Source organism: Tauraco erythrolophus, chromosome 9, assembly GCF_009769465.1.
Source record: "Tauraco erythrolophus isolate bTauEry1 chromosome 9, bTauEry1.pri, whole genome shotgun sequence".
NCBI lineage: Eukaryota > Metazoa > Chordata > Aves > Musophagiformes > Musophagidae > Tauraco > Tauraco erythrolophus.
In genome coordinates this window covers 4,708,287-4,852,465 of record NC_141473.1, presented here as the reverse complement: position 1 = coordinate 4,852,465, position 144,179 = coordinate 4,708,287, and the positions used below count along the sequence as shown (strand labels likewise).

Below are 144,179 nucleotides of genomic sequence, written 5' to 3'. Positions count from 1 at the left end.
GCGCGGATGAACCCGAGTGTCTGGAGGGAAGAGCTGCCGCACATCGTGCATACACGGCTCCGGCAAGGGCTGCCAGCACCCAGGAAAAACCTGTCTGAAGCATGGAGCTCTCGCACACGTGCAGAGGCACTTGCTAAGCCACGAGAACTGTGCTGCAGGGTATCTTTTGCCTTTTTATTGTGCAGGGATTAAGGCTTGGCTGCCTTGATGAGAAAGCTGCCCTAATTGCTCCCAAACTCTCAGCATTCCCAGTTAAAACCATTTTAAAGAGACAGGAAAGGCAATCAGAAAACAGCTCCTGCTCCATCCTTTAAAACAAACTTAATTTTAACACCTAATTCTGCGCAAAATACAGACTTGTTCCTATGTTCTTGGCCAAGCTGCTTCTTGGTTTCAGTCTCGCAGGGTGGGAGGCTTTGACGACGGAAAAGCAAAGGCTGTTGAAGGGGATGAAGCTGGGCTGAGCAGCGAGACTGGCACCACTTTGCTGCTTCTGCCACTCACCTCCTCCGTGACCTTGGGCATGTTACAGCCACACCTGGGGCTTTGGTTTCCCTGCTTTTAAAGAAGGAGGGGAGACAATAATTTTCCTCCTACACATCATGATTGAAGACACAGGACCGCAAAGTGCTAAACTAAAAAATAAAACATTTTCCAGTAGCCTAATGACAGCTCTGGAGAAGTAGCGGAATATATCCATTTTCCCCCATCTTTTTTTTTTTTTTTTTTGAGTACAGCTAATGAAGAGAAAAGAAAGCCCCTGCCCTGGCTGCGAGCAAGCAGCGGCCGTGAAAGCGATGCGCCGAAACGCAGGAAACATGCAGGAGTGCAGGAATTTGGTTACGTGGCTGTTTGCAAATTAATGACTAAATCAATTAGATGAAAGCATGGGATTTCTCTTGAGGAAAGCCTGGTCACGATCGCCGGGAGAAGGGGAGGGGTTGTGGAGCAGGGATGACATAACCACGTTTTGCGAATCACCAGCAGTGTGCACGCTTTAATCCATTAATGGGGTTTTTATCTGTGATCATAAAAAGCAGGTTACATTCAGCCTGGAAGGGAGTGAGGGTTGGAGGAGAGGGGAGGGGAGAAAGAGCAAGAGACAGGGAGAGAGAGAGAGACGGAAAGCGAGGGAGAAAGAGCACAATTCGCTCGGTGGATCGCTTGCAAGCTTGGGGCTGATAATTAGGGCTCTCGGGAGAGCAGCTTCTCAGAATAACCCACTCTCCTTCCAATGGACCGAACGGAGACAGTGGTTCAGTCCTGCTGATATTTTTTAAGCCCTCCTCGCGGTTTGATGGGCATTCCCAGCGCTTTTGTGCACGTCTCGGGAAGCGTTGACGTGGAAAGGAGCAGCGAGGAGGGGGAGGTTGGAGAGAAAAAAAAACCCCAAACCTGCGGCTCTTCTAAAAATACGGAGGGCATGCGAGAACGCGAGCAGGCTGGGGAGGAGGGCACGGCGAGCGCCCCTCGCACCATGCTGCCCGGGTGCTGGCGCGGCGCAGTTTTGGAGATGTCCCTCCTGTGACTGGACGCACCATGAGCATCTGGGAGGTGATCCTGGCTTTCGTGGTGGTGGTGCTGATGCTCGTGGCCCTGCTGGCCAACGTGCTGGTGCTGCTGTGCTTCCTGTACAGCGCCGACATCCGCAAGCAGGTCCCAGGATTGTTCATCCTCAACCTCACCTTCTGCAACCTGTTGATGACCGTTTCCAACATGCCCCTGACCTTGGCTGGGATCATTTACAAGAGTCAGCCGGGAGGAGATCAGATCTGCCACGTTGTGGGCTTCCTGGAGACTTTTCTCACCACGAACTCCATGTTGAGCATGGCAGCTTTGAGCATTGACAGGTGGATCGCTGTGGTCTTCCCTCTCAGTTATCACTCCAAAATGAGGTACAGAGATGCCGCTCTCATTCTGAGCTACACGTGGTTACACTCGGTGTCCTTCCCGATAGTGGCAGCTTCTCTCTCCTGGGTGGGTTTCCATCACCTCTACGCCTCCTGCACCCTGTACAACAAGAGACCGGAGGATAGGACACAGTTTGTGATTTTCACTGGGGTCTTTCACGCCCTCAGCTTCCTCCTCTCCCTTATAGTCCTGTGTTTTACCTATCTAAAAGTGCTGAAGGTGGCACGGTTTCACTGTAAGCGGATTGACGTGATCACTATGCAGACCCTGGTGCTGCTTGTGGACATCCATCCCAGGTAAGGTGCCTGTGCGGTCAGCAAGTGGGACTGTTCACTGCAGAGGACGGGAGGATGGGGTCTGGTGTTATGTTAAATACAGCCTGATCTGTATCATAGCAGGGGATGGGGAGGGGGAGAAAATAAACATCATTCTTGCCAGTTTCTGCTCTGCATGTTTCTTTGTTACTTCCATTCGTTTTACTGTTGTAGAAGCAACTCTTTTTTTGTGATGCTTAAGGGCTTGTTTTGGGGAGAAAGAGCAAAAAACCAAGCAGTTTTGGCTGAGCATGCACTTCCCTTCGAGAGAGCGAGCAGATCACTGCCCTTTGTCTCCGAAGGTGGATTTAGTGGTCAATAGATCTGCATTTTTTGGCACTGTCAGCCCCACACGTTGCCAGACCCCCAGGAGGGAGCAGGCTGAGGCTGCACATGTCAGAGCTCGGAAGGGAAGCCGGGCTCTGTGTGCCGCTCCTTCTCCCGGCAGTTTTCCCATCGCTGTGCTCTCCGTAACTTTATCTTTCCTGAAGGCAGAACTGTTAGGGAATAACATCTGCAAATGCACGCGCTTGAGTGCCTGTACTTAAATCCAAGAGACAGAGGCTTCGGTAGCAACGTTAATATGACAAGCAAGGGATGTCTAAAGATAATCTCAAATGTCTTCAGGCAGGATCCTTGTGCCTAGATGTAGGAAAAGTCTCTGGGGCTGGGAGGATAATGGGCTTGAAGGCAAGAATCAAATGGGTGCTGGGATGCTGTGCAAAAGTCACATCAGGGGTTATGTACAAACTAGAAATCTTGCATGAATAGGTGATGTCTGGATATGGAAGGGATGCAGGTTTGGCTGGAGGACGGAGGGTGGGGGAGACAGCTTTCCCTGGGTGGGTAAGGGGAGCACAGAGGTAAAGCTGAAGGCGAGCAAGCCTGGATGGATAGAAGTCCAAGGGTGGTGCTGGGCAGGCAGCGATCCTGGTGAGGAGCTGGGGAAGGTGCCCCGGGGTGGAGGAAGCCAGTGTGTGCCGTGAGTACGCGATGGCTCTGCCCACGAGAAGTGGAGAGGAGGAAACGGAGAGGACCGAAACAGGCACGGCTGGAAGGACGTGGGACCAGGCTGGTGAGAAGGGAGCAGCAGGACAAGACAGAGAGATCTGCCCAGGAAACGGGGATTTGAGGAATGAAGCTGCATGGCTGAGGCAGGATGGAGCGGGACAGGGTGGGTGATGGATCAGCATGTCCTGGCTGAGGGCTGAGAGGCTCTGACGAGCTGGGGTGAACGGGGTTGAGACCCAGCTATGGCTAGGATGAGGTGGCAGAGTCAAGCAAGCTCTGGAAAGGGGAAACCAGAGCCACTGGTCACAGGGTGGAAAGAAATCAGCCTGGTTTACTCAGAGGAACTGAGGGCTGGAGCAGGCGATTGGAAAGGGAAGTATCTGATGTAGTTTCCTGGAAAAAAGGGAGGAAACGGTTTGGCTATGTTGGGTAAGAGGGAAGCAGTGAAGGATGCATGTGCTGCTCGCGAGGAAGTCAGAGACGAGATTGTCAGGTCCAGGCTGTCAGAGACTGGAGCAAAGGGAAGCGGCTTTCAGAAAAATGCTGGCAGCTGGCAGTGCAGGGGGCGTCTGATACAGGGGAAGAAGTCTGCCTGGAAGGGAGGAAAGCCCAGAGCAGGAGAAGAGGGCAAGTCCCACGCCAGACATCCCACCTGACCCCCCCGGGCTGTCCTTTGCTCTGCAGGCTGGAGGAGAACACCCGCTCCCTCCGCTTGCAGCGGCCAGGAGCAGAGCTGCGGGACTGAAAGCACATGTGGCTGTCCTCAAAAAAAAAGGTCATGTTTTGGGGATTCCTGAGCCTAAGGCAAATAAGTCTGAAAGGATTAGGGCAGGACAGCACACTGTTAGAGAAACAGAAACATTTGCTCAAAATTCTCCAGTTAAGCTGTTTGATCTGTCTCTTGACCGAGAATGCGGAGCAGAACTTCGGGCAAGTCCTGTTGCTGTTCTTGAGAAACACATCCATAAATTTTCCCTTAGCCCCCAAGTCATACGGAGGAAAAAACACCTTTCTGCCCTACGTGCAGTCTAGTTGCTAAACTGTGCCTCGACTGGGCTTAGTTCCTGCATCTCCCATGAGATGTGGTGGTTACTTGCAGGGCAGTGTCACAGACCCGCTGGGGCTATTCAAAATCGCAGACGTTATACCTAAAGTATGCCTGGACTGCAGAGCAAAGTCTAGAAAAAGGGCAAAAATCTCCACGGTATTTCTCCTCCTCTGCATTTTTTTCTGGACTAGGTTAATTTGAGGGTGTTCCCGCATTTTGTAATCATCTCATGGAGAGGTGGATTCAGTGAGGCTGTGGGAACGATACCTCCTTTCTTCAGAAGAGACAGAGTTGTAGGGACACTGCTGAGAGTAATCTGTGTTACTCACCATTATTTATCTCTTGCATCAGGTCATTTTAATGCTTCTCTCTAAGAAAGGAGGATGTAATCTAATTTTCTAGACTCCAGAAATGGTGGTTGATTTGGCCCATGGTGGTGCTGCCTTAATTAGTGACAGCTACTGCCGCTGACAGGGTTAGACCTCAGGTTGCCTTCCCTACAGTGAGAGCTACACAAACGTTGCAGGTCTCCTGGAGCAGTCAGTGATGTTCATAAAGCTCTGATATAACAAAATCATTTCTTGAGTTATATAAGTGGTATATGTACAGGCAACATCGGTGTTTACCATGGTATCTAAAAGCACAGAGATGGATGCTGGGAGAAATGCATGAGAGAACAAAGTTGGTAATCCCACCTTCGGCTGCTCTGACTTCTCTGGCTCCTTGCACTTCTCTGGTCTAGTATCAATGCTGAGAAATGTGTACAGACAATTTTCTGCTTCCTATGACTCAGAACCTACCCGTAAGGGTGTCCAGTGACAGGCGTTACGACAGATGCCTTTATTACCTGTGACTTGGAAAGACACGAGTGATCTTCTGAAGATCATTCGAGATGAGCACAAAGGAAACCTCTAAATACCACACAAAATCGTGTGAATGTTTGGGGCACACGTCCTTTCTAGTTAGCTCAGGCATTTTTACTGGATACTGCCTTTTCTTGACTTTGTTCTTAAGACCAAGATATCTTAGGCATTGCGAGAGGTTTGGGCAAGACTTCATTAAAGTGCTTAACCTGTGTATTTCTTCACCCAAATTATCTATACTGTCTGTTTGGTGTATCCAGCTTTACAGATCTTAAAGTCCAGTAACTCATAAACTTTGTTTAAAATACCAGACCTTCAAAGGGCTATATCTCAGAGTTTCCAGGATATTAAAATCTTTAAATGAAAGCTGAGACAATAATCCGGTTCTATTACTAGTGTTACTACTGAAACTTGCATACATGTTCTTATCTCAGCGCATAAAAGGATGTGCAAAAGCAAAATACTCATCTGTGTACATTGTCTATATGAAAGGATGAGACAAAATACCTTCCTCTGTGATGTGGTATTTATTAGCTACATCTGGAAAGGCTGGAAAAAAGAAATTGGTTGAAGTCTATCAATACTTCCCAAGTTATGTGTGAGCTCTGGGAGTCAAAGACAGCTTTGTATGACCCAGTATTGAAAAGATATTACTGGGGAAACTGTTAGAGACAAAAAAATACACCTCCCTCTACACCCTAACACCACCCTAATTGAACCTACTTTGGAGATTTCATTTCCCATATCACTGTGTGCCTGGGATACTATCAATTTAATAACACAGGTCTTAAGTGAAGCTGTAGAACCTTTAAGATCATCTGTCTGCACCAAAAAATACTCCAAGTTCTCCAGCTCTTGCAGAACTGAAGGCACATAGGTTCCCTTAAAAAGGTGGATTTTTTTTTTTTTTCCCCTTCTCAGCTGTCATTTCTTGTTGCAAATAACTCAGACTTAGAACACGTAACACTTTTAGATGTGTTTTCATTCTGCTCAGGCATATTCTTTTAGAGCGAGATGATTTGTTATTCCAAGCAGTAAAACCGTTTCCTCCAGTATTTTGTTAGTTTTGCCACCATGGTAGGTGCTCTGGTGACTGGCAGTGTGAGACCATATATAAAACAGACCAAAGGAAACACATTTTCTTTAACAAAATGAAAAGGTAACATAAGAACTCACTGCCACAGAGATCACTGAAGCACACTGAGATCCTCAGGACATAACACATGTTTAGATGATGATCAAATGTTCGCAGATATGACAAATAACATAAAAGTATGGCCATAACCCTCACAGCCCTTAACATACGAGTGGAACCTGGCAGTGAGTCATCAATTACAAATTTACAATAAAAACAGAGAGACCAATGCCAAGCAGTTACAAAATGTAACGTATGGGTCAGATTGTTCCGTTTGCCCAAGACGTGATTCCTTTACGAAGAGAAATGTGCAATGAGTCAACACGTAGCAGCACTGCTAGGCACTAGAGAGGGATTTCAGGAACACAGTCTGGCTTTGGTTTTGTCCTTTCCCAAAAGGTCTAGTTCAGGTACAGGCGGATCTGAGGCTCTGGGAGATACAACTGGTGCTGCCCATCCAACCTTCCTGTCTAGAGAAGGCATTAACTCATGCACTCCCCTCAAAATGCACAGCCAACACAGGAGTTACACAAGAGGGTAGAGGAGGAGGATGGGTTTCCACGTTATCACTCTTGACAAGCAAATGTGCTGATTTCAAAGGGGATTTCCCACAGTGGAAGAGTGGTCTCAGCCCCCTGCTCCCATCACCTTGCTGGCACACCAAGGGTCTTAGCAGCTCTCTGGTGACCTGGTGAGATGATCACTGGGAAACTCAAAGGAGCAGCTCTTGTCCTGAAATGTCACAGGTGGGAAAAAAAAAAACCAACCCACCAGAGTGTGACTAATATGCATCTGTTTAGTCAGGAATGAGGCTGGTTTCAGGTGAGGAGTCAGAATGTCGCAGCGCTGTGGGTTTGTTGTACAATTCCCAGCTTTGCAAAGCGTTCAGCGTGGTGGCTGTGCAGAGCTGTGCAGGGATGCTGTTAAGTATTTATGGCCACAGAAGTCACAGATATGGGATATAGAGAGTGCTCCAGCCTTGGGCTGAAGGTTCAGAGCATGTTTTTTCCCATTATGATTTTATTGTATTTTATTGCTTATCTTGCTGGGAAGTTTCTCCTAAGACAGTGGTGTTGGATTTGCTGTTTCTGGGGAAGTAGCATGCTGCCTACCCCTCTCTGGGTATTTTCCACATCTCTGAATATCACGGGGCAAACTCTGGCCTGATAATACAGCTTACAGTAATTTCAAAAGGAGCTGCGACTGAATTCAAGGCTGAATGTCACCAATTTGGCTATATATAAACCGATATAATGGGGGTGCGTGCATATAAATATATAATCATGTGTTTCTCAGTAATTGTTTTTGGAGGGTAAGATGATCATGCAATGCATTAATATTGTCCCATATAATCGCAGTGCACCTGGCGTTGGCTTATGTGAAAGCAGCACTTACTAAACCAATCGATTTCCATCATTCCATAAGTAAAGCCACTAAAATCTGCTACCTGATATTATGATTCATGTTCTTGTTTGTGTTGAATGTCACACAGCGTAAGAGAGCGTTGTCTAGAAGAACAAAAGAGACGGAGGCAGCGAGCAACAAAGAAAATAAGTACCTTTATTGGTACTTTTATACTTTGTTTTGCACCTTATGTAATTACAAGGTAAGTGTGATCCTACATCCTGGAAAAGACTACTGAGAGGCACTCTTAACTCAGAGAAGTAGGGCACGCTGAACCAGAATATGATTCAAGTCTCCTGCGGAAAATTTTGGGCAACGTTTCCCCTCCGATGACAGAGATTGCATTTACTGAGCTAACAATAACTCTATAAAATGTCATAGCACTCATTTGATACACTCCTGATGCAGCATGTGGGCCAAACTCTCTCCAGTTAGTCCCGTCAATACGTTGGTCACATAGGAGTGATTTAGGAAGTCAATCTGTAGGATTTTGCAGACTGGTTTTGGGTAAAATAGTCACCGACTCTTCAGACTGCCTCCCTGGTTCGGGGGGTGATCTGCAGGGGAAGACACCTGTCTGAATAGGTCAGACTGTAAAAAACTGCTCAACAAGATCCAACTGAGAACATGGTCCGCAGATTTAAATGATAGTTTTGTCTGCTGGATAGAGTTTAATAGTCATAAACATCAAATATGAAAGCTGTTCTGGCTCATAGTTAAAAATTCATCGTGATTTATGGTCAGATGTCCTTATCAATCTACTAGCTTATCTTTGGGAATTACTCCTGTGGGAAACATCAAATTACTCCTATGAAACATAAAGTATCAGAAAGTGAGAATATCCAGAAAAGTGTTATCTAGTTGTTGAAGGAAGTTTACAACTTGTGTTCCTTATTAAAAGGCTCTGGAAAAACTGAAATGCTGCTATGCAGAACAGAGAAAGAAAAAAAAAAATAAAGTATCTATCTACTATTCTTATACTACCAAACTAAAATTATTGAGGCTGATTTCTGTCAAACTCAGATCCATCACAAAAATAATAAAAAAAGCTGAATTAAGACTCAGTATAAGTGGTCATGTAGCCTACCCCAAGTTCAAGTTCTTCCAACTCAGTATAAATAAGTCAAATTTGTATTTCTAAGAAAACAATTCACAAGTAGGTCTTATAGTCTCTTGATAAAAAAAAATGGAATCCTGCATGTCACATTGATTTTATGTTCATGATAACAGCCTATGGATTCAGGCTGTTTATTTGTAACATTGTCGCGAAATTGTTACGACTGCACTTGCAACAATGTTATGTCTTCACTTGCAACATTGTTACAAATAGTGTTCCTAGATTTATCTTCACTTTCACTTAGTAGTCACATGAAGACACTCCATGCCACGTAATTTAAAAGGCTATGAAAGGATGTACAATTATGGACGTTTAGCCTTAGTTCTCAGGCTATAAGATATTAAAGCACTCGTCTCACTGCAAATGGTTAATTTTTGGTTGATGTCGGGTCTCTGAACCTAAAGTGAATCGTCGCAGTCTCAGCATGGCTTGCAGCTCCGTTCTGAGCGATGCCGAGTGCTCTAACCAGAACTGTCACAAGTATTTCTGTGCCTCTCCATAGGCATCTCAGCCCAGCATTCAGGCACCACCTCCCCTTAACTCTGCAGAATCCCAATTTGTGTCCCAGTAGCCTTAAGATACGGAAGAGGGATTAGAAAAATCCCAAGCCTCCTCCCTTTATTCCATACAGGGTTCACTGAAATGTTCCCTTGAGTCTTCAGTCTGTTGAGGACTAATAGGTTTGCCACAGAGAGCGATGATGAGAAGAGTCAAAAAGTGGGGTCCCAAATGCACGAAGATGCTTGCCAGCACCGGGATAGGCTTGGGCACCAGCCAGGCATGCCAGGAGGGGTCAAGGCTATCACTTCCTGGCCTTCTGAGTTCTGACACGTCTAGGAGGATCAGTGCACAAGAGGCTCTGGGGAATTCCCTCTTTAGCTGCTTGAATTCCCCCTCGAGACCTTACTGGACCCCACGCTGCATGGACGGGTACCCGAGGACACGCGTTACTGCGCTTCCCTGTGCCTCACGCATACGGCTGAGGATGTGGAAGTCAAGGGGATTAGGAGGCTTTGGGGCTTAATTATGTAAGCAAGTATTATTTTCCAGACTATGTCCAGCGCTTCGTATTCACAAGATCGAGGCAATCAGTCGCAGCGCACGGCGGTGCAAGGCAGGGAACAAAGACAGCCGATGAAATGTATGGCTCTGCCTGGCGTTTGAACGGCCAGCTCCAATCAGCAAAATGCTTAAATTAAACACACTTGTAAGTACTTTGCGAACTGAGGCCTGAAAGCAGCAAATCACGAGGTTTTACTATAACAGTTCTGCTTCCACTCTAAAAACAAATAACTGTCTCTAGCAATTCCATGAAGCAGTGGAAGAGTTGTGCTTATAACCCCAGCCAGATAAACTCTTCTATGGGTAAACCAGACTTTCGCAGATTACATTAAGATAAAAATCAGATTAGGTCCGTTTTTATCAAGAAAATTCCCTTCTAATTAGTTCAGTGGCTGACCTTAAGTAGTAAATCAGTCGAATCTGATTCTTCTTGATTCATTTTCCACTGTACCAGTATGACAGATGTATTACAGCATATTGTGTATTTCCAGGCATAGCTTGTTTTTTGGTTTATAAAAGTTCCATTAGTACACATCTCTTCTTTTGCTATATTTATCATTGTGCAATAAAATAACATTGTTCACACCTCCAATTTCTCCAAGGAGTAAGAAAAATTAAAATAAGTAATACCAAATTCTAATATTCATTTCCAACTCCAGGCATTTCATACTGAAATACAGAACTTTGCTCATGTAAGTTAGTAAGTGCTGTCAATGTCTGAAGAAAATGGCCTTAAACTAAAAATCCTGATGAAATATCAGAAAAAAATTTGTAGCCCCAATCCCTCAGGTTACAGAGGAGGATGGTGGAACAGGCAGAAGAAGATTAAAATTCTCTTGTATCATGTCTGTGGGGCAAGGAGGAAGCAAACTGTGTTCTTAAACTGATTGCCTTCCCTCTGCATGCAGATCCTGCTTGGGTAAACAAGCAAGCTCAGAATTCCCCTGCAAGTTATGTTCTTGTCTATCTGGGCATATAAATGCACAATTTTCCTATGCAATCCTAGGCTGGCATATTCGAAGCAAGTGGCTTTCTAGTCTTCATCAAAAGGCTCAACTGATGTGAGGTAGAGATTTTTGTCCTCCTGGACAGAAAAACCTTCTGGTACAAGCTGGACAGCGCTGCTTTCGATCATCATATCTCTGCAATGTCTTGCTGTCCCCGTATTTCTGTGCTGACAGGTGGTTCCTGCAACCGAGGGGAACAGCAGTGGCTAAAAGCAACTGTTTGCAAGATTTGCAGGTCTAGCTACGAGAGTCCAGAAGGCATACTGATTCCTTGCAGAAGCTGGCCGGTTGTAACATATGCATCACTTAAGAGGCAAAACTGGCTAAGGATAAATCAACTAATGATCACTGTGATGCCATTTTTGTATAGAGAAGTAATCATTAAAATAGAGCTTTTTCCCCAGCAAGACAGAATGCAAAAGATTCAGTCTACCAAGCAATAAAGTGAAAATAAAGCAAAATCAACATAAAACTCATGGTCAGCTTATTCATATCATTAACACGAAAGAAACAACTGAGGTCTAATTCTGATACTATGGGACTTGTGAGGGGAAAAAATAAAACAGAATTAGACAGAAACAGACATGTTAGGAATGCAAGCTTAAAGAGCTGATTCAAACTCTTGAGGAAAGGACTGAATCTCTTCTGAGAACTTATTCATTTACCAGCTCCAAAATGCAGTGCCAGCTTTACTTCACTCCTGAACAACAAGACATTTTAGCTTGTTTGGGACTCTAGTCTGTTTAGAGTTTTCTCCATAACTCAGTTAAGTTCTCAGGTTTAAGCAACACACAACAGAGATGTCACTGCTCTAGTAGCCTGTAGCTGGATGTATACACGTTCAGTAAAATATTTTACTAAAGTGATCAACTGCACATGTATATAAAGGGTTTTCAGTTTGTATAATCTGCATAAAAGATCAAGGCGTTAATCTTCAACACAGCATTCCCATTTGTTTACTGAAAGTGAATAAAATAATTGGATAGCCATTTGACATGACATGCTACAGAATTATAAGTTTCTAAAATATTAACCAAGTATCGCAGCTTATAGATTTGAAATAAAAAGGTTTCACAGACCAAACAGTAGAAGACTGGCTTATGAAAGCAAGATAGGGAATTATGTAGCTGAGACCATGGAATTTAATTTAAAGGTAGCACTGAAATATTAATGCTCCTCCACTGAAAATGTCTTCTTTTTGGCTGAAACATGTTGTGATAATTGAAGCTATGCATATAATTTCCCTCATAAATGAGAAACAAACCCCTTTTTCAGAGGCAATAAAGTAACGTGATATGCCATGAAAGACCAACATTTAATTGTTTGTACATGAAGTGAAATTGCATAGCTCAGGGTTTGTCTGCATTTGTGTTTGCTGCTTGGTATCTGCAAATGTAATTTACTATAAAAAGCAATACATAAGAATTGCAAAATGTGTAAGTATCAAGGACACTTAAGGAACATAATCAAAGAAAATATTTCTAATTGTCAATAAAAGTGTAGGCTTTTTAGCTGATCATTTAATGAAAGTAAAATTAGCAAGTCTAGGCTGACTATCTTGAAGAGTCTATTTGGTATGTTTTAAGTGGAGATTCTTAACATCTCGTACAACTGATTGACAGAGACTCAGACACAAAATTGTCATATTTTGGTCATTCAAGACATCTACTGAACTTAATTAAACTTAATTGAATTCACATCTGTAAAGCATTCAGTAAAAGTAAATCAACGTGATGAAATTCAAAATTCAAAGAAGGCTTCAAAGATGTGAGGTGGAGAATAACAAGAAGGAGGATGGCTCATGGTAGATTACAAAGTAATACGACTCAGTAGATGATTAGTTTCCAAACACTCAATTCTCATTTTAGAGCATATTAAAGTAGGTGTCATAAGCTACATTTTATTAAACAAGAAAGAATGCACCAGATGAGACCCACCCCCTGCAACTTGAGTAGATGATAATGATGTCTGAGTTTGGATCCTACTTTGTAAGAAAGACGTCAACTGTGAGTTACAGGGAGAGCCTGAAGGAACAACATTTGTTTAGTCCAGATGAAAGGAGAGAGAACTGGAGCAGATGGAAGTTCTTTGGTATCTCAAAGTTGGTTACAGTGATCAGCTGAGCCAAGTGACATCAGTGGAGGGGTAAGAGCAATTCCCAAGTGTTTTCATGTAACATAGCATGGTCTTCTGAAATATCTCACATCTCTGTGAGCCCAAAGAACATTTTGGCTAATGTCAGCACCTCTAAAAGCATCATTGTACAGGTGTGCCTCACTTCCAACGGAAGTGATACACAAAGTGATCAAATTGCTAACACAAAACACCCAAAACTATGCTCAGTATTCGAGTTACCAATACTGTGGTGGTGGGTAAAGCCCCAGCACTGCCTGCAGACCCATGGTGCTAAGCCCAGTACACATACCTAGGAAGAGACAGAGCTTTTGCCATGGAGTTTGCAGACCAGGCAAACAGGAACGGAGACAGAAGCTCACAGTCAGTGGTGTAACAAATTAAGACTCCTTAGTCAGACTTTCATGCTCAAATGACTGGACCATGCCGTTTGCCAACGCTACTTTAAACAACACGACGTAGTGAAAGTTTATGGAATGAGAATAAAATGACTGAGGAAAAAAACCCTCATTTCTAAACTGATTGAAGTACCAACACTATTGTCATTGCTGCTGCAGGAACCACACTTCATAACGCTCCCTGGAAATGACGCTTTGTCTGAAGAAACATTAGCAATTCAAGTATTTTCCAGGCAGGTTTAAGAGCACCTCCTGCTGCAGACAGTTTCACCAAAGATCACATCTGCCATTGCATAGTGGGGCTCTCTAACAGCACACACGGCTGTTCTTTCTCTAGAAAAATCAATAGTTTCTCAGCAGCTGTACAGACATATTGAACAGAACTGCCCTTCAGTGTTGCTCAAAGACATGAAGAAAGAAAACTTTGTGGAGTTATCAATATTTCACTGTCAAAAATAATCTAAGTCTCGGTACAAGTGAACTGTCTGTGCTAGTGTAGGTATGAGGAGTAAACAAAGCTTTTACCTCTCTCCCTTCCTCCCCTAATGAGTTAAAAGTTTTGTGTTGCTAAATTTGTTGCAAATTGTTATGTTTGGCCGTTAAACTGACCAGTTTTTAAATTCAAGATACATTATGCCGTCTCTCACTGATGAATTTTCCTTCCTTCTGTGCTTATTCTATGACCCAGACAAACCGTTTAAAGGCATGGAACTCGGTCTCTAGGAGCTGGACTGGCTAAGAAAGCTTGATAGCACCAGCAAGGAGGTTTCTCAGATACTCCAGAGAGGAACTAGAACCATGAGTTCAGGGTAGATGTTGGATTTTCAGACAGCTAACAGTAGGGGAGTATGACTCCCATGAGACCAAGCAATGACACTTTTGTCTTGATTTCAAACTTTAGTGCTTGAAGTATGGTTTTGCATCAATACTTAGAAAATTATATTAGGCTATGCAGAAATAATTTTTTATAATACTTGTGGTTAAGCTTGCTGTCATGATGGATTCAATGCTGACAGTAAGTGTGAAAGTCAACAGGAAACATACCTGGGGAGATTATACTCCTTCCATTCTCTTTAGAGTTACATTCAGTCTGTGATGAACTTCAGCTGCCAGAAACATGATGCTATGACTAGAAAAATGCCCAAAACAAAGGCACTAAATAAAGAAAAACACCAAAGTGAAATATCAAATGAGAAACTTTGTTTTCTAACAAGAGATCTTACTAGGACTGAAAACCTTAGAGTCGTCAGAGAAAGTAACACACATTGTCCATATGGATAAGTTTTGGCACAGAAACTAAAAGTGTAACGGTTGAGGGTAGGTTATGTAGGAAATGATTTTATAAGTAGAAGCAGCATGATATTTTTCATCAGCAGTAAACATTCTGTGAAGAGTTGACCTGCTTACCTCAGAGTATTTATGATCCCAAACAGGGTGTTCACTAGACAAAACAGGACGAGGTTACGGTGCTCTAGAGAAAGAGATACCATTTTGTCAAGTAACTTGATGGCCTGAGCAAGCCAGATGAGTTCAAAATCCAGCTCCACATCAGAGATTTGGAGCCAGTTTTTAGTCTCCAAGAGGTGTATTCCAATAACAAATAAATAGGCTCTTTTGAAGACTGCCTCGTATCCTGCTGGCGCTATTCCATTTTGCACTAAATTCTTCAACTTTTATTGAGACAACACAGCCAAGGTCCACCTTTAGCCTCAGTAAGTGTATAGCTAAATGTACAGCGTCAAGGATGCCTTGAAGTTTGGAGGTCAAGACACTCTAATGAGAGCTGTGTAGTCCCATCCTTTGGAAGAAGACCTCAAGTTTACATTTCCAGTCTTAGAAACGTATAAGAGGAGCACTACATTCATATTTTCATGAATATGTTTTTCTTTTCTTGCAATTGCCCAGGAATAAATTGGAGTTTTTCAGGGGTGTGTGGGGGGGTGAGTGTGTCATTGGCTTACCTTTATGCTGTTGCTCCATGTTTTTAATATGAATAGTCACTCTTTCAACCTTCCTCTTTCCACAGACTTGTTGAATTATCCTCTGTGGTCCACATTAATTCCCACTGGGGAATCATTTCTAAGTGCTTAGCTTACAGCAAAGTTGTTTCAGACCCTTTTGTGTACTCTTTGCTACGGCATCAGTACAAGAAGACATGGAAAGACATCGTAAACAAGATCCTCAAAAGAAGCTCCATCAATTCCTCCGCCCTCACGAGCGAATCGCACAATCGGAATATATTGCAGCTGAACGAATGAGGAGCCCGGTATGGGACTTACAAGACACATAAAACAATATATGGGAAACAAAAGTAACTGGCCTATCCCTAGAAGCTATTCTCAGCTGTCAAGCTTTTGGGAGGCAGTCACGGACAGGTTGAAGGCCAGCCCGTGTCCCTCCAGTAGCCCATGTAACACCTCTGGGAGGCATCCTGCCTCTGGTTAAAGAGTGCTATCGATATGTGGTCCGACAGGCTTTGCAAATGCAAACCTCCCATTGAATTCCATCAGCAGTTACACATACATACAGGGTAAAAAGCTAGTCGTCGGCAGAAGGACTCATGAAAGTGATGGGAGCAAAATGGTGCCATCGTAAGATTATTCTAAAAAGCTGCACAGGGAGATTTGTGCTGTATTTTTCACTGGTTGCTGGTGAGGCTCCCTCTGATGGAGCTGCCAACCTGGCTTAACAAAAAAACCCTCAACCTAGCTGCTTGAGTAGGTCTTGAATAGAAAAACTCTTAATACAAAAAGCTTAATGGGAAAATCTTTACCTAGATACTCATATAGTGCCCAACATAGCTTTCAATCTCTTCTGATACATATTTTTTGTACAATCCTATAGAAGTGAAGGAAGAGAAAAATCACATTTGAAGTATGCTACAGGCTGGATTCAGCCACGTCTCCTCTAAGTTTCTGAAGTAACTTCCACAGAATCCCATAAGTTTTCTCCCCATTAAATGCAAAACCAAAAAAATCTCTTTTTCTAGAGTGTAATTGATCTTTTTTTTTCCCCTACAGATCTATTACTTAAAGGAAAGATGAGCCTAAACCTAAGTTTAAAATTGCAATTTCCAAAGCAAGTGAAGAAAAAAAAACTAGATCCCGTCCCCATCACGCAAGCACGGCTGATCATCTGAATCCACATCTGAATGTGCAAACCCCAGGAGGTTTCAACATAGATCTTTATAGCACTGGCTGTAGCTCTGCATAGGAATGTTATTAACGTTTACCAGGCATTCAGTTCAGCCTGCAGCTAACATAGCCCTAAATACCACAAAAATTTTCAAAACCAGGACAATCCTACACGTCCCACTTCCTCAAACACTGCCGCAGTATCTTAATTTTTGTAAACATTACACTATTTAGTTCATTGTAAGTAAAACTACAGCTGGTAAATGGCTTCACCACTGTCACATAGACATATGGTGGTGAAACCACCCTTCAGTGACTTATGATGAATTGCTTTCCTTGGTGTGATTTTCAGTGACTTCTCTCTCAATTCAGTGAAAACCCTACAAAATGAGACAGTTTTTCAAGTGTTTTCTCATTAAGATGTAGACTATTAGAAGCAATAATTAATCATTTCTGTTGATATGATTTTTTAAGAATAATCAATTTCTAAAACAAACCGCATTAAAAAAGTATGTTGTCCTCATAAACTCTTGCAATTACTTTCAGGTAGAGAACTATTGGTTTCAAATGCTTCACATTCATGCTTTGATTAGCAAAAGACTCACTACCCATTCTGACCTTAATTCTGCAGACATTTCTCTCCAGAAAGTGACTTAAAGTCCATAAGACAACATCAAGTTAACATCAGAAATGAAGTTAGTTTTTCCTGAACAGGTCAAGAAAGCTTCTGTCCAGTAGCTATTAAGTACATAGCTTCTTTTGTGGAAGAAGCTTTTTGCTTAAACGGCAAACACATGCCCAGATTTTGAATAGTCTTAGTTAATTAGATGTCAAGTGTAATAAAAGCTGACATAGCTGGCTATACCACCACCTACCCTTGCTCATATTCTGTCAATACTGTATTGAGAAAATATTGTCAGAACCGTATTGAGAAAATATTTTCAGAACCATATTGAGAAAATAAGGCCCCGAATACTGAATTACTTTTTAGTTGTCATCTCCTGTGTCCCCCAAGCAAAAGACACCGGTTGGTACCTGTTGCTCTGCAGAATCCCTGACACCAAAGGGTAATGAGCTAAATCAGTATATTCCCTATCACGTAGGCTAAATGTCAATATCAGTCATTTTACAAACATTAGCGTTCTCCACTTTGCAAACTCTACCACGAATATCAGTCTTTGATAGAACAGAAATTAAAGCAATGAAAGCAACCCTTCATACCTTGCAAAAAGTATCCACTGCTGAAGTTTCTGCTCACTGAGTCAAAGCCCAGAGAGGTAAATTAGTGAGGGGCTTCTCCTCAAAGTCCATGAATGTGGGATAATATCCCAGTTGCTGGTGTGGAGAGCCTTGCCTTAGCCCTTGCTCTGGCATGGTACTACAGCTGCAAGGAAACATGTTAATCTGTAAACTCACGTTGTCACCTGCTTCATAAATGGAAGAATTAATATAATGAAGATCATCAATTGCCACATAGATAAAAACCTTCAGCTTAACTTCATTTTAGTTATGAAACAAGAGTATAACTACAATAAAATATACACACAAATATAGTCACGGAATTAAAGTAAGTAAGTTTTTACAACTCTGAATTCAAAATTAACCCTTAACCAGATTAAATAGTCTGCCTCATCTTAATCATTTTACTTCTTAGGCTTAACATTATTTCCTCAGGTGCAATGGATAAAACCACACAGTTCAATACTTGTTTCTCAAGAAATTCAAGGAATTTCATTGACTTGACTGTATCAGAATAAAGGATCTTAGAAAGCTGATAATTAGTGAGTTTAAAAAGACAAAAAGTTCTATAGCAGATCGTTATACATTTTACTAAGATCACTTTTACTAAGTAAATTGCAACAGGATGATTGCTAAAGTCCACAGCTGTTGTCAACTTATACATGGGGCTGCTGCCAAAGTCAATGGGAGGTTTGTACACCAATAACCATATCCCAGAAGGATTTCAAATTTAAAATCAATTATTCACATAAAGTAAGATAATTTCCGAGAGGAAAAAAAACCCCACCAATATTGTACATTTAGGATGGCTAGTAAAAGATGGAGAAAAATACAGCATTGGACCTGTCTCATTATGCTTGTGTATCACAGTCAGTCACTGGTTGACTTATGTGTCACCATAAGCAATAAATCACTCCCCTTGTACATGTTTAAAAATTTGTCTTTCTTTCATAGTGCCTTTCTTCTAGAATTAATCTCATAACAACAGAGAAGAAATATAATTTTCCCTTACTTACATCAGCTCTCTGACACATTGTCATATTTCTACCACCCAAAGCAAGCGAGAGTTGTAAATGCTGGTGCTTGGCAAACTGACCCAGTATACAAAATAAAAGTAATACCCTAACATATCCTGAAGACGTTTTATAAGATATTAAAAATATGATACTGTGGCTCATTAAGTGCTAGATATTCAGCTGAACTCTTATAGGCAACTGGAAAAATTTTCTAAAATGTATGTCTAAGTGCTGAATGTAGATATGAATAACTATGTGTCTGCTGGGTATTATGTGTATTATACAACACTTCCACTCGAGTGAGTGAGAATAACAATGGTAAATGTAATGCACAATGCTTTATTATCTCTGATCATGAAACAGAACTGTTCTCTTGTCTAACAGAAATTCGTGTGTATGTGTGTGGGGGGGCGGATTTTCCGTTTGTTGTTTAAATATTTTCAAAAAAGTTTGTAAAGTATGGTTACAACGTGTGCCCAAAATATGGAACTGCATGTGCAAAAAATTGTGCAGCTGCTTAGGCAATATGCAGTTTTCTGTTTGTTGGTGTCTGCAATCCATACGCAATATCTCTCTCTCACACTTGTGTTCAATTAACATTTTCTTCATACCTTTTAAATTTGGCAGGCAGAACATTGGCAGATGATTAAGAGAATTTAGTCCACTATGTCATTTTGGGGACTCTGAGCTTTTTCCTCTGCTCATTTTACAGCTATTTATATAATCTCAGAGCCCTAACTGTGAACTAGGATCCTGTTTTGGGTTGGGTTTTTGTTTTTCTTTTTTTTTGATCCAGTTTGAATGTGAAGATTTGAGAAATTGCATTTGGCAAAAACGACGAGGGATTGAGAAGAGTTTATTGAGTAAATAACAAGTACCAGGTCCTCTCCTGACATAAGCAAACATAACCGTTGTTTCACCTGAGGATTGGGTCCCGTTAGACAACTATATCCAGGTTTTATAGACCTGTCTTCTAAAGGTCTATAAATACCTGTCTTCCAACACCTGTGTAGGGCCCTGTTTTCATGGTATTTATGAATAGAAAGATGTAAACAGGATTTAGGGAGTTCCTCCTGTGCGTATGTGCCCTCTTGCAATGTCAGGCAACTGCATGACTCTTCTCTAAATAAGTTCTATTCTTGTTTTTAATCTTTCAGTAAAAGACCTCAGCAACTCATTTTTGGTGGCCCTTAATCAGACTCTTTTTAACCTCTCTTATATCTGAAAAAAAATCAAATCTAGATACTAAAAAAGTTCCAGACAAGCCCTTATGAAGCCTGATGACTGCTGCAGCAGTAGCCACGCATATCCCAGCATCACAGACCAGCTGAGGGTAGGAGGGACCACTGGAGGTCATCTCGTCCAGCTCCCAAGAGGCACATCACTGCCTCTTGCTGCAGTTTGCAGTCTGTTTTGCCAAAGCATCTGTTTGCTCTGCAATAGTGCTGGGAAATGATCTTAGTCCGCTTCAGGTCAACAATACAATCTTCCTGGAAATAATTTAAAAAAAAAAAAAAAAATTTTGGTAAGACATCTTAGACTTAATTTCAAAAACAGCTCTATCAGAACAACTTTAGAGATTATGCAACTGAGGCAGAAATAGATGTGAATGGGAGGCCGAGGGTCAGGAAGGTTGGGAACTATAAGCCGGCTTTTCTGCCGTTGCAATGATATGTGTTACCCCGGCTGTAGCGGGATTTTCCTGGTGACCTTCTTCCACACTGAGAGCTCTCCAGGTCCCTCAGACATTCATTTACCCCAAAGAGAAAGGTAAAGTTTCTGTCAAAGCCCAGTAGCTGCCACAGAGTGGGCTGAGGCTATGAGAGCAACACAGCCTCCACAGGAAGATCCTTGATCGGTTGGGAAAGCTCTAATGGTTTTCAAAGGGGCTATATGGAAACTACTCACATGGTTTGAATGACCAGAAATCACCTACAGCTGGATGAGCCTTGCTTTAGGAGACAGTCGAATTCTTAAAGCCCAAGAGGTTTAGGTAGTTTGCAGAAAATAATTTATGGACTTACATGCCTAAAGTTTCATAGTTCCCCTACCCCTCTTAACCTTAAAAGAAGGAGGCTCTGAATATCTGGCCCCATACACTTCTACATGTGTAAATACTTTTGAAACAACCCTTTGGAAATTGCTTGCTTTTGTCTACTTTAGGACTGTATTCTCCCCAAATTAAACATTCTTGTGTATCTTCGTAACCTACCCAAGCCTGAATAAGTGAGAAGAATAACACCTAGCCTTAAATCTACTTTTTTTTTTTTTCTTTTAGTTTCCTGACCATCCTGCTCAAAAAGGCAGCTGTCCCTGTTGGGGTTTATAAAAGTTTACATGGAGAAAAGAGCTGCTGCAGTCTTTGTAAAATGTCTACTTCTTACCTGTAGTCCTGCTGTGTATCATGTAAATATGGATTTAGGATTGTTGGTTTTTACACAAATAATGTTGATCTAATGAAGTAGAGAGGTTGCTATAGTTTATCATATATGACTATATTTATAAGAAAGATGGTTTTCCCTATAGACTGTAAGTGCACTTCAGAAATGTGGGTATTGAGAAGCAAATGCATCAGGTGTACAACAGCATGCATGTGTGATAATTATGGAGTAAAATATGATTTTTTTTTTTGTTGAAGAAATCCTATTGCACATGGTTTCAATGTACCCAAAGGCACGAGTCCACGTGGTTGATTAATAATCTACTACGATCTATTAGGAAAAGGATCTCCAGTTGGAGCTACTACTGAATAGCAGAAAACCATTTTTTACTCACTGTAGTTATACAATTAGACTTTTAAAGCAAACTTTTTAAAAAAATCATACAAATAGCAAAAATTTGAAAGCCTCCATTCTCCTGGGATTTGATCCAGCAAGAGTTCCCAAGGAAAAATAAAAGCAGTGCTTTTAAATGAAATCCCAGTTCATCCTAGTGAGATATGAGTGGGAATGTAACATGGCCCAGGATGCAGAGTTGGCTATAGCCTTCCTGTTGTGGACCACCACAGGTAGTCCTGTTTAGTATTATTGCACTTCTACTAGCTTGAGTTCTTGAACAAAACCAAAAGAAAAACCCCACCCTGTAGCATATCAAAGGGGTCTACCTTACCTTCTGACCACAAAATCCTTGTGCAAAGGTAATTTCTACTCTTCCTGCTTTATTAACGTGATCAATGGGCTACAAAGGAGAAAAGAAATCTCATGAATTGAATGACTTTTGTTAGGAAACAAAACAATCAATAAATACTCAGTGTCCTCAGGGTCACACAGCAAAGATGTGACAAGGCTGGGGACAAGGTCTCCATCTGGCCCAGTCTCACTGAAGTAAAATAAAGCTACTTGCACCAGCCAGAGCAGAGAAAGGGGCTTTTTATAACAGAAACCATAGGGCTTCCCAGATAAGATGTTTGAAAAATCAGTATCACAGATTGCCTTGGAAAATAGAAATAGATAACTAAAAGGTGCCTTGATTTACCTTTATTTATAAGCAGGGCATTTTTCTAAACCTTAGATTTTTTTTTTTAACATTGTTTTTATTTTCTTAAGATTATTTTAGGAATAAAAAATCCCATATCATTAATCATTTCCCTCTGAATTCTTGCAGGAATGTAATGTATTACCTGTCTTTCCAGATACAGTTAAATATAAACATTTTCTTCTAGATTAGATTATTAGATGATTATTTATTTAAAAAAAAAAAATAGGGGCTGGTTTTACAAATCCTTGCTGTAAGGGCAGTGGGGTTGCTTGGATAAGTAAAGACCATTCATATAATGAGAGGTATAAAAGGTTCAGCCTGTGTATTCAAACTTTTTTTTGGTTTTGCAAATAATGAAAATAGATGGTGTCCTATTTTCAAAAACACTTAGCCAGTCTGAAGAAAGATAGTTCTGAAATAATATTCATCATAGCTGTTGTAGATAGGACATGTTTTGATTATATTATTATAAATATACCCTTATAATTTATTGCATTTTACTTTTTTTTATAACAGTGGGATGTAATTGCAGGGGCTATTTATTCAGGAAAAAAAGGCAATATAAATAAAACGTTTCTAAATTGCATGGATAGAGAGATGCACAGACCAGTTTGTAATGCCAGTATGCTCAAGAGTGCCATTGGTTAACGTGGACTTTAGGGCCTCAGGTAAGCTAAACTGCAATAGTCTCCCAGTAGGTATTTCAGAGATACAGACTCATTCGTGTAAAGGCAGATACACAAAATTTTGCTATATTAGTACCTACAGTTTAAAGGAATACAATAAAACAAATCTTAATCCTGACTCCAAATTTTTGAATTACGGGGGCTGTGCTGTCTATTTTGTTTACAATGGTTAGTGTTTTGTGAATACATATCAAATGTTGTAATATATTTTTATTACGTAGAGTTAATGGTTAATACAAAGTGACATATATAAAGAAATCTATACTATATATGTATATTGTGATTTTGTTATATTTATTGTTAATGAATGTGATTATGATTAAATGACTTTGTGTGAGCTATTTTTTCATATAAAAGTTAACATTTTAAAAAGTCTGCTTCACTTCATTGTTGCAAAAGTCAAGCCTGTAATGTTATTGCAATAATGTGACCTGATGGGTCCTGCTCATTTTTTGGAAAACAACTACAAAGTCAACTGCAATGGAATATTACTTCACTGCAATAAGAGCAACATAAGTGAAATAATTGGAGAACCTTAATACATAATGCACATGTCTAGTCTTAACACATATGTCTAGTCTTAATGCATATGGTCCTACTTAAATTTAGCCATTCCTTGACATCTTGAGCAGGATTCACAGGTGTGAAACCAAGGTTGGGAGGAAGATGGTAGTGTGGGGCTCCTTCTTCCTGCTCCCTGAGCATCCTTTCCCACCCAGAGCTCCCACAGAAACGTCTCTGGAGGTTTCAGACTCATCCTTAACACTGCCCAAGAGACATACCCTGCAGAAAGCACAGCTGGTAGTCCTCACAGAGCAGAAGTCTTTTATTGTCTACATCAAGTCCAAACTCTTGGTCCTCAAATGTGTTGTTCTACTGACTCACAGGGTCTAATCGTTAACTATTGTTTAATTATAACATCACAACTTCAATATTCAGCTGTGGGTAAGCACTCATTGAAATCAACAACAATATCTCCAGTCGTCTCCCTGTGATTTCTAGACAGAGATTTGAGCTGAAGATTAAATTGCACTCTAGTGCACCGATTAGGCCTCTTAAAGGCCCTTTTGCTTCCCTTACAGATGTTAAATCTCTGCTGTAGAAAAGCAGAAGAGACCTCAGAAGAGCTCAAAATTCTCAGACATTGAATAAGTTCTGATTTAACCAACGTTCCTTTATGCTCTGTCTTTGGTTCCCGTTTCCCTCCTGTATTTTAAAGCCAGCAAATAAGTTCCTTTTCCCCATCTTTCTGTGCGTGCCCTCCCTTGTCACATACACACACAGATGGTCTCTACAGATTAACACCATGCTCCCAGAAAGGCTGGACGAGGTAAATGATTTATTCATGTTCAGCTCTCAATATTTACTGAGGGCAACGCACAAACCAAGCTCCAAAAGCAAAGCTTTCACTGTTGTCTTTGGGAGAAGAAGCTGGAGACGTGCTGGCTCTGCAGACCCTCAATGGCACAAAAATGTCCTCTCAGAGGAGGAAGATGTTTCCCAGTGTCTCGGATCTGTCCTGGGCTCCAGGCTCAAATAAACACCCAAAGGAAACCTCCTAACACAACGTGAGAGCTTCTGGCAGGCTGTTCCCTCTGAATCTGTGGGAGGTTTTATTTTGCTCTGGTCTCCATTACAACTGCTTCTTTTCATCCCTTAGGAAGGACCTAAATATTGCCTTTCACATTACAAAGGCTAATGCAAAGGAATATTAATTCCTGGAAAGTTTTGCCTGGAGATTTAGCAGAGACAGAATAATTACCCTGGAAAATGCATCTCATTTCAAAGGACTTGCCATCCACATGGTTATTAAACTTTTTTCTTTCGCCAGCATCATGCTAGGAACCAGTTGGAATCCTCATGCCAACTTCTGCTACCCAGACTTTTGAAGGAAATAAGCTGTAATGTCGGCAACACAGCGGACGTTCATCAAACAATAAAACTACTTCTTTATTCTTTTGTATTTAGTGACACATGCAACGTAGGAAAGGGACCTGGCCAAAGCTGTAGGAGTCCCAACACAAAATAAAGAGCTGTATGTTGGCCCCAGAGCTGTAGTCCATCCGTTGAGTCAGTCTGGCCCCTGCACATTGGACCAGTGCACAAGAAGGTAAATCCCAGCATATCAAGAGGCCCCTGAAAGAGAAAGGATGTGAATCATTTGGGGATTTATAGGCCGTTAGATAGCAACAAACTGGTATTATATTCCAGCATGTGAGTGTACAGACTGTTTTCCAATGGGTCTGTGCAGATATACCATGCAGACAATACATCCCAGTGCTGTTTACTCAAATTATTTGTGTTGGTAGCCCTCCCAGAGTATTCCCAATGTATTTATTGAGAGGAAGACTCTAATGAAAGACAGAATTAAAGAAAGCAAACCAAACACAATTATCTGGCAGTAAATAAGCAACTGGTCGTGTTTAGCATTGTGTCAACAGAAAGGAAAAGCGTTCCATAGGAAGAGAAGATTAAAGACTTACTCTTCAACATAGGAAAAGTGCTTTTGGAAGGAGATATAGCTGAGGAGATGCTTTTCCAGTTAAACAAGAGAAAAGAGCCAGCAGCAGCTCCAGCCATTCCTGCCCTGCCCGTACTCTGGCTAACACACGCGTGGCACTGCAAGCCCTCGCTGTGAGCTCACCTGGGCACTGAAATAAGGGAGCACTTGAGGTTTCTTGTTTTTGTTATTTGTTTTGTTTTTTTTTTTTTCTTTTTAAGTTAAATCCTACCAATTCAGATCATTACAGCACAGCATTTTCCAGGTAATTACTCGTATTAATCTTTAAGCCCCATATCTGAATATTCATACGCTGATCCATTATATTTGATAATTAAGATCAATTAACTTTGATAGTAATTTTGAGCATGCACAGAGGCTTCAACTGAAGGAAACACTGCGTATCATTCTAAGTTTGATCATCAGTCTAAATGATTCCACTTTCCAGTTGAGGTTGGACATTGCTAATGCTATTTGCCTTTGGGTTTCGGTAAGGAGTTTTATCACTTTAAATTGCAAATACTTCTTTTCAGATTCCTTTTTCTTTTCAGTGCTCCCTGAAAGTGCATTAGAGAACCTATTTCCAAGATAACAACTGATGTTCTGACATCTTTCCTAATGGTTTCATCATTACATCTAACTTAATAATTTAAAAATTAATACTGCACCTTCGCTGTCCAGATATCACATTTAATCCCCATTTTACTAACTGCAGCTACATAGCATTCTCCTATATCTGCCTATATGTAATGTCACTTTTGCTTTCATTAGTTCTGTAAGCTTCTTAAACTGTAAAATAAATTATTATATACCTTTTCTACAGAGCAATAATTCCTGTTGTTATGTATTAAACATCCTGACTTTCATGACATATAGGAAGAAATAATAAATCCTACTATACGAGCCCTGCATATTTATTTTTTTAAAAAAAAAACTTCTATTATAACTGTTACCAACACCAAAGAGCTGAAATTCTTATAGGTCCATAAGGAAGTGTTTAAAATAAAATGTTACAGCAAATGATAGCAGAAAGTTCTGAAGAGAGAGCCTGAAGGGACCTGATTGATAGGCTATTGTAGGGACTTTCTACCAAGTCCAGAGGACCTCGGAGTAAAGTCCCAGATCGGAAAGATTTTTGCTATCAAATTCCCTAATTGCAAATGAGAAAGCATAATGACTAGATTTACGATCACGGCTAATCTGTCATGAGTTACACTAACAGAATCACTTCCAGCTGCAACACTTTGGACTAGAGCATAACAAAAGAATTGTTAAAGAAAATATTATAGTGAATCAGATACCTGGGGCTCCCTGCCCTTGGATGAGCTCAGGTGTAACGAATCAAGCTCCAGCATATGACAACCTCACCTGTTTTCTAAAACTCCTAGGATAGTTATTCCAAAAATCCTCTATCTTCTCCAGATAATTTCAGAGTTTCACTGTTCCTATGATTAGACTATTCTCTATGGTATCTAACATCGCTCTAAACCTTGATGCAAACTGTACAGCTCTTAATCTTTCTTATGCAGTTGCAGTTACATGAGGAAACATTTTAATAAGTGAGAATTTGAAGTCAAAGCTCTGTTTACAAGAAACTAAAAACATAAAGGAAACTTTCAGAAAAAAAAACCCTAAAGTTCCCCAGCCCTTTTCTCCTGCAAAATCCCTTTGATGTGGAAGGCACTTGCACAATAAGACTCTCGGTGAAGATGGATGGGTGCTGGTACGGTTCAGTTGCATTATTTCCAAGCTGCTAATGAGTCACACGATAATTTTGAAAAGACTTCAGGAAATTAAGAAACTGAAAAAAAACAACTAAACTCCCATATTTTCAAAATTTTGGTTCCCAAAAACTTAGCCAAAACCTGAGCTTTACCCCACTCAATGCCTTATAGATGAAAGTTTTTCATTTTTCATACATTTTCTATATAAAACATACATATCACACAACATTTTTCTTATATGTAAATCTTGAGGAGATACAAACAGGGGCAGCACTGGCAGGTTCCTCCTTGCCTCCCTCCATGCTGGGACCTCCAGCACATCCCACCACACAAGAGTATCCACTACCAAAATGAGGTAGATGGGGAACATAGGAGGTAAATATCCCACTTGACGCCAGCTGAGAGTTCCTCTGCAGTTCACATCCTCTGCAGGGGTCACATCCTTTAAATGGTGCCAGCTACCGAGGCTGGCTGATGGGGCAGATGTGTTTCTCTTTGGTCCTGAAACACTATATGTTTTTATAATCAACGTCTTTTTCGTTTCTCTGAATGCAATTACAAGAGTTCCAACATTGCTCTTAGGTGGATATCCTTGTCTAAACAGAATTAATGTATCCTAAAGGGGGATCTTTATCTTCCTGGTACGTTTGTAGAACATCTACCTCGCCCTTTGTTTTATAAGATGTGTGAGTAGTGGCATGTCACAGACTTCAACCACAAACCATCTCCAAGACTTCCATCCCAAAGTCCTGCAGGAGCCACGTGCCCAGGCTCTACTTGTGCATCCCTTCAGTGGAAACGAGGACAAAGCTTCTTCTCCCCAAGGCTAGCCCTGCCTGCCACTGTCCCCAGGACAGAGTCATTCCCAAACCATCCTCTAAGTAGCCATTTCTCTATGTTCAACCCAAATTCAGTCCATTCCTGCTTTTAACAGAGTACAGCTCTCATGCTGGCTTTGCTTGTCAGATCAGCCTCTCAGCAGTTTCAGATGCTAAGTTCTAGGATATTTGGCAGATCAAAATAGTAATTACAAAAAGCAGGTGCTTTTTTAAAAATTTAAAATGCCAACAATTAGCACAATCGCAAGTTGTTTTGCTAGAAAAAGATCCACCTGCACAACGTGGATTCAGAGAGAGCGAGGATGCCACAAGAGTCAAGAGTCAACCTTATAAAAATTCCAACAGCAGAATAAATCAGAAGCTAACAGCAAACCTGACAGCACTCTGCAGCTCAGGCTTGATCTGGATGCGGACAGAAGGACAAAAGCCAGGGTGGCACTTTGCTGCACTGATTATTTACGAAGATGTACAATTTCTCAGGGTTGCGAATTCTTGTTTTACCACTATGAGAAAAAAAAAAAAAGAGTTCATTTAAAGTCTTTAATACATACAAAGTCGTGATATATTAATTTTTACAAGGCTGCTTTTCCTTTCCATTTCTCTGATAAAAAGATTGCTCCCAGCGCTTTGTCATCTGTCCTTGTTTAATCTGTTTCAAAAATATCCGTGCGGCACGAAACATTGCCGTTGATCTTATTAAGTGACTTCTAACAATTGCATGTTTTAAGAAAGCTAAAGACAAAAACTGACTGAAATTAAGCTCGTAATGAAAAAGAACGAGAAAAAAAAAGAGTAGGAGTATGGTAATTACATGCTTACGACTGTGACAGCAGGCAAAAGAAAACAGAGCAGCAGATGGTATCTAAATCTAAAGGAAAATGTAAATGATGCTGAACTCAGACGGTTCACTAAATAATGGTGCATTTAGCAGCAGGAAGATGCTCCACCTAAAGAAGTGCTGCCTGATAACTCAAGGACATACACCTGATATAGGAGGGACATACCAGCCTTTTTCACTTGGATGAGAAATCACTTTATCAATTTCTAAGTACCGCAGGGCCTTTACCTCGCTTTCCTGGCTGTCTCTACAATTTTGCTTATCAACACTTATATTAGATTTGATATTTGTCACTGGTAGCCACACGAAACATCACCTTCTTCTTTGACCTTGGTAGACTTCACACGTCTATTTGCAACGTAGCCTGAGTCAGTAGTAGCTGGCCTCTAGTTCAGTAGGGAAAATAAACAGAACACTAAAAGCCAACAAAAATTATCAGCAGCATTTTAGGACATGATGCCAGGAAGGCTGTTCAGCATCTTAATAAAAGCGTCAGGTGAATAAGTGCAATGGAAAAATAAGGTTTCCCATGTCTGTGTCTGCAACAGAGCATGAAGGGTCAAGAAGAGCCGGGCAGGAGGTCCAGCCAGCAAAGTGTTGACTTACAAAAGAGTTTTTTTTTTAAAGGGCAGAAAGCAGGGCATGAGTGCAGGCCAAATGTTTCATCAGCGAAAGCCTGTGTGTCAGGTCTGATAAACTGCTGGCTGAAGCACCTGCCAGCTGCCTAAAAGCCTCTTTCCAGCCATGAATTACTGGGCGCGTATAAACACCGTTAATAAGTTTCTTGGGCCTTGTTTTGCTCGTGTGGTTATAACTCTGGAACCAGCAGTGTACGACCACTCTGTAGAGCCAGGCAGTATTCATCCAAAGATATTTCGACTCATACTTTGTTCCTCTTTTGCAATGCAAAAGAAAGAAGAGGAAGGGAATATATATCTATGCATTTTTCATGTTCCTGTACTTATATATTTATATCGCATATAAATATGTATGTGTTTTACAAATGTGTTCCTCCAAAGGAATACTACGAAGGCAATAAAATCTATTATCTGCTAAAAATTGGTCAATTAATTTCATATAAAAGATTAGTATTTAGAAATTATAATTATTTTCACTTCTCCTATGTCAAGAGAAGCTGAAGAATATTGCTGCCTACCAGCAAAAAATGAATATACATAGGCAGTGGGATCATTACCTCAGAAGAATTTCTGATATACTTCAGATTGTTTCTTCTATTTTTTGGACAACTTGCACAGTCTTCTTCCAGGGACTGAGGCATATTCTTGACTATGGTAAAAGCGAGTAGATTAGATTGAGTTGATTAGGTGGCAAAGATACTACCTGTGCTATTCTGGTTTTGCTTTTTCTTCCTCCATAACCCCCATTCCAGGTGCGTTCCAAAATTTCCATCGGTTTTGAAGAGTTTCCTGATGGAGGTAAGCATCCACTGCAGCCCCACGCGGCTTGCTCAGCTCACCTGCACCATCCATGAGTTTCCACACTGCGGCCTGAATCAGCAAAACCCTTTTATGTTTTGCAACACACTCAAGACCTTCAGCACATAATCCCCGGCTGCTTTGTGATGTATTTTCTTTGTCCCCTTTCCATATCAATTCCTACCAGCCCATGCCACGACCCGCAGATGGGCTGATGAGTTACTGCTTGTTATTCTGTATATTTTACTTTTTTTAATAAATGCAGGTGCACGCGCTGCTGGAATGTTTTCCCCTGGGAGCCCGCAGTTCTTAATCATCCTATTAAAGCGATTGTGTATTTGCCATAATTTTCACATTAAAATTATCTGCTTGAAGTGCACACACAGAGCTGTTCAAATTATTTGTTGTGAACAGCTGATTGAATTTAGCTCTGTTGGTTGTTTACAAATTGTCTCCTGCCTGTTCACAGTTTTAGTGAGCTGCTGAGTCACTGAAGTTGTTCAAGAAAATTGAGATATTTTGGGGTGGGGGTGGGGGCATGAGCACTATCGCTTACAGAGATGATCTGAGCATACAGTTTCTGAAATGCCATGGATCAGCTTGCAGACTGGCACCCAAGCTGGTGGCATGCTTGACCTTCAGTAGATGATCAGAGTCTGTCTCATCATTAATGCATGTGTGCGTAGCATCTTCCTACAGTAGCGGCATAACAGAAATAACCTCAGTGCTAACTTGGAAGCAGCATCCTCTATGGATGGGGCACTGAAGCATTAAGCCATCAAAATAGATATATGTCCTGACTTCAGTTCATGCAAAGCCTGTACGGTTTTGTATTTCCATACTATGTTCTTCAGTCTTCTGGTCCAACTGGCTGATGTGCACAAAACAAGGGAGCGTCCAGCTGTTTAGTGTCACTTGACATGGTGTAACCGCTTGCTTTAAATATCTTGCTTGCCTGGACAAAGTGGGTAGATGTGTGCGTTGCTCCTGCCTTGGAGCAAAGGGGTGAAGACCATGACCTCAGATATTTCCTGGTCCTTCTTAAGACTTAGTGATAAGAAAAAGATATTAGCTACCACACTGACTATGAAGACCTCTCCTGTTTTGTTGTTTGTTTTTCAAATTGTTTGACCTGTTTTTATATCAGGGTTTCAAGAACTCTGGGGTTTTTTGCCTTGCAAAAAGAAATGTGCGTTTGAAAGGCTCTACAAATTTAAGAAGACTCCTCCTATTTAGGAATGCTTCCTGTGAACTTGTACTCAAGAAATACAGTACTGTTTTAGAATTAGTCTCTTAGATTTTCCAAAATGCTTTTGATTATAGCATGCAGATATGTGCATTGTTAAAGCTGACGCAGCACACAGAAGTTTGAAAATTGGACCTTTGCCTTTGGAACAACATGTCAGTGAACAGAAAAACTACCAAACACTGCTGTGAATACTGCTGCCACCATCCCCTCCCCTCCCCTCCCACTTTACAACAAAAAATATTATGGAGACAAACACTGCTGATGCTACTCCGTTTATTTGTACATAAAGTACTGTCTGGATGAAGGTTAGAAAAACAGGACACCATTTTCTTGCTCCCTTCCCTCCTCTCCCTCAGGGATGTTTTGCATGAGTATAGTGCCAGTGCATTTCTTCTAAGCTTTCTCTTGTTATTTTCTTGCCCCTTACACTCTTTCTTTCATTGTCATCTACACCATCACAAACAAGCCATCAGCTTTTGAGAGATGGCTAGCTGATGAAGGGAGGCAGTTACAGCTGAATTTCAGGGAGTTTTCTGTACAATCCATAATAAATGTACAATGCTGGATGTGCCAGTTATCCACATCAGCCCCCTTGTCTCCTCTCTGTGACACCTATCTCTGTTCAAACTGTCGCCGTTCTCCATTTCTCCCTTTTGCCAGCAGAACAACATTCCAAAACCTTTTTTTCATCAAAACACGATGATTTTCAGCAATGACTTGGACTATTGATCTGTCTCTGGGAGGCTAATGCTTATTGCTTAAGATATTGTGCATACAACTTAGAGAGGGAAGAAGAGGCAAAGGCAATGGGGTACCACGATCAAAGTGGTCTCCTAAGTACAGAATATGTTCTTGTAAGTTCACTGTTAATGTTAAACACAAAATTCCTATAAGAAAAATGGTCTTAGGAAGCAACAAGTGAACAACAAAATACCCTTATAATAGTACCATTCAATATCTTAATAATAATTTCTAGTCTGGCTCATGCAAAGTCATGAGTTCAGCTTAAAAATCATGAAATTAACAGACATATAATTGAGGGCACTGGTATTTGGTTATGGTTTCACCAGATGCTTGCAAGCTTCTCAATTTTGGCTTTCTTCTATAACTTTGAAAGCTAGAAATTTTCTTCTTTTTAAAGAAAACACAACCTGAGATTCTTCCAGGGAGATCTGTAGTACAAATACAAGCGTTGGCAGCATTTTGCCAGCGCTGAAATGACATATTTTTATTAGTAGTTTGTTTACAGCAGCACTCACAATGTGCTAGACCTTTTATGAGCATTCAAGTGGGGATGAAACACAAATTTTGATGTAGAAAACCGTCATACTTTCACAGTAGGAATCTCATAAAAATTAACTCTTGGTGAGCCACAACCGCTGTCTTTGATTACTGGTAAGAAGTCTATCAAAAGCAGTGATAAAGTGGCTGGGCAATTTTATCTTCATGTCAGTAGATCTCATATGGCTTCAGTAGATGAGAATTTGTTCTTTTTTCCTCTCTAAAGAGTCTTTATAACATGATTCAAATAAAAACATGGTCAACTTCCTAAATATTTCAAGATAGCATTTTCAGAAGTAGGAGTCACAGAAGACTTTGGGGGTTTTGTTAAGGTGGGTTTTTTTTTTCTTTCTCTTTTTTTTTGGAGGTTGGAAGGGATGGCAAAACCACTGCTTTACATCTTGAGTTCTTAGGCTGCAGCTTCACCATTAAAACACATTCAACGAGATAAGAGCAGGAAAGCTGATAAATACTACAGACTCCTACATTCTGCTGTGATTGTTACTATAATAAGGCTACATTCGTGCAGTTTGTTTTTTTCTAATGTCAAACAATTGGCAAGTCTGCAGTGTGGATGCCCCTGAGGGCTGCCTGTCCTCATAATTGCTTCTGTCTACTGTAAGTAAACATATGAAGTGTATACAACATACTCAGACAAGGCACTTAAACACACACTGGTATTGTTGTGGGTCACAGAGACTCATTTCTACTCTATCATTTTTAACATCCTTATTTGCTCCTTCTTTCCCTTCCAGAGTTTATTTTTTCCCCCTCTAATAACAGACTTTTATTTCATTTTAGGTTGAGAATGGATCATTTCAACACCCTCAGTAGTTCATGACACTTTTGTAATATCTCCCTAGAAACTCAACATCTCTCCCCAGATTCTCTGTTATGAGACAGTGATGATCCAGAGCTGTGCCTGTGCCTGGTATGGGACAAATATTCTGGACAACAGGAGGTGAACAGAGCCCTGACTTGGCATATTTCATGCGTGCTCCACTGACTATCCATCCTCCTGTCATGAAAAGGATGTAACACCATTTCCTCCTTCACACCAAACATGAAATTTGTGTCAAATCACAAACTCATCGAAGGAATGCTTCTTTGAACATTCCATTTCCTACCCTGAGCATTTACCAGCTCCCTGTCAGTTCCCTTGGTGTGAAAAATACCCAGTCTTCTCCTCCCTGCTACATCCAAAATTCAGAGTTTCCAAAGAAAACTTTCTGTTGTTTGGAAAACTATAGTTATTGATGTTGGGGAAAAATAATACACCAGCCCCTGTTTCTGAACTCTCTGACTTGGACTGGAAATCTCCAAATGCTACCACTTAGGCTATTCATTGTTGGTCATCTCAGTGACTGCTTCAAAAATAAGGACTATTTGAAAATTAGGAAAAGGCAACTTCCAGGAAGATTATTCAGGACAAATAGGGGGTAGAATATTTCAGCTTGAATCCTCTTTTTCCATGAAAACAGGCTGAGAGAGTTGGAATTGTTCAGCCTGGAGAAGAGAAGGTTCTAGGCAAACCTTCAAGCATCCTTCCAGTACATAAAGGGGCTACAAGAAAGCTGGAGAGAGACTTTTTACAAGGGTGTGTAGTGATAGGACAAGGGGTAATAGATTTAAGCTGAGAGATTAGATCTAAGGAAGAAATTTTTTACAATGAGGGTGGTGAGGCACTGGACCAGGTTGCCCAGTGAAGCTGTGGCTGCCCCATCCCTGGTAGTGTTCAAGTCCAGGTTGGATGAGGCTTGGAACAACCTGATCTAGTGGAAGGTGTCCCTGCCCCTGGCAGGGGGGTTGGAACTAGATGATCTTGAAGGTCCCTTCCAACTTGAATTCTTCTATGATTCTATGTTTAGCATTGCTCTGAAAAAGTGGTTATCTTTCTCCCACCTCAATCTCATGTTTTTTCTATTCCCCTTTCCCAAACACTAGACCTAAGAATCAAACAAGTTCCCCTCAGATTACAAGGATGAGTGCCAGGGAAGCTCTATTGATTTTTATTTTGTGCAGATCTGGTCCATAGCATTTCTTCTCAACCAGCATTAACGGTGCATTTTCAAAAGTGGAAAAAGTTTGCTCTTCATTTTTGTCCCTAGAGTCAGTACCAGGAAGCCACCAAGCAAGTGACCTGGTGAAACCCCATCATTCTCTAGCACTTGCTACATTTGATTTTCAGTCTGCTAACAGCAAATCATCCAGCAGTCAAGGAATTAATAATACATCTAAAGAACGCAATAATCTCAAAAGTACTCTCTGGAGACTCATACTGCTTTAAGAATGATGGATTGCTTTGGAAGACAAGATGGAAATTCATCAATTGATTTGTATGAACACTTTCATTAGCGAGAAAATGATTTTATAATGCTGGATTTTCTCCAAATCAAGTATGTTCTGTACATCACTTAATGCTGAAGGTAGGATGGTTATTGACAATATAGTACCATCAGTACTCAAATTTACAGTGACTCAGTCATTAAACTGATCCATGATGACCTTCTTAGGGCAAAAGTGATATAAAGCATGCAATGAAACACTGCTGTGAAATTTCAGTAAAACCAGGTACCATATGTCTCTGAAGAATAACTCTGCAAGTTCTAACAACAAGCAACATATTTTTAAATGACAATATAGCAACAAATAGAAAAACAATTTACAGTTAAACTGAATAGGTAGATTTAACAGCTTACAGTTTGTTTCTGGTGGAGCTGTTGAGTTGATGGTCTTGGTCCTTCAGTGCAACCATAAGGAGGTGAAATGTTGCCAGAAACCATTATGTTCAGTAGATCAATACTAGGTGCCATTCCTCAGCCAAATATAGTGAAATAAACTTTTGCATTTAGGCAGATACAGGGTAGATCATAGAAGCAGAGTCTGTTTTTCCATTCACTTCCCAATTCTTTCTAGGCTATACTGTAAATCTGCCAGTTCTGCTTGTAAGACCCTGATCCAACCTACATTGGTGAGCTGGGTTAGAGCTGTGGCATGTGACTGGGAGACAACCAAATTAGTGATCCCATTCACCTGTGAGTTAGAAGGCTCACAAAATGATAGTAAATAGGAATGTGATTTTAACACTTTTTGCTTTAAAAAACCCTGTAGTCAGTAATCAGATCCAGATCCTTGTGGTGAGAAATAGATCTCAAATTTAAATCCTCCTGGTCTATTCAAGTGAGATTATGCTGTCATTGATCTTTATTAACACAGGTATTGAATTTCTGTCACATTTAAAAAACAAAGTAATTCCATTTTTCATATTTTTACTTGCTGACAATAAGGCTGACTGCAATTTGTTAGATCTTTAAATGATGATTTACTCCAAATGCTCTTTTTTGTTGCTCTTGGGATAGTACAGAGTTAATAAGAATGATTGTGCTGTTGACTAAGTGGTGTATCGAATTCTAGAAAGCAGCTGCTGCAAATTAAGTGAGAGTTAATGACCAGAATAATTAAAATATCAGGTGGTTGATATTACTTCATATAATAATCATAGGTGGGAATTGTTACTAACTGCTTTCTCTAAACAACATTAGTATTTCAGAATATACAATACAGACTTAGAATGGAAAAGAATTCAAAAGAAAAGAGAAAGTTTTCTGTTCGTAAATGTAGTTTGGTATTACTATTTGTAAATATTATTTCAAACACGCAGAGGAGGTTTATTATTTGCTTATTTTGCTTGAAAAAGGTAAAGTGTTGTTTTGGGTTGGTTTGGGGAATATTTTTTTGGGTTGGGTTGGGTTGGGTTGGGTTTTTTTACATCTCATGCTCATGGAGTCGCCCATTCTGTGTATGTTTTTTATCACAAGGCTGGTCGGGATCGCTCCATATGAATATTTACGAAGCTGCCACACTTGAAGCTACATCCTGGCTCTCTATGTTTATATATTTCTTTAAATCTGCATATGTCCTATTCGATATACCTTTTTCTGGCCTTGAAACCCACTTTGCACATTGATGCTTTACCCTCCGAGACAGCACCTTTCAGCTGCGTTTAGCCCCAGTCTACAGTGGACATTGCAATTCCCCAGTATGGAGTGAAGGGCAGGATGATTTATTATTTAAGCCACTGGGGAAAAGTGCTCATTTTCATATGGAGTTCATAGCTGCTGCAAGACAACTTTAACTACGTTTATAACTTCTTGCAGTAATTATAAAATCTGAATGCAAAGGATTCCTTATGGAGCTATCATTTCAAATTATTTTTTTCAACATTCACCGTTCATCAGTCCTTCAACTTTTCCTTTATCTATGTCTTGATCAGGAAAAATAGAGGTTTCTATATTGCCCACACCTTCTCTTTGAATAATATTAAGCTAAAAGAGTAGGTGTTTGCAGAGCAGTGCGATGCTCCTTTGTAGTATTTTGCTGAAAATACCCCACTTTCAGAAGGGCTGATGTGCCTTGAGACCCCAGGTGACATCTCCAGATGTGATGCTAGCACTCTTCACTGGTGAAGGCTGGACCTTCATCTGGGAGCCTGGCTCATGGGGAGAGGTACGTGCTTGAAAGGTCTCTGAAGGTTGGTTTAGTAGAGTCAAGCAAAGCAGCCTGAGCAGAAAACCCTACGGGATATTGCTCAATCCAGCCTGTGCAAACCACCAGACACGGGGGAGGGGAAGGGGGATTTAACCTCTCTGATCCTGGTCCTATAGCAGAGGATTAAGGCACTCGTCTCACTGAAAAGGCAGATTAAGGACGTAAACATGCAGCTATAAGGCACTTTTATGTTCACTGTCTAAATTTTTTTCATGAGCTTTCTGAAATCCCATTCTTGGCATTTTTCACTGATAAATGTATTAATTTCAGGTAGTTATGAGTTGAATGTTATATCAAAAATTGTGCAGTCAATACAGCCCCTCTAAAATTTAAGAAATGTGTAAAAATGTCCTTTTTTTTTTCTGCCAAATGAGCAAGGAACAGATAATGAGCATGACAACCCTTTCAGATTTTCACGTCAAGCAGTAATCCAAATCTCCATCAAAATAAAATTGGGTAACTTTTCAGGTTAAGAGAAGGGATAAGCTACCACAACAACTCACCAACAAATTGTCCTGCAAATCTCAATGTGGACTTGGTGAGTTTTTAAGTCTCATGTAGACTTAAACCGGCTACACAAGCTGTAAAATGGTAATTACATCAGTGGAAGATGGCGGAGAATGGTTATTTAGCGACTTACTGTTGCAGGCACACGATTGCATTCACCATGATAGCTTCATTGAACATAAATTTTGCAGCTGAAAAATCATGTTATAGCGTTACAGTGAAATACAAAAAGGTCATCTCAAGCTAAATGACCTTTAAAAAGAAATTAAAGACTAGTAAGCACATTAGACTAACTGTATAGACATGATTTAAACTTGGAAAATTAAGGACATACCAGAATAAAGATCTAAAACCTCTGTAAGTTAATCACCTAGAGCCAAGAAGCATTATTAACCGTTTATTAAGGACTGAAAGGACTGAGAAAAGTGCTTGCCTCTACGATAGCACAAAGAAGCAGAGGCGAAAGTGGTACTAAAATTATCCATGAAATCAACTGTAAAAATCACTGACCCTCTTTCCACGTATGCAGCTGCTCCAGCAAGAAAGGAAAAAGATGTTTGGAAAGTTGTATCATCTTACTGAATACAAAACAGAGCTTCTTTGGGTTCCTGCTGGGTGGTTGGTAGGTGTTTTTCCTGCGGTGTTTTTATGCTGGCATAGCAGTGTGCTGCAGCAGGAGGTGATGCTACCACAATTATACGACTTGTATGTGCTTTTATACTTCCTCCCTCAGGCTTATGGTATTATGACTTAATTCACAAAGAGACTGATTACAAAGACAAATGGTAAAGAGGCACATTTGCCTCCAAAGCCAGGCGTTTTCAGACCCATAGCAAATTATTAAAAGGCAACTTTTAAAGGTTAACTAGTGAAAGTCGTTGGTGCGAAACCTCTTGTACCCTATTTTAAGTTAACTCATTTCTGTTCCAGTGTTTCTCAAAAAGGTCAACCACCTACCACAGCATGGCAAAAGAGTCAAGTGATTCTGACTGTATGACTCCATCATTGACTGCTGAAACCCACACTTTGGGAAGACGTCCCATATTCACTGAAAATAATGAGCTGAAGTTAGAGGGAAAAAACATAGCTGTACATGGATGAAAGAAGGGAGAGTAGCTGGTGACAGAAGCTGAAAATATGTGACAGGCTTAAAATATCCAACGAAAAATTACATTTCTTCACCAGCATAGTCAACAACTTAATTTACGTTCATTTTTATCAGTGTGTTTTACCCACATAGAGTACAACCTCCTGGTAAAAGGGTTACTCAGATACTCCTAACAGTCTTTTGGTGCTAGCAGATTAAATTTGGGTTAGAGATTACCAAGATTCACTACACTTATACCAACATGTGTAAGTAGATATAGTTTCAGGAGATACAATTTTATTGGCTTCAGCATTCCCAAGCTCATTTGCAGGTACTGAGATCTGTCTTTGAGAGGTTAGTGTGCTTGTAGTTATTAAGATGGAAGAGAAAAACTGAGCTATGGGGTAATAAAAATTATGATAATTAAACAGATTTAAAATGAATAGCTGGATAGCATGACATAGATAGTCAAGGAGAAGTCAACCAGCTCCCACTGTATTTTATGATTCTCAGAGCTCTGCATGGGGGCTGATGACTGATGGCTGGTATTATCAAGGAGAGTGGAATACATCCTGTTTAAGCCTTTCATTTGTTTAACCTTTACTGTGTGGGTGAGGTTGTGCAGCTGAATTTCTTATTACTCGGAAGGTATTGTTATTACTTGGACAACTAAGTGTCAGGACCTGCACTTGGATCACCACAACCCCGTGCAACACTACAGACTTGGGGGAAAAGTGGCTGGAAAGCTGCCTGGCAGAAAAGGACCTGGGGGTGTTGGTCAATAGCCGGCTGAATATGAGCCAGCAGTGTGGTCAGGTGGCCAGAAGGCAAAGAGCATCCTGGCTTGTATCAGCAATAGTGTGGCCAGCAGGACCAGGGAAGTGATTGTCCCCCTGTACTCGGCACTAGTGAGACCACATCTCAAATACTGTGTTCAGTTTTGGGCCCCTCAAAACAAAGACATTGAGGTGCTGGAGCGTGTCCAGAGAAGGGCAACGGAGCTGGTGAAGGGTCTGGAGCACAAGTCTTATGGGGAGTGGCTGAGGGAACTGGGGTTGTTCAGCCTGGAGAGGAGACTGAGGGTAGACCTTCTCGCTCTCTACAACTATCTGAAAGGAGGTTGTAGCGAGGTGGGTGTTGGTCTCTTCTCTCAGGTAGCTAGTGACAGGACAAGAGGAAATGGCCTCAAGTTGCACCAGGGGAGGTTTAGATTGAATATTAGGAAAAATTTCTTCCCTGAAAGGGTTGTCAAGCAGGGTTGTCAAGCATTGGAACAGGCTGCCCAGGGAAGCGGAGGAGTTGCCATCCCTGGAGGTATTTAAAAGACATGTAGATGTGGCACTTAGGGACATAGTTTAGTGCCTAAATCAGTGTGATTTATTTCAAAGAAAATGAACATTTTAAATCCTGAGTGCATAACCATAGCAGTAAATAGGGCACACATCGGTTCTGTGTTACCGTATTCAGGGCAGGCGTAAGCAGCTTATCTCGGCGCGAGATATGCACACAGCTGAAGTTACGAGTAAAATTCCTTTGAACTTGAGTGTTTTCCAGGGTAAAGGTGCTGGACAATCAAAAAATAATTGAACAGACAAGTGCACTTGACAGCTATTAGGCCATTTATTTAGCAATGCCTGGACTAAAACGGAGTAAGGTCACCTGCGTTAGTCATAGTTCTGCTGTGCCCAAGTATGTGTAAGCACTAGTCACAGCCAGTAAAGAGCAAGGCCACTGTCTTCAGCATGTCGTTGCTAAGGTCTTCAGCAGTCACAGTCTATTTAATTATACCTAATAGACATGGAAGAATTTCCCATCAAATCCACTTCTTGCTATCAAATAAAAAAAATAACTTGTTGAGACAACCTCCTACCTGAAACAAGGCATAGGGATTTCTAGGTTTGTAAAGTAAATCTCAAACCAGACTGAAACATTATTTCAAGGTAGAAAAAACTGACCTGCCAGGACTAAGATAGTGGTTTCCACCTTCAATCTGATTATCAGAGTGATTTAAATTTGGCTGGTTAGTTCCTCATTTGCCTGTGCACGTCAACTGCCCCCAGCAAGATGACTGGGTGGCCTTCATGTGCTCTACCCAAAGAAAAGCCACCTAAGAAACTCCTTCAGTTCATAACACCAAAAAAATCGTTTACAGCTCCGGTCTAGTGTGGTGGTAACAAAATCTACATATGCCAATGAATGAGTCAAATTGCACTGCTAACAAATTGTCTGCTGTTATTGCTCCATATTCCAAAATCATTTCACATCGTTACCTGCACAAAGACACCATCAATCCCTTCTCAGCTGCCAAAAAATCCCTCCTTGACAAGTTGCTGCTGTACTTGCTGTACAAAAATATATGGCACATAAAACGTTGTAAGGGTGGTAAATAGAGTGAAATAAGTAAAGTATAATTCCAGATGCTAATGTAATGATTGGATTATTTGTTTACCTCTATTACTTAATTCAAACGTTGCTGACTGTGAGCTGGAGTTCCATAATTTCAGTTAAATAACATTATGTACGCACTCTTCTGTTTTCTTTGAGCCCTTGCTGCCAAACACATTGCTCCTGTTTAATGGTATTTGCAGAACAAGCACAGGCTGGAATTGTCTAAGAAATTTAAGAATATGACTATTTATTGTACAAGGGCTCATGATTATATTATTCATTCTGCAATCTTTTGCCTTTTACGTGTTTACAAGATTCCTTGACAAGAGAAAAAGAGCTAATACTGATGGCATGTGGTATTTTTACAGTAAGTTTTCTACTTGCTCTTTATTTTTCCTCAGTTTTGAAAGATACTTTGATGAATGTCTTCTCCAAGAATCATATCAAACAGGCAAAAACTGTAACAGCAATTAAAAGGTTTTAAACAGAACTGTACCTGGAAGTGTATGCCGCAGTCTTTCTACCAAGAATATTAAGAGATATTTCTTTAGCCACAGACTTGTGACTGACTAAAATCATACAGCTGGCCCTTCCTTTGGTATAATTAAGGTCATAATTTTGAAGCCAATGGAGCAAAGTTGATGTTCACCAGCTGATACTTTGTCCAGTGTTTATTTAGTTCATTATTTCCCAGATCTGATCTGCATCTTTCCTGAACCTCAATCCTATCTTGCTTTACAATTTTGGTACTTAAAAGCCAATAATAAAGCACAAATCCTGCTCCCATAGAGCTATAAGGCCAGAAAAGCAGCAGCAGCTGCAGTGGTGAGATGAGCAGACCATGCAGAGGAGTACAAAATCCCTTGCATGTCATAAAAGACAGTGGCACAAGGTGTGCATGAGCACAAAAGGCACTTATAGGCCAAAAGTCAAGAAAAAAGATTATATTGTTGGATTTGTCAACTATGCACAAACCAGTGACCAAGCCTCTCCTCTCCTACTCATGATACGACTGTCTGTATCCACAAGAACAGCTTGGTTTCAAGTCCTTCTCCCAGGTTAGAGAAGGGATGCTGTGCCACAGTGCTGAAGTGGTCCTTATCCCATGCCCTTTTTGTTAGATGTAGTTCATGGAGTAAAAATGCAGCCTTAAAAAGCCTGAGGAGAACACACTCCTGGCATTAAACTCTGGAATCATAAGACATCCTTAAATATAAACAGCCCAAGCAGGAAAGCTAAGGTGGGTTGTTCACTTCATTTGTTTTTTCCCCATATATTATGGTGTTTATCAAAAGGTGGACTTTCAGGGAAAGGGGGACTGAATTTTGACACAGATTTTAATGATATCCAACAGAAGTTGTCCTCTCTCAGCTTTCCTCCCATCTAAGAATAAAATGCACGGAGTGTCAAAACTTTCTGGAATTGCAAAAATATACCAATTTTATACTTTAGAAATAACATTTTTCAGTTTTTCATTCCAAACATTTCTCCCTTATAAGTATCTCTCTTTTTTTTTTTTTTTTTCTATTTTTAAAGAAAACAGATTTACAAAGGATTAAATAACCCAACAAGCTAAAACTTTCCTTCCAGGCTAACTCAAAACATCATTGTACGTTCTTTCTGCCTCTCCCCGCAAACAGGGGTTTATTTTGGTTCAACTTGAATTTCGTTTCCGATTTTTCACCAAACTGAAAAACCCCACTATTCATCCAGCTCCACGAACAGAAAGGCCTCGTGCAGAGAAATATGCATGAAGAGATGGGCTATGAAACTCTCACTACGACTACAGCCAGGCTGATAGAAGCAGAGCTCGTGGATGCCGCCGGGTGCCGGGCTGAGGTCTATCGCCGCTGCCGCCACTGCCGAGACCTCTGCCTGAGCCGCCGGATGGACATGCTGATAGGTTGCTTGCCAAACTTCTTCATGATCTCCTTGATTCTTGCCAGGTTGGTTTTGGAGATGGTGAAGTCGCACTGGGTAGCTCCCATGTCGTAGCCGACTTCGCAGGTCTTGGTGGCGGCGGTGTAGCCCTCCGCTTTCACGCCCACCACGTATTCCCCTGGGTTGAGAAGGCGCCAGTAATCCCCATCGGCTCCTGGTAGGAAAAGAGATGGTTTTCAGGACTGTGGCCCTTTCTCCTTGAGGAAGGTGGTGTTTATGAGAATACAGAAATGCCTGCACGTGGATAAGATGACACCACAGGCAGCAGCAACCCTGCATCCTCACACCAGGAGGATGTCAATGAGGTTGCTGGCATCACATGTACCCCTCCTTGTCCTGAAAACCCTACAGGAAAACACACCTCAAACATATTTTCTAAATGATGGAAAAAGGACAATGGGTTTCAAGCTGGCTTAAGATTTTTTGTCAGTTGAAATGAGGAAGATCCTGAGGCAAAGGGTCACCTTGTAATGGCTGGTGATTCCTAAGGAGTATAAAAGACCTTTTCCAAACTAATTCTAACTAACGAATCAAGAGGAGCTCCAGTGTGGTACCCACATCACACTCCTCACGATCCTGGCCAGATGCCTGGCCAGATGCATTTTGGTGCTATTTAAGTGTGTGAATACATAATGTCAACACACTTAGAGATCTAAGTAAATACTCCCTTCTATAAAATTTTACATTGAGTTTTATTACACTAATTTTCCCACCAACTGTAATTTATCAGGGTACTTGATCACTTGCTTACCTGTAAATGCATAAACAGAGCTCCTGCAATCAACTAAACTATTCATGAAGAAAGCAAGATATATTTTAACACCTTGTCGAATCAAGAATTTCTGTTTTCTTCCTCTTTCCTCGTAAATTATTTCAAATTACCCATATGAACATAAGGGTGATTTTAGACTTCTTTTTAAATATTATTTTAACTAGCAAGTAAGCTTAGCTGTGGACCAAAAAGGTGAAACATTAATATCTAAAATTAGTTTTGCACTCTGTCCTGGGAAAACCCGCTACGGAATGAAAGTGCATATTCAAATATGCAATTCTGTATATAAATACAAATGCAACATTTCTTGTATGAAGAGGGGTTGGGTTTTTTTTTTAGCACTGATGAGAATTGACAGCCTTACTATGACTAGCCTTGGGGTTGCTTGTGATGCAGTGTGTTGCCAAAACTGAAGATGATTTGCATAAAAATATTATATTTGGGAAAAGATGAGAGTAGCTAGCCTCTGTTTAAAGAAAGAGGATTTTAATGTAGCGGTTGGTAAAATAAAAAACACGTCTGCAAAGAGGACGTGTTAGCAAAACAGCAGTATCAACTATACCCTGATATTGCATTCTCTGGATGCAAGTGTGAAATTCTGTGCGAGAAGCGCACCCAGTCAGGTTAGTTCTTGCAAACCAGCTTGATCAGGTTTTTCTTTCAGCTGGTTTGATCCTGCTTGGGATGATAAAGGTCCAGATTTTCTATTCCTCAGGACTCAGGCAGTTTTAGGAAGAGATCTCTGAGAAGCTCTTTATTCAGTTCTCCCTACAAAACATAAAGCTGCCCAGGTTTCTTAAATTTATCCCTGAGGGCTCATTTTTAGCTGTAAATTCTTGGGCAATACTATAGGGCTGGCAAAGGGCTATGGATCACGCCGTGCGTGGCTGCGATCACATCCCTTTGCAGAGGTGGGCTTTAGCCCCTAGACTTCAAAACTGACCCACATTTTCTGACACATTTAACAGGCATTTCAGCACAACCCTGCCTTCAAGGCCAGAAAAAAATCTACACATTCACACGCTACCGGGAAATTATTACAAAGCTGGATATTAAACTGTTAGCAGGATGCACTTTACCTCTTTACCATTTATAAGTAGACATTAGTATTTCTGTCATTGTCAGAATTTAATACCAGTCTAAAAGAGGTTTTTTTTTTTAAAATCAGATTAAATGCAGTAAGTAAAAAATTTCGGAGCAGATGGCAAGAGAAACACAATTAAAAATACAGATAGATTTAGTAAATAATAGGTTTGCTGAAAGAATAGGCTCCAGTGAGAGCAGGCTGGAGGCAGACTACATCTATGCCCTCCTATTTGGTCTGGAAAAGAATTGCCATGCCTGCTTAGATAAAATAACAAGGCATAAAAATACAAAGAGAGTATATGATAAATTAAATGTGTCAGACGACTCCGTAAACACTTCAGTTAAAAGGAACACTCTCTGGGCCTGATAGGACAGACGTTCTTTACAAGTAGAGCGTCATATTAACACTTAAATGTACCAAATTTTACTAATTTAAATACATTATCAAAATCTATCCCATTGCTCTGTTACCTACAAAAGACTCTCCAGGAAATCCAGCCTGCATGTAACATGCAATGCATGTAACAACTAAGACTGAACTTTTCTCCACTGAACAGGGAGCCAGGAATGAGGCTAGAGAGTTACAATAACAGAATTACGCTTAGCTTAAACAAATATTATTAAATATTACTTAATGCTACTTCAAAATCTTCGGGTTCCGTTACATAACGTATACTGAAACCATAGGAAACTTACCAAAATATTCATAGAAATTTCTCTGAACATTGTGTGAAATTCAATAAATTATGCTTTATTGCAAAAATCATACAGAAATGTACATCTTTCTTTTGACTCTGATACAGGCTGTGATACAGAAATATTTCACTAGGAGGAAACTGCACTTTTCTTCATCAAGATTTGCTTTGAGATTTCCGAAATGTGCAATTACTGGAAGCAACCCACAAAACTGCCTTTGCACTATGGGGAAAAAAGGTTTCCAGGTGCATTTGGTCCAGGTGCATCCAATTGACGAACCTTTTCCAAAGGTTATCTCACAAAGCACAGTCCACATCTCACTGTAAGAGTATATAATCACTCAGACTTAATCAATAGTTACATCTGCATCAGGAGAAAATGGAATAATTTTCCACAAAGCCCTTACTCTCAGAATCAATGACTTCAATTAGCCTATTAAAATTGTTAGCTTACTGTCAGCAATCATCTCTTCCCATAAGATATATTGCATGTTCAAGAGAAAGTTTAAAAAAGAGTGCTTTCAATGTACTTTTTTTGTGCACAGGAAGAAGCAGAGAAATTTTCTCAAACAAATAAATGTTTTTAGAAGGTCTTTACAGACAACTTTTATCTGGCTCTACAGGGTAGTCAACCCCATATAATGTAACAAAGAAATAGTAGATACCCTACTGCCTGGCTACTTTATACAGAGGTTGTATGAATAGAGATACTGACCATAATTCTTCTCCTACTTGGCCTATTTTTATACCAAGGCAACTCAGAGGTTTACATGGGTACATTTTTCATTTAAAAGGGTATAAATGAAAGAAGATTGCTGACAATTTGCCTTCTTTCTCTGGAGTTAGACATGTCATTTCAGCTTTTGGCTCCAATGTAAATTCTCTAGTTTCAGACTAAAGAGACGTACATTGTTATCTGTATAATCATAGAATGATAGAATGGTTTGGGTTGGAAGTGACCTTAAAGATCATATAGTTCTAATCCCCATGCCATGGGCAGGGACACCTTCCGCTACACCAGGTTGCTCAAAGCCTCATCCAACCTGGCCTTGGGGCATCCACATGTCAGAAAGGGCATCCACAACTTCTCTGGGAAACCGGTTCCAGTGCCTCATCACCTTCAGAGTGAAAAATTTCTTCCTTCAATCTAATTCAAATCTCCCCTCTTTCAGTTTAAAGCCATCACCCCTTGTCCTATCACTTCACGCCCTTGTAAGAAGTCCCTCTCCAGCTTTCTTGTATCCCCTTTAGGTACTGGAAGGCTGCTTGAAGGTCTCCTGGAGCCTTCTCTTCTCCAGGCTGAACAACCCCAACTCTCTCAGCCTGTCTCCATAGGAGAAGTACTCCAGCCAATAATAATCTATAACAAGATAGAACTTTTATGTTTCCATCTACGAAGTGATTCCCAAACAAAGTGTCATCTTAAATGACTCATTAAAAAAAAAAAAAGAAGAAAAAAAGGATTTAAAAGAATGAAATAAGTACTTCTATTTTTACTAACAATCGCAGATGGCCTTGGGTCACAGAAGCGCAGTGCTAAGTCTAGATGTAAATAGCTGCCAGATTCCCCGAGTGTTACAAGGTAGATTTTGGGATCTAGCACAGTTAATTACGCATCCCGCCAGAACTCTTTTCCATATGCACATCTGCTGTCTTTAAGCTGTTGATTTTTCTTTCATGTGGCAATCCAGTGTACTGAGAGCTGGTGATTAATCATCTATTGCATTTACTTGGTCATTCCCACTCTCATTTCCCGGTGGTCCTATTTTGAAATGTTTAAGGCAGAATCGTTATTGCCTAATTAAATATCTGTCATTCAATGTTTTCTTTTACAACAGAGACACAGTAGCACTGAAATAAAATTAATGTAAACTAAATTAGGTATTCCAAGATTGATTATTGGCTCAGATAATCTGCTGCAGCGAACAAAGATTTGGAAGTCTCTTATCTAAATCTCTATGATATTCCATAGTCTGAAATAAGTTTACATGTCAAAGAGTGCCATACTGTGCCCCGGTGGCAAAGCAAGTGAAAGTGGCAGCTAATGAAAGACCCAGAATTCCAGACAGAACATAAAGAATTATGTAAAATTAGCACTCCTGTTTCTAATATCAAACCAAACCTAGAGTATACACCCTTATGTTCTGTCTGGTTATTTACCATGACACTACTTTTCCATAAGCATCCAACAAAAACCTTGTTAACCGCTTACAATCAGCTCTTTGAGTGCCAGGCAGTTTTGCTGCAGTCACAAAAGACTCCTGCTAACATCTTGTTTGCCTCTTTCTTTCCACATGCTCCTCCACTTGCTGCATCCCCTCCGTTCTTTCTCTATTTAAGATGATTGCATGTCTTAAATCACAGCACAGTACCTACACAAACACAATGGCCATTGGACACTATCCTGCCTGCTATCTGCCAACAATTTTCAGGTATTACTATTAATCTTGTAACTGGCTAGTGTCTATTTAAAGCAGTTCTTCATTTAGTGCCATAACTACTTTCCAGGCCATTAAATAGGCTTAGAGTTTACTCTGAGTATATATTTCTGTGTCTGGGTATTGATCAAGACTGCTAAAAAGGCAAAGGGCCGTTTGTGCATTTTTTTTTAAACTATACATCTCGAAAAGTAATTCTCTGGGCTGAAATTCACCTGTGCAAAGCAGTGTCTCTACCGAGCCCTGTTAAATGATCTTTTATAAAGCTGTGATGTTTTGCAGGAGGCTCTTCAGGTTGTGAAACTCCCCCTTCCATGCAACAGCTGTTCCTCCTCTGGACACAGCTCTAAATCACATCTCCAACACGTTCACAGCCCTGTAACTGTTGACAGACAGAGAAACACTCCTCGCCCACCAGGCTTGTTTTTCAGTGCTATAATTATTCTAGGTTAGATTTGGACCACCTTCACGTGAGAAAAGGAGCAATAAGAGTTTTTTAGACACAGGCTTAGTCAGGCTATTGATTTGGGGCAGATAAAGGCTATTTGCTCAATACTTTAAAAGAGGTGGAAAGAGGAAGAGGGACAGAGAGGAAAGCCATGGTTCTGTTCTTGTCTATGCAGCTGCACCACGGAAAGGATTGACTGCCTCCTCATGTGCCACTCCTGCAACGTGCTCCTTGGACTGTATCATCTGCTGGCTTTTCTCAGAAATGAGTTCAAAGTGGCAATGAGGTTTTGTACTTTGTTTTAAAACCATAAATCTGTTCATTTGGTTTTATTCTTTTACCTGTGCGAATGTCATGGTTAACACCTTCTACTGAAATAACAGCATTTGGGATTCCCTTTCCATGCACATCTTTTACTATGCCTTTGATGCCTCGATGGACCTATTAGGAGAATAAACAAACAAATAAACATGGCACAGAGATGAACAGTACTACCATTAGAAAGATACAACAAATCATTAATTCTCTATGTGAATTAAACGTATTCTATTCCTATTTCATGGTTCACACAATTTTGAAACATCATTATTACCCAGTAGCAGCCTTCCAGGCATCAGCTACTTCTGAATCAGCTTACGAACTCTGTTACGGTTCCTGGGGCATCAAATTCAAGAGACAGATAAAACAAGCAGATAAAGCAGCAGCTGTAAGGGTTTGTTTTTGGCAGTCATTTCTAGCAAGCTCTGCACTCACGTCAAATTTTAACGAGCTTCATTATTTTATTCTCCTAAGTCAAAACAACCTTGCTGAAGTGATGCACCAGTATTGCTTGTAGGTAAGGTTTCTATCACAAATACTAATAATCATGAAATTAGCCATGCAAGAAAAATATCAGAAACCTTAAACTTCTTTTCAATCTGAAAGCAGACATCAAGTTATTCTGAAGTTACTCTTCTGTCGAATACCTGTTCCATAAAAACAATCAGGGACTCGCGGTTGTTTTCCCATTCTTCAGGCAGCTCGCTCTCATGGGGGTACTTGTCACAGCCGACGTAGATGGATAGCTCAAAGCAGTTTGTGTGCAGGTAACTGAAATCATTTATGCCTGTCAATAGAGGGTAAAAAACCCCGATTTTATATCCTCTTTTAATTTATTGAGCAGATCTGATTATTTTACGCAAAGTAATATAACTTATTTAAACGCACACTGGGTATTTATCTAGCTGTCTTGGTCCGCAGACCTGGCAGGGTGAAAGATTTTTAGAAATGCCACGTCTTCTCTGTAACAAAGCACCAGAGTAACATCAGAGCTATACATTCAAAACAAGATTTTGTAGACACAGTGTCCCATCACCACGTTCAAAACAGAGGACACAAGACTGCACCATGACAGCATGGGCCACTGTGTCCATCCCCAATTCATTTGCTGCAAAGAAGAGCGCCCTTCTGCTGTCACAAAACTTAAAAGAAATAGAGATTTAGCAGCAAAAAAAACCCCAAAAGCCCCCAAAATTAAACCCATTCCCGATAAAGTTTCTATGATATTGATGGAGAAGATGTGGGCACATGGTATGTTAGGAAAAGATGTTAGGAAAGGTCTCTCTTTACAGCTCTAATAGGTCACTAATTTTTTTAGGTCACTAATCCTGGACACATTCCCTTGGAGCAGCTCTCACTTATGTTTGTCCTGGGTAGAAACGGGATGGTTTGCGGTAACTTGCATGGATGTGTAGGCATTAACTGAATTTATACAACCCTAAACATTGGGATGCAGAGTAATGTGCACACAGTGATTGTTATGTAAAAATGATTTATCAGAGCAGTTGATGAAAAAATTTCTCAGTCCAAATGTTTCCCTACGTAAGGAATCTAATTGATAGGAAAGCCAGAAAAATCAAGGTAGTAAAAATTCTTTTAAGCTATATATGGTGCCTGTTAGCTTTGGAAGGAATGAAAGGATCTATTCTGTTTTCTCCCTGTTATGGCTTTGCAGAGGACTGGAATCTGCACTACTGCTCTGCAATAGGGATTTCTATTAGAAATATGTCCTGATCAAAACCACAGAACTTCAGAGTCTCTGACCTCTAAGGAGGTGCTGGTTAAGTCTATGTTACAGATAGCACTTCACAAAGGTCCTGAGCACTAAGGAAGACTATATTTAGATACAAATCTCAAACATTTCCCTTTTCCAGGTTTCCCTCCTGATTCTTGCAATTATTCTCCTTCGGAAAATTCCATTTATTAGTTCTCCACAATCACACATAACATGATACGGTACAAGAACACTAGAGGAATAAATACTGGGAGCTTCATTTCTTATCATCCACCTGCATTTCGAATAAAAAAAAAAAGTTTAGTAATGACCATTAGTTGTTGTATTTTACAATGGCAAAGTTTAGCAGGAAATGCATTCACCATGTGCTTTTGATTGAAAAGAGTTAAAAAAAAAAAATCCCTAAGCCTGTCCAATTACCATAGAGCAGTAGTCAAGTATTTAATGAGCCCTCAGTGCCTTCTGGATGCGGAGCAGGAGGATTATATAATACAGATGTTAGGCTTTTCACTCTTGTTGATGGAAAAAACCTAAATATCAGACAGTGGCATATGCTGCTCTGCATAAACATGTTTTCCCTCTGTTTGAGAAACAGTCACAATTATTTTCCCTGCATATACTGTATTGCATCCTGATTAATCTATTGTGAAATTCTTTGCAATACACAGTAATTGCATAGTTTTAATACACGTATTAAAGAAAATGGCTTAATGTTGCCAAGAGCAACTCTCTGTGTAGTGTCTGAAACATGCAAATCCAGCCTTGAAAACACTGGAAATGAAATGAAACTCATTTGTTCTTTGCATTTATGCAGTTCACCCAGTGCAGAAATGTTATCTGTAAAATTGCTGAAGAACTCACATGCATTGCAGCCCAGAATATGTGCAGGAAATAGTACGGACGGGTTTTAAAGGCATCTGGAGGTGTTTGATATCTGTGCAAGGTATCTATGGTGCAAATACTTCTCTAGGGACTCTTAAGTACAGAAAAGTAATTAGAAAAATCCCTTATAAATTTTCCCATGGCATGAGCAGTGAAAAGTTTATATGCATGGATACTGCAAGGCCAGGCAGCAGGTGGATGAGGAACGAGGGGATGGGCAGCTTCGAGTCGTGCTCCAGCAAGGAGGTGCCAGCCACAGCAGAGGACACGTGGGGCAGCTTTCCACAAGTAATATATTGGTGTGTCACCTTCAGGTTGGACATTAAGCAAGAAGGGGTTTAAGAGAAGAAAGTGTTACATGTTGATCCAAAAGGTAATGGAACAGAAGAAGTGGAGTAAGCTATACAAGTGCATCTGTATGGTCACAGAATTCCAGAGTGAAAAACATATGGGAGAATATTTGTCTTCAAATCTGGAATCGTGTTTGGACAACCCTTTACAGTGCAAGGTGCCATTGGTTAACTATCAGCTGTAATACATATATGTGTGTTCATATATACATCTGCAATACAAATCACTCTCCCATTTTTCTAAGTAGAGATCTAAAGTCATCCAGCAGGTTGGAAGCTGAGCTCTAACGGAAACCACATCTTTTGAGGCTTAGTCTGGAGTCCAAGGTGTAAAGAATTGAATGTAAAAGCAATATTCCAGCATTTTTCTCAAAGACAGTCTTGGAAGTCTTCTTACAATGGAAGAGAACAGGATGTAAAGTATAATGAGATACATCATAAAGCAATAAAACAAATCAGACGAACCAAATCCAATATGCAATTGTTACTAAGAAATAAAGTTACTAATCAGTATCTATATTGTACATCATTATTTAATGTAACTTAGTGTGACATCTGTTAGTGACATGGCCAATGTAATCTTTTCTGGATCGATTCATAATCATGTTTCTCATAGCACTTAGGAAAATTAAACTCATAAATCAGATAATTAAGCAGTCAAGTTAGCATTGAGAGGTGGGGTTTTGGGGTTTTTTTTAGATTTTACAGAAATGCATAGAAACGTATTGTCAGGTATTGGCCTTGTGATCTAAGAGTTCAGTCTTCCCCCCTGACTTCACCTGGCCCCTTTTAACCTCCTGAGAAAATATTTAAATATTTGAAAAGAAATGTTAATTTTTGGCTCTAGCCTTTAAAGGCTGGCCAGCATTAAATTTACACGGGCCAATGTAAAAGCCATAAAAGTGATGTCCAAAATTTAGAAATGTTTATGCAGTGAAACTACCTGCAAGTCACAAAGAAGAACCAGCTCCAATAAAATGTGGTCTGCACAGAGGCCCACTTGCATCTGTTTGCCATTACTGCTGAGGTTGTCTCTATTGTCATTCAAGTGATGGCAGATGTGCAGCTCATTTCTTAATTTCGTAGAATACATTGTCTAACTGATGTACTTACAAAAAAACCTGAAGATTTTGAGCAGAACTGTGATGAATCAGCAGAGTGCCTGCTCTGAATCTGCTCAAAGTATACACCCATAGAGAGAACCGCGCCTATTGCTCTTAAAAATGTGTTTCTGATTGGGCTTTCTTGGAAATCGATGCTCTGTCTGCACCACAGGACACAGGGACACAGCTCCTTCGTGCTCCTTGACAGGGCAACAGGCTTGGGCATGTGGTGAACTATGGAATCTGTAATTTATTCTGGCACCAGAAATGCCTATGGAGTCCATGCAAAGTTTAAGGGTAAGCATGACCAGGTCTTTTAAAAATAGGACGGTAGCAGGTGAGCAACAGCTTTTTGTGGCATGTTTCTACAACTTGAAGTGAATGTGAGTAGGGGGCTGATCTGTGACTGAGATTAGTGAGTGGGAGGCTGAAATCATGATTTCCTTATCTGAGGGCCACTGGAGTCTCTGCCCAGGTTCCAGGACCAGCGTAGGAGTCACTGCTTTGGCTCCGACACTGGTTACCTTTGATGTTCGGCAGCACTTTTCTGTTGGCATCCTCTGAGATGGCGAAGGCTGACAGTTTCCCCCCTGGACCGGGTTGGTTTTCTCCTGACAAACTCTCTTAAACGTACAGAATCCATAAAAATAACGTTTTGCATTTGCACTTTTGGAAACCTCAGCAGTAAACGAAATGGCCACCAGGTACCAGCGACACGGTCTCCTTCAGTCCTCTGCTATCTGATGAAATGCAACAAATAGACTTTCAGAAGGGGAAATACTCCTCTTAGTACACATATTTTACCACGGTTGCCTCTGCAACATACACCAGCCAGTGATGGCATTACCATATTTACCAAGGTAATGCTAATTGCAGTTTCTATGGACACTTACTTCCAGCCACGGTATGCCAGGAGGCTCCGTTAACAGTGCCATCTTCCTTTTGGAAATCCTCTGTGTGACACGCTCTCCTTCTCGCATCTGTCATCAGACGGTGAGTGGAGGCATAGGAATATGCAAGCCAGCGAAAGACGTGGTCATCTGGGGTCGGTGTGTAGTCCTGGGTTTTCCACATCGATCGTACCATGTCGTAGGGGTACGCCACCACCAGCTCTCCTCCCTGCAAATTGCCACCCAGCACAAAAGGAATCTTTTCCATCCATGCTATTATCGCCCGTGTCTCAACCGCCACCTGGGAGAGAAGCAAACAGCAGCTTTGGTTCAACCTGTGAAATCTGAGAATCTTCTTTCAAAGGTAGACCAGATGCAGGAGTCCTGCTATGAGTTTCTTAGCATGGAGTGAGTAGCCAGCACAAGAGATGTGGCCAAGGAGAAAGGTTTCTTTAAATTACAGTGCCTACCAGCATGCTTGAGAGGTCACCGACCACCCATAAAAACTAACAAAACCTTAATGCTAGTAATTTATGCAGCAGGAACATCTATGTAGAGTGAGGCTGAGAAAAGCAACCGATGGAGATGTCAGACCATGACACTGCTCCCCCTGCCATCTGCTGAAACGAGCTTTTGAAACAAGGAATTTTAAACACAGAAATATTTCTAAAGCCCACAGAACTGCCACAGTTAAGTGCCTTCCCCTCAAACTGGGGGAATCTCACACACCATAAATAGTTGCCATTATATTTAAAAGGCCATGCAAAAATAAACTAAATTTTTGGCACTGCGATCCAATGAATGACTTTAGCATCAGCCACTGCATTGGTTTTGCATATGCCTCAATGTTTGTTGTGTCATTTCAATGAAGAACATGAAGGAAACCTCAGGAGAAATCTGCATGGCAACTGAGTTTGTGAAGAGCTCATCTAAGCCCCAGAACTAGGGAGAAGCCCGATTCACAGAACTGAGGTGGGTTTCTCTTTGTCTACCTCTTGCTGCCTAAAAGTCGGGTATCAAGTCCTCCAGGTTCTCGCAATAGCTCAAGGAAAAGAGGATCCTCCAGGAAGCAGGTCCCCTCCTGAGGGCTGCCTCTAAAATACGGGGCTGAATGTTACTTTTGTGGTCCATTTTTATTTCCAATGACTAACGGGGGAGACTAGACAAGTAGCTTAGACCAGGTGTGTAACTTCAACTATAAGTTACTAATTTCTTGAGAAATACTGTAAAGTTTGCTCTTTCAGCCTGTCCCAGCCTTTGTGTTCCCCTCTCTCTGGCTTTACTCACGGTGGCATTTTCGGACAGGTACCAGTCGGGAATGGGGATGTGATGGTTTGGAACTTTTCTTTTGCTCTTCTTCTGATCTTCTGACTCCCAGAGCAAAGAGTTTAAGTCAGGGAAATTATTGTTGATGTCAATGCCGTCCTGAGTCCATCGTCCTAAAGACCAGCCCCCTAATTCTGAACCCTTAGATTTAAAAAAAAAAAAAGGAAAAAAAGAAGAAACAAAAGATAAATGTTCATTCAGAATATGACAACCTGTCAGCCCTCTAGCAAAGCGTTTGGGGGTATGTCAGAGATAATGCTATATAGAGAAATGGAAAGACGAATTATTTAATAAACTGAAACGAATAATCAACTTTTTTTTCATTTTGTATGAAACCTTGAATGAGGTGAAGCAAAAACTACAAAAAATTACTTGTGGTTAGCCAAAATGTTCTGATTTGTTTTCAAGGTTTCTATTTAATACTGGTTTTCCCCTGGGTTGCAATGGAAATGGCATGTATTCTCTTCCACGTCTGTGGGTGCAACTTTTGTATGTTCCAGCCTTCTACAGACTGCCTTGACCAGCTCCTGCAATTTTTCCTACTGGTGTCTGTCTTCTTCCAGACTGAATTATTACAATGCCCAACACATTGTGCATTCTTAAAGACGCACTATTAAATTTCAGCTACAGAGGAATGTAAATTTTCATGTGCTTAGCATTGTTTCTCATGAGAAACAGACTGCATGAATTTTCCACTTTCCATAATGGTGTTCCCATTGATCTATACACCTCAACATGGTTTGTTCTGGCAGTCTTAGTGGCCCTCCTTTCCATACACATCCTCCTGTTAGCCAATGTCACATAGAATATTTTTTCTTTCAGCTTTTTTCCTGAGTAAGATATTTCAGTGATTTCTCTTTTCTTTGGTACATTTATTTTTTAATTTATTTTGATTGCTTGCAAAAGATGATCCTTGAAAAAAAAAAAAAAAAAGAGACAGTTTCATTAACCTAATATAACTAAATAATTCCTTGATGAGTTCATAATCATATTACCGCTTTATATGCCTTGTCATATCCATCTGGGTTGACTGAGGGAAGGAGGTGGATTCTGGTATCCTCAATGAGATGGACGATACGTGGATTCCCGGCCAGATATTCCTGACACATGAACTGCATTAACAAAAGGATTAGCTCACGTCCAAGCACTTCATTCCCGTGAGCTCCTGCAATGTACCGAAATTCTGGTTCACCTGTTGAAAACACATGGGGCAGAAGTGTTGTCAGAGCAGCAAATCAAGGATCTAACCAAAACTTATTTATATGAATCAGCATTTCACTTAAGGATGATTGAAGAAATGCCTTAACTGAACAAATAATAGATGAAAATGAACTTTATAAGAAAAAATAATTACTTTCTGTGGCTATTTTAGAACAGGCTTAGGTACATATCAGTGATATCTAAAGCCACTGTGTAAAACATCCAAACCCCCAAAATATCCAAAACATTAAACAGATTTATAATTATACTCACAATTTCATCATGTTACAGGTAGATTTTAAAAGTTCTGATAGTCTAAAAATAACATGGAAAATACGTTGCTGGTAGTTCTTTGGGACAGATATTAAGGCTCTTCAAAGATAAGAGTCAGTTACTGTACATAATTGATCTCTGACTTTACACACTTCTTTTCCTTCACTAATCAAAATACATATACACATATATTTTTCAAGATTATATAGAATGCCACAATACTTGCACTCAACTACATAATACTTCAGAGATGACTAGGAATAGTGTCCAGGTATTAAAATAGCCTCATAATTTAGTTATTCTTTGTATGAATAACACTTGCAAACATCAACAGGACAGACCCAAAGTAGCCAAGCTAGGGCTTGTGGCTGGATCCACCCTCCCAGTTTGTCTGGCCCATAATACTCTCCTTGTATGTTTTCTGCAGGAGTCTCGGACCATAAGTAAGTGAGCAAGGCAGATCAGATGAATTGTTCTGGTGTTAACATCTGAGATCCAGAGACTGCATTCTAAGATCAGCCCAAGTCTACTGGAGAGGTTACGTCTATTATACTCCATCCCTTATGGCAAAGCAGAGACATGTCTTAGGAGCACATCACAGCATTCTTCCTTGGGTGGGATGAACACGTATCAGGGTATTTATGGACACGGCAAAGAACAAGACACCTTTATTCCAACGGCTGCCCCAGGCACTATCATAGTGAGATCTTTACTTTTCTTCACAGAAGGACCAAAGACTGAATGAGTTTCTATTTTGAAGAATTACATCACTGTAAAAAATTGTACCTCAACACTCACCAGTGAAAGATGATTTAGGAGATTTGACCTGCCCTTGGTTGCAATGCATTCACCCCGTATAAAAAAGGGCATATTTCTATCCAAAGCTACATAAAACCTCACAACTGAAATCCATTCCCCAGTACTAAAATTCGCTTTTATTTTGTTATTGTAAAAAATAAAACTCATTATCGTTAAAGAATTTGATCCCACATTCAAAATGCCTTCTATTTGTGCTCACCCTCCTCTTCCCAATTTAGAAATATAGCACTGAAGTTCCTCCCACCTACATTTGAAGTCTTTGGTGCCGTGAATATAATTCCATCAGTGATAATTACTGCAGATACCGAGAATGAGGATAAAAAAAAAAAACAAATCCCAACACCCTTCAACAGATCTAGTTAGACTAAATCCTAACCAACTTCGTGTTCTCCTGGGTTGTCAGAAATCTCTACAGCATACAGTTTTAGTCCTTGGTTGCTTTTTCCAATATTGTAAATTCTTGTGATATTCGGACACATTTTGTTCACAGTTTTCATCAACTGCCAACAAAAAAAAAAAAAAGGACATACAGTTAGACAATGCAGCATCAAAATATATCCACTATTAATTATTTCATCTCAAACTGGTTGTGGCAAAAACTTCATTTTCAGTTCTGATTATTTCTTAGTTGTAAAAGCTTTATGTTTAGTTCATGAATTACAGCTCTGCTATCACACAACATGTTTGTTCAGCTGGAACTGTTACTGTCTGCTGAAATACCACAGAGTAGGTGAGGTTCAAGATCTTTCTTACATGAGATGTATTTGCAATATTATCACAAAATTAAAGACTTGAGAGGGAAGTCCAACAGGAATAAAAAGAGCAAAAACATATTACTACACTATGTAAAGGAGATTTCTCTCTCCTTCAGCCTGTGAGGTAGCACCTTAACTCAAAACAAACTAGGAGAGAATGATATCATCCATTTAAACGTCTTTTTCCCAGTGAATTTTGATTGTACCTACCTCCATTGGGTAGAAACCAAACCCACTCTTCATGTATTACAATGTGAAATCTCATATGGAAAAATAGTTATTTAAGTCAGTGTTGAATGTGGCCAAAATAGCAAAATAGATATAATCTGGATGACTCCATAAACACAGCAGGATATACTCCTTCAGTAAATAACAGATTCCTCAGAATTTGCTTACCAAGTTTTGGCAAAAAAAAAAAAGGAAATTAGTAATGGAAATGTCAACAGCCTGCTGAAGACATTCCTCCTATCAAAATCTATTCTGTTCACTGCAGATACTGCATGACATAGTCAAAATATAATCAAATAGCCTTAGTGCTTGCTAAAGTGCATAGGGAAGGTCATGATTAAGGGTATAGTTCCGTGGAAACCAAGGGAGTTACACAGATGTCATCCAAATAAGGATAACCAGAGTCTAAACTGTCCCACAAACAAACACACACTTTACTGAGGCATTTCAGGTGAACTTTAAAATTTACAAACAAGACTTAAATTTTTTGTGTTATTAATGAGAAGTTTAGTTTTAGCAGTTTTAAAAGCAAATAGTTTTAAATGACAAGAATTTATCTGTCTCAATTTTTTTTTCATTAGAAGGCACTAAAGAAAGAAATAAGGATTTTACTGTAAGTTGGAACCCTAGGGACTACTAATTAGACAATATTTTCATAAACAAGGGTGCATATATTATTGAAGAAATATTGTAGCATAACTAAACTCTTTGCTCACACATTCTTAACTTTGAAGCAATATTGGATGAACACAAGGCTGATGATTTAAAAAATGCAATAATTAGATGTGTCCGATTCCCGTGTCACCATTTAGCAAATCTAAGTGGAAACACAATTCATATTGGGAAGAACATAATTAAAATTCCTCTCATAAAAGGCTTCACTTCTATTTATAATCATGTTGCAAAGAGATGGAAAAGATGTTATTTTTGTATGTTTGTTCATCTCACACATTGGTTTTATACATAGGAGAAATAATTTCTTCTGCAAATCAAAATTTAGCACTTGTCTGAAAAACACAGTCAGTTGTGCTCTTTCAGTGTACTGTCTAGTTTCATTTTTCACAACTGTCATCATCACCAGTCTCCTGGTATTATGGGTACCCAGCTATTTCCATGGAACTCTTTTTAATATTCTGGGTATGTCATACGTAAGTGGGTATGTCATCATTTGTTTTTCCAGCTAGTTGAAGCCAGAGGACATTGTTTCATATTTTCTAGTGTTTGATTTAAACAATTCTCAACTTTTGAGACTGCCTTAAATCTTCATGGTCAAGAACTACCGCATCTGAACCCCCTCATAATGAACGAAAAATACTCTCAATGGATATGGAGCTAGGGAACTCTTGCTAGAGCCTCACAGAACAAAACTTATCCAAGATCTGTGTGTGTGGATGTAATAATATTTAATGTAATGTATAAGCAATGTTACTGTCTCAACTCCTTGTTTACTAATGCCTCTCCTGACACCCTCTTCAAACTGCAGGAATCTCCCTCCTGGCTGATGTGTCGCTGCATCCATGCAGCTCCCCAAGAACTGAAACAGGGAAGATGAGCCTGTCCTGGCAGAGCTGTCTCTGAAATCAAGCTGCAGAGCAGAAGCTTTCTGAACGTGCCTGGCACTTCAATGCACACAGGATACCAAGAACTTCAATTTAGGAAAGCACTTAAAAGTATGTTAAATGTTCATTACCAGGGAGAAAAATGCCTAGAACCGAGTTCAAAGTATATTACGATCAGTGGAAATATTTGTGTTGGCCTCAGAAAGCCCACATCATCTCTTTAATTGCAAGCATGTGATTGCTTTCTGAGTCAAACAAAGAACCTTTCCTGAATTAGAGCCTCTGTAGTAGACTTCTCTGTGGCTCCTTTGATAACAGGATGGATATAGTGATGTAGTTACATGTTTATATGTAAATACAATACTGAAAACGAATGTATTTCAGATTTTCTCATACCCGTTTCCTACAAACGGCACAATAGGTCACCTGAAATGTCACAGTGTTTTCTTTGCGCTTTGTACAAACTGTCAGAGACAATTGATGATAACACTCAGTCAGGGCTTTATTAACAACCAGCAGGACTCTAAAACACTTCCACAATTATGTCCACCAACAGTTCCTATTTGACAGTTCCTATTTGTTTGTCACTACCAATTATTTACCCTATTAGCGCCCTGGAAAAAGACTGCATGCAGTCTTTGAAGAAGCCCCACAAAAGTGGTCTCTTGAAGGTCCAGTTCCTCCATTTTGCAGAAAAGGTGTATTAAGCATAGGTCTAAGTGGCATCTACACTCAGAGGAGGCAAAAGGGCTCTCAGACACTGCCTTTCAGTCTAGGGCTATTCTTTACCCTCTGTGGAGATCTCTGAATTTCTTGTTCTGCTCGGGCCAAACCATAAACTACCTCCTCCTTGAGCATGGAGACTATCAGACAGATAAACTGTCGATCTGGCATTGCAGACAACCTGGGATGTTTGCTGAATATTGTCCTAGTCTTCTACATTTGGCTGTTTCACCCTCAAGTAAATCTGTTCAATTGATAACAGCTACAGCGCTCTTTGATTCGGAAGAATTTTCTGCATTATTATTACATCACTTCATAAACACAGCTGGCCATGAAGAGCTACACAGGACTTCAGGGGTGCTTGAGAGTCCGGCTCATCCAAAGATATGAGTTACATCTAGTTAAAAGCATGTCAAAGTTAACACTCTTATTCCTTAAGAAAGATACGATCAGCTTAGCTGTTTCAAAGACAAGGTTGCACTCAAACATCCATCTCAAATGATTTCTGGGGATATCTATCAATTATTTCAACAGCTTCCTATACAGTATGAATTCACCATGTAAATATTTTGGACTGTAAGACAATCCTAACTTCTGCATATGAGATACTGCAAGTGTTCCCATTGACTGAAAGAAAAACCTTGAATGCTCTTTTAAGACGAAAATTTGGTATTATACTTTTCATCTTCCTAAAAAGAGAGCTCCATTAAAATAATCTGAAGTTGAGAAAATCCCTCCCTCTCACAAATACTTGACATATTGCGAAGTAATGTAACGCTTCCAAAATGCGACTCAGGGAATAGCCTCTCCTCCTCCTTCTTCAGTGTTTATGATAAATAGCTTCAAAGAACAGTGTTTTTCTAAGACAGTTGGCAGTAAAGTAGCTAACAAAATAGATGATAATGCACAGTATTTTTTTAAAAAAAGATTAAGTTGACTCCGGAATTTGACAGTTAATTGTTTCATTTTACACTCGGGAAAGAAAACATTAAATTCTAAGAATAGTTTGGGGGATATAAGACTTATTGCAAGCCAGTCCACAATCTTCTGCCTACCAGCAGCAGAACCCAATTAGAATCCATTGAGCTTTAAGTAAATTAACTGTTTTGACACACATAAAACAAGAAATTGGGAGATCATGGCCAGAAACAGTTCACAACCGATCAGCTCTCAGCCACAGTCGCATATTTTCTACTTGTATGAGAAGTGGAAAAGCATTCTGGTTTAAAACTACCATTTCTCCCAAAGACATTTCTAACCTAACCTGTCTTTCTGCAATGAGAATCTAAAATACACTTTATATTATTGTTCTTGACAGTAATTATGCCAATTGAGTTTCTACTTGTCTAATCTTTGTACTAAGAAATATAGGCCACAAAATCTCTACCGAAATAAATCTGTGACTCAGTACACAATTGCTCAATAAAAATGAATGGTGATTCATGCAGTATAAATACACTGGAAATTCAGCACACAGCAAATGATTCACACACTTCAAGTCCAAACAAATTATCGTTATATTTGAAGAGAAAGTGAGCAGAAATATTTCTTCAGCACAACCCACACTTATGCCTGTGGTGATATGAAGCAAGATTAAAAACAACAACAAAACCAACAACAAGGTTACCTATTTGAAGTTAAAGGAACAAGATTAACAAGGCTGGTAGATTTGAAATTATACTAACAGGATTTTTTTCTATTGATTTTTGAAGTGGTTTTGCTGATTATCTCAAGTGCGAATACAGAATTGGACTCTGTATAGTTTATTCTGATTATCCAAAACCGCTGAAAAATAGGAGAATTCTGATGGCTAAGTCAGAGTCAAATCTGAAAGAAGAAACCAGTCTAACATTCACCACTCAAATATACGTAAAAGAAAAACTATGTCACATTATATGTAAATACTCCCTCTGTCATATAGCGTCACCTGTTTAAGATTAGAAGATGTACAAATTAAGACTTTGGGATTTTAATAGATTGCTGCTTTTAATAGGTTAAGACAGGGAAAAATAGTTTTTAAAATAGATTGCAGACAAAGTTTAATAATATTTTTAACAGGTAGAATTCAGATTCCATACAAGCTCAAAACCCTGCACCCATCCACTCTCCATCCAGGAGGTCACACACGAGCCCCTTTGCCTACCTGCCTCATTTCCTTGTAGTTGTGATGCTTAAAGTCAAGATTATCTGTGGTTGTCATTTCATTTCTTCTGTGGTAATAATTATTTGGGTCTGAGGAAAGAAATAAAAGAATTTTCGTGCGCTTGTGAATTTGAAATATAAAGATGCTCAGCCATAATCCATGCAAGGAACTTGGAAAGCTGAATTCTACTGTCCTATACGTATTTAAAACAGGTTTTCAAAAACAAAACTCGGAGAAACAACAAGTTTGAAATATTTCTAATTACTGTACAAATCAGCTTGTATAGATCTAAACAGAAGCAAGGAGGCAGCAGGTATCAGTTTGCTAGACAGCTACTCTGCACAAACAGCTAAACTTCAACAGAAAGGCAGAAGAGCGTCCTAAGGCTGCTGAGGAGGGCAAAAGACACTGGAAAATGATGACTCAGATGCAAGATAAAAGAGTGGAAAAAAATCACATCAGAGGAAAAAGCCCCAGAAAATATTTCATGTCTGCTTGATTAATTTACTATTACAAGGAATAGGGAATTATCTTTCAGTTTTCTTGAGTATTTTCAGAGTCTATGCACTGCCTGCAAAATACAGAAAGGAAATACTGTGCATATTAAACATTCATAATTCTTTTCCTAAATGCTTTTTTTTTTTTGTGGAAATCTGAGGTCTTTTTCATTTTAAAATTAGCATATTCATTTCCATAGGGATATAATTTATAGTTGTGTGTTTTGAAGTATCAAAGGAGAACATGTGGATAGAACAAAAAACGTTGTTTCCTTGATTTTTCAGGCCATTCACCTGGGTAAAAAATGGGCCAAAACAAGACTCTTAGGGCTCATCTTTATATTTCCTAATATATATGCTCATAGCTTAATCTATTATGATTTATTTTTAGAGATAAACAAGCCTGTGTGGAAAACATCAGACATATTCCTTAATTTGCCATATATGGGATGTCTGGAATTTTGAGTAATCATTTGCCAAACCAGTGGCTGTCAGGCAGTTAGGAAAAATTGTTTCCCTTCGCACAAAATCATCTTCATTTGGTTTAAAATTTTTGGGAAAAAAGCCAGATATGAAAGCCTAAATATCATCCTGTCTTATGGCGGCAGAGCCAAAAGACTGCCTCTAGAGAAGAAAAATGCTTTTTTTAAAACAGTATCACCTATCAGTTGTGATTTTTTGAGGGAGGAAAGAAGCATAATTATTAGTAGGAAGAATATATAGGTACTATCCTGCAACAACAATTAATGAAATTACGGAAAACTCATAACACTTCAAAATACCATATAACTTACCATTTTTAAGCTTCATATGCCTGACATTTTGTCATGGTTTGATGTGGGGGGGAGGTCCGGGTGGCAGAAGCTGCCCATCAGAATGGACTCCCATCCCCCTTGGGGCTTGAGCCAATCGGCCCCTCTACAAATTGCCCTATTTACGTCGGGACAAAGGAACTGGAAAGGTGTGTGCCTTTGCCCAGGAGCAAGGAGAAGGGAGGGGGGTGTTGTCCCCGCTCCCCGGCTGGGCAGTGGCCCGTGCAGGGCCGGTGCCACCCGCTGAGGATGGCGCTGGCAGAGACGCTTGGGGAACTTGGTGAGAGCTCCGCTCCCGGGGTGCCCACCGCACCGAGTTCACCCAGAGAGGACTGAGAGCTGAGAGAAACGGCCACACAGACACCAGGTCGGTGAAGATGGAACGGGACAAGGTGTGCCGGAGCTGAGTTTCCTCTGCAACCGGTGGTGAGATGGCAAGCAGCCCCCTTGCAGCCAAAGATGGTCCTTGGTGGAGCAGAGACCCACTCGCAGCCCGTGGACAACCCACGTCGAGAAGAGATGCCAGAGCCTGAGCACGGTACGCATCTAGAGCCCGTGGGATGACCCCCGCCGATGGGGGGGTGTTTCGTTAAAGGAGATGCCGGAGCCTGAGACTGTTGTGAATCCTGGGCACAGGGCGAGGCACATTTACGCATTTAAAGTCTGTGCGGAGACGCATTTCAGGTCGATATGACGCCCCACGCCAGAGCTGGTGGCAACAGCTCCCTAAGAATCCGAGACTGTGGTAAAGCCCGCCCTGGAGCAATCCGATGGGGTAAAGATTGCATCCTGTGGGTAGGACTCACGCTGGAAGAGTTTTTGGATTTTCCTCGTGAGTAGGGGATCCACTGGAGCAAGGGACAATGGTGTAAGGACTCCTCCTTTAAGAGAAGCGGCAGTAACAGCATGGGATGAACTGACCTGCACTCCCCCAGTCCCTGTCTCCCTGCCCTGTGGGGGGGAGGAGGTAGAGCTGGGAAGAAAAGGAAAGGAGGGTGGAGAGGTGTTGTTTTCAAGATCTGGCCTTGTTGTTTTTGTCCTTTTAAGTAACTGCTTTTGCTTGTCTTTATTCTTTTAAGCAACTGTTAATAAATAGTTTTGCTTTCAGAAAGCCGAGTCTGTTTTGCCCGGGACCATGGTCAGTGGGTGCTTCCTCTGTTCTTGTCTCAACCCTCAGTCCTTTTTATTATGTTTTTCTCCTCTCCACTTTACTGGAGGAGTGGCTGTGTGGAGTTTAGTTGCCAGATTGGCCTAACCCACGACACATTTAAACCTCCACGTTCCCAAATTTGTTCTTACCATAAAATTTTAAAGTTCTTTTTCTTTTTTTTGTCTCATGTAGAAGGAAATAAAACTTTGAACTATATAAGTTATTTATGAAATGAAACATGCAAGTTCCATTAAGCTTCACTGTAACATTACTCATGTTCTCTATCAGTTATTTACTTTTCATTCACATGCTTGTCTCCGCTTCTATTCTCTAATCTACAGCAGAAATGCTGGAAGATCAGTTGAACACTGCTCTACAAATACGACTGAAAATGTCAAAAAAACATCCTGCCTCAAAAAAAATCTGGTTGTTCAATGCAATCTGTCCCTTCCAGTGAGAATTTATTCTATAGCAACACCACATGGAAATGGATTTGAATTAGAAGCCAATCAGGTGAGGAAACAAGATTTCTTTGTTTATTAAAAAAAAAAAGTTTTGAAGAATCAAGAGGATTAAGTTTCACACAATACACTTGCATTTTTTAGGTCTTCTTTCCAACCTAACTGCCTGCCAGTTTGATGCAAGTTCACTGACAGCAGCGATGCTGCAGTAACTCTGAGATGCCAGATCCTTTAAGGTCAACCCATATTAGTTCACAGAAATTATTCATTAGTATATTGATGACTGAGGAATGGAAATCATAAAAAACCCACTTCTTCTAGATAAACACAATGTGTTTAATGCCAGACAAAATATCTTCGCTATTGTAAAAATATCTCTGTGTTGTAAAAGTATAAAAATAAACATCATAAAACTGCCAGGACGTTGCAGGCTTTCTCTATCACCACGAGCCAAAATATACAGCTATTGAATTTTTTTCCTAATACTTTAATCCCATTCCTTTCAAAGTCTGGCACTTTTTCCATACATCAAACATTAATATCATGGGAATGACTGTGAATGTTGTAGAGTTGGTGGAAACTTAAAAAATTGTACGGTGAGAACAATTGTATCTGTGGTCTGTCGTCAGAAACAGTACACAATTTGACAGCTCCCTAGGGAATTAGCACTCTCATTTTGCCAGGCTCTGCTCTGAGTCTGCTTGGATCAGTGGATTTCTGCTGCAGCAGGAATACAGATTAGAAAATTAAAAGCTAAAATGTAGAAAGGCATACAAATCCTGAGCACAGCTGGTGAAGTCCACCTTGGCAAAAATTATTTTCTTTCATAAAACAGAGAATAAGAGACCAAGAATCTCAAACCACGGAAGGATTTGACTTGAAGTACACTCATTTACTCATGGCGCTACATCAGTCTCTCTTTCTTCCAAGGAGAAAAGATCCTGCAAAAGTGTGTCACTCCCATTTATACAGAGGAATATATTAGATTTTTCTACCATTAGTCTATCTTTGTGTTACCAGTAGAGTTAATTATGTTTGCAGGTAAAGGTAGCTTGTTACCTTCATACTTCTATTCTTTGTAAAGATGGACAAGGGACTAAGAAACCTTTTCCATCTTCATTTCCATAAAAGAAAGAGACCAACTCTAAAATGCTCAGCTACCTTCCAGCATGAGAGCTCTGGGGACTGCCCATAAAAAGTATTAGAGAGGATAGATTGCTAAACTGTTTGACATATAGAAGGGTTTTTCTGTTATATTATAGCTCTACACACCTCAAGCAGTGGAGCCCTGATGCTTCCAGTGGGTTTCCAGTTATTCTGCTAACATCATTATCACCTATTGCGCTTTTTTTCCTCCTTTAGTTTTCAATGTTCTTTTAACTTGTATGGAAAATTATAAAATGAGCTTTGCAACAACTTGAAGATGGAATCAACACTCACAAAATAATACTATAAAAATATTCTCATTTATTAAGTAAAACTTGCATCCATTCCCAGCGCGATTTGTTTGTATGCTTCGTTCTCAGAGAAGTCCTACAGTGAGTTAGTTGTATGGTATCAAACTGATGGAGCTTGCAAACTCAGAAGTGGGGCTCACGTACTCCAAACGGACAAGATAATGAAGTCAGTCCAAGTGGTTTAGATCAGTTTTTAATAAAAATGAATAGTCTAGTCTAAATCCTTTAGATTGCCTTAAAAACCTCAACGTGCCATTTTGCAAGTGACTAATTTTTTTCGTTTCTGTGTAATATGAGTTTGACTTGTCTTCACAAAATTGAACATGTCACAGGCAGTGCACGTGTAATCTCGAACAAATCCGCTGGCAGACATATCAGATGATTGTAAATTTGTTTCCACATGATCTATTTCATGGCAGTCACGAGCATTAACATCACACGTTAAATCAGCAGTGAAATAATATTCTGCAACTATATATGGATTCTTTTCTATATACATTGATATATAATCAAATACTGCACAACTAATTCCATTTAAGCATAATGAATGATAATAATGTGTAAGAGAAAAAACAAACTCTTAAATCCGTGGTAGTTCCTTCTTAAAGTTTTTCTACCAACATTTGATGTTCCTAATGATTTCCTACAGTTTGATTCTGATAATAATGGTAACTCTGAGGATTGGAAATACTCTTCCAGAATAGTGTACACTTCATCGTACAAATAAGAAAGAAAACCTTTTATTGACATGCACTGCTTTGCTGAAGAATGTCTGTCTTGATAAGTATGGAGACAAATAATATATTGGCTTTTTCCAGGAGAGTTGTTGAATTTCATGTAATTTTTATTCAGTCTTTGCTCAGGCAAACTCCCCAAAAAGTTTTAAATTGCCCAAGATTAAGTTTTAGCTTTACAATGATAAAAGCAGAGATAAGGACAGACTGTCATTCTAAGCAAAAGTTTACTCTCACAAGTAGTTCACCAAATTTAGTACTGTTGTATACACTATCACTTGTAACCAAAGATAGTTGTAGAAAGTCACAGTTTTACAGAAAGTGAGCACATCCGTAGACTTAACCAAGTAGCCTGGCAAGAAGACACGAGCAATGGAAATAGGACTGAAGGATGTAACCACTGCAAAACACAGTGCTTCGTTACAGAATAGTTTGTCTTTTATCTTGAGTTGAAAGTAATGGCATAATCATGATACCAACGATAGTTTTCTGTATCAGAATTATTAAAATTTAAATTTAATCAGAAATTTATTCCATTAAAATAATTGACTATTGCCTTGAATACTCTACAGTATAAATAAATGCATGAAGAGCTTAGCTAATTTCTGATCTCTGGGTACTTTTGATCACATGCAGTTTCTTTTTGATTTTCCTTAGGTTTGAGAAAGAGCAGGCAAGGAAAGTACTTCCACCCCTCTGAGGCAATTGAAAAAGATTGTGCATGTCAGTCTACATCCATGTAAATACTAACAGTTTTGGAAACTGGAGAGGGAATTAAATGTTGGTGCTTTTGTCCTCTTTTTCCCCAGCAAGAAATGGCTGCACTGATGCACTACTATAGGTAGGATGTTCTGGCATCTTTCCTCCACAGCTAAATGTTTTTCCCTTGGTGAAACAGCAAATCATTTCTGTTGCCTGAAAGACAGTACTGACACAGTTGGATAACACAGCTTTTTTTGCAGAGCTACTGTCATAGTCTAGAAAAGTTGGTTTGTCAAAACTAGCCTACAATACACCAAAAATGTATGTTATGAATAATATATAGGCATTTCACTGATAAAAATCACAATAATCTTATATAATACCAATTAGATAATCAGTAACTTCTCTGTTCCAATTATGTAACTAATGTTTTCTCATGATTTGTCCAACTTTTAGTGCTCCTGGCATATGCAGCAGGTTTTAACAGAGCCCTACCCACAGGAATGGATCCTAACTGTCTTTAATGATTTTCATCATGTTCTGACAGTGCTAACAAGCTTTCCTATAATATCAATATCTTATTCAGGTTTCTTCTTTATCTGGTATTCCTTTCTTACCTTTCCTGGTGAGCCTACGTGATGGAAAGCTGATGTACAGTACCGCCTGAATGCAAATCGTTTAATTTATTCAGGAATTAATGAAGACATAAACCCTAACATTACAAGTTCAAAAGAAATTAAAAGAAATTCTCAGTCATGAAAAATGACTTACTTTCCTTCGGCCCCACTTTTTTTTTCTTAGGGTGTTTCCATACACCTCATCTGCCCATGCACTGTCATTGCCTTATGAGGACATGGTGTATGGGAGCTCTAAAATACAACCAAATTGCTCCTCCTGACAACTTGATTTCTTGTATGTTCACACTCAGGGTGCAAATACAAACAAAAACATACCAGGTATTCAAAGATGCTGAGCATCTCATAACTTCTTTCATGGGTCTTTGGGCTTTGGAAAGGATAGAGTTGCGTGAACTGACTGAGCTCCACTTCCTGATTTTGATGAATTTAGGAGATTTGCTCAGTTTATGGAGGAAATCTCTGACAGAAAAAAAAAAAACCCTCTTGATTTCTAGTGGCACAGTCTATATACTGTACTAGAGCAGTGTTATTTGAAAAGGCTGGACCCATGGCCAAATCAGTCGGTTATCTAAATTGGAATGAGTAAGATGACACCAATAAAGGGTGAAGTCTATTTACAGGGAGCTGAAAAAAAAAAAAAGTCATGTCCTACAGGAAGGAAACATGCATGGAAAGGCCACTGCAACCTGAGGAATGGCTTTGTTTTGAGAGCCTTGTGTGCGATGAATAAAATGAGCTAGAAGAAAGAAATGTCACTTCTTTCTGAGTTAAAAAGACGGGTCAGCAGCTTATCAAAACCTATTAGTTCTTTCAGTCCAATTACATTCCCATTGTGTTTCTCAATTAATAATTCTGGTATTTTCTTTCAAGAACAAACTCAATCAGCCACTGCAGGCAATTAACTCAATAAATGACTACCATGAAGAAGCACTGATGCTGTTTCTATGCTAATCCAAGACCTGCAGCAAGCTGTGACAGCATTCATTGCCACAGTGGTGGAAGCACAGATGTCTTCTTACCTCAGTAGCAACTTCACCCGCTGATACAGCCCTGTGACACTGCAGGGTGACAAATGCTAGCACTGCAAAGCAACATCTGGCCCTGTAGGGGTGTATACCCAATAAAAATCTGTTGTAAACAGCTGCTGCACTTCATTAAAATCAAAGTTTTTGCTCTTTCCTCTGTAAGTACAGGTTTATGGAACTGAAAAGGATTGTGAGAATTTCCCTGCAACTTGCTCACCAAAATGGTTTGAGTGTCATCTCCGTTATTGCCTGGAGACCTCCGCCCATGTCCCGCATGCCAGTAAAGTCGCAGTGCTGATGAAAGCTACGCCGTTCCTTCAGCCTCACACCTTGTGCTATAGAGAGTGGATCCTCTGCAAACCTGCATAGGAACTTGGGATAGATGACTGCTCTCCGACAGCCCACGAGTCCTTTCAAGACCTGATGGGAAACACTGGCTCTGGAATTGCCCCTCCAAGGTAAAAGGTACAGTGGGAAACAAGCAATTCAGAGAGCTGAAGTTTTCAAACTTGCGGCTGAACTAAATCAGAATCCTACTGAAAACATGGATATTCCCATACACAGGACACCTCTGGTCACTACCATTCAAGTCCAGGATGTATTTGTTACCCACAGAAAAGCGGTTGTCTGTGGGCTGCTAACTTTCATTGCTTCATGTTAATACACCTACAGACTAAGATTTATGACAGTACTTGGCCCATACTTCTCTTTGTCACAGAATTATCCTTTTTGTGTCCCAGATTGTTTTTGTTTTTGTTTTTGTTTTGTTTTGGGTTTTTTTATGAATATTTAAACATCTAAAGGATGAAAATCGGGCTAGCTCTGCTTGGCCTGTGAAGACCCTACATCGACAGTGGAATTGGAGGCAGCAAGTCTCTGAACAGCAGCAGGAACAGTTAAAGCAGTAAGGATAGGCTCTGGAAAAGCAGTTCTCTTTCTGGCTCTAGTATTTCTGAAAATACTTTTCATAGCCCCCTGCAAAAAAGAGAAAGAGCTATCCCCAAGGTGTCAGAATTTAAGATCAAAGAGAGAAAAAAAAAAAAAAAGCAGATGAGAGATGTGGAATGAGTAGCAGGCAACTTAGAAAAGGTTTGAAAAAACACAAATCCACCATAAGACTATTTAAAACGTGCTTAAAAGAAACACAGCTTTGCCAAAATTTGCAATACTGAATGCCCTTTTTTTTTAACTGGTCTTGTAAGAGGTTTCACTTTGTATATACTGTTCAACAAAACCCTAATTATATTTTACACTCGTGTGATAGGAGAAACATCTGACACCCGAAGCCTGTGCAAAACATCAGGTTGTGTCTTTTCCACAGTCTTTACCAAAGATAGGATCGTTTACCTTCACTCAAGACTTAGCAGGGATCATGCTGGATTTGATAACACTTGAAATTTTTCTAGAAATTCTTTGCATCCTCAAATCTCCTCCCTCCCCCCTGCAAGATAAGCACTAGCTCAGCCACAGTATTTGCCTTCAAATTAATTCAGGGCAGTCCTATGGCCTGTACAATGAAATAAATAAAAAGCAAAATTAAAATCAGACTACGTAATTATAATTGTTCTTTCTTGCCTCAGAAGCTTAAGATATCTGCAAGTGGCTGTTCCAGTACTTAATGTTGTTCCATCCCTAGTACATGTGCACTCAGTAAGATTAATTGCACTGCACTTCAGCCCAAACAACAGAGAAAACCTTGTTAGATCATCCATGCAATCTTGTTTTATCAATAAAGCCACTTATAGGTACTATGCAGTTGCATTTGAAGAGTTATCTTGGTGCTGTGCAGGCATCTGGACAGATGTTTTTGTTTCTTTTTGCATAACTCGACTCACTAAAGACAAGTACTATATCAAAAGCAAAGATATTCAAAGGAAATAAAATCTCTGAGTCTTGGCACAGACAGCCATGTCAACACCAACTGAGAAAGCCTCTTACCTGGCAAAGGACACCCCAAGATTTCCAGTCTCATACAGATGCTACCTTCTTCGAACCAGGACCGAGGGTTTATACGGATGTAGCGTGCAACCAGTGGCACCGGCAACATGTTGAGAACTGGGATCTCTTTCTCACTGTTTCCTTCAAAAATCTAGGCAAGCCAAACATACAAAAATGGCAAGATCAGTTCTTCAAAAAGTCTTTTAGCACCTTGGGTAACAGAATCAGATAAAGTCACCTGCCACAGCCCCAGGTTGATGGTGGCTCAGGTCAAATTTGTGCTTCAAAGAGCACAATCTCACCGTGCCTCTGAGAGAGGGGCAAAGGAGCCAGAGCTCCACACCCTCTCTCTGGAAACAGGTACCTCCTGGGCATGAGATGTCCCCAGGAACCAGCAGAATGATGCTAACCTTTGCACGGGCTGTGCAACAAGAAACGTATCTCCTCAAAGGCAAGACCACTGGCAGGGTGACATTCACATCCATAGGCAGACACATGCAGATTTGTCATACAGGATATTCTGGATCCCTCTCTGTATTATGTGATTTGCTCTTAAAATTAGTGGGACCACTGAGACATGTTGCCGTATAGCCTTACACTGACTAATCTGGCAAATGAAAACGCCACATGGACAACCCTCACTTTCCCTCCTTTGCCATAATCTCATAAAAATTTGCTCCAATCTTCATAAAAAATCTATTTCATGATACTCACCACATCTCCAGATTCATTTCTGACAGCAGTCCATGCATGACTGTCATTGCTCACCAACACTCTGTAAGAGGTCACCCAGTTACTCCTTGAAAAAGACAAAGAGTACCTAAGTCATTTTTTTTCATAATTTAGGATGACTGCAAATTATGTTTAACGTAATAAGGTTTGTAAGACTGCTAGAAATAGAAATCCCACTTGGTAAAGTCATGTCGAAGCTTGGCTGAAAAAGTGACATGCAAAACTAGATTTAAAAGATAGTTAAAAAAGCCTAGCACACAGAAGGAAAATAAACAATAAGATAATATTCTGGGATTCTGAGAGGTGAGGGATTACTGTTCTCCTCTCCTTTTATAAGCAGATTTCAGGAAAAATGGTTTATCTAGAACAGATGCATCCAGTGTTCAAAAATCTTACTTTTTCAGCTACAGAACATCTGTTAATTCTGCTGTTATTATCTGAGAGGACAGAAAAAAAAAAAAATCCTCTAGGATGAAAAGTCCATGAATTTCAATGAGCAAAATTTCCATTTCTTCCAATCCAAGAATGACTGGAGGCTGCAGTCAGTCTTGTATTTATTAGGAATAGATAGGAACAAACAGAGAATTCTGTCTCTGCACAGCAGAGTCCAATTGATCACAGTACTGGTGTACTACTACAATATCTAGATCAATCTTCAGCAGGTTGATCTTTCCAGTGGCCTGTTATCTGATTTACAGCAAAAATCCCCTTTAATCTAAAAAAGCAAAATCTTTGTTCGTACTTAAATTATGCTTTGTCAGTGTTCAGCTAAAGAAGAGCATTAGAAGAAACAAAATGCTGCTTGCTATATTCTGATGGAATTAAAGGTACGTAGCTTTTACACCTTCTGGGCATGGTTCCCCATGGTAACGTGTATACAGCTACGGAGAAGGTAAAGCCCTGACTCTCATCTCATATTTGTTGGTCTGAAAAGACAGCAGTAATTAATTTTTTTTTCCCTAACACCTTCCTGGTTTCCATAGGCAGTGACTTGGAGGAGAGTTGTGGCTTGGAGGTATCTTTGTACCGTAAAGTCAGTCCAGGATGATTAAATTCTATTTTCATGTATATAAACTGATCGTGCGTAAGCAGCAGCACTCTAGAGCCATCGTTCTGGAACACGAGTTCTTAGCTAAGCTGCACAGTCAGACTGCTGGGAGTGAAACCAGGGTAAGGAAAGCTCTTGGGACTAGAGAGAAGAATAAGGGTAATTTGGGCAGTTATGGGAGAAACCGCAGAGCGTATGGATCAGAGACCAAAGAGTACCTGGAAGGACAGACGCCTAAGAAAAGCTTCCCCTTGTACTGCTCCCACACAAAAGCAACTTTGTTTACTTTTCTTTCTTTTCAAATCAAAAATAATATTAGCAAACTACCTATGAACACACACTGTGCTTACATTGAAAGGGATAAACTGGATTTTATGTGTTCACTAAAAGAGAGACAGGCTTCTAGTGAAGATCAAAAAAGGGGTAGGGATGGAACAAGAGCAAATTCATCAGCCACAGGATCAGCACAAGTTCACCCAGCTTTGTCTTGTACAAAACAGTGACCTTCAAATAGTGCCTAAGCCAATGCAGGGCAGCAGAAAATAAATAACTTTAGATTTCCATCTACCATTTAATTTTCTGGGTAATGGTGGTCCTACTTACACAAAAGATTCAAACTGATGTCCAGACTTACAATGACACTTAAAACCAAAATTTAGGTAAGTGTTTAGAAGGATTTAGAAAAGCACTTCCATGTGTAATTTACTAATATCCCCAAAAGTTGAAGATGAGATACCATGTGAGTTTGAAAAAATAACTGAAGAAACCCAGCTCTGTTTTACACCCTTAACCAGTCCTTTGCAAATCTTTCACCAGCCCTCTTCAATGAATAGATTTTGCTATTTATGTTGCTTTAAAAGGAAAAATCTTGACTATTAGTGAGCAGACTGAACTTTTTGCTATTATATTGAAAAGATGAATACATCTGCCACCTGTAACGCACAACACTTCTTCAACATTTGTTAAACAACTTTAACAAGTCAGCAGCCTTCTGAAAATACTAACTGTCTGCCTGTCAGCAGAAAATCCCCTGGGGTAGGGGATTTGCCGTGCTGGCATCTCAAGTCTTCGTGGCTGGAAAATGATGTATAACAAAATAGACAGTGACTTGAGCATGCTATGTAAGTTTCTACTAACTCTTGTAAAGAACTTTACTTTCTTCACTCAACTTCTGCAACAACCTGGCAGTTGCACCAGCAGATTTCACTGCCATCATAAGCTGAAGGGAGGCAAATTTATATCTAGCAAAAATAGAAATTAAGAATTTTAGAATGAGCCAACATCAAAACTCCAGGAAAAATAACTTTTTCTGATTGAAAAGAGAAACCAAGTTTGAAAGCAAAACTCACAGGTTTGAATAGGAGTGGTAGTGTACATATTCAGTGCACATAAAATGGTGGTGTGGGGTTTTTTGGTGTTTGTGTTCTGTTGTTTCTTTGTGCTCTGTTTTTTTTATTATTCTTGGCCATTTTTCAAATTCGAGGTGAATGACCAAAGGAAGCAATGTTACAAACTAAAAAGACACCATTGCTTCTGAAGTATTACAGAACTTTATTTGCTTCAACTGCACAAATAAGATTAAGATGACAAACACAACACATCCATGTTCATTACTCTACTCCTGAAAAAGAATTTTAAAACAGAATATCACAACCACATGAAAACAAGGTAACAGTAAACATTCTGTATAACTGAGAATTTTGTAAGAAAATCATGGCACATATAGACAGTTTTTAAAAGAATCAGTTCATTTTATTGGCGTGAGGAAAATGTTAGTTACACTAATACTTCCAATCTAGGACTTTTATTTACCATATTTTAATTTTCTCACTCCTTACAGTTACAAAGGTTCAAACTTCTCCCAAAAGAAAAGGTATACTATCAGTCACATGCATATTGAATCTTGAGTGACAAGTAACATGCTTTTCAGGAGCAGTCTGCCAATTAAAACACAAAAGGGACTACATCCAGTTTTGTACAATTGCAGTATGGAAGGACTAAAAAGGGTCATGGGATGAAATAAATCAGTGTAATATGTTAGGTCACACACCACATTCTATTCACGGTGCTTGCCTGTAAGGAATAAACACCCACTTTGCATTTGTTGAGATGTAGAATAAAACCATCACAGACGACCAGGCTCTTCTCCACTGGCCCTAAATGCAAAACCGTCTCTGGGGTCTTAAATTCTTCCCTCTTTTTTCCCATGTCATAAGAAAAACAGCTTCTGCCAATATTAAGAAAGCTGCTGTAAATTCAGATTTCCCTCAGAAACGACATCTTCTGCCTCGAAATCACATTCCCTACAGTGGGGAAGGGGAACACTGCACTCATGCATATGTTCAGAGCATCTGGAAAACCAGCAGCAGCTAATGCACAGGGCTTCTGACCAGGCAGCTGAGTATCTTTAAATCCCAGATATTTCTCCAGATACAGACCAGCAGAAGAACATTGAACATACTAAGTCTTCTCGAAAGCTGCGGATTTTCTACACATGTGCAGCACAGGAGGTCTGATGCTTCCAGGAAGCTGATGGAAGTGTTGCACATACTCGAATCAACAGCCGGTTGGTTTACAGCAAGCACAGTGCCTACCAGAGCTGAAGAGTTTATTATATACATGGTGGCCACTTTATTCACAGAGACACAGAAATCTGAAGTTTTCAGGGACATCCATCACAGAAAGATGACAGCTAAAGCAAAGCCTTATGCTAGAAGAAGTATTGGGGAACATCATCTGCTTTGTGCTGTTACTCGATGACAGGAAGATCAATCTCCTTGGGTCTGGGATTTGCAGACATTAATTTCTGCAGCACATCCCATCAAATCTTTTCGGGGCCCGTCAGCATTGAACAATAAAGCTATTTAAGGAAGGCTGAAAGAAAGCCATAAAGCTTTAGAGTACTTGGGATGTCCCTGCTGTTGTTTTAGAGAAGCTCTTCTGAATTCACTCTATAAAATCTCCCTGGACCTACTTTATATTCTTCAGATATTTATTGGTTTTATAGAGTGAAGGAGACATAATTCAGGGCAAGTCCTACGCCAGCATTCAGAAAAGAGTGCCTTAATTACCAAGGTCTTTCTTGGTGGGATGATAGGCAATACAGAAGCTATTGTGTGACAGTATCTTCAAAAGTATTCGAGGTTACCTCTGGTTCACCATGGTCTAGCACAAAGTGCTACGTACATGACTGCCTCACAAATTTCATCAATGCTAGAAAAGGATCATGAGATACAGATTTGACAGGAATCATTTGGATCTGAGTGCTTCCCATTAATAATCCTTTTTAAAATTTTTCCCAGTCTTATCTCTCCAGGAGAAACCTATCTGAAAAATCTCAGTATCTATTGCCCACGTTAATCAATTGATTTCACAGAAAGTAAATGCAAAAATCAAAACATGATTCAAATTCACTTAATGTGGTGGATTTTTTGTAATTATTATTATTTAGTTTGTTTTTATCTGTAATGCATTAGCTTTAGATAAGGCTTATTTGAACATCCTCGATTTTAAATTCAGTTTCCTGTGACGCATGGAAACGTCAAGCTTGTCCATTTGCATCCAAAAAAAGACAAGCTGAGGGATTAAGTGACTTGCCCAGGGACAGAGAGGAAACCTGACTCAAAGTGGAGAATTAAAAGCGGATCTCCTACAGGCTTGGCAGGTTCCTGTCCAGAGAATCAGCTTTTCCTTATCCAACCACATCATCAGGCCACCGAGCATAGGGAACGACATCACGACAGCACCAGAATGACAACACATCCTTCTGCCTTGTCTTTCCCAATATAATTTGCTTACTTTTCTTTATGTAGTTGAATCCCAACTCAGCACAGCGCACAGCAAGTGCTAAATGAGAAGCAGTGGAGGGATGCCAGGCATTTGACCGCCCAGACTCCAGCAGACAAGGACATCAGCTGAGACTTCTGACTCTTTGGATATGGTTTTATTTTATTTGAACAGCATCTGCTGCATGTAATATTTTAAGGCCAAGCTTCTCGATTATGGAAAGCTGAATAAGCAACCAGTGAAATAAAACTAATATGCTTATCCCAGTCTCTAAGGATGTTTTTCCACATCACGAAAACCCCACATGACTTGAGATAAAGGAGGAAGGTTGGCAAGTGGTGGTCAGCAGAAGCTCAAGCCCACAGTGGCAGAGATGCTGGGGATGAGACTAGCAAACATTGGCCAAGTTTACATTAGCATCATCTGCAATGGACCTGGCTCCAGCTGACCATATTATTCTTCTGCTGTCATGATAATCTGATTTATCTGCATTACAAAACCCCAAAATTAATAGAAAATAGAACCAGACATGCACACAGATGTGTATCCTCCAATAATACATAGATTGACAAGCCAAAACACTTGAAATAGTAGAATCTCTATACCAAAAAAACGCTAGGCAAACCTTGGATTAAACTGTACTCACACAACAGAATGAGCGTGCTGGCAATTAAATGGCTTTCTGCTTGAAAAAGTAATTTGTAGTCTCATGCAATTAAACGTAAAATCATTAATATTAATATTCTATAACAATATTTATGCTGCTAAAATTTTAAATCACTCACTACCCAACAGCTTCAAGTCAAAAAATGCTTAGGCTACCCACAGGTAGCCCAGCAAGCTTTACAAACTAATTAAAATAAATATGATTTAAGAGATGGAGCTTGACTAGCAAGCAAGGGTATTTTTTTTAATAATTGAAATCTTTGAATGTTTAATTTTTAAAATTGCTTCTAGCTGACTTAAATGAATATACTGCTGTGAAATCTGGTTCTTACGAGGGCCTGCAAAGAAAAGCTCAGGGCTAGAATTTCACTTGCTCAGAATGAATTAAGAACAGATTTTTCAAAGCTCTCTTCTCAGTGAGGAGGAGTTGGGGTTGCAAATACATTTCCCACCCAACAGCTGCCACTTACAACCAGGTTTTTACAAGATTTTCATCTCCGAATTTCTAGAAAAAACGGTGCCAGCTGTGGGTGTTTCCTTTTGCTGTTGCACACTCAGATAGTAACACCCCAAGGCTCCAGGCCTCCTGTGTTAGGTCAAAGACATCCTCTGCCCCAAAGATTCTACAGTCTAAACACCTGTTCATTTCAGGCTACTCTTTGCAAAAGGACCTGCATGTGTTTGAAATCTCCTTACACTGGACTTTCTGCTTTCATATCTGCTAAACACAACTGAGCTGTGATTCCTTTTCTTCTAAACCTCCTTTTGTGACGTTTTTTATCTCCCATTCTTGTTTGTCCCTGTCACACCTTTGTAAATCAGGCATCTATTTGAGGAGAAAAATCCTTACATGCTTAGGGCACAGGTGGAGAGGAAAGGAGCAGCTTCCTGGTGCCCTCTAGGTAACCCCCCATAATCATTCTTGTTGCAACAAGTCATAATCACTTGCAAAACACACAAATTGAGGCTGTGATTAATAAGCATGAGTAATCTGTTGCAACAGATGCCTGCATTCATTTGACATATCCTTTTCCTAAAAGTTTCAGTTCACTTGATTTCAAACTGTCCATCATAGTCCCTTGCACTGAGGTTAAAAACTTTTCTGTCATCTTCTGGACATTCCCAGTGAGCCTCACTGTGCCAGGCAGGTTATGTCCACTCAACACCACCCTTTCCGAGGGCAAAGTGGTGGTTAACCAGGCAGGAGCCCTCCTCATGGGGACAGCAGTGACCTGGCTCCCTCCCAGCACTGCACAGGGAGTCATCCAGTCCTTGGCAAGAGAGTCATAACTGGAGCAAAACCACAAGAAATCATACCCACGGCAGAACATCATCAGTTTTGACATTTTTCTCAAACTTGTGCAAGTATAAATACATTTCTGGGTGCGCTGTCAGAACTCCACCTACACAGGATCATCAGAACTGGTCACAAACCCAGCTCCCCAACACCAGGTGAGTGTTCATCAGCACAAGAACTGAGGTGGAAGATGTACATGGCATAGGAATTGAAGTTAAATGGACAGATGGAGAGCACTCAAGGCTGAAGCTGCCAAAGGCTGACTCTCAGTACTGCATGAAAGCCCATGAGATGACTCCACCAAGCCAGAGTTAACAAAAAATATAACTTATTAAGAAAACAAACCATAAACATTACTAGTGACGTTAATATATCTAGGGAAGTTTTTCTACACTGATTTCAGGTTGATTTAAAACTCCCATCAATATATTTGGTACGATTTCAGTGGATTTGGAACATTTCACTAGACAAGAGTCTGACTTTGGGGAAGCTGTAATAGTCTCTGCAGTCCTGTTACCCACTCAGGGCACATAATTTGCATTGATTTGATGTACTATAACAATTCATATCAGTACAGAGCAGCTGCCTATTTTATTGCATGATTTGGATAAAACATCAAGACATTTCTACTGAATTTGCTGAAGGTTCATCAGGGAGTGTTTTCACAGTCTGTGCAGGGATAGGAGGTGCTGCTTTGAAAATCAATACCATGTACGTCTGGTGTCCTTGGGAGCTGGACAGGATTTAAGAGTTTATTCTTCTTTGCTTTCAAAAGCAGCATTGCACTGTTGTGGTATTTTGCCCCCTCTTCATGTGCATGGTGCAAAATTCTGTTTTCTTAGGTGTCTGCAGAAACAATTCAAATATCTATAAGTAACCACTATGGTGTCCCAAATTCTAACACAGAATCCACTGAATGGATAATCACTGCTCTTTATACTCTTATTATGAGAATACTGAATATGCTGATGTGATTATCTCTTTGTGAAGCCAATCTTACTATTAAGACCATGGTCTGTAATACCATGAATAGCTGATAAACTGGGGAGAAAGTAAGGATTTTATCCTCTTACAAGCAAGGAAGTTTACCACCTTGCAATCCTCATGTACAGGCTATCCATAAAATCAAATCTCAGCTCCTGAGGAATTGCCAGTGAGCACAGCAATAAATTAAAATTTGGGACAACACACTCATTTTGTGACTAAAGAAAGAGCAGAATGCTGTAGCACCAAAATTAGAAGCTAGTACACTGCACTGACCTAAATTTATCCTCAACTGTATCTCTGGGAGGTACCCAGCTTGCTACAGACCTACAATCCCCTAAGGGCAGTTTGTCAAAAGGGATGCTGGGGGATCATGAAGGGCTGCACTGCACACAGCGAAGGCTGAGGGCATAGTATAGAAAATCGTAAAATTATTCTCTTAAAACATTACAAATATCTTGTCCTTAGCACAAGCACCATCAGACACAAAATTAAATCTGCCAGAGATTTATTATTTGCTATCCCTACAGAGCAGCACGAGGAAATCAAACGAGTGACACAGTAGGGAGCTTGTAATGGTGTCTACACTAACCTCTAGTTAAAACATAGCTTCCAACGGCGACGCGCAAAAACGACCAGTTTAAAAGTGGGTCAGTTTAGAAGCAAGGAATACGTGTAAGTGATTGGCATTATTCCTTCCAAATTGCTTTGTTGTGTCCTCCAAGCAACCAGCCTTTTAAACCCTGTTGCACGTTTGCAAGGCACACAGGCTAACCTCTATCCAAATCAGACAATTGTCCCCCCTTCTTTTTCTTTTAAAGACAAATACCTGGCAAAATGTAAAAAAACCACCCACCTTCAATATTTTAATGAGACTGAAAGGTCTTAAAGAAAACATATTTGGAAATAAGTTTATTTTGATTTTTTTTCCTTAAAAAATTCAGAATTTTTCTTAGGAATTTGAGCCTTCTGCAGAGATTACTTCATCCGTGCTTTTTATTATTGTCATTTTGTTATTTCAAATTCTGCACTATCACTGCATGTCGTAACGTTGAAAGGCTAATTTTAATAAAAATCTATCATCACAAATACATCTTACTTACTGAAACATTAGATCCTTTTCTAAAAATCGAAACATCCTCTGCGTTGAAACAGTCTGAAGCTTTATATTACACTCAGTACACATTGAGTCTATTTAGACACAGTTTTCTCTTGCTACAAAAAGATGGTGCTGAATTATCAAAAGATTGTTTGGGTTGTGGGAAACATGTTTCTTGTGTTTTTAAGATTCTTGCCAAACTGCTAAGAATGATTAATATTTTTTTCTCCTCTCTGTCAAGAGAGTGCATATTTTAAACTATCACATCATTTCTTTCAATATATGGCACAATTCTGCAGTGATGCTTCCAGTGTCCCACTCAACAGCCTTGGAGAATTGTTTAAAGATACTTGGTTCATGAAACTGAAAGATGTATTGGCAGCAATCTAAATTACATACTGTATTTCTCCCCCCAAAACATTCAGCCACAAAGCCTCTTTTAGCACAGCTGTGACACCATCCACCTCTCAGAGGAGGATGTCACGTGTCATTCTAAAAGTTCACATCACTTGCAAAACTTTCTCTAGTCTGAGCAGGCAAACAAAACAGCTCAGCAAAGGGATGTCACTGATGTCCCACTATCGACTACTGGATATTCATAGTGAAATCGTGTGGTAATTGCCCAGGAACACCGATCTCCAGGTGCTCTGAGTTTGTGCAAAGAAACACATGTTCTGCCCACTCTCAAGGAGTTAGGTTTTATTCGTATCAACCAACCCTTGCGGCACTTCTGAGTTTTGGATATCTTCAGTGCAAAAAAAAAAACCACAAAAAGAAGTCCTGGTTCTTGCAGCTGGGCCCCACTTTATCTGTGAAATTCAACATCTACAGATCTTCCGGATAATCTAAGCCATTTAATGAAGATAAAAGAGTACTTTGCCATGATTTCAGGTCTCCCAAGAATGCCTGAGGTGCCTGAACTGCAACAGCCATTGAGTCCACGTGCTTGCTTTGAATGGCACAGGGAAGGACTCCTCAAATTCAGGAGTCTTTTGTTCAAAACTTTTTTAGCTTGTTACAGGATACAGGGGGAAAAAAAAAAAAAGAAAAAAGAAAGGCAGAAAGATTTAATTCCACATGACTATCATGGAATTCACAGCCAGGCAGTCTGAGCACAAAGTTTGACTCAGAAGTGTTTTTCCTTAAAAAGGAAATGATTAAACAATTCAAGCATTCATTACCACCCAAGCATGGTTTCCTTCTTTCTCTAGTCAGGTCATCTGTGCTTTCAAGAGCTGTTTCTGCACCTTGGCCTCTTACTCCTCAAGGCTCTCCTGTCTCAAGCAGAAGAGCCCTGACCAGCCAAGCAGAGCCACAGCCCACAGGGAAAGACAAGAAATATCAACTTCCCAAGTGAGATTGGGAAAGGAATGAGTGGGGTGAAGCAGTTCCTGCCAGCATACGGAAAGCTACAACCCTGTGTGGTTTTGTGCTCTTTGCATCGTGTCAGGCATAACCTTCAGCTCATCTATTGCCTATAAAGTTCCAAAAAACCCAATAAACCAGGTTGATATGAATAGCCTGTCTCTGGGTGGAGTGGGCCATTAGCAAAACCAGACCATGGTTGCCAGTGCTGCTATAAAAGAGTACAGGGTTGCTTCCACCATCAGTACATCAGCTCTGGCTACAGCATCAGACATACAAGCAGAATCAAAGGCCAGATTGGTAATAACTCAAATGTCACAGCCCTGCAGTGAGGGAAAAAGTTATTTGATGCAGGATTCAACGAGATGTCCTTGCCTGCCCTCGTCATTTTGCATGTCCTCGTTAAGTCAGCAGCAGGAAGCCAAAGCGACCAGGACAGGTACAAATCTGATCTAGGCAGAAGCTCAGAGAGGACTTTCAGTTAAGTACATTTTTCTGCTTTAACAAAGTTTCTTGTTCAATACAGAGAGGAAAAAAAGGTTGCTTTTCTGATTCTTTATCATTATCACATAATAGCATTGGTAAACTTAGCATACATCCTAGTGTCTTGATATTTTATTTTTTAATATAATGCTGGGAAAGTCTCCAAGGCTTAAATAAAAACGTTACCTTGGCTCTCAAGCTTTGCAGGCTTTTTCTTCCAATACAACACAGATCACAGGGGTGTTTTTTGGCTCTCCTACCTGAAATAAGTTTATTCTCCAATGTATGTTTCTATTAGTTATGAAAGCACTATATTCTTGTTGCATAACTTCATGAAGTTGGGAAAGTGCCTCAGGTAACAGAACAACATCTTTTTGTACAAACTTTTGTATCATAAATGGTGCTTTTTGATACCATCACAGTAGTATCCAAGTACAAGAGAAGGAAGGTAGTGAGCCTCCTTTGCCTCTTGAGCCCATTATAGCAAAACAGTCACAAAAGAACTGGCCCACACCAATATAAAAGTCTTACCAGCCTATTTCTCCTGGTCTGGCTTATAAAAGGCAATTCACTGCATGCAAGCCCTATGGCTATGGTCAGGTCATTGTCTCTTGAGATTGCTATGGGCACCAAAGCTTCCACCAGTGTCTCTGAATCCCACCCTAAGGCAACTTCTGCTCCAACCTAGGAGTCTCTACTGTTATCTGGATTCAATTTCCCTTTTTGTGGCTCTTCTCCACATCAGGATTTAATTTTTCCCCTTTCCTCTCACTTTCTTGACAGCTGGAGGAATTGAGGTAGAAAGTCATACTGAGAAGATTGTCTTTCAGATGCAAGAACATGATTAATTCAGAAAGCAGCATCTGCCATCTTCCTGGGTGCGCTGCTCCCAGGTGCTGAGACCCTGGAAACCCCAGGACACCACTCTTGGCCCAGATGACGGCTGCATACGTCAGCTCAAACTCTTTTGAAGGCATGAACATCTACTTTGGTACCCCAGGGAGTACCAAGCTATTTTTAAAATCTAAGGATCTACACATGCAGAAGCAGAATATACAGACATCAATTACAGTCATTTCAGTTGCTCAGTCTGATGAGGGGAGAGAGAAAATGAGGTGGGCTCCAGGGAAGCCAGTCCCACCACCAAGGCTGTATCAAGAAACACCAAGATGGAGGCCAGCTCCAACAGCAGTCCCTTGGTACAAGCTGGAGGTAGGAAAGGAGGTTACCCCTTCCTAGGACTATTCCTTCCCATTCCCCTGACTCTTCCATGGGGCAGAGCTCAGTCTTTCCAGGAGACATTAGCCTGCCCAACAGTGCAGCTGGTCCAGCTGAAACCATCTTTGCTCCTATGAGACAGAAACATGCCTGTTTCTCCACAGATATGAGTAACAATCTAAGAGGATCCTGGACCTGCTCTCCCAGCATCAGCCTTGCTCTTCCAGCAGACCCTCAGGGTTCTGCCCACCAACTCGTCATGGAGGAAGAGGGCAAGAGCAGGATTCAGTAATTTAAAAACCAAACAAAAAAAAGGCAACTGTGAATACCAATTATAAATAGTGTCGAGTCCTGCTGTAAACTTGCAATAGGGCTGAACTAAAAATAGCCATACAACAAGACAAAGTGGTGCAGCACTGGTGTTGATAGGAACAGCGATGTCAAGAGCATGAATATAGAAAAGAATAAGACTTTGCTACAGTAATTATCTACCTAACACAGAACAATGTGGAATAAATATAGAAACCTTATTGCCAAAAAGGCTCCTACTCCCACAGTAGAGTTAAAAGAAATGAAAAAAAAAAAAACCCACCAGAAAACTAAACTATAGAAGGAAAAAAAGAGTCTCTCTTTTCTTAGAGTGGTACTTTTCTGGTTTGCCTTTTTTTGTATGGCATATTCATTTTCTTAAGTGAGAGATCTGAGCAGAAGGGCTCTTAAGCTGTGCGTCCCCTGCACACTTGGTCAAAAGGTCTAGCAGCACAAGTGAGGTTATTTGCTCACATAATGCAGTGAGACTCAATAAGACATTAAGAGACCAAAGAAACACTGTAAAGATCAGGAAAAAAATAAAAATAAAAAAATAAATAAAGCAGCCATCGCCTCCAGTTCCTGTTTATGCCAGCTGATCACTGTATTCCTGGTATACAATTCTCAACTCATCTGCACTGACTGTATTATAGAGCAATCTGAGCACCTACACTCAAAAGCAGGTCACAAATGAGTAAACACACACAAGCCTGGGCAAAACAGTTATTTCCCAGTGTCATATACTTGTTTTGTAACAAAAGCAGTAACCAGAAAGCTCACAAATGCTTCCAGAGTTAGACGTGGGCAGCGCTCTCAGCCCAGAGCCGAGTTCCTGGGCAATGCGTGGCTGGATTTACTCCTCAGACCAATGCAGCAAGGCAGCTGCCTCACTCATGGCAAGCACTCCTTACTAAAACACTTTTAGGAAACAGGCTCAAACTGCACAGAGTCTTCCCAGCATCTATAAACACATCACAGCATGCCTGCTACCAAATGGTGGAGTCCTGGTCCACAGACACTGTGTGGTTTTTGGTTATATTGTACATTCCTCTTTGGAGCAAAACAAATAGAAATATAAAATTCGTTTTAACTCCTCATTTAAAAGTCATGTTGTTCAGGAATTTTACCAATTATTTAGTGATTGCTTATATACTAGGGAATTTCAAAGATGAGCAATTATTCTGAACTAATATGCAAAAAAAAAATATTCAAAATAATCAAGTTAAATATCAGAAAAAAATGAGGAAGTTTAACACAGGCCAATTTGACAAGGTGAATATAAAGGCATATACTGTGAGGGAATCCTGTTGATTCCTTTGCTAGATGTAGATAATGACTATAGAAGTTCACTATCCTTAACTTTTGTACTTTAAATGTATTTTATGCCACATATAACCACTTTGCCTTTTCCTATTCCTCTCTTCAATTACTTGATATCAACAGCATTTCCATCGCTTCTTTTTTCCTTGAAGGACCAAGACACAATACAACATGAAATCCTTAGTCTGAAAGCTCAGAATCTCATGGGGAAAAGTAAGCATGTACTTACGACCAGAGAGAGTTTCTTCCTTGTGTGATGACTCCAGTGAATTTTGTCAGCCTTCGAGCATCTACTTCAATCCACTGATATGGGTCGTTTCTTCCTGCACACCAGGCACCGTCATAAAAATCATTTTCGTTAACACCTGCCTGAAAAGAAGGCAAAACTGTCTTCATAAATCACAACCAAGAAACTTAAAGTCTTTCATGGGAAAAAGAAAAGAGCACATGAAGTCATCATTCATTCCACTTACTCCTTTGGCACCAGTTTCAGACCCCCGAGACCGTCATTCTCAACAGCTATAAGGAGCTACCAAAATATTTTCCCAGTCGAAGCAGTGAGGGAAATTCTACAAAGTCCCTTTAAAAACTAAGAACCATTACATATAACTGTAAGTTAGAGTCAAAAAGCATAAACAGAGCTTCAATTCAGACCACCTATCTGTGTCTGTGGCCTGATAGAGCCTTTATCCACATGGCCTTCAGAGTTATGAAAGTCCTAAAAAGCCAGCTCCAACCCATGTGAATAATGGTCAGTGCTGCAACAACCTCCTTGCCCCTGGAAGGAGCAAAGGAAAGTGTAGGGCATATGGAAATGGTAATATTGTTTCCCAACAATTTTCAGTCCCAGAGTTATTAATTTTCATTCTTAGGTTGTCAAAGGTTAAAAATTCAGGAATGTCCAACTGTACTTCAACTTATCCCAATCTATATCCCAATTTATGCTGGCAAACCCACCACAAACAGCCTTCTCAACATTTTCAAAGAAATAGCTGCAAGGTATTTTGAGTAAGCTGTATTCCAAATACATTTCAAATAACATTTACAGAAACAGAGCATCTGAGGTCTTCAGATATATATCTTACTAAAGCCCAGGAAATGTTTGGCACCAAGCTGGCTACTGCCATAGAGGGTACAGAAGCTTTTCCATATGGTCCTCTGAGGCTACATGTATTTCTATAATATTTCATCTGTGTTTATTGTGAATTCATCATTGCTATCCATGCAATTCCAAGAATTGCTATCCTTAAATATTTCCTAAATATAAAAGAAGAGTCTGGAAAACTCAGTAAGTTTGTATTAGAGACAGATCTTAAAGCTCTGGTATACAGCTACTGTCTGCTCAGCAGTATATTTTCAGTTGGTACAGCTGTATATGTAAAACATAAATGAAGTATCCAAGAACACAACTGTCAATTAAATTTCCTGAATTATCCCTAGCTTCCCACTGAGCAGTATTAGCAGATATTACAGCCACAGCTGGGTTACAACAGCAGAGAGTGACAGGTCTGTCTACCTCTGTTTTTACAGACCACTTCTACCAAAATGGGCATCAGGTGGGTCTGACTCAAAGAGAAGATGCAGTTGTTGAGCCCTTTTCCCAACATCTGGTGGCATATGAAGGAAGCGCTGCAACACAGACACAGATTCGATTCTTAAAACTCCTCGTTTCTCAGGCATTCAAATGTGAGATGGGCAGCTCAAAAGTTACTTGTTTTCCCACATCTACCAAAGTTACATTAATTCACCTACTTCTACGTATTAATGCTGACATTGTAAAGTGATGTTTGTATAAAAGTTGAAGTACAAGATACAGATAAAAACTCTATTAACAGTGGAAGATAAATTCTTCAAGGAGAAATGAACAATGGGCAAACACAGGAATATAAATATGATCACTGACCTGAGTTATAACCTTTGTCAAGAAAAGGTTTCAATGCATTTTAAAAAGATGGAATTTGAAGTAGCCTTAGGCTTTAAAACCACTGCTTGCCAGGAAGCATTAAGATCTGCAGAGCACCTTGAACCAGCATCGTGCTAATCCCTTTCACACTGATGAAATTCCACCAATTTCTGCAGACCAAGTACCCATATCTCTCATAGCTTCAGCTGGGATCCTTGGTCCTCATTCAGACTCAGGATATTTCCCATTGGTGTGATGGTCATCAGGGTGCAAACCTCTCCTTAGTGAGGAGAGGGAAAAAGAAGAGAGAAAGAAGAGCTTATTTGAAAAAAAACCCCACACTTAAATTACATACTTGAATTTCCATGGTTTCAAATGGACTTAAATAAAGCTAAGCATATGTTTAATTTATGTATCAAATACAGGGAGTCTAAAGGACATGCTTACAGTTATGCACAGCTTAAAATACTATGGCCTTAAATGGGGGCAAAGAGAGCATTACAAAAAAAAAAAAGAAAAAAAAAAAAAACCTGTGCTGTTACTTCTCCCTGCTCTCTTATTTCCTGGCATCAGCTTCTCTAAAGCTAAAAGAATATTTTTATTAGGTAAAATGAAGCAGATGGCTGTGTATAACTAGCACAGAGTGCTACTTGAAAAAAAAAAAAAAAAAAGAAGAGTTTTAATAAGAACTTCTCATTGATTAAATATTTCCAAAGGAAAAGAATTCCAATTAAATTTATGTTGAAACGTCTTTTCTCAAGCTTCAAGTCTGTATTTTTTCTAAGGCATCTGAAGTTCTGAGTTTTCCCTATGGACACTTCAAAATATTGTTTCTATTAAAAAAAAAACTTATAAACTCAATCAAATCTTTAGTAGTTAAAATTGCTATTAAATTTCTTTGGAAAAAATTTCTTTCCTGAAAGCTGATCTTTTCTCAGCAAGATGCTTACTTGAATTTAAAAATTGTAGACTGAAATAACAGACAGAATAGATTCAAGTTACTGTATACATAACTTTAAGCTATACATTTTAAACACATTATCTTGATAAGTAGGAGAGTGAAGGAGCTAATTAATGAAAACTGGAAGTAAGGACTGGGTCGTAAGCAAACCCCTTTTTTCTTTTACTCAATTTTCAATAATAACTCAAAGTCTAACTCAGCTTATGTTTCACTTGCAGACAAACACAAAAACATCACTTCATATGCAGTGTCTTACAAAAAAATATCTTTTTCTTATAGGAAAATGGACTTTCTATTAGATAAGCGATCTATAAATGTGAATGTTGAAAACTGTGATTCAATTAAAACAAATCATCTGCTTATTACATATCCAGAAGCTAAGATGAAGGGAAATTAAAAGGTTACAATTCCTTTACAAGTTATATGACTTCTGATTTTAATTCATGTTTCCCTTCCAAGCTAGACACAAGAAAACAGAATAAACACTTGCTGATACTATGACTGTTCTAAAAGCCTTATTTTATAATGAAGAGAAATATATTATTGCCTAAATGTATTCAAACAAAGAAATTCCAGTCTTCTGCCACAAGTCAGCCAAAACAGCAGTAAAAATATACCTAATATCAAACCACTTCTGCTTAAATTCTTTTCTGTTCTAAGCAAGGTGATCACAAACATTATTTTACCATAGGAAGTTTGGGAGGACAAAATAAAAAAAAAAAAGCATTACTCATCACAAGTATTTATAGCAACCACTGCCAGTAGGAAAGAGAAGAAGAATTAAAGCACAAGGGCTGAAAGCAGAACTTTGATAATTTTGTCTTTTGCTTGTGTTTTGTTAACTTTTCAAATGGAGCTAGTGAAAACAAGAACTGAAAGACAAGCAGCCACGCATCCTGCGTGTTTGCATACACATGCTCCCATTACTGGGTTAATCTTCAGTGTTACTTCAATTTCTCCAACCAGGAAAACAAAGAAAGGGAAGAAACATAATTTGACTAATTATTTCAGGTTTTAACCACTGCTAATTATTTTTACGAGTGACAAATACTAACGACTCCCATGCCCGAAGGCAGAGCGCCTCACTAAATGTTATTTTACATTATGATTTTTCCTGATGATGTTAAATTGCAACTGATTGTGTCGCTATTGCCATTGCAGGCTAGATCTCCGATAGACGAGATGCTTTACAACCCCAGTAGCTCTTGCCCTCAGGTCCCAGCTTAATCACCACATCCATACAGGACTGGAAGTAAAATCGGGTCCCACACAGTACACGATGACAAGAGAAGCAGATAGAATCATAGAATGGTTAGGGCTGGAAGGGACCTTCAAAGGCCATCTAGTCCAACCCCCCTGCAAGGAACAGGGATATCTCCAACTAGATCAGGTTGCTCAGGGCCTTGTCCAACCTGGCCTTGAACGTCTCCAGGGATGGAGCATCCACCACCTCTCTGGGCAACCTGTTCCAGTGTTCTACCACTCTCATAGTAAAAAATTTTTTCCTAATATCCAACCTGAACCTACCTCCCTCTATTTTAAAACCATTACCCCTTGTCCTATCATAACTGGCCCTCCTGAACAGCCTCTCCCCATCTGTCCAGTCTGACTTTCTTTGGAATAAAGCATACACCACCTGATTCATTCCGTACGCTTCAAATAGTCTAAAAAGAAAAAATAACCCTCAGAAGCCTTTGAAAAATGTCATTATTCTGTGAATTCCTTGTGAACCAAGGTAGTGCCAGTCACCTGGGGTGAGCCCTAAGCTTCTCAGCTGCCCTTGCATCAGATGACAAGATTGATCAGAGAGCGGATTTTTTTATTTCGGGGAGGAACACAACAGCCACATGAACACTGTGATGGCACTGCAGTGGCACCAGACCTCGCCACAGGGGCAGCTGCCCATATAATTGCTCCTCACTATACATTCAGCATAGTGAAACTCGAGCAGCACATGAGCCTTTCATAGGCTGACTTGGACCAAGTGGTTTTTTTTCTTCATGTACGGTACTAAGCAGCATGAAAATACAGCTGCTTAAATACCAGTGCCTTTTGCCTTTCCCTAACATGCCATAACCCATCCTTCTGAGAGGTGAACAGAAATCACCAGGGACCTCATTACCCACCTGACACATCAGTCCCTGCAGTACCTACCCTTGGTTATAAGCATCGGTCTTTTAAATACTACTGAAATTCAGAAGCCTTAATGGAAAGTAAAATTAAGCTCTGAAAAATCAAGCAACAAGGAAAAGATCTGCAAATTTTAAGTGGCTTTGAAAAATTTTTAAGTCCTATTAATTTTAAGTTAACCACAAAGGAAGCACTATCTAAAGAAAAATAATTGCAAGCCCATACTTTTAACTCTGCTAGTCTTGGAGGTAACTAAGTTGTAAAGGGGCTTAGGGAATTGCTGTATCTATAGTATACAGATAAGTTTGCATAACAGCAAAATATTTTGATTGGAGGGTTACTATAATTCTCTATTAGAGGTAAAGATCTAACAGAGAAAAAGGCTACATTTAAACAAGAAAAGTAAGCCAGAGAAGTCACTGCAATCAGGTTTTGCTATAATCTGGGTGTTGTTACTGGGTTATTTGTCTATGAGCATCCCAGAGTCCTGGGATCAGGTAAGTCCCTATATCAGAAAATAATAAAAATGGGTTTTGGATAATAAGGAGAATCAACTCATGGAGAATTTGCATAGGTCAAGAAAACACCACCATGAAAATCATCATCAAGCAGAAGCATGACATCATGAAGCCTTTGTTCTCAGGAAAAAAAATGCACCATCTTTTGACGGGAGAAGAGCAAAAAACAATTTGCACGGGAGAGAAGGTCCTTTCACCCAAGGCACTGCACAGCTCTCTAGGGAGGGGACAACAGCCCCTGCGCTGCAGGGGTGGGGACCTTATTGTCACAATAAATGTGAAAGAAACTGCTCCCACAGAGCTGGCAGAAGCACTACGGTCATAACCAGGAGAGCCCTGGCATGGCTTTCGAGAGATTTTGGGAAGGAAGAGCTGAGTGGCACCTCCCTTCTGCTTGCTTCCCAGTAAGAGGCTGTCTTCTTGGCTTTTGCTGGAGGCTCTGGGCTATATCGAAGGAAATATCATCCATAAGTAAGACTCTTACTCTTCTCTACTTATTTTAAGTAAGTCTTACTGGTGATGACAGGACACTGGGCTAGAGGGACTCCTGATCTAAACCGTTATAGCCATTCTTCTGTTCAAATAAATTGGACTTTAACATCAGCATGGAAAATAAGAAACCACAATCAACAGAGAATTCACAGGTTTGCATCACAGTCCTTCATCTTACGCCACTATGTAATAAAAGCTGTGATGAAATAATTAAATAATACTTAAATATATTTATATAAAAATAATTCAGTTTCTCTAGAACTCATCTGAATACCACCTGCACACCATTTCTGTGCTCATGGGTTCTTTTTTTTTTTCTAGCAGAGAGCATGAAGCAAAGAAGCAAACTGCCTCACTCAGATCTCAAAAGGCATTAAATACAAAGGCTGGCAAATTACTGGAGCCTTACAGTGAAAAGAGCCTCACATCATTCAAAAGGGCAATAATTTTCTAAGCTTTACCTGCACATGGGCTTGGAAAGGAAAGGTCCATTTCCACCTCCCACCACTCACCTCCAGCTGGCTCTGCTGCTTGTGTGACTGCACAGCAAAGTGGAGCCTTTAGACCAAAATTAACTTATTTAAGCAAACAATAAAAAAAAAAAAAAAAAAAAAGAGAGGGCAGGTTTTTTTTTTCCTCCTATAGAAAAAGCTCACAGAGCTATCTGTGCAGAGGTACTGGAAGAAGCTGAAGCAAAGGGAGGCAGTTGCACAGTGGGATTTTAAGCACGGGTGGTCCCTCCTTCCAGCAGCTGCCCACCATTATGCTGCAGTGGGCATCATGTGAAATTGCACTGCTGATTAGACCTCATCCTTCCCAGTCCCAGTCTTAGTTTGTTAACTAGCAAATCTCTTCAGCTGGAGGAAAAAAAGTCTACTAGAGGATTTAATAATGAAAGGTAACTAAGAAATGAAATAAACTTTAGAGATTTCTCACCATTGGCTTGTTGCTAGTGTCCTGTTTATGACTGAGTTTTAAACGTTGTATTTTATTATGCAAAAGTAACATTTTTTACACTGGAAAAGACTGTGATTTAGAAAATAACTCTAATAAAGAGGAAAACAGAAGCACAAGAAATGTGAGAATAAAATTTGGTCCTGCAAAGCACCTAAGCACATCTGCAAAATTAAATAAAAGAAATTAAACCACATTGTATGCTATTGACTTCTGAACCGAAACTTTTTTTTGGTAGCGTAATCATTGCCTCTCAAAAACTTACCTTAGGGCAAGTGCTTCATTTGGAGCCACACTTTCATTTAACCATTGCCATTAACTATAGGTGAAAACCCCCAAAAAGCAGTTTGCTGTGTGAGCTTCCTTCCAGGCTGACTGTTAAGGTGAGCTGAGATGATTTCCTCCAGCTGGGGAGGCAACAGCTCTGGGCTGCCTCCACCTTAGTGTGTCACAGAGGTGTGTTTGGATTTGCACCCTCAGCACACCAAGTTTGGAGGTTTTCTAACCCAGGAAACAAGCCCCAGAAATCTAAAGGTTATCCATCAACCTTATGCGCTTCTATAATTCCAGTGTTTCCCCTTCATTTGAATTACGTGAGCTGACAAAGTAGTCAGAACTGATAACCATCCGTTGATTCTCTTTATGCAACAGTTCAACCTTAAGCTGTTTTCTCCTAAGTTCTCCCACTTAGGAGAAAAATTGATGTTACCTGGATATTAAGCCTTCCTCTGTGGGCCCCAAGGCCGTACCGCTTTGCTGTAGAGGCGTGGAGCTGGAAGTCCGTAATTTTTAATGTCTCTAGCCCAAGAGGAGGACAATCTACAAAACAAAAGATTGATTAAAATTTAACTTTAAAAACATAATACTAAATTAAGGAAAACCCACAAAAGTGCCACAAAATTAATAAGTATTCAAAGTTTCTGGATTTCACTTGCGCTGAACTGGCACTGTCAGTGAGCACAGCACCGCTGAAGTCGATGAGAAATGGCAGCTCTCGTAAAATCAGCGAAGCAATGCTGATTTACACCAGCTGAGGGTCTGGCTTTTTGAGGGTCTCAGTTATTACTGCTTGCTATACACTCCAGTTTTTCACAGATACGCACTGCATTTCCTGACAAGCGCTTCTCAGTACCAAATGCCAGTAAAATAGCCTTTTATTTTTCTCTCTTTTTTGGCATTTTCTTTTTCATCTCTTGTTTTGATCCCCCCCGCCCCCGCTTCCCGTCCTCATTCCAAGCTACTGTATGAAGTTATGTTTCTAATTAAGATCTGTTTTGCAAACTTCCATCGCCATCCCTCATGTTGCGCAATAGCATCGGTTCCAGCGGTACGGGAGGCCAAACGGCTGAGCTCTGCAAAGGTAATGGTGAGGCACAGAGAGGGCAGTTTTGAAACAAGGGACCATGTCTCTAAGTTCCAAAGCCTTGAAGAAAGAAAAGCAGATGCCATTACTTAAGCAGCTAGCCAGTAGTGCAGCAAACTACAGCCTGGAGCTCTGGCTTTGGAAGATAAGACATTGGAAAGGGTCTACTTCATGATTACTAGAAAAGTATTCTGGTCTAAAATGACCCCAGCCACCACAGTATTTAAGTCCCTCGCAATGCTTTGCATATTTATCCTCAAAATACCATGGTGAGGTGGGGATGACCCACTCCCAATGTTTCACAGGAGGTGAACAAAAGTACAGAGAGACACTTTGGAGCGTCTAAATTGTACAACAGAGCACAATTTAGAGACCCTGAAGTCAGCACCAGCTGGAATTGGGAAGTCTGCGTGGGGCAGAGGGGGAAAGCAGCATCATACTTATTATTTAGCTCAAGTACTTGTTAGGTTAGACGTGGTTTTGCACTGCTGTGGTCGCATCACATTCTGGTTTTGGATAGAGGCCAGACTTTTCCAGCAGTTGAGTGTGGGAGGTTTGCTGTAACTTGCACAATGGATTGTGACAGAGACAGGAACCAAGCACCACTCATGAAGCCAGACCACATGTTCAGTCTCCAGGCCACCCCTCCAGTCCCCAAACCATCCCTCCTCACCACCTGCCTGACAGCTGGGATCACGATCTTGCTTCAGCCACTGTTGCTGGAGAATTGTCAGAGAGCTCGCTCCCATGCTCTATACCTGTATCCCTCTTACATATATATATTTTTAATCACTCACCAAAATATTATGAGGGTATATACCTAAGAATCCCAACATAACAAGGACATGGACCTGTTAGACCAGGTCCAGAGAAGAGCCATGAAGATGATCCGAAGGCTGAAGCCTCTGCTATGGAGACAGGCTGAGAGAGTTGTAGTTGTTCAGCCTGCAGAAGAGAAGGCTCCAGGGAGACCTTCTAGCAGCCTTCCAGTGCCTAAAGGGGCTACAACAAAGCTGGAGAGGGGCTTCTTACAAGGGCATGTAGTGATAGGACAAGGGGCAATGGATTTAAACTGAAAGAGGGGAGATTTAGATTAGAGATAAGGAGGATATTAGATATTTAGATTAGATATATGAGGGTGGTGAGGCACTGGAACAGGTTGCCCAGAGAAGTTGTGGCTGCCCCATCCCTGGAAGTGTTCAAGGCCAGGTTGGATGAGGCTTTGAGCAACCTGGTCTAGGGGAAGGTGTCCCTGCCCATGGCAGGGGGGTTGGAACTAGATGATCTTGAAGGTCCTTTCCAACTCAAACCATTCTATGATTCTATGATTATCTCATCCTGGCCATGTCTAACTTTCACACGTAGTTTTGCAGTTTTGCAAACTGGCAAAACTTACGAGATTTTCTATGCTTCTCCCTTGCTCATAACAACCTAAAATCCCTCAGGAAAAACATTATGTGCTGTCAATTCTTGCTAGTAGTTCTTTGTTCATCCTTAGGAAAGTTCTCACAGAAATCCAGGGCCAAAATTTGTGTCGTCCAGACAATGCTAAATATTAATAATAAAGACAAATGCTAAATATTAATGTATTTTCTAAAGTACCGACGGTGATCTTAGTCGTACACAAGAGACAAAATGTAGACAGATTCTCATTTTGAAGAGCTTTCAATCTAATTATCCAAAACGGAGAAGAGACAGGATGCATAAGGAACGCCAGAAGAAAGAGTAGCTCAGAGGATTTTTGTTTTATTGGCTGATTGTTTTAATCACATTTCCTTACAGAGTGTTTCATCTTTCATCATACTCTGACTGGAAGAAGTCTCAGGCTCCGACAAATCTCTACGTGAGTAAATGACATAGCTGGGAACTGCCTGCCTTTCTTTAACAAGTTCAGTCCTCAAAGCAGGTTTGGAAATCAATCTCACGGTGTAATCCTGCAAACTCTTTTGCACCTCAGTATATTTTTGCTCTGTGGACAGTCTCACCATTCTCAGACACTTGAAAGCCACGCAGAAGTGTCAAGTCTGAGCTGAAAATAAAAGCAAACTGCTTTTACATACTCAGTTCATAAAATATCATTTAATTTGATGTTTATACAGTACCTAACAAGGCTAAGGGGCAGCCTACAGGTACTGCCAAAGTTAATAAAAGCAGAAAGTTTCCCGTAAAGTGAACAGCTGACTCCATCAGCAACGGATCCACCAAAGTTTGGTCCCTTCCAGGTTGCTCTTGACAGCCCGTTCTCCAGGACTGAACGGGAGCACGGGCTTACGGAGCAGTCCTGGGGACAGCCAGCACGTCGCCTCTCCATAGGATGCACAGCCACGTGACCTGCAGTCCCTTTCTCACCATTACTCTCTTCTGTACCTATTTTCATGAATTTTGTAGGAAAGGCATGATTTTTGAGCCTGGCAGCTGCCTGTTACACCTAGCTGAAGTTATCTGGTGTGACATACACCTGCCAGTGTATGTACGGGATGTGAGTTTGGTTTTATTCAGACTGAAATGTTAGCCATTTACTGTAAAACTGCAATATTCTTGACCTGCCTGTGGATTTCAGGGAGAGTTTCTTAAATTGCAGAAAGGATATTTACAGGCTGAAAAAAATGCCTGCATATATTTGTGTGTATTATTTCTGTTTCTAGAGAAACTGAAGCCTAATAATAGACTCAAAAACGTTCATATGGATCTCAGTTAAACATGCCTGGCTGCTCTTTATTTTTCAAGGACAATTTATTTGTATTGTCTGTGAATGCATCAGATTAACAGGCCAATATTATGAAATTTAAAGAGAGTTTCAATGAAAGCAAGATCAGGATCTAAGAGTAGGCAGGAGCTATCTGTGACGTGGTAGAGGTACCTTTGATGAAAACTGTGCAATAGGTTGTTCACAATATGCTGTCCTTTCTGACTGTTCTCAAGCCTTACAATACATCAAGTGAAATTATTAGGATCTTTACTATCCATTCAATCCAGGAATTTATTTTTTGCAGTTATTTATGTAAATTTACAGGAAATCAACTAACTTGCTTTCTCTGGAAGTGAACTAGACTTTCAGCTGTCACTGCACTAACTTACCAACTCATGTAAAGGGTTTTTTGTTTTAAGTTTGTAAGAAAAATCAAGTATTTTGCTCCAATACTTGACTGAAACTTCATGAAAAGCATTCCTTTTACAGTTGGCCCCTCTTTCTCCAGTGATCATCCCAAACCGGAGACAGAGCAGCAGGATTCTCCATAAAAAACCATTGACCTTTAGATGTTTCCGTCTGTGCAGCTTTGCACTGGGATGATATTCTTGGAGTCATCAAGCCTATTGTTTGCAGTAGCTTTGATGTATGGAAGTTGATTTGTTTTCCACAAAAGAAGACCTTTAATTTTGCTTTTAAATGACATTAGGTCTTCTATTTATAGCCATAATACTTGACTATTAACACTTCAGGAATATTAATTTTTCCACACGCGTATGAATTGCAGTGTCAATAAAAAGCAGAAATGAATGATGAATGATGAGATGAATGATGAAATGAATGATGAAAAGAGGAGCATATTAGACCAAAACATCAGTCTGTAATGTACACTGATGGTGGGCCAAATTTTCCAGTATGGCCTCATCTGATTAACTCCAGGTTACTCATTATAATACAATGCAATCCACCTAAGGTTTTCACAACGTCAAAAAAAAATAATCCTGAGTCATACTGGGAATTTAATTTTAAAGAAATTATTCTGTTGCTGTGTGTCAGGATAACGTATTTTTGAAAAACATACAGGAAAAGAAACTGATTTATGGCATCGATAAAGACTGTACTTTTAAAAGTATTAGTTTAATATATTTTATTTAACTTCAAGAAGTCTTCCATATAACATGAAAATCACCACACAATCTCCAAGACTGTCTTAATGATTTTGTGTTGTCCACACTAGTTTGAAAAACACTTGCAGAAGCTACAGAAATTGAGTAACATGAATCATCAGAGCAGTTCATACCTTACAGATTCAACTGGAAATTTCCTAGTTGTTTGGTCGTTTCTTTAAATGGTTGAAAAAGTAATCATTATAAAACACAGAAAATTGAACTATGGCTTTGAAAGACATTTAAATCCCCGTACAATATACATAATGAATTACTAACAAAATGCAGCTAGAGTATTAATATTTTAGAGAGACTGAAAAGCAAGCATTAAGTTTGCAGGTGCAGGGAAGAGGCTGAGACATGGACATTTCCCTCTGCCTGGCCCATAGCCAACCATGATTTTGTCTGTGATTTGCAACCATGAACAGGTATTCGCTTTAGAAACAAGCCATTAATAAGATGTCTGGATCAAATTAATAAATTCCAAGAACTAAAAAGAAGGATTTGAATTCAGACTTGATTACATTTGTATCTTGAACAGTGTTCTTGTGAGGTTTCAATTTCAAAATAGCTTTCCTATAAGCTGTATTAAATGGCTTTATCTCAGCACCCATTATTTTCAGTTATGCTTTTGCAAGCCAGACAGATGATTGTACCCCAGCTAAGGGCAGCAAGGCATTTCTGATACCTTGACACTTAGCAATCGTCTCTGCCTTGAAGTCAGGATGGAGAAACACTAGAGAATTACTTCAGACACAGCCTCATCTCTTGAAATCTCAATTTATCAGTTATAAATTGGGGCCTGCCTATACTGAGAGCACCTTCTGAAGGAGCTCCTGAGCTCCCTCCTCAAGCCAACATCAACTCAACTTGCAATCTCAGCATAGCTCTGTGCAAGGATATTAGCTCAGGTCTGAAAGCAGTTTCAGGCTCAGGATGGCTGTGCCCTACTGATGCAGCATCTTCCACTGAAAGTCTGGCCAAAAAAGTCACCTTCTGCAGAGCCAGCTTGGTTATCTTGACACCTGCATTATAATTATAGTTGCTCTGCTGCAGCATTAGCTGTTCTTTATGATAAAAATATATTAGCAGGCATTCTCAGAAACATATTAATTCCAGAAATAGAAGATATGTGTATGAGTAGGGCAAGGAAAACACTTCTGTTCATCTTTATTGTCTAAATTATTCATTTATTTTATTTTCTTCTGTTCTAAACAAAGGTTGTCAGATAAGCACAGATTATCTTTATAGCTCTTGTATCTAATAAGGATGCATTTAGGAAATGATCCTGTGCTGTTCCTTCGGAGGCACAGCAGACAAATGATTGTTTTATTTAAAGAATATTCTCCATCAATTTAGGAACATGTTCAGTTTTTCAAGTAGAAAGAAAAAAAGAAGCATCATGTTTCCTCTTTGTTTCTATTTTTAAAAGCCATACCTATAACCCTTTTCAATTCCTGCAAGTCTGTGCTTGTCTAACTCCTCAAGCCCAGTGATACTTGTAGAAATGGAGAAATATCAGCCTTGTGCAGTCTGACAGTCTCCTTGACTTTTGGAGGCAGAATATGCTCTGATTATTTATTTTTTATGATTCTAAATGTGTTTTAGCTCTAGGAGATTTGTCATTTTTAAATACGTAAGAATCTCCTTGCACTGCAAAATGTCTGGGGAGAAGGCATGTTACACCACAGAGATACAGCAGTTCAGAGATGACAAAAGCAGGTCAAGGTAGTGCTGATGGTGAGTTAACACAGAATTTTCTCTATGTCAAGAGTGGGTTTAGCACCAGGTTTTTGTTGTTGTTGCTGTTGGTATCTGTAGCTTTGCTTTTGGGGCTTGAGCTTGCACTGCTGAAGTCAACAGAACTCCCTGTGACTCGAATAGAAGCTGGATCAGGTTTTCACTATGATGAAGATGAAGACCTCATCACCCTTCCAGTGCAACTGATTTATTTACATAATGTGTTTTCCATCAAAACATACACTGCCAGTATGATTTTCAGTAATGCAGCACATCCAAAGTTATCCCTGCATTCAGCAGCAGCAACGGACACTGAAGTATCTTTAAAAATTTTGCTGGTCAGTTTAGAGGGTCAAAACCACATTGCACATCTTGGCCTTAAAGTGGCCAGTTTGCCCAAGTCAGGGGATGCCAGTGGCCAACAGGTACCTGCAGCAGGTACAGTGCCAGCGTTACATGCTCTAGGATGCTGTTTCTATTACTGTAATCAATATCCATTTCTTCTTTCTGTAAACCCTTTATGTCTATCAAACTTGGCTACAGACTCATCCCTTCTCTGGAGACCTTGTTCTCTGGGGACTCCACACATATCCTGCCAAGACAGTATGGTCAGACAACTCATGGCAAAATCTCATGTCATAAAATAGATGTAGTTTCAGGTTTTGATTCCCGATTTCTTTTTCTGGGTCATCCCAGGGTAGATTGAGAATTTAGGCCTTGTTTAAGCAAAACACTTAAACATATAGTTAATGAAGAAGATGCAAGTCCATGAAGCTATTGATATAGGTAAGTTAAGCACATAATTAAGCATATATTTTAGGGGATGAAGAGTTTAATGCTTATTATACTATTCATACTATTCTTAGATCTTTATGGTCTTGGACAAAAATTCTTAATGAGGTCAATATAATAAATTTTACTCTAACAGCTAACTTTAGAGCTTTTCCTATGAAAAGCGTGGTTGATAATTTATCTTCCAACAGCAGAAACTTTTAATGGAAACTCTGGCAGTCTAATTCCTGTGTCTCAAGTAATACTTAGGTCACAGGTGTGCATAGTATTTTAATACTGCAATGCACCTGAAGGGTGAAAAAACAGTAAAAGCACATTTCTACTGACCTGCTACTTGCTGAAAATATCTTTTGATTGGTTTTCTGTGATGGACAGCCTTTGTTGGGGCCAAATTAAACAGAACAAGGTTCTCAGTTTTCTAAATAATTTGTCGTGTTTACAGTCTTAGGATACTTGTGGGGGAATGCGGTCTAGCTAAATTTTGCTGTTTTGATGATGTGATTGTGGAAGTGTGAAATTTCCGCAGATGTTCATGAGTCACACTCTATACTTGGTATGGCCCAGCCTTTCCCTGTAAACAGGTCCACGCGTTTCAATCCAAGCAGTTTTCTCACTTTGCTCACGTACCAGGTGTTGTAGCAAAACACACCAGTTTCTTTCCTGGCTTGAATTCTAGCCACCAGCCCCGTGCACCCCAGATTAATTGAAGCAGTACAGGCAGGTGAAGGTTCTTCGAGCACACACACAGTTTGCTTTCATTTGCTTTTTCTTATAAATCCGTTCCCAGGGCACTAAAAGAACAAAGCAGGCAATATACACTTACAACAAATCCCCTATATTGAAGTGAAAATACTCAATAATAGTCCCAGATCAAAGATCAAGTAAAGGATTAAATAGATGCTAAAATTTTCTGTCCTAAGACAAAGTTAATTGTTCTCTAATGCTCCATTGAAGCTGTATATTTTTCTAGGACAAGCAGCAAACACTGCACAGGGGTTTAAGAAGGAAAGGGCAATATTTATCACAGCACTGTGATGTACACTGATCTTTATGGTTGCTGTTGAAGAGTAAAAAAAAACCCAAACAAAACAACAAAACCACAAACACTTTTGGTTAGAAGCCACAAAACCTGTCTCTGTTAGAGGCTTGACCCAAAGCCTCCTTAGATCAGAAGGAACATTTTCACCGGCTCCGGGTGAGGGCAAGGTCTGAGTGAGGGTCCCACAAATGTTACCCATCTGATATCTCAGAGCTGCTTTTGGTGACCAAATATGCCTCTTCTTTTCAACCATTTTCTCCAGGGGCTGCCCTTGGGCCAAGGAGCTGTGTTTTGACAGTCTCTCAACTTCGGAGGAGAGGAGATGCTTTTTAATCCTGGCTTGCTTGCTAGGCACTGCTTTGTCTTCCAGGTAAACCCACTCCTTTCCCTGCTAGGAGTCACACCAGAAGATCTGCTGCAACCGTGTTTCATGTGTCCCACACTACTGTGCTTCAAAAACTAAACCAGCGCTTTAGGAAGAGAGTTACTGAGAAGTTGCAAATATCTTCTGCCTGATGGCACAAGGCACTGCAGGTCTGGGCAGGGACTGTGGATTTAAAGCCTATGTCTGCCGGAGTCAGAGGCAGCAGACACAGCCAAAAGCCCTGATGCAGTTTAAAAGCCACCAAAGACCTCACCATATCTCATACTGGTGACACACAGAGCCCTCCCATGGTGTAAAGACGCTGAACACTTCCACACTTTCTTTATGCCACCTAAACACTGTGTACCAGCTGGCAGGACTGGGCGCAACAGTAATTTGAACAGTTGCAGGGTACAGACTCTACGCAAGGGTAAAAGTGTCTCTTCTACTTCCAAGGTTGGGAGAAAGCTCAGCAATTAAAGGCAAATAAAGAATAAATTAAGAATTATCTTGATCCTTTAGGTCAGATCTGACACGAAACCAAACATTTCTGAGATTCAGCAAGCACACTTTTTTTTCTCTTTCATTACTTTTCGCACTTTTCCTCCCTCACAAACCCAGGTCGTGGCTGGTTCTAGATGCAACAAACCAGCACATTTAGCAGGAAGAGTTTCTATTATTCCCAGCACAGCTGGAAGCAGGAATTTCCAGAAAGCCTGTTCTTGGGGAGTTTTCTGGCCAAGCTTTCAGACTCCAGAGGCTCATCTAAACCCCAGAGACAGCACACATTCCCTGAGCTGCCTACTGCTGCCGTTGCACGGCCTGCCTTGGAGGTGAGGTGAGTTACGACGTGGACAATACAGGAGCCCAATCCTACATGCATGAAGCCGGCATGCTTGGGCACAAGAAGCGATTCCCATTTTTCCTTCTGGTTCTGGTTCTTGCTGCCTGTGGTCCTTCTGCTCAGGGGGAAGAAGCAACCATACCCCTACATGCCTGCAGGCAGCAGCCTTCTCCAGGTGGAGAGGTGGGTAGGTATGGAAACACTGTCCATAGCTCTTGCATGTTTAAAACAGCTTCATCTTTCTTTCTCCAGGTCTCTTTAGGAGAAGAGAAAGGCAGAGGAAAGGAGGGTGGGGGCAGGCATTCTGGATTTTCTTCCTTCCTGCTCATGGGAACGCCACCTCACTGGCCTGACATGAAAAAGGACGAGGGTAGGAATCATATTGCAAACCTGATCAAGGCATCCAGGCCACTAACAGAAGAAACGATGGGAGGGCAAGATGCCTTCAGTGTGGACCATCAGCATACGGAGGCATTAAGTATCACCGCAGGCATAGCCCCAGGAAAGGTTTCCAGACACTCGAGTTACAAGGTAGCTCTCATTTGTATCCAAACCTGACAAACCCTCCACTTTCTCTACAAAGGAAGATGTGTATTTCCATGCTCCGAAAAAGACGTATTATTCCCTTTAATGGCCCCCAAAAATACAGCGTGAAAAATATCGTATCAACTCTAAACTTTTTATTATGAGCTTTGACTAAGGCTGACTTCTGTGCTATTAATTTTAAAATGTCTCCTCTGATGTTTTTCTGAAGCACAGGATGAAGACTCTGTAATTCCAGCTAAAGCCACAAAACTGAGTACAGCCATCAAAAATGAGAACAATCCTTTTTTTATTTTTTTCCAGAGCCAGAGAAATAGACTTAGCCAAACAAAGAAGAAAAAAGCTGAGACAAATCACTCATACAGTGGCTGGGTATAGGACTAAAATTACCATTAAAAACGCATATCTGTCCAATGTCTTCATGCCTGAAATACTTTAAAATATCAAATCACTGGGGTATACGGCAAGATCAAAGATTCTACAATAAGAACAGTAAGTCTAGCCATTAAAAATAAACAGTGAAACTTGGAATACCATGAACAAGTGCAAAAAAAGCTGCTATCTTGAAGTACTACCCTGGCCCAACAAATGAGACACCTTAAAAATGCTGAAGTTTAACTGCTTTAACAATTCCAGTTGAGTGTATTTTACCAAAAATAGTACAACTGCACAAAAACAGTTGCATAAAATTGGCTTATGATTCAATCATTTCCCTTTCCCCACCTCCCCAAAAGCTGTAGTAGCAACTTTTCACAGACGTAAATACATTCATAATTAGGTATAGCATGTATACTATGCAGCTGCAGAGAGTGACAGCATAGTCAGGAAATTCCTTAACCATAAATAACCTGAAAAATGTCCATGACTTTGGGTCCTGGAAATATACATCTACCAAGATTTCTGCCAACTTTAAGGATTCTGCAGGAGATCCACCCTTTTGGAGCAAAATAGAGATCCCAGGCTGCACAAGGGAAGTATCCCAGTGGGAGGACATAGGAAAGGGGCTGTGTGTCCTCCATCATCAGGATCTGAATCACACACTCAGGGCTATAGTAGACCTAGTGGAGAAACACACATGAACAGCTTCAGCAATTCTCTAAAAACACTTAATTTCACTGAAAAAGGTGCCATCACTCCGATATCACCCAGTTTTCCTCTTCGCACTCTCTCTAGCACACACACGAAGCCCACACACACAGAACAGGAAAAACTCGAGAGGTTTTAAAGGAGGTCTCATTAGTACTGATGAGCCATTAAATTTTATCCCCACTACTATAGTTTACCTCCATTCCCACGTACTAAATTTACACTTGAGAAGGACTGAAATCAGCCACTTCCCAGTCAGCACTACTTAACGTCACTCAATTTTTAATCAAGTTAAGCTCTAGCTTAGACCAAACTGTATTTCTTTTACTTTTCTACAAGGTGGAAAACATGTCGAATATGATACTGAAACAGATGCAATAGCTTCCTTTGATGGAGCAGTCCAAAGCCTAACACAAGTAAACCAGGGATGAAGATAGAATCTCTTTGCTATTTGGTTTTGAGTTTCATAGCAGGGTGTTTGCTGCCAGGTTAGCTTTCTGACTTAGCTCTTGGTGGGAGCCAGCAAACTTCAGAGCCAGCATGATGAAGTAGTATGAGCTATGCCTTTAGGCAGCAGACAGTCATTAGTCATCTTAGCTGTGAGTTGAAATGTCATCTTTCATTTTTTTCATGATTAAAACTAAAAATACACATTTACCTACGGAATGTAGAGTAGAAGTAGTTCGTATCTGCAGTCAGACCCATATGAATAGTACAGGATCATCTTTCCAAGAGTCCTTTCTCCCCTGCTGGTTTGTGAAAAACTAATCTCTGCCAATTTTAAAGCTTCCCAAAGAGTTTGCTGCTAATCAGAACTGACGTTAAATTTGCCTCCTGTGGGCTGCAAACACACCTTCATGCACAAGCAAGAAGACCCTCAAAGGCAGGTTGACCACGTCAGCAGAGATTGCCAAGCCAACCATCCTACGCCAGCACCCAACTGTGCTTATATCCCTTGCAGTTAATATCCCTCATCCTCTCCAGCACTACCTGTGCTGCCCACTACCAGGAAGCATCGCTGAGGGAGTGGGAACCATAGCTCGAGCCTCAGAGTTCATTTGTGAGTCGTCACTGGTCTCAGTTGCTGCCTACCCTCCTCCAGGTTGCACATCTGGGCTAAATACTTGACCTATATAGAGAGCCTGTGACAGGAAATGCCTCAAATCAATCCAACTTGGTTTTAAAACCTTTTGCAAAGTGTAAGTCTCAGTTTTACAGAGGCCCGGTGTGTCTGCTCTAGCAGTGAATTTAGACATTTATATGTTGGTTTTTTTTTTTTTCTAAAATCACATCTGTTGTTATTATTTCATATGGAATAATAAGAGAAAAGAATAAAAACAAACACTTCTTATAAAGCATAGAAGTCACCGTAGTGCCTGGAGCTATTGCTCAGACAGTGATTTCAGAAGAAAGTTGTGTGGTTACAATTAACCTGAACTCAAACTTTGCGCTCCTTCCCAAACCTGGAGAAGGAAACAGTTTCTATTTTCTAGAGCAGAGTAAAACTAAAAATAAGTTTAGTTGGCTCATTTGCTTTTCATTTAATTATTCTTGTTAATGGACTTTTTCTTTTTTTTAATTGTGTGGTCGATTCAAGCTCAGCTCTAAGACAGTACTAAAAAGTCAGAAGTGGGTAATACATTTAAAGTCCCAAACAGTGGAAAACTGTTTTAGTGAAGGGATAAAAAATTGGCCAAGCTCACAGAGAAAATAACCAGAGGTTTTCTGGATATACCCAGAAGTCCTGGAAAACAGAAGATTTAGGAACTCATATAACAGCACTTTCCTCTTTCCTTTAAAGCACCCTACATCCAAGCTGTTGCACCCTTGAGAAGCACCCTGAAAGCAGAGTGTCTGAGAGTTCAAAGTGAAAGGAAGTAAATCTTAAAGAGAAAATTAAATCTCAAAGATTTGAGAAAATCAAATCCAGGCCTGGATTGCCATGTGATTAAACTCATTTAAAATAAAAAAAAAATAATTAAAAAAAAAAAAAAAAAAAAAAAAAAGAAAGGAGAAACATAAAGAGCAGAGGAGTGGATTTGCTGGAGTGCAAGGAAGGGTGCAGGAGGGATGCTTCTCCTGGGAATAGGTCCATGACTGGCATTTGGGCTCACTGTAGGGACAGAAACCACAGGAATCCCACTGGAAAATGCACCATTGCTGAAGAAATCGAAGGACAGAGCAGAGCTTGCAAAGGCAATTAATTATTCCCTACAGTAATTTCTGAAAAAGGCATGATTTTTTTAAGGAGCTCAGAAAACAACACATACTCTGCTGCCAGGCTCTCCCTTTCCCACATTTTACCAGCTGTGCTTCCCATGAGCTTTTGTTCAACTTCCCACAGGATTTCAGCTTCCAGATGACTTTTTAGCTTTCAGATGTTCATTGTCAAAAGGCAATGGCACATACCATAGTCCATTCATTTTACCTCCCGCTCTCTACTTGCCCTCAAGCTAGTCAAGGAAAAGTCAATTTAGGGAACTAAACAAAATAATATTAAAAAAAAAAAATGCCCCAAGCCTAAGCAAGCAAAAGGATTCTGTGGTTTAAAAAGCTCAGTTAATATCTTATAAATTTTGTGCACTCAGCATTTTCACAAGCCTCTGAGCTGCCTGCCCACAGAAAGAGAAATGCTGAAAATGCTTTGAGAAAGACATAGCCCGTGATATTTCTGAGCTGACCATAGGGAAGAACTGGAGTTTCAGCAGGAAAGTTCTTATGGAGCTCCAGCTCCACGCTACAGAGCGAAGGAGCTGGAACAGTTCAAGCGAGGTTCAGACAAGTATCTCAAAGGGTGGGCACGTCTCCAACTCAAATGACCGAGTGTTTGGAGGTCCTTCCTCCCTATTCCAGCTTCCTATGATCTTGCAGTTTTGTGCAGCCCTCCATAAGTTTCCCAAAATTCATTCTGTCTAAACATCTTTTCTGCTTTGTTTAACAATTCAGCCCTGATCCAGCAAAGGCTCATAATCACAGGCTAAATATTTAGCACAGAGGAGGTTTCCCTGATTCAAAGCTAAGTGCATCAGAAGCTTCAAATGGTATGAAATGTGAGTTATTAGTGAGTTTAAAATTGCGTGTATGCATGTCTGCTGGCTCAACACTGAAAGCCCAAGCACTTACCAGCCTGTAGACCCCATAAAGACTTCTCAGGAAAGCATTTAAATAAACCCTAATTTATACTACTTGTCCAGTGCAGTTTGACATCCTTTCCCTGGAGAAGAGTGTCGTGCTAGCAAGAGCCCATGCTGGCACCAACAGAGCCTTTGTCCCCGCTGCAAAACATAAATGTGCTAATGTGAAAAATGCAGACTATGATTTGGGACATCATTAACTCAACCACTGCCTTGGAGACCCCATCCTCCTCCCCACCCGCAGGAGCTGGAAGTGTTTAGTGAGCATAAGTATTCTGCCCTTGGAAAGGGGTGGAAGAGAGAAAGCTTCGAGGCAAGCTTCCCTGAGCATTAAAAACCCCTCGTTTTTCAACTTGCTAATTGGGAGGAAAAAAAATCCGATTCAGGATTAACGAACAGGAGTATGGAGTGGTTTTGCAGAGGAATAGTTCTGGGCTATTTTCTCCCAGCTTTTTCAAAGAGCTCTGGGGCATTTTAGCTGCATAACTCCACACTGGCATTTTTTAATCACATCTTGCAAAGCTTCCTGTTCTATTCCTCTTGTAAGAGCGTAGGGACTCTCTCTCAATCGCTCAGTAGGATTGCAATTTGACCAGCATTCAAGCATCAAAAAACCCCCAGCACATCTCTGCTGTTTGCATATTAGCAATAGCCAACGATTCAGATGTGTCTGCAATATTTTGTATTCCACACGCTACCAGCCTTCCGCATGATTTGGATTATTTAGACAGTAGACCTACAAGACTTTTTTTCCTGCCTTTTCATTTAATAGTTTAAAATAACACTGAATGCCTTCAGCTGCTGGTTGAGAGCTTTGCTCTTTGTTCATTGTGGACTTGAACAATTCTTTGCAGACAGACATCATCGGTCTGATATTTTTTGTAGAAGCTTTTTCAGATCCTAAGCAACAAGCAGTAGTTTTGCAGAAAAAAAAAATTAGATCGAGAGTATATTACCCCTTGTATTTTATTCTCTTTTTAAATAAAGAATTCAGTCATTCAGGCAGAGAACAGATGCTATACCTTGCAACCCTCATTCCTTCTGGGCTGCAAGTTTGGCAACTGAGGAATTTATTAGTATTCTTCTGTGAACCTCATGCATCCCACCCATCTCTGGAATACTTTGTCAGTATTTTCAAAGGTCTTTGGAAAAAGACTTGTAGCTTTCTGCCTCTACATATGATTCCCCAAACATTTGTTTTACTGTAAGATGGAAACAAGATTTTTGGGGGCCCCTTTCTGTCACTTACATGTATCTAATGAAATACCTGATGCAAAGGAACTGGGCTAGATGTGAGACACACATCTGAGCAGCCTGCAAGAGTTTTGGACTGTAGTCCTCTGTTGGGATCTGAAAGCATTCAGAGGACCCTGAGGGAAAAAATATCTGCCAAAAGAGCTGTAAGATATTTTTCTCTTTGTCCTAGCTGGGATATGTGCTGGACTCTGGCTATAACTGGCCCTGGCTCCTCTTCCTCCTCCTTCTCCTCAGCCCTCTATTTATCAGCAGCGTAAGAGCTATTGTATCAGGAGGGAAAGCCTCTTGCTCCAGTGGCATTCCCTGAAGACTGGGACATGTCCCCATGCTCTTGGGTCACTTGCATCCTGGTGCAGATCTGAGTTCAGATTTACTATCAGAAATTCCAGCCTTCCCTCCTACCATGTGTATAAGCCATGTATAACCCAGAAATGTTTCTTGGCAGATTTCTCGACGGAATTTTTGCTTGGAATTTAAAGTGTGTAAAGAAAGTCCAGTTTAAATGCTCTGTGGTACTAAACTGGGTCTGTCCTTCAGGGTAAGGAACTTGCTATCCAGCTTGTGATGGTAAATAATAGTTCCAACTCTTTCTGAAATGTTTTCTGTAACTTCTCAGTACATAAGTAACTAAGTGGAAAAAGAGAAGACTCATGCTGTCAAAGGTTGAAGTTTAAAGTTCTACTTTTAGGCAATCACATATGCAAATCACGAATTTGGCTGAAATAGAAATTCCTACTCTAGGCCAGAGAAAAATCAGACATCCTCTGCCACGTGTACGAGCAGACTCGTTACGCTGAAAATTGAAAATTATCTTGGCGGAAAAGTACGTGAAAGCCAAATCTGGCATAGGGGGTGGTCGTAACAGTGGTGGTTGGGAGTGTTGACATCCAGATTTGAGATCAGCTCTTCTAAGGTACTTTGAACTCTTCTTTTCATTTGACAGATGTTTTAGGAGGACCCTGACAGGAGAGAGGAGCCATAAACCTGTCACCATAAAACACTGTATCTCTGAAGAGGAGAACATAAAAATACTCCAATTTCTGGGAAAGAATGAAAAAGATGGGTTTTCAGTTGCTCCCATTGCAAACAACACCATCTCCCAGCACGCTGTAATGATTAACGCACTCGGGCAGTTTACAGTAAATCTTGGATGTGTTAGAGGAAGGAGATACTTGGCCTCACTCTGTACTCTTTTGTCAAACATAACTCCTCTTGAAATGGGAGACTGTTTTGATTTCTAAAGTTCATATGAGGAAACAGGTAAAAGGCAAAACTGGGGACAACAAAGACCACAGAACTCCTGAGCTCTCCCACGGGCCACAGAAAGCTCCAGAAGTCAAGCAGGGACATTTGGGGTTCTCCCTTATGTTCCCTTTTAGGTCCCAACCAGGAGGATCGATCTTGCAGAGCCAAAAAGAAAGGAAATGTCAAGAAAACTAAAAAAAACACAAAACAAAACAAAACCCACAAAAATTTGTGATACATGGGAGTGTGAGGAAGAAATCATCTACAGGAAGCGCTCAAGCCCTATAACCTAAGCAAACAAATAAAATTTAGGAAGTTCTGTTAGGCATTGTCTGGATGAGCTACTGAGGTCCAAAAGAACAAGCTGAGCACAGGACTCTGGTGCTTAAGCCCAGCAGAGCCCTGTTATAGAGCAGCTGAACGCTGCACCCAGCGCCCAGCTTTGGGACATAGCCAGGAGTGTCTCCTTCTGGATGGTGAAGATCTGTCTACCATGTACTAGGATTCAAAACTGATCATTTGTCTGTCCACAGGTCCCTACACTGCAAACTTGTCCAACATTCCAGGCTGTGGGTGAAACACGGCTACCAGACATGGCAATGGAACAGGGTGTTTCCCTTTTTCTGACTTCAAACGATCATCCAGATGGTTAAAGCACTCTCGTGGCTGATGTGAACGCACATCTCACAGGGAAAGTTGCTGCACACCAAGCTGCTGAGGCACACAGGTGCTCTCAGCACATGCTCCAGGAGATGCTCCTCTTTTCATAAAGCTCAGAAAGAGATCAATAGGGGCTGGAGAGCTCAGATGAGCCTGATTCCCCAGTCTGAGGACTAGGGGATGAGAAATCCTACCCTGATGGTTATTTTGGTATTTGTATTAACTCCCAATGGATGAACGAGGGAAATATCAACTACAGTTTCAGTCACTACTACCAAAATGATGACTACCTGTGGCCATATTTCTAAGGACAGGAGCTTCTCTCTTAGATTTTCAGCTTTTGTCTTGAGCACAAAATCACACTGTCGGAGTGCAGATCCTTGAAGAGACTGCACGAAGAAAATCCTGTGTAAATAGAGACTGGAGCTCTAAAGTTAGGCCTCAAGGGCAGAATGCCCTTGAAGTTAAGGATAAGAAAACTATGCAGTATGATAAGGGAGTAGTGTTTGCTTAGAGCAGAGCTTCGCTAGGCGGGTACCTGTTTGAAATAAGCTGTTAAATATGACAAGCATATGTATCATCCAATAATGGTGTAGAAAAGGTGTGGTCTCAGGATTATTGGCAAATACTGTCTATATAAGCAATAAGAACTGCGCAATAAACGAGACTTCCTGCAGCTAACTCATATTGAGTCGTCTCAGTACTTCTCCAAATCCCTTCTCCGCATTATGGCGCCCGAACAGGGACGGGAAAAAATGAGCTGGACTCATCGTTTCACTCGGGACATTTATTACTTGTTTTGAACGAGTGTTATTTTAGCGGAGAAGGGACGGCGACCTCAGGCGGCCCATCGGGGAAAGCCGGGCGGATCTACCCAGGCGGCCTATACAGGAAAGCCGACGATCCGCAGGATCCATTAAGGCGGCCCATCGGGGAAAGCCGTGCAGATCTACATACAGGCGGCCTATAGGGGAAAGCCGGAAGATCTGTAGGATCCACTGTCGCGGTAAGACGATGGAACGGGACGTTGCATTGTCGTTGTTGGGAAGCTTCTTAGAGAAGCGTGGATTAAAACTTGGAAAAAGATATTGGCCCCCCCTGATTGCAGGGGGGTATGCAAAAGATATTATCGGGAAACACGAAGAATTAGGAACCAAAGGAAAGAAGAAGTAAGCGACTGAAGAAAAAAAAAAAAAAAAGCGACAACTGCCTCAACAGGAGGAGGTAAGCGACTGGGAACAATGGGAAGCATGGCTTTAACAGAACATAAGTCTGTAGTTAAAGTGCTGACAAAGTGCTAGAGAAACCAGCACTATTAACAGTTCTGACTTGATAAAACTCCCGGTACTCCTGGTTTGGGTATCAGCCCATGTACCGGAGGCAAGCTCTTCAAATATATACATGACAAGGACTTGGGACACTATAGACGTTAAACTTTGGCGTGCAGCCACCTGTGGGGATGCTGCTGGCCTGGAAAAGTCATCATCGAATCTTTTGATCCAGGGCCCCGAACGAAAGACAGACTTCTTTCTTTCCCCCTCTTCCAACGAAGTCGGTACACCGGCACTCCCGCGCCGCGCCGCCCACCGCGCCCGGCGGCGCCCCGGGAACGCCGCCGCTGCTGCTGCTGCCGGCCGGGGCCGCGGGCGCGGCGTTTGCCTCGGCGCTGCCGCCCGTGCGCGGAGCGAGCCGCGGCTGGACGGGACGGAGACGCGCGGCGGGCCCCGCTGCGCCGGTTCGTTCGCGGCTGATGGTCCCTCGGCGGGAGGGGGCGGCGGCGGTTACGGAGCGCGAGCGGCCGGAGCTGCGGCAACAACAACAACAGCAACAACAAGGGGGGGGCCGGCACAGGGCCGCTGGGTCGTCATCGCCACCCTGCCCCCCCGCCCGGCTGAGGCGAGGGAGGGCTGACCCGCCCCCCCCCCCCCCCCCCGGCCGCTGCTGCCCCCCCACCCGCCGGCCGCGCCTGGAGAGCGGCCGCTTGGCCCCGCCCCCCCGCCCGCCTGAGGCCCGGGGCCCAGGTTTTACCGAGAGAGCACATCGTAACTTGGATCGTCCCGATCGGCATCGCGGGAAATAACTAATCCTCTTCTGTTCCAGCAATTTGAACAGTTAATATCAGTGTTGCAAAACCGTAAACGTGCATATTCCATTGTACATCTGCGAGCGCACACCACGCTGCCAGGGCCTATAGCAGAAGGGAGCAGGTGAGCTGAGCCCCTCACGAGTGCAGCTCTGGTACCAAACTCGCTCATGCAGGCAAACATCTTGCATGACTGCTACCATCAGACTGCTAATGCTATTAGGTGACAATTTGGTATAACAACAGAGCAAGCCCGCTCAATTGTACAATTGTGTAGTACCTGTCAAAATATGATCATGCCACCAGTGAATGGTGTTGATCTTCGTGGTTTACGCTCGCAGGAACTTTGGCATACACTTCGTATCAGACATATGTATTTTTGTCATCATAAGATATTGAGCATGTTACTGGTATTCTTTACAATCCTACTGGGCAACCGATCATAGAATACACACATGGTACTTTGGAGAATACGCTTTTAAAACAAGAATGATGGGGAAATCTCCCAATGAAACAATAGCTAAAGTGTTATAGGTGTTAAATCTCTTAAATCAAGAGCTAAATATTTTGGGATGAATAAAATGTCACTCATGTCAAAATCAGGCACAGGCAGGGTTACAGCAAGTAGCTTTCCAACAACTGACTGAATTGGCTAAGAGAGAATTAAGACGTGTCCCTGATTTTGGGGACAGGGGAGGCTTCCTTTGCTTCCATTCGGCAGGGAGCACAGGAACCTTATGAGCATTTTTTTTTTTTTTTTTTTTCTTTGATCAGCTACAAATGGCAGTTCAGAGATAAACAGAAAATCCGGCTACTGCAGATGTGTTGGTATTCCAGTTAGCCATTGAAAATGCTAACACAGGCTGCCAACAAGCTCTTGATCTTATCGGAAATCGGGCAAAAACGATTGCAGATTTAGTAAAGGCGTGTCACAATGTGGGCTTGAAACACTATAAAGCAAAATTTTGGGAACCAGCTAAAATCATTGCAGCTTCAATATTTGCACCAGGAGTTGGAGTGGCACAGGTGTTAACTACACTGAATAAGTTGGCTTGTTGGCTTGCAAAACAAACTAATGCTACAGCTTCTGCTTTATCAATGCTCTTAATTGACAGGATGGTTAAAATCTTTAGTAAAGCAGGCATTATATTGCTAGTAGTTCTTCTATGCATAGTAATAATCACCCCCTGCCTATTGTCACGCTCCCAGCGAACGGTACAGAGTACGGTTCATCAAGTAATGGTCATAGAAAAACAAAAAAGGGGAATTGTGGCATCATACACACAGTTACAGTTGGGGTTTGACCTTGATGATTTAAGCCTGTGCTCTTTTCTGAAGTTGGGAAACACCGATAAAGAGGATGAGAAAGAAAAGGGAGTGTGAACAGCTGGTGCAGGGAGTGTGAGAAGTTGACATGAGGAGTTTGGGAAGTTGATATAGAGTGTGTGAGAAAATGATGTCTAGTTTAGCAAGTAAAAAATAGCTCCTTTTTAGGCATAGCCAATAGTAAAATTAAAATAGGTGCGTGCACTATTGTTTGTAATCAATCACAGTTGGGCGAGGGCCGCATAGACACATCGTGGCTAGAGTAATAATCTATAAAAGCTGCCTGTATAACAACAATAAAGGCCACTCTGCTATCACAAAAGAATTTTGGACACAGACAGTCACAGCTGCACAGCCTCCTTTAACAGTAATCATTAATGGGAAGGCTTTTCTGGCCTAGTTGACACAGGGGCTGATGTATCTATAGTGAAAAATCCTGACTGGCCGCCCTCTCGGCCTCTGATACAAGCCCTGGCAGCTGTGATCAGAGTAGGTGGAACACAGATCCCACAGCAGAGTGCACAGACCTTGTTAGCAGTAGGCCCAGGTAACAAACAAGCTATTTTGAAACCATATGTTTTTGATGTCCCATATACATTATGAGGTTGGGCTTTGTTGAATCACTGGAATGTGAGGCTAACCTCAAATTTTTAGCACGTCACTGATGTCCAGCCCTGACTCAAGCTGGCAAGCCGGTCTGGGTCGATCAGTGGCCATTAAAAAGCGAGCGGCTGGAGTGAGCTCAAAAATTAGTCGACGAACAGCTCAAATTAGGACATATAATTCTCTCCACTAGCCCATAGAATACTCCAAATGTTATCTCAAAGAAATCAGGAAAGTGGAGATTTATGTTAAAAGATTTAAGAGCTATTAATGCAATCATTTCACCAATGGGTGCTTTACAACCGGGTGTACCAAATCCTACTATGATTCCAGAATGTTAGCATTTGATGGTGATTGATTTAAAAGATTGGGTTATTTCACCTTTTTACTTTTTTATTTATTTGCACCCTAACGATTGTCCTAGATTTGCCTTTTCAGTTCCAGTGCTTAACAATGAACGACCCACGCAACAATATCATTGGATTGTACTGCTTCAAGGAATGATGAATAGTCCTACAGTTTGTCAATTGGTGGTAGATGATGCTCTCTGTCAGGTCAGACAGCAGATCAGGCTCAGCAGATTGCAGGTGCCTGCCCTGACCGTCAACATATTGTGCCTTCAAATACTCCAGCAGGAGTAAATCTAACAGGTTTATGTGCCAATGAATTATGGCAATCTGATATTACCTATATTCCATCGTTTAATCGATCTAAATATGTGCATGTAACTGTTGATATGTTTTCTGCCTTTGTTGTTGCTACTGCTCACACTGAAGAAAACCATGGGAGTACCAAAGAAAATCGGGACAGACAGTGATCCAGTATGGTGCCTTCTTACAGGATTGGGGAGTGACTCACACTACCAGTATCCCTCATTCACCTATGGGACAAGTGGTTATTGAATGAATTCATTTAACATTAAAACAAATACCTAAAAAAAAAAAAAAAAAAAAAAAAAAAAAAAAGGCAGTCTTCCGTATATTTCCCCACAAGAGTTAAATTTATTAGGATCAAAATTTGTAGGTAGTGCCAGCAACAACCACGTTACACAAACATGTGTTGTTTTAATCTAAGTGACCATGGTGAGTCCATCCACAAACAATTGCAATGGCTTGGAGAGCATTCGGAGAGAATTGTGGTAGAGGATTGTATATTGATATGTAAACTGTCTTTATGTTTCTTATGATTTAGTATATTACGTGTGTGAAAGTTGCTTGTATATATGCTTTGTGTCTTTTCTCCGATCGGAAGGTGTATGGATTCCACCCGTAGCTACTGGAAGGAAAAGAATTAACTGGTACCGAATTAATGACAAAGAATTACAAACTAGACTTAGTTGTGAGCACGTAACTTTGAAAAAGGAAGCTAGGAGAAATATGTTACAACTTAAAAAATCCGCTGTTGGCCAGCAGAGCACATACCTGGCGGCCTTGTCGCACGCACTGGCCACGCGTGCAGCAACGCCGTGTCAGTACCTATTTCATAGACTCTGCTGAGGGTGTAAAAGGGATGGCTCAGAGCGGAGCGGAAGGAGGCTGCAGAGCACACTGTGTGGATAAACAGGGGACGCCCTGAAGGTGCCGTGCCTGCCTCTCTTCTCTGCGATGACCCTGCCGACTGACACCCTCCTGCTCAGTGGAATCTTGGGTATAAAGGAAATAGTAAAGCCCTCAGAAAGGGAAGTAGTATGCTAGAAACTGCTTTTGCAAGGCTGTACCAAAACAACACGCTAGTAACTGGGGTTGACGGTCTCGTGCACAGGATTTTCTTCGTGCAAGAAAAGAAAGGGGGATTTGTCGGAGTGCAGATCCTTGAAGAGACTGCACGAAGAAAATCCTGTGTAAATAGAGACTGGAGCTCTAAAGTTAGGCCTCAAGGGCAGAATGCCCTTGAAGTTAAGGATAAGAAAACTATGCAGTATGATAAGGGAGTAGTGTTTGCTTAGAGCAGAGCTTCGCTAGGCGGGTACCTGTTTGAAATAAGCTGTTAAATATGACAAGCATATGTATCATCCAATAATGGTGTAGAAAAGGTGTGGTCTCAGGATTATTGGCAAATACTGTCTATATAAGCAATAAGAACTGCGCAATAAACGAGACTTCCTGCAGCTAACTCATATTGAGTCGTCTCAGTACTTCTCCAAATCCCTTCTCCGCATCACACCTCTTTCAAAACTCTTGTATTTTTAGAAGTTTTTTGAATATAAAAATACGCATAACCTCTAATAACTACTTCATGAAGATTTAACTTGTGTTAGTTGAAGTTGGTCCTCAGGAAATATGTTGATTATAGTTGAACGCCACTAATGCTAGGTACGTACCTCACATAATTCACAAGCAGATCAAGGCTGACGCAAACTCATAGAATGAATCATGGAATGGTTTGGGTTGGAAGGGACCTTAAAGATCATCTAGTTCCAACCCCCCTGCCATGGGGGGTTGGAACTAGAACTCATACAAGAAACTAGAAGTCATACAAGAACTAGAACTCATACAAGAAATCTATCAGGCAATTCATGTTAATTTAAAAAAAAAAAAAAAAAAACAAATATATCTTTAAGTGATTAACTAAAAAAAAAAAAGACATAAATTAATCAGATACACCGTTCATTTTGAATGTAGTGTTTTCCATGTCAGTAGCTAGAAACTACAGAGCAGATACACTGTGTAGCAGAAAGAAATAAAAAGAAGTGTAAGCTGCCAGTGCATGAACTATGTTTAACTTTTGTATACAACTTTTGTTACATTCCTTCTTCGGACTGTTGGATGCCACAGCAAATTTGCAAGTACAGGTCCTGCTAATGCTTGTGTGAAAGCAGGAGCAGAACTGTATTATTTACCAATATTTACAGACCTGTACATTTGCAGGATTCCCATGCTGTAAATAACTACAAGTAAACAGAAGATAACTACTGTATCCGGGTGCTTTTGCTACTAAATCAGATGCTCAGCCTCACCCATGAGCAATAGTTACTGGAAGTCACTCTGGTCCACTGAAGCTTGCCAGGTTTTGGGCAATTTTCTGCAATATCAAGTCCTTGCGCAGCTGCCCCACACAGACTATGCGCTGATGGTTTGGAACTCACTTGTGTATCAGCATAGGAAATCATTCACTCTGCCTAACCCAAGAGTAAACTGTGTTTCTCCAGCTCTGACCTCGTTGTAGTATCTCATATGGTTTTTTACAAGACATCTTTGTAAAACAGACTTCACAGTGTATTCAGCCTGATTTCCATTATTACAGCTCCTTTAAACACCCCTCCAGAAGCAGAAAGTCACTTCAAAGCCTTTTGTTGTTTAGAAAAATGATGTAGAACACTGTGGAAACAAAGAATGAAACCTTTAACTTTCCTCATCTCCATTTAATCTATAGAATATCTCACGTTGGAAGGGACCCATAAGGATCATCGAGTCCTACTCCCACTAACACGGTACAAATTGTTCCTATCCAATGCCAGGATGTTACCCACCACAAGGGAACTATTTTATGTCCAAAAGAGGACTTAGACGTCTATCAGCAGATTCTCCAGACTATCCTTTGTAAATTAATTCAAACAGCTAAATTAATTCTAACAGCTAAACCCAAGTACTCCAAAGACGCTTTAACTGATCCCCACATACTCCTCTGATGTCTTCATAGGCACTCTGACTCTCAGAGTCACCATCTGGCATCTCTTCATTCCCACTCTTGTTTTTTCTCACCTTTTTTTTTTTTGTTGCCATTTTTATCTAAGGGTAGAAAAGAGAAACAGTTTTCCTTTTACACCTGTCAAGTTGATTTAGCACTGCCTGATGACTGCATGAAGAATGAATCTCCTTGCTCCTCTCTGATGGTGCTCCATCCCTCCCAGCAGACGCAGACACCCAGAGGACCCTGTTGTCGTGGTTTTTGGACTGAGGGTCGAGACAAGAACCAAGAGGGAGCACCCACCAACCATGGTCCCGGGCAAAACATGACTCAGGCTTTTTGTTAAAACAAAACAATTTCTTAACAGTTACTGAACAAGAGACAAAAAGGAATGAAACCGGTTACTTGAGAGGAGAAAGAGAAAACTTCAGAGAAGTAAGAGAATTACTAACTAAGAGAAATCTTACTAACTGATTTTCAAATTGGTCACCTCTTTTGCTTTTTCTTCTCAGCAATATTAATGCAGTTTTGCCTGAGCCTTCAGCAAGTTGTGGCCCTGTCCATCTGCAGCTACACACATACAGGTTTAGACATTTTGCTTGGCTGAGAGGGGTCAGCTCCTAATAAGCAAGTAATTTCTGATATTTCCTCTTTTTATAAGAGGAACTTTTAGAAAAGAAAAAATTTTAGAAAAGAAAAGAAAAATCTTAGAGACTTTTTCCGTTTCTCTCTGAATCAGTTGTCTTCCTATATGAAACATAAATATTTTGGTCTCCATATTTTATTTCAGGGTGCTGCCACAGTGAGAACTTAGAATGGGATGTTCAGATACTGATCCCTATCTTGTTCTCCTTACAGGCATTCAATGTATTGCAAGTCTTAAATTAGATTACCACATTTCTCTCTCTAATTGCTCTAGCCATGAGGAACCCACCCTTCAGCCACAGTTTTTTTCAACACAGAGCAATGTTCTGGAGCGTGCATACTGCCTGGTGGTTACTTCGTAAACTGCTAGGACACTTTTTATATGAAAAATTCGAGACTACAGGGCCAAGAGAAAACCACTCACTTGGCTTCTTATCACTTGACTTCTTATCCCAAATGGTTGACCAAAAAACGTGAAACTCCACAACATATCCATTTGACAGTATCACTGACAATGTTATTATGACTTCTCTTTTTACCTCTGAAAAGGTAAAGCACAAGAAGCTTAGAATCCCAATGTTATTTTGCTGGCCTGTCTTAACCACCGTTGTTTAAATCTTCATCACTGTTTAAAACCATGTCTCTCTACTACAGTAGCAAATAACTGCACTCACTAATGCAACATGTTGTTTTATTCTGCATATCCTCTGGAAAATTTAGTGAAAGTATCGAACTAATCTCATAGAGCCACTGAACAGTGAACCACCACATTTAAACAGATATGGTTTGGGCAGCCTGGTGCAGTGGAGGGTTTCCCTGCCCATTGCAGGGGAGTTGGAACTAGGTGATCTTTGAGGTCCCTTCCAACCCAAACCATTGTATGATTCTATGAAAACAAAGCCAGATCTTAAACACAACAACCTCCCCATCCCCCTTTCCTTTTGTTCCTGGCTCTACCTCCCCACCAGCGGCCAGGGGGACAGGGAATGAAGAGTGCAGGTCAGTTCATCCATGATGTTACTGCCGCTCCTTTCTCAAAGGAGGAGGAGTCCTTACACCATTTTTCCCTTGATTCAGTGGATCCCCGACTCACGAGGAAAAAATCCCCAAACTTTTCCAGCCTAAGTCCTGCCCGCAGGATTGCAATCCTTCCCCATGGATTGCACCAGTTCGGGCTTTACCAGTCTTGGCCCCTTAGGGAGCTGCTGCCACTCGCGTCAGCGTGGGTCATCCCACAGACTCCAGATGCCTCCACGACCTCGTCGTGCATCCCATGCCCCATTATTAACAGTACCTGGTCGCGCATCCCCTGCTCCACGACCTCTCCTGGGCTCAGGCATCTCTTCCCCGACGTGGGTTTCTCCATGGGCTGCGAGTGGGTCTCTGCTCCGCCGAGTGCACCCTGGCTGCAGGGGGGCTGCCTGCCATCTTCACACCGAATGCAAGGGAAAACCTCAGCTCCAGCACACTTCCTCCAGCTCCATCTTGACTGACCTGGTGTCGGTGTGGCCGTTTCTCTTAGATCTCAGTCCTCTCTGGGGGAGCTCGGCCCGGCGGGCACCCCGGGAGCGGGGCGCTTCCCGAGTTCCCCATGCGGCTCCGCCGGCTCGGGCAGCTGCCCGGCCGGGAGCCGGGAGCGGGGGCAGCGCCCTCCTCCCGTCTCCTCGCTCCTGGGCAAAAGCCCCTTTCCCGTCCCTTTGTCTCAACTTAAATAGGGCCATTCGCAGAGGCGCCGATTTGGCTCAACCCCCCCGAGGGGGATGGGACTCAGATCTGGTGGCACAGGGAGCAAATCCCCTCTCCTGCCACCAGAACACCCCCACACACATCAAACTATCACACCTGTTCTTCCCCCCACTGGGGTGATAACACCACAGGGGAACGGAATCATAAATGCTCCTTTTGCTGTGCTACAAGGGAATTAGAAATGTGTTTGCATCAGAATTAATGAATTAACATTTCAGTGTATTTTACTAACGGTTTAATGTAGGTGTTTTTCATTACTTGGTAACATATATAAAAAATCTCACCAAACACCTTTTGAAGTCAACAGATGTAGCCAGAGAAAGGCTTCCAGAGGAGTTAAGCAAGCCTCTGAAAGAGGTAGCTGTGGTGGTCAGTGATCAGCATCATCTGTGGCTCAGGAAAAGAAGTGCCCATCAGGAAAATAATCAGACAGCAGCAGTCCTGGGGCTGGCCATAGTGTCCTCTACACATTCTTATTCCATTGTCCACGGACTTTATTTTTGCCTGGGTATGGATAGTGTGTTCAGGCAGGTTACTGAGAAGTAGCTTCTACACTGGAGATGTAACTCCACAGACCTTCTAGCAGCCCTCCAGTACTGAAAGGGGCTACAACAAAGCTGGAGAGGGACTTTTACAAGGGTGTGTAGTGACAGGACAAGGGGCAATGGCTTTAAATTGAAAGAGAGTAAATTTAGATTAGAGATAAGGAAGAAATTCTTCACTATAAGGGTGGTGAGGCACTGGAACAGATTGCCCAGAGAAGTTGTGGATGCTCCATCCCTGAGAGTGTTCAAGGCCAGGTTGGATGAGGCTTTGAGCAACCCAGTGTAGTGGAAGGTGTCCCTGCCCATGGCAGGGGGGTTGGAACTAGATGATCTTTAAGGTCCCTTCCAACCCAAACCATTTTATGATTGTAAATTCACATAGCTGACAGAAGTCTTCATTCCAAACCCAAAAGAAATAAATGAAATTTGGTTGTGAATCATCAGGCTGACCTGTCTAGCCAGCTCACTGAATAAAGAATAATATTAAAAATCAAGAATGAATTCAAATAAATAGTGATTTGTATTATGCTGGCATTTCAGGAACAAGTCTAGACTCAGGTTCATACTATTAAAATCTATTCAGTGAAACCATCCTTTTTTTGAAGAGATGTTTTTCTCACCTTAAAAATTAGTTTGAATTCAGAGAAGACTGCTAGGAGAATTATGGTAGAAAATGGTTTTCTCTAGCATAATCAAATGTGTTTATTTTGATTTTTTTTTTTCTCATGTTACATTATTCGTTGAAGCCATGGGTAAGGAAAGAAGATGATCAAAAAGGTTTGGCCAATTTTGAGGACATTACTCATTATTAATTCTTAGTCATCCTTTGTCCTCTTTTGTTGTGACATTCTTTAAAGGATGGGCTCTTAAGTGGAATGGATATGTTACATTTCATTATTCTACATATTTGTAGAAGTGCTGAGGAGAAAATAAAAGCTGGTAGATGAAAGAACACTCATTAAAAGCCGTATGTTTTCATTGTTGCTTGTCACATCTGGCAATTGGGACGTGATACAGGTCATATTAAAATTCATGGGATATGTACCTAGGGCCAATAAGCTCGTTCTTATAAGTTAGTCATATAAGAAGTTTAAGAAAAAGCTTTAAAATTGCAATCTACATTCTAGGTCACAGGAGTGCTCCACTTTCTCTGAGCTCCTCAGGAATGGAATCCAACTGCAAGATCTGAGAGGACACCAACGGGCTAGAAAACAGCAGTGCTGGTAATTACCCAGCATATGGGTAATTCTGGGCTTATTTCTTCTCAGTTCTTATGTGAGTCATTCATCACTGAATAGCCTTCACTTAAATACCAGCCTATATACACAGTCATCCCCAACCTTCCTTCTACTCTCCGATTCAGTTCCCTAACCCAAAATCTTTTCACACTTAATCTCTTTTGTGTTTCCAGCTCCTGCCCCGTTTCCCTTCACACCTTTCCCTCTAAACTCCTTGACAAGCTGCCAAAAGCCACTGCAGGCTCTGCTCCCCACCAGACCCGCACCAGTCGCCCACCTATCTGGCTTTTGGTCCTTGTGCTCCACTCAAAGGCACCTTGCCAATGTTTCTAATGGCTTCTTCCTAGCCAGAGCTCTCAGGTATTACCCCATCTTCAACGTGCCAGCAAAGTTCAACACTCTGGATTTCAAATGTCTTGGGAAAACTTTGACTTTGATGACTCTCTTTGCTTCTGGACTTCCTCCTCACTTTCTAGGTACACCTTCTGCCTGCCTGTCTATTTTCAGTCTCCCTCCTTTTCATCTCTGCTCTAGCTAATCCCATCCAAAACCACAATTTTGGCAACCCATGCTGATTCACAGGCTACCTTTTCCTTCTGTTTCCTTCTGTTCTAACTGGAAACCTGGTATATCTTGGTGACCTCTTCTTAAGTGCTTTCAGCTCTCAGTTCAATGCCTTATATATCACTCTCTCCTATCTTCTTCCTAGTGAACAAAGTCATCATTCAAATGCCAGTAACACCATAAACTCGTCATGTTTTTAACTTCACACTCTCTTCAGATCTTCATCACCATTTTGCCACAAAATCTTTCCAGTTTTTCCTGAGTAATATCTCTATGATTCAGCTTCTCCTCCTTATTCGGTCACTGATCTTTCTCCAAGACTTCATTATCTCTTATCTTGATAAAAGCCTCAATTAAGTTACTATTAGTCTATTTTATACATTCAAATTCTTTCCGCAAGATAATTTTCATGGTTGCTTACATTGGCCATTTTATCCTTTTTTTTGCCTTCCCTCACTGACTCGTCCTCAGATACCATGTTCAATGAGATCCTGACCCATCCAAGAGATTCCTATGCCCTACACAAATTAAAAAAAAAAAAAAAACAAAACAAAACAACAAACCAAAAACCTTAAGAGTGATGCTGTTGAGCGGGTGGCAACATTACACAAAAATAAACAAACATGGGGTAAGTAAGCTGTGATGCATCTGAAGAGTTTCATGAAGCCTGGGGAAATTAACAGATAAGACAAGACAAAAGTAATCATGACTACTACACAGACATGTATGTTGGATGGCACAAAGATCAAACACTGGAAGACCTATGAAATAAATGTGCACTAAACCCCTTTCTGAGCTCTGTCATATAAATAAACATCACTCCTTTATTTTCTAAATCAGTCAAAATTGAAGTATGGTCAAAGTAACAACTACTATAACAAGCATAAGTTTTGTAAATCAAATCAAAATAATTATAGATTTAATTGTGGCAGATTTAGGCACAATGGGGTTGACGGTGGGAATTGTTTGGTTGTGACTCAGAACAACGTGCAACACTGAGCAGTGCTTGTGGGGACCTCAGCCCCATAAACCTCTCACTCTATGCAGACAGACCCCCAAAGCATTTGTAGGGGTCTGCCCCACAGATGGTAGCTGAGATGGCATATATTAAACCCTATTAAAGGCTCCATAAAAATAACCACGTTGACGTTAACAAGCCTCTTTCCATTGCTTTGGATAGAGGCCCAAACAAACAAGGACGGAATTAGAAAATGGGAATACGTATATACAGAAACCTGTCAATCCAGCTGTTTACCTTCCAAGGATGACCTAGTACCCCTTCATTTATGAGTCATTTAAAGGGCAAGGAGGCAGGCTGATATTTTTAACAGTTATCTGCATCAAATACTTGCAAATATTGATTCTAACACTACTTTAAAAAAAAAAAATAAGCATTGCAACCCCACCGGCATCAATATGATTTCTTTCTACTTTAATCTTTCGTAGATTGAAAAATATGTATATTCTCACCACCTTCAGTAATTAGCTTAAATAAATTGAGTCCGTGTCATCTGTTATGTGCCGTGTCCTTCAGACTGCTACGTTTGATTTCAACTTTGATTCAAAGCTGGGGCTGATCAGTACCAGCTGCTCAGCCAAAGGGCAGATCACACGTTCCCGTTCCTCCGCTTTCTTCATCCCAGCTCCCAGCCAGGCTATTGTTTGTTACAACTAATTAATCCCGCATGCCCTGGCTGCCAGTGAGCCTCATAAAAATCAAATTTTTGTATTTACTGCGTGTCCGATAAATTAATTCCAGTTCTGGGTATATGTATAAGCACATAAATGTGTATATATATACACAATACATATATTTACACAGCCAGATGTATAGTGACTAATCATGGATATCTGTTTGGCAACTGCTATTGTTATTTCTAGCCATCCTCTTAACAGGCTAAATGTGAGAAACTATGGGGATGTATTATTATTTAGGGACTTCTGTGAGGGGACGGATTTTCAGATCTTCATTTCAAAGCAATCCCCGGTGACACGGTGACATGGCACTAAGGTTTGGTGTCACTGCACTGGCAGGACCTGGCCCTCGCCTGCCTTCAGGAGAGGAGAAAGGAGCAATTTCAAACATTGCAGCCAGAACTTTTAACACTGTCTGCAGTTAAAGTCGCTTGACACTTCCTGCTAAAAAAAACCCCTGTTTTCACTTACATCTTTAACAAACGGTGACCATTCTCTTTGTTGGGTGTTTGCCTTAGAGCTTATTATGGCTATTTCAGTTAAAATAGTTCAGCTGCTCCCGAGGAAATACACTGTATTTTCCCATATTAAAGTAAGTCTAACAGCCAGTTTGTTGAGTTGGTGTCAAGTCTCCACGTGCTGGAGCAAGGAGCAAAGGTTTGGTGGAGGGCATCAGTTGTTTGTTGTGCCTTTGGCTATTTTCTTGAAAGCTCATAGGCTTTAAAACCTGTTATTGCACAGGGCTGGTGAAAGCTTGGAAGCTCAGCTGTGTCAAAAGAGCACGAGCTTGTGGTGGAAGGAGGGACTGAGCTCTTTCCAGCTGCTTTTGGTGGTGCATCACGAGCCTCTCACGTGCTCCCCTTGCCCTTGTGCTTGGCCATGCCAAGGAAGAGCAGGAGGTTGAGGAAGGACCTCATCTAACAGAATGTAAAAATAAAATGACTCCTTGGACTCAGAGAGTCAGACAGGGTGGAAAGTAAAAACCAGTAAATTAAAAGATGAATCCTGCACATGTCAATAGGTTGGCACACAATGGAATGTTTTCTGAGGAAGAGTTGAGGAGGTCTTTTTATCCTTTTCTAATTTCATAATTTTCTATATAGAAAAATGAATGTGATTCCATTTGTAAGCTCGAACATTCTTAGGAAACGACTGAATTCAGACTACCTGTAAGACCTCTATGTAAGACCTATGTTCCCCTAATAGGTCGGCAGTGCAACATAGTTTGAATTTTGTACTACTATGTCTACAGTGCATAAACCAAACCAGGTTTGGAATGGATGAGCATTCCACAATGATGGAGGTAGTTATTACTGCGGCTGCTGCCTTCTCTGCACCTGTAAGGTGCTCAGTGTAGCGGGGAGGGAACAAGGAAGATGCCTGTCTGTAAAGATAAATGCACATTGCCCTCACAGATTGGATGCCATCCTCATCTCCATCATGTTTGGTGGAGCATGTGTGAAGCCATGGTGCTGGGGAAATTGGGGAAAAAAGCCAAGAGGAAGGTGAAAGCAGAGCTGAACTGCAGAAACCTCACTAGAGGCTGGAAATCTATATTGCCTCCACCACACTGAGAAAGAAAAAGCCTGGTCCTTAATTAGGTAGCTTTAAAATCCGTGTGTTGCCCGTGGTTAGATAAGAAACCTAATAAAATAGTCCAGGCAGTATGGATTGCTTGGGAAGCTGCTGCCAAGCTGCTGGCCCCTGAGGGAGCCACGGGCACCCATGTCTCTGTCTCTGCCCCCCCTGCGTTTGCTGTCATCCTTGACTCCTGCCATGAGTTACACTGGCAATCCAAGCTGCCTGCCCCACCAACACTTCTCCACATTTCAGAAATGGTATTTTCTTATTGCTATTTCTTATTATAAAAGCTAAGGAAAGGCAAATTAATTTCTGTTGGCGTTAACATTAAATTGAAAATATTTTGTTTACTATCTGCTAGATGTAACTGGGAAAAGTTAAAGCCACTCTACAACTCTGATGCTCTGTTTTGCTGTATTGCATGTATTAACAGCTCTAAATTGCAAACTTTGTGCCAGCTGTTAACATTCAAAGTTTCCTTCTGAAATAAAGGGGAGTTCACCTGCAGGGGAGTGAGATTTGACCCCAAATCTCGAAACTCTAAAGTTCCTCACATCAACTAAACTCACTCCTAAGTGTCCCAAACCAGTAAAGTCCCTACCATACATTTCGGAAACACAGAAAGAAATTACTCTTCTTTCAGAGTGGTGCAATTAGTTCTTAATGGGAACAACGGGATGGTAAAAGCTGATTGAGTTTCTGGAAACTTTGATAAATGCATATTTTCACCCAATCAAATGCAAAAAATAGAATATGGAATTAAGGGTGGCTTTTTTATTATAAGACATTTTTGTTGCTGTTTAATTTCTTTATTTTACAGATCAACAATTAAATTGAGCTTGTTATGGCTTAGTATTTTACAGGAAGATCTTTGTTTACATATCTTCCTCTGGAGGGCTTTGAAGTGAAAACTCAAAGATTAATTCACAGGTTTATAAGTAAAACTAATTCAGGAACCTCTCTTAGATTAAAGTGACAAGGGGTATAGAATCAGCTTTTACTATGGAATCTGTCTCTCTTCTTTTGCTTATAGGACAGCAACTTTAGCAGCAAGTCAGTTGTCAAGTGTAATTAAGAAGGAAAAGCCCATATACTAGCTAGAGTGCAGCAGAGCTAATACATTACCACTCTGAAATCTCTTTGCTTGATGAGGAAAGGGTTAAAAAGCCTATAAAAGTTCTGCAGATCTGTTCTGTGGGATATTAAAAATCATTTGTTCTCATCATCATCACCACAAGCGCATTTATCGTTGTTATTACCAAGACTGCCATTAACTGGGTATTCATTAATGCTAAAAGTCACAGTCAGCATGAGATTCAGCAGACTCCAAGCTCTGCAGGAGGAGGTGGAAAGTTACCTGGTGGAGTTTCAAGAATGGATTTTCCTTTTTTGTTGCTTTTCTTCGGTTTTAACTCTTTCCTGCTCGGTTTGAACCCAGGGCGCTCCTCTGTCTCTGCAGCACGAACAGGTCCTTCCTCTCCAGGTTGCTCCGTGAAAGGAAAAAACTCTTCACCGGGATATGGAAAGGAATAATAATGATCCCTGTTGCTAATTTCCTGCAGGTAATAATCCTGATCATCCATAGGTACAGCTCGGGACACGTCCCCCAGCAACGCCAGCCCGAAGGCGCAGAGAGCGAGGCAGAGTTGAGAAGAACACGAGCCTTCCTCGCTAACGGCAATCATCGTCATTTGCTTTTGCAGAAAACTCCTCTGCCAGTCCCAGAACTTTATTTGGAAACAAGGAAAACGGCAACCCCCCTGCTCCCAGGAGACGCAGAGGGCTGGAGGATCCTGCCTGCGAGAAGTGCCTCCGCTTTGGGCTACTTTTGCCAAAGTTGCGAGGAGCGCGGCGGGACGGAGGGCTGCGGAGGGAGGGGGCAGGACGGGGATGCATGTGATCGTCGGGCTCACCAGCCAGACAGACGGACAAGCGCTTCGCTCCGCTGGCGTTTGGCAGGTGGGATCTCCAGCACGGTTAGTTTGCTGCTTTTCCTCTCCTGCTTTTCACTTCTTTCATTATTTTTTTGTTGTTTCTGCTGCTGCAGCTGCTTTTTTTCCAAAAACCGGAGTTACAAGACACTTTCAGCTAAGTCCCCTAAGAGTTTCTTTCGTCTTGCCGTGCGCAGCTGATCCAAGAGAGCATTTATCCGAAGAAAAGTAAACTTGGCAGCCAGCCTTTGCCTCCCAGCCTGTGTACAAAAGTGCTTCCCTCCCCCAGGAGATGCTGTGCAGATGGGGGTGGGCACACGGAGCTGGGACCGAACCCTGCCTGCATCTGGTGGGGTTCGCCTGCCTCTGCTTTGACCCGAGACATACATGAAGATACATGTGATGTGGGGTCTGTGGCAAATAATCCTCGTTCTATGTATGTTGTGCTGTATTCCCTTTCATAGTTTGCTTTAATTTTTAGTTTGTACAAACGTAAGCTCCTTCTGCAGCACTGATCTCAGCCTCCTTTGTTTATATTAGTTTTTATATAGCTTATAGTATATATACACTATAGTAAATATATAGTATACATACACACTATAGTATAGATATAGTTTATATATAACTTAGTTCATATATGCTATAGTATATAAATTACGTATAAACTACAGGGGGGTTGGAACTAGATGATCTTTGAGGTCTTTTCCAACCCAAACCATTCTGTGATTCTATGATTCTATATACAATAGTATACATAGTGTATATATGTACACTATAGCGTGTATATATGGTTTATCTATAACTTAAACACTATAACATATAGTATATATACACTGTTGTATAGATATAGTTTATATATAACTTAGTTTATGTATATATTTCTTTATGTTTAAAACTATATGTTGGTTATACAGAGCTAATATAACTCAAACACATAACATATGCCAATTTATAAGAGGTTTCTCCTGGGGTATATGGGAGCTCCATGGACTCAGCCCTGCTGGAAACCAGGAAGGACATGTTTTATCAGTGGCCCTTTTTCTCAGTCTTTTTAGAACCATCCTGACTTTTGTTCTCTCCGAAACATCTTCTGAAGAGATTAGGAAGCGTCGTGCTTGCAGCTGCACGCACGCAACCCAGTGTCGTTAATGGAATCAATTTGTCTGAGAATAAAATCTTATCTTTCATCTTTTTCATACCTCTAAAATAACCTTCGGCGCCGAAGGAAAAGTGCAGCAGTTGGCTCGCATGAAATATGAATCCTTACTCCCGTGTTGAAAACACCAGCTTATATTTTCATCATGTATATTGTATTTCTTGCCATTGTCCAGTCATCTAGGAGGAAGCATTACATCTGTTACCCCATTCTTCATTCTGCCTTTGCAATCACATTTCATGCGTGTTTCTCATGACTTTAATACCATAATAAGCATTATTTCCTATCTCAGTACCTGTATCTTTTGGTATATTTGGGTTGCAGACTGTGGGTGATCCAGTCCCATATATTTAATGTATTCTCTGTATCCAGTGGCAGACAGAATATCCTGGATATCCCATTTTAGTGATTTCACAGATGTTCTATTTTCCCTTTCCAAGGTATTCAGTCCTCTCCTCCCTTGGTCCTAACTTCTAAGAGCAGAGCACAAGCTACAGAAAATGTGTATAATTTTGTTACCATTTACAGCACAGTCACTCTTTTGCAAATACTGTAGACATTGACATACTTAGAGAAGTAACAGAAAAAAATAGATTTTTCCATTGACATTAATGACTTTTTTTTTGTAACTAAAGGAGCTTTAGCTGCAAATTATTATTTAATTCTTTGCAGTGGTCGAAGACGGATACATAGAAACAGAAGAGGATTTACATTTACAAGCATAACAATAAGTATTTTTGCAAAACATAGGGTCAAGTGCACATTAAAGACCTGAGGAACGTGACTTGGGGGTATTTTACATTATTTGCTCTTGGCAACTTTACATATGTACATTTCAATAATGTATTATGTAAACATCATGTATTTTCTTTCCGATACAATACCTTTTATATAGAGACAACTGTATGGAGTTTTTTATACTATATATTATAACAATGTGTCATATTGGGTTTGAACCTCTTTAATAGGAGAGTATGCACAGTAGCTGTATGTATGTAGATGCATGACTATAGCTGCATATAATATAGCAGCAAAAATCTTCTCCTGCCAATATTAGTCCTTTACTTACTTAATACATATAAAAAAAAAATCCATTCAAATGACACAAATATCCACCCAAATGTTACCAGATCATCGATCACAATACTTTCTTATTCATGCATCCAACAACTCATTGCTGTAAATTCATGTTGTCTAAGTGAGTGGTAAAACTAGGGTCTAAGTCATGGGCCAACAGTGTTTCATCTCATTCTTTCGTCTCACCCCCAATGATTTCTGAATTTGCTGGCAGATTACAAGAAAATGCATCAAAGCAGTGAAGACCTCGGTGAAGTTTCCACGCATTGCAGTTTGCTGAGATGCCCTGCAAAGGCCTCCTCACCAAGTGATCTCAGGTGAAAGGCCACCACATGAGTTTTCATGTTGTTGGAAACAGGAGAAGCCATTCCTGAGTATGTCTCTAGGGACACCCAAGCCAGAAGAGAAGCTTGGTGAGCAAGTTGTGGTCAGCCATGAGGATGTGCTCAGTAGGACACAGGGAGGGACTCAAGGAACAGCAGGTTTTGTTGCACACCTCCACTTCTCCAGGTCAGAACTTCAACCAGTGCCATACCCATTCCTCACCTCCTGCAATCACCATAAATAACTCTTTTTCACTCCATATGTACATACCTGAAGAAAGATCTATTCACCCAAACATACCTGTCAATATCCATTCCTGGGTCTCCACCTGTGTCAATAACCAGCTCCCCTGCATTTCTTTCTCTTGAATTTTAATCCTTTCAGTGGGTATGAGTATGGATGTACTGCTGCTCCTTCCAGACTCACCTCTGGTTTTAGGGTGCACATGCATCCAGCCAGCTGGAACCACACAAATCCTGTCTCTAGGCAGAATTTTGGTCTTCCTCAACATGAGACGTTTTCACCGTTTTTTTTCTCCCAGTCAGCATCCCAGCAACATGCAACTTGCAGGAAAGGAGATGTTTTTTCTTCTTAGAGTGGAATGGGAGTATTAAGTTCACTGAAGCCTCAGATGTTTTTGGCCTGAGGGCTGTTCCTTATTTTTGCCTGTGAAGTATTACGATAGCTTTTAAAATCTTGCAGTCGATGTGGAAGGAGATAAAGCAAACTAATATTTTTGTAGAACAACTGTAACTAGCATTATCCTCCCCTCCTGGACCAACGCCAGCGATAAAGTGTAAGTCATTCTACACTTTTTGCTTCAAATCTTTGTCCTGCTGAAATGAAACACAACATGCAGCTATCTGCAAACGAGCAGGGCTTTTCTCCTCTCTTCCCAAGAAGTATTTATTTGAAAGATGATGGCTTATCCTTTAAGCTGAGTTAACACTTCTCAAGCCGTGCATTTTGAGCCAGCTTCCACAACACCCCTGGAAAAAGAGGCATTTCCAGCTCCCCCTCACCCCTAAGCCCAGGAGAAAGTTATCTTTAGCCTGGCCAGTCCCTATGTCACCCCCAAGCTGGAGATGCTCAGGATGCCAGCAGCAGGAGGGCACACACAAGCCACTATTTCCTGCCTTTTCTAAACCTCAGGATAGTGTTTCCCAGCTCTTATTTCACATATACTATTGCTGCTCACCAACATAGGCTGCAGCTCCCACAGCCAAGAGGAAATGGCCCACCTTTTCAAGGAAGGGCCTAAACCTTAATTAATTACATAATTACAAATTCATACCAGCTGGATGCATATCCATAATTCCCCCTTTTTGTTTGCCAGGTTTTTTTAAGGCTTTAAAGTGAGCAGAGACCCAGTTAAATAGCTTCAAAGATTTTAACATTCTGACTCCATAAATTCTCACTTCCCTCTTTCTATCAGGGCAGCAGCTTTACTTTCTTTGTCAAAGGAATTCTCACTCTGGCAAGGGAGCCATGGTCTCTTTATTCTACTACAATCACATTGGGATCACCAGATGTTGCTCACCAACATAGGCTGCAGCCCCACAACAAGCTGTTGCACCTCCCACAGCCAGGAGGAAATGGCCCACCTTTTGTAGGAAGGGCCTAAACCTTAATTAATTACATAATTACAAATTCATACCAGCTGGATGCATATCCATATACTATTTTGACAATATATGGCTTTACTGGAACTGGTGGTTTGTCTTTGGGAGAACTGGGTTCTACATGTCACGCTCTTCTCCTCCCACCTCTGCAGCCCTGTTTCTTCCTATCTGGTTGCCAACAACCATACCTTCATGCAGTTCAGATTCAGCAGTGCATTTTTACTGAAGAGAGGTGGAGTTGTATGCGTAAGCACTGTCCTGCTTCAAGATCTTCATTTGTATTTGTACTCTGTAATCGATGATCACACGTTTATGCTGAATTCAACTTCAAACTTCTCGGTGGCTCCTGCAACTTCTCCTTTGCAATATGTGCATCGTTTTTTTTTAATTGGAGAAAAATGCTTTGCGGTTGGAAAGAAAACATGAAGAAACAGGCATCCCTCTTTCCTTGCCGTTCCACGGTAACTTTCTGAGGTAGCACATAAGGTTTCTATATGCCTTGGCAACAAAACAACACTAAAAATAACTTTCCTTCCGAACACCAGTAAAGTTTCTGTTCCTTTGTACTTCAAATCTCTAGTAAGCCATGAAGCACAGATCGGAGACAGAAAACAGAATTATAGTTTTTAAACTGTTGTTTACTTTTCCACATAAAGCGTTTACCCCTGCTGTCATCAAGGTCAAACCAGCTCAGAGGAAATGGAAACCTAAAACTGACATTGGGAAATACAAAGTAAATGGCATTTAACATTTATGTGCCTCTTAAATGCCTGTTTCTTACACAGGTAACAGAGACAGGTACTAGCTAGCTGTCCTTCTGCTTCCCTGCCTCCACTGCCTGCTTCCCTAGGGTATCCAGGCATTTAAAAGCTTAAAAAAAAAGCTTTGCACTTGTTGGCAAAGCAGATCCTTGAAAAAAAGCAGCTCTTACTGCAAAAATGACTGGAAACAAAAACAAGCTGTCGTATGGAGTCATTTTACTCATTTTTAAGAGGCATTTCACTTTAAAGGGAATGTTATTATTTTACCAGGTAAGGGATGCCAAAAATATGCAGGATCTTAACGTTTGTCTCTGAGCATATCAAATAATGATGCAAAAGATGAGTGAGTCTAAAGAACCTGATCTAGGGGAAGGTGTCCCTGCCCATGGCAGGGGGTTGGGACTAGATGATCTTTAAGGTCCCTTCCAACCCAAACCATTCCATGGTTCTGTGATTCTGTAGCAGCCAGTCATACTCCCCTCCCTCACAAGCAGCCTGCTGTTTCCTTTAGGAAAACAGATTTTAAAATCAACAGATGACATTAACAAAGGCAATTATTTCCTCTAGCAATTGCTTATTTTAACTGGTTAGAAGCGCAGCGTGCATCCTGACTGGGGAAATTAGCCCAGTGTATTCTCCCTAACTTTTTCTCATAAGAACAACATGACCTTCAGATAATCATTCAGCATATTGCCTTTGTGCGTGTGTCTGAAGAAGGAGCTCGAATTGCCATGGAAACAAAAGTTCCTTGTTCTCTGATACTTCCCTGTGCTATGATATCATCTTCACTATACGAACCCTTTTCTTGGCAAGAAATGGAATTGTGGGATTTTCGTGTTTTTAGCATCCCATCTTAGGCGATGCCTTAGTTCATGGCAGAAATGCTTTGAATGTCAAGCAGAGACTGCACCCATCATCATTATTATTTAGGGATGTTTAGATCAGATACATTAGCATCAGTCCATTTCTGCTGGAGAAATGAAAAATCTCTGCATACTCTTTACCAGAGTTTTCTTTATTTTTTTCCTTCCATGCTGAACAGATGAGAAGAAACAGCATTTAAATAAAGACTACGTTTACCAGTGACATAAACGAAGCCAAAAAAGAATTCGTGGCATTTTTGAAAAGAATGCAATAGTCTTTTTTTTTTTTTTTTTTTTATGATGGGAACTACATTTCTTCATGCCCCAGAATGCCTGTAGATTTTGTGTTGACAACACATTGCTCTGGCATTTGGCAGCCACCACTGGATCAAAGCCAGCAGGATTATCACTAGACTGAAGAGACTGCCTTGTGATTAAAAATGCTGTAATGCTAGCAGCACAGAAAGGAGAACTAATGGCATTTTTTTTCCAATACTGTTTTTCTTTGTTTGATTTATCTGCATTTGAAAGACTGTAGGTCTGCATTAGTCGACAGTTTAAATGGGAATTTTTTGCATTGTTCAAAACCGGGCAAATTTTATGTGCATTTTCTTTTAACCGTAAGACTGAGCCAGCATTAAGATACCAGAGATGACTGGATGACAGTAGTTTTATGGAACAGTTAGAGAAAATGGGCCGAAATGCCCCCGCTGTGCACACAGCCAGGCTGCGGGTGATGTGCGGCTGGAATGTCCTTTTCGGTTTACTTGTATGAAAACAGCCACTTCCAGCAAATTCCCATGGACGTCACCTACCTGCCAACATTTGAATTTCAAAAAGTAACGACTCTCACATTTCAGTCTGGTATTTCCTGGACCAAAATTGCTGTACGTGTGCCATGCAGGGTGTGAGCAGTATGTTTAGGACATCCCAGTCAGGAGCAGGGAAATGTAATGCGGAGTTTGCCTGAGATCTACTCAAAGGCCGTTTTTTCCTGGGATTTCTTCAATATCCACAGCCTAAGTGTAGCCTGAGAAGTCATGAACAAAAGTGCGGTGGGAACTGAAGACCTGAAGACGACGTGTAAATGTAGCACTCTTTGTCATGCTAAATGCCATAGAGCTGGTAAATGCAACTTCATCAGAGAGTAGTCCTTAAAATTTCAGTATTTAAGGATTGCTTCTTAAACAGACTAACAAGGAATTATTCCTTTCAGATGCAAACAGTATTCATGGCTGCGATTCGTTTGGGCTAATAAATACATAATGCGATACTTCCATATGACAATTATGTCTCTGCATAGCTTATGTCCAAATCCGAACAGATTCCGTGTAATTTAGTGAAGTTTCATTATTTATAATAATGTATTTGTTTGAAGGTAGAAAGAGCTGGTTTTGTTTATCTTCATAATCACATATTTTTTCAATATGCTCTTAGTACCTTCCATAACGGATTCACTTATCAAAACAGTGAAAATGCAAGAATTTACAGGAAAGAAAAACTCTGAAATGAGTTTTCACTTGTCATGTAGAAGGCATCAAAGATTTTTGTCAGACTTACATTACCGGATATGACAATATAATTTCACAGCTGTGTAATAAACTTGTTTGAACTTGGCTTTTAGCCATTAAAAAAGGGCTTGTGCCAGCATGTTGGATAAAGCTGAAAGGTGAAGTGGTGGGCTCTAAAGATGCAGTGAAGCTTTAAGGCTATGCAGATGTTTACTAATATGTGGTGTAACATAAATTACAAAGTCCCAGAGATTTTTTTTGCCATCTCAGATCACAATGTCCAACTTTTTGACATGCACTAATATATTTCTCCACATAGGTCCTTGGCACTAATAATAGTGAAAATTGCCTTGCATTTTTAAAACTATCTTAAGTATTTGGTTTCCAAAAATCATAGAATAGCTTAGCTTGGAAGGGACCTTTAGGAGACCAGCATCTCTCTTTTTAATCTTCTTTGTATATTTAAACTATAAGATCTCCAAGACAGAGTTTATTTCTCACGGTGTGGTTGTATATCCCACTCATTAAAGGGATAAAAATTATTATAGAGAGGTTAGTGACTTCAATGGAATTATATCGTTAAGAGTCTCATTAACATTTGGGTTACCGAATTTGAGTTTTGGAAATATTGAAACTTGGCTAAATACATCCCATAGTGCAGTTCACGTTGGTGTTGCTTGCTTCGTACTTGTTACGGCAACCACAGTCCAAGTAAAATAAAAATCCAGCTTCACTTGAGGCCAGATAAACTTGTCAGCTGACTAGGGAGTAATTTCCAGAAACATCCATCAGGGCTTAAACAGCTTAAATCAGAAATAATGATAATAACAATAATAATATTTTTTGAAAGGAAATCACTTGTGACTAATAACAAGAAAAACTGCTGTCTCCTTTACAACAATATCCAGACAAGTGATTTTCTTATTTCTCTTTTACTGCTATAACTGGATTGATAAAATAACTGGTACAAAGCGATTTCAAAATTCTCCTGGCATTTTTAAGGATGCTGTTATGTGCAGTTATTGCTTATGACCTTCTCTTCCTCTTCTGCCCGTGGTCCCTACACGTTTGTCTTAGGATGGGCCCCCTCTTCTATGGCCATGATGTTGTATGGCATTGACCGCAACGCATCAGGGCAGAGGCTGAGCCCAGAGGGCTGGCAGATCCAGGCTCCTCAATTCTTCAGTGTCGCTTTCCCAGATTTTAATACAAATATTGCTACTGAGACCTGCCTTCGCACTTGTGATTGCATTCTGCTTCGTCGCTCCTCTCTGCTTCTCAGCGGCCACAGTCTCAGGGCTCCGTTTCGTGGGAAACCTCTGAAGATTCGCAGCAGTTTTGGAATGAGATCAGCAGACCTCCTGCAAAGCTGGCAGCTCCAGGAACGGGGCACCTACAGACCTGAGCCATGAGGTTGGCTTGATTTTTATGTGGGCGTAACACTGCACCGTGATTATCTTCCCCATTTAGTTTCACAGGTGATTTGAAGTCATATTAAATATGATGCTTTTTTTTCTGAATATAAACAAGCGTTTTCAAATGCATTCGTCATCCATATTCCGTTCACTTTGGACAAAATCCCAGCAGGAACTCACGAGGGACTCCGGATCATTTGCAGGGACCATTACCGAAGGCCTCTTTGACAGCAAATGAGGAAAAATGAAAATTTAGTTCCTCTCTCTCCAGAGAACTCCATCATGCACTCTGATATTTTGATAATTTAATGCTGAGTGACAGCTTTAGGTTTTAAGGGTACTTTACATGTATCTTCAATGAGATTACAGTCATAGGAGGTCATGATGGTTGTTAAGTTGTAGAAGTCACTTGCAAACACTCATCTGAAAACTGATTACATCAAAAGTGTCACACCCTTCCTATACATCTGCATTGTCTCCAACAAATTCAAACTGCCAAGGGTGTTACAGAAGCATCATTTCTCCATCCTTACTCCCTGAAACCCCATGGAAGATAATTTATTTATTAGGGCCTTTGGAAACGTCTGTCCCATTGTATTGCACTGTCACCAAGCTGTCTGTCTGCTTCCCAGATGTTTGCCCATCTGGAGCGCCCTCGTCGCTCGTGATGCTGGAATCCCTGATGGAATTACTTCGAACTGAACAGAAAAACCAAGATCGCAAATAAATTCCCTTCACGTAATATGAAAATTGGCTGAACAGTGAAAACACGGCTAAATTAGTAACCCCCGAGATGGAAAACTGCACTGTGAATTTAATGATTTTCTGTTCTGTTTAGCTAGCTGATGTCTCAGCATGCAGATAGCTTCAGCCCAACCCAAGCACACGAATCCGCTTGCCAAGATGGCAATTTGGACGTGTGGAAGACCGCCAAAGGTACTCAATTAGGACAGGCACGCAGGAGATATGAAGATGAACAACGTATTGTGATGAGCAGCCATAGGCCTGGAGTCATTAGAGAAGAGCAGCCATAGGCACCAAGTCATTAGAGACAAGTCGTATGGGGGACATAAGATGGAGATCTAGAGGAAGTTATGCTCAGCGTCCTTTCTGCCTCCACACGCTACTTGTGCCTCAAATCCCCCCAGGACACTGGCTGCAAGTTTAGCAATTATTTTCTTATTTCTACATCAGCCTCCCATTAGGTTGTGATGGTCGTCCAGTCCATTGGTCCCTGGCCAAAATATTGTGTCATGGGTCTCCCCTGGGGGAAAATGCACCATCTGTAGAGGGGAGGTACTGCTGCTGCTTTCATGCCAGCAATGGTCCAAAGCTGCCATTTCTGCACCAACATTTCCGGCGTCTGATTTCCACACCCCTGGCAAGGCTAACAGACAGAGGAGGAGGGCAGACTGCTGAAAGCTCTTCCTGAGTGAGCTTCCAGACATGTAGGAGCACATCACCAAACAGACAGGAGTTTTATACGCACATTCGATTTTAATGACATATTTTCATCTTAAGCGTAGAGGAAAAAGGAAACTTCGCTCACAATACCTGTCCTACCAATGAGGTTGCCATATGTGGAATTCAGGCCGCTGAATCAGCTGAGAACTTCTGGGCTTTTTAGCAGCTGTGAGCGTACATCGTGATTGGTTTCATAAACTAATGCGAATACAGTCTTCGGCAGCAGATCATTTTCCCTGAATTTTTACGATGAGCCGAGCTGTCAGTCACTTCTTTCTTTAATCCCAGAGTTGAAATTATTTTGATTCATGATTCAGCAGGTGCTTTGTTTGGAGACCTTGGTGAGTGCCATTCAAGCAGGGTGGGAAAGTACTTCCCTGTCCTGAGCCACCTGGCAGTCTATGAAGATGGGCAAAGGTCTCTGAGCCAAGAGGAGAATGCTTGGGTAGACATGAGGCTCATCAGTGATCATCTCCTTTACATGCCCATACACGTCCTTGCACATCCCAGCGACTCATTGCAGGGCAATGTTAGTTGTTCAAGACCCTCAAGAAGCCACTGAGACAAAAAAAGCATTTTCCAGTGTCATGTTTTCCGGTGTCAAATGCTCCGTGTCATGAGCCTTCACGTATACACAAACATCTACTGCCTCCAGAGCCGCACGATGAACTGCGTCTAAGCAACCTGAGGGCCAGCACAGCAGGGAAGAAGGATGTGATGTGCCTAGAGAGTTTTCTTCTGCTGTAGCAGCTGTATCTTCACCTTGGTAGTGGAAAATTAGCTTTAAAAGGTCAGGTCAGCTGGAGGATCACTTACAGCTGCTTTCTACATGGTTCGCTTCTAACTGTGATCCATCATACATACCAGACTAATGGATTACAGTGCAGCAACTTTAGCTTCATCTTCCTTTATCTTGGAAAATCTGGGTAACTGTATTAAGTTTATTTTTCCATAAATAATTTATATGAGGAGGCTAACCTTACAATTGCAAAGGAAAATATTTGTTTCTTGTTATTTCACCCAATCCTGTGTAAATTCCTTCTGCCTACTTGTCTAAGACTGTCTCGAAAGAAAAAAGTACTTAAAAGGCAATGTGGAAAATGCCCTGGAAAACACCAGAAGCTTAGAACAAAACAGTAGGGTAGAGAAAGGCAAAGCAAGACAGAGTAAATTCCAGACAGAGAGCCAAATTCCACAGATAATCGTTAATCTGGAAAAAAATCCTTGCGATTTCTAAGATTATCGGAAGGGAAGCTTGGTTGCTATTGATTTAAACTTTCTAGTATTCAATATTCCAGCATAAATAGCATTGCCATTGCTCATCTACCGCAGCGGCAGCAGAAGAGGTGTACCACATGCGAGGGTTCAGATGCAAACCACGACCTCATCCCTCCTGTGACCTGCCGGCAATGCCAAGTCCACTGGCTGCAAACCTTCTGCAAACATCACTCCCGGCTCTAATTTACAACAATTTTCTTTCCAAAAAGCCCTAATGAGACGGTGTTTACAGAGCCCCGCTCGTGCGTGCCAGCGGTGCCGGGAGCCCGGTGGCCGGTGGTGCAGCCCAGCCCTGTGGGCAGCCCTGCAGTGCCAAGGCGTACAGCCAGCTCCCAGCTCCATCAAGCCAAGAAGACTTTCTTCAGACCACATCAATTAATGATTCTGCGGATTTCTAGCTCAATTCCTTTTCAGGCAATCCAGTTATTTTGTAGCTTGATCCTTAATTCCTCTGCCGTCGTTTCACGTGGCTCCTTACTCCCTTTATTAGTGCTGATGTTCTCAGCTCCTCAAATTGTTCCAATAGCTGCTTTTGCTAAGAAAATAGGATGAAACCGGAAGGTTTTATTATCAGCCCAACAGAAACCTATTGAGGTAACACTGCCTTTACAGACAGACATTTCTACTTGGTCTGTCAGTCTCTTTCATTTCCTTGTCAGAAAATAAATGCCTGCGCTATAAAGAAAGGTTTAAAATGGGGCACTTGTGATTCTGGTCTCTTCGGAGTGGACTGCAATTGTACTTCTATAAATAAAATATCAAAAGCTATTAATTCCGGAGAATCAGAAGTGCATGTTCATCTTTAAACAGATAAGCAGCAATACTGCAGTCTTTCAAAATCAGATTTAGGACTCAAGAGAGAGGAAAACATTTCTTTTCTCTAAGTTTCTCCCTTTCCCCCAGGCTCAGAAGGGCTCAGTGCATATTTTACCTTTGCTCAGGTTTTTTGCACTAACAACAACATGTGGTCCAGCCACGAGCACAGAAAGCTGAGGAATAGCAGAGATGAGTGTTGCTTTGAGCTCTGACACTGACTTGCTGTGTGAACCTGACCATGTCACTTAAGCTATCGGTGATTCACTTTTTCTGTTTATTCTCTTTGGAAAATGGCATTTTTATGCAGCTGATAAGAGCTATTAGCATTATTCACGTGTACTTCCCTGTGCATTTGTATATTGAACACAAGTTCAATATTACCAGCTAAATTTGGTTTTGAAAATTTATATCAGGAGCATTAATTATTAAGTTGACTATGAATGGTGCTCCACCATCCTAACAAGGACAAGGCAGGAAAAATCATGGCATCTGTTCAAATAGTATCACCTGGTTGCAGTCTGTTCTCCAAATTATTTCTTGATGCACCTGCAACTCGTAAACTACCAACCAGTTTCACAGATATCCTGTTTATAAAAGGGATTGTAAGAATTTCCCTTCTCTTAATGCAACTTTTTAGGTCTCATCTCAGTGCAAATTTCCTGGCTAAAATGGTGATAAAGAATAACCATGGTTTTCCTTTAGCCACAAAAAAAAAAAAAGAACAGGTAAGATGCTGGCTATAGTGATAGTTGATTTGTGTAAAAGATAATTTCCAAAGCAAATGAGGTAAAACTGAATGTTTATACTTTTCACTGAAATTAGGCTATTTCCCCAATGGAGAAATTTGGCATGCAAATTTTTGATTTATACTCAAAATATAACTTTCTTCATACAGCAAGTGTATTATGTGTATAGGTTTCTATAGAAAGGTACTAGGATTAGCTGGTGGCTTCATAAAATTGCTATAAAGTTATTCATAGAATCATAAAATGATTTGGGTTGGAAGGGACACTAAAGATCATCTAGTTCCAAACCCCCTACCATGGGCCAGGACACCTTCTACTAGACCAGGTTGCTCAAAGCCTCATCCATGCTGGCCTTGTGGAAGTGTATTGTTCTTAAATGTTTAATTATATAATGCTGGCTGTATTTTATATACATGTTAGTTTGTAATTGTAATGCATATTCTATGCCCCATATATAATAACACAATAATAGTTTGTTGGGAAACACACCTGTACTAAATCATACAGATGATGCTGGGAGAGCACAGGTGGACTGTGTTTGCCAGCAAATCACATTATATAGGCTCCTGTTGAAAGACAGGCTCTTTGAGAGACCTTGGGAGAGGGAAGGCCTTAGATATAAGAAGGAAAAGGGAAAAATTAGTTTTCTGAAAGCTTTGCGGTTCCTGAATTGAGGGTTAATACCACAAGAGGACCACATTTGTATAAATTGAACTTCTCATAGTTCGTTGGCTTTGTTGGTGCTGATCTCTTAGAGGTGCTGGCCATGAATCACTGTCATTTTAGAGGTAAGATAGATTGCTAAGCCTTTGCCTGGCGTCAGGAAGAGGTGTTCCAGGGAGAGCCGCTGGCCGCCTGTGCCTGATGGACATTGTGCTCTGGGCAGCACAGCCCCTCTCTGCTGGGACACGCTGGATGTGAAGCAGCCTGACCTCCTTTACCAGGCCTGCTAATGAGGGTTTAAAAATGAGGTCAGGGATTTGTTTTTGTCCAGAAAAACATGTATCTGATAATGATGTGTAACTTCTCCTTTCTCCACGCTTATCATTAATTCAGGCTAATTCTGAAGAATAGGCTCATGATCTAGATGGCAAAAATTGTTATAATTGGATATTTAACTCCCTTTACAGGAGCTCAGAGGAGCTGAAAGCTCTTGGACAAAAGCAGCAGAAACTCTTAAAAATGTCTGTTGACATTCTCGACAGCTGATGTCATCATGCAGCATTTCTTATTAAAAGGGTGATATGTGTGGGTGCCCACAGTATTAATTAACTCTTCTTTCTATATAGCTCTGGATAGTTGATGATTAACACTTCTATCACATGATAGTGGTCAGAAGGGATTAGCTCGAATTGCTGCTGTGATGTCTCTAGATAAATGCAGATCATAATGCCAAATAAACAGCAGCAATGGCCAAGCCAACCTTTAAGTATAAAATGCAAATGAGCTCATTACAAAAAGTGATCCTGGGTCATTAGTAACAGAGTGTGAGTGTCCCTCTCTGCACGGGTAGCCACAGATTCTGGAGGTTTTTTGCCTCTTGATTGTGTTGATACTTGTTCTAAAAAAAAAAATCCCTCCTGTCCAGACCTGTTTGGCTCCTCAGATCCCTCCAAGGATACATCCTGTGACAAGCCCGGAGCTGATGGATTAATTTAAACTGTAAATGGAATTTTCACAAGATGCCTGGAAAATGCTACTGTATTCCCCAGACAGGCAGCGAAGCAGCCTGGTGAACAGCCTAGAAGCCATCTTCACACGAGAACTGCTGCGGGAGTGTGAAACCCTGTCTGCTTCCGACGGCCTCCCTGGGAGTTCTGCCTGTCCACCACGATGCCCAGTGTTCACCAGCACCTCGGTGCACGCTTTGGGGTGGATGTGCTGCTATTTCAGACCCTTCACTATCCCTGACCATCTCAAGACCT

At 40.7% G+C, this 144,179-nt stretch overlaps 2 protein-coding genes across 2 annotated transcripts; one reads left to right on the top strand and one right to left on the bottom strand.

The window, feature by feature from the left end:
• Positions 1-1,539: 1,539 nt before the first annotated feature.
• Positions 1,540-15,661, top strand: GPR26 (G protein-coupled receptor 26). The gene is made up of 3 exons (XM_009990798.2): positions 1,540-2,207; positions 7,775-7,888; positions 15,430-15,661. Exons 1-3 carry the CDS (start codon positions 1,540-1,542, stop codon positions 15,659-15,661), a joined length of 1,014 nt encoding a protein of 337 aa, XP_009989100.1.
• A 27,532-nt stretch (positions 15,662-43,193) lies between these two features.
• Positions 43,194-128,975, bottom strand: CPXM2 (carboxypeptidase X, M14 family member 2). Its single transcript, XM_086616333.1, has 13 exons — positions 128,648-128,975; positions 94,425-94,534; positions 86,987-87,126; positions 73,165-73,249; positions 72,451-72,601; positions 63,037-63,125; positions 58,005-58,128; positions 56,332-56,528; positions 55,298-55,477; positions 54,014-54,311; positions 49,698-49,837; positions 49,074-49,173; positions 43,194-43,447 (listed from the first exon to the last, which is right to left on the bottom strand). Exons 1-13 carry the CDS (start codon positions 128,973-128,975, stop codon positions 43,194-43,196), a joined length of 2,196 nt encoding a protein of 731 aa, XP_086472459.1.
• Between the last annotated feature and the right edge of the window lie 15,204 nt (positions 128,976-144,179).

Coding starts and splice junctions, on each gene's coding strand:
- CPXM2 (XM_086616333.1), bottom strand. CDS start 128,975: ATGATTGCCGTTAGCGAGGAAGGCTCGTGTTCTTCTCAACTCTGCCTC. Junction 55,478..56,331: donor ATGACAAGGCATATAAAGCG/GTAATATGATTA, acceptor TTTAAATCTAAG/GGTTCAGAATTAGGGGGCTG. Junction 49,174..49,697: donor TGATTGTTTTTATGGAACAG/GTATTCGACAGA, acceptor TTCTCCTAATAG/GTCCATCGAGGCATCAAAGG.
- GPR26 (XM_009990798.2), top strand. CDS start 1,540: ATGAGCATCTGGGAGGTGATCCTGGCTTTCGTGGTGGTGGTGCTGATG. Junction 2,208..7,774: donor CTTGTGGACATCCATCCCAG/GTAAGGTGCCTG, acceptor AATGTCACACAG/CGTAAGAGAGCGTTGTCTAG. Junction 7,889..15,429: donor GCACCTTATGTAATTACAAG/GTAAGTGTGATC, acceptor CTCTTTCCACAG/ACTTGTTGAATTATCCTCTG.